This window comes from Nelumbo lutea, chromosome 5 (genome assembly GCF_056320005.1).
Source record: "Nelumbo lutea isolate HS-2025 chromosome 5, American lotus-T2T, whole genome shotgun sequence".
Classification (NCBI taxonomy): domain Eukaryota; kingdom Viridiplantae; phylum Streptophyta; class Magnoliopsida; order Proteales; family Nelumbonaceae; genus Nelumbo; species Nelumbo lutea.
The window spans coordinates 25555914-25683394 of NC_142688.1; the positions used below are offsets into that span (position 1 = coordinate 25555914).

General features: G+C 39.9%; 14 protein-coding genes, 2 long non-coding RNA genes and 1 pseudogene across 21 annotated transcripts; 5 read left to right on the forward strand and 12 right to left on the reverse strand.

Moving 5' to 3' along the window:
- Nucleotides 1-5544: 5544 nt before the first annotated feature.
- LOC148851128 (uncharacterized) lies at nucleotides 5545-18992 on the reverse strand. Its single transcript, XR_016099160.1, has 2 exons — nucleotides 18289-18992; nucleotides 5545-6221 (listed from the first exon to the last, which is right to left on the reverse strand). It is a non-coding gene; the product is annotated as an uncharacterized LOC148851128 (long non-coding RNA).
- A 752-nt stretch (nucleotides 18993-19744) lies between these two features.
- Nucleotides 19745-20774, forward strand: LOC148851129 (auxin-induced protein 15A-like). The gene has a single exon (XM_088944441.1). The coding sequence runs from the start codon at nucleotides 20064-20066 to the stop codon at nucleotides 20349-20351; it is 288 nt and encodes a 95-aa protein (XP_088800567.1). The 5' UTR covers nucleotides 19745-20063; the 3' UTR covers nucleotides 20352-20774.
- Nucleotides 20775-22029: 1255 nt separating this feature from the next.
- On the reverse strand, nucleotides 22030-22611 carry LOC148851130 (auxin-induced protein X10A-like). Its single transcript, XM_088944442.1, has one exon. The coding sequence runs from the start codon at nucleotides 22495-22497 to the stop codon at nucleotides 22186-22188; it is 312 nt and encodes a 103-aa protein (XP_088800568.1). The 5' UTR covers nucleotides 22498-22611; the 3' UTR covers nucleotides 22030-22185.
- A 1796-nt stretch (nucleotides 22612-24407) lies between these two features.
- LOC148851131 (uncharacterized) lies at nucleotides 24408-25097 on the reverse strand. Its single transcript, XM_088945666.1, has 2 exons — nucleotides 25006-25097; nucleotides 24408-24935 (listed from the first exon to the last, which is right to left on the reverse strand). The coding sequence occupies exons 1-2, from the start codon at nucleotides 25087-25089 to the stop codon at nucleotides 24408-24410; spliced, it is 612 nt and encodes a 203-aa protein (XP_088801792.1). The 5' UTR covers nucleotides 25090-25097.
- A 3900-nt stretch (nucleotides 25098-28997) lies between these two features.
- On the reverse strand, nucleotides 28998-37606 carry LOC148851132 (auxin-induced protein 15A-like). The gene is made up of 2 exons (XM_088944443.1): nucleotides 36946-37606; nucleotides 28998-32041 (listed from the first exon to the last, which is right to left on the reverse strand). The coding sequence occupies exon 2, from the start codon at nucleotides 29450-29452 to the stop codon at nucleotides 29135-29137; it is 318 nt and encodes a 105-aa protein (XP_088800569.1). The 5' UTR covers nucleotides 29453-32041; nucleotides 36946-37606; the 3' UTR covers nucleotides 28998-29134.
- Nucleotides 37607-40183: 2577 nt separating this feature from the next.
- On the reverse strand, nucleotides 40184-41185 carry LOC148851133 (auxin-induced protein 15A-like). Its single transcript, XM_088944444.1, has one exon. It carries the CDS (start codon nucleotides 40652-40654, stop codon nucleotides 40346-40348), a length of 309 nt encoding a protein of 102 aa, XP_088800570.1. The 5' UTR covers nucleotides 40655-41185; the 3' UTR covers nucleotides 40184-40345.
- A 1517-nt stretch (nucleotides 41186-42702) lies between these two features.
- Nucleotides 42703-60729, forward strand: LOC148851134 (auxin-responsive protein SAUR21-like). Of its 6 annotated transcripts, XR_016099161.1 has the most exons (4): nucleotides 47808-48125; nucleotides 48730-48944; nucleotides 60192-60245; nucleotides 60375-60729. XR_016099161.1 is itself a non-coding variant. In XM_088944445.1 (3 exons), the coding sequence occupies exon 3, from the start codon at nucleotides 59467-59469 to the stop codon at nucleotides 59755-59757; it is 291 nt and encodes a 96-aa protein (XP_088800571.1). In that variant the 5' UTR covers nucleotides 42703-42942; nucleotides 48730-48944; nucleotides 59271-59466; the 3' UTR covers nucleotides 59758-60197. The 6 variants fall into 6 exon arrangements, 2 of the variants coding, with proteins under 2 accessions (XP_088800571.1, XP_088800572.1); XM_088944445.1 differs by lacking the exons at nucleotides 47808-48125; nucleotides 60375-60729 and adding an exon at nucleotides 42703-42942 and having other exon boundaries at nucleotides 59271-60197; XR_016099164.1 differs by lacking the exons at nucleotides 60192-60245; nucleotides 60375-60729 and adding an exon at nucleotides 57776-59262 and having other exon boundaries at nucleotides 47811-48125.
- On the reverse strand, nucleotides 46250-47188 carry LOC148851135 (uncharacterized). The gene is made up of 2 exons (XR_016099165.1): nucleotides 47073-47188; nucleotides 46250-46660 (listed from the first exon to the last, which is right to left on the reverse strand). It is a non-coding gene; the product is annotated as an uncharacterized LOC148851135 (long non-coding RNA).
- Nucleotides 60730-77610: 16881 nt separating the features above from the next.
- On the reverse strand, nucleotides 77611-78180 carry LOC148851136 (auxin-induced protein X10A-like). Its single transcript, XM_088943168.1, has one exon. The coding sequence runs from the start codon at nucleotides 78064-78066 to the stop codon at nucleotides 77755-77757; it is 312 nt and encodes a 103-aa protein (XP_088799294.1). The 5' UTR covers nucleotides 78067-78180; the 3' UTR covers nucleotides 77611-77754.
- A 1795-nt stretch (nucleotides 78181-79975) lies between these two features.
- Nucleotides 79976-80820, reverse strand: LOC148851137 (uncharacterized). Its single transcript, XM_088945667.1, has 2 exons — nucleotides 80574-80820; nucleotides 79976-80503 (listed from the first exon to the last, which is right to left on the reverse strand). The coding sequence occupies exons 1-2, from the start codon at nucleotides 80655-80657 to the stop codon at nucleotides 79976-79978; spliced, it is 612 nt and encodes a 203-aa protein (XP_088801793.1). The 5' UTR covers nucleotides 80658-80820.
- A 3746-nt stretch (nucleotides 80821-84566) lies between these two features.
- On the reverse strand, nucleotides 84567-85615 carry LOC148851138 (auxin-induced protein 15A-like). Its single transcript, XM_088943166.1, has one exon. The coding sequence runs from the start codon at nucleotides 85019-85021 to the stop codon at nucleotides 84704-84706; it is 318 nt and encodes a 105-aa protein (XP_088799292.1). The 5' UTR covers nucleotides 85022-85615; the 3' UTR covers nucleotides 84567-84703.
- Nucleotides 85616-85642: 27 nt separating this feature from the next.
- Nucleotides 85643-86172, reverse strand: LOC148851139 (auxin-induced protein 15A-like). The gene has a single exon (XM_088942592.1). It carries the CDS (start codon nucleotides 86077-86079, stop codon nucleotides 85762-85764), a length of 318 nt encoding a protein of 105 aa, XP_088798718.1. The 5' UTR covers nucleotides 86080-86172; the 3' UTR covers nucleotides 85643-85761.
- A 717-nt stretch (nucleotides 86173-86889) lies between these two features.
- On the forward strand, nucleotides 86890-87788 carry LOC148851140 (auxin-induced protein 15A-like). The gene has a single exon (XM_088942593.1). It carries the CDS (start codon nucleotides 87163-87165, stop codon nucleotides 87454-87456), a length of 294 nt encoding a protein of 97 aa, XP_088798719.1. The 5' UTR covers nucleotides 86890-87162; the 3' UTR covers nucleotides 87457-87788.
- A 12929-nt stretch (nucleotides 87789-100717) lies between these two features.
- Nucleotides 100718-101548, forward strand: LOC148851141 (auxin-responsive protein SAUR23-like). Its single transcript, XM_088942594.1, has one exon. It carries the CDS (start codon nucleotides 100839-100841, stop codon nucleotides 101127-101129), a length of 291 nt encoding a protein of 96 aa, XP_088798720.1. The 5' UTR covers nucleotides 100718-100838; the 3' UTR covers nucleotides 101130-101548.
- Nucleotides 101549-102750: 1202 nt separating this feature from the next.
- LOC148851142 (auxin-induced protein 6B-like) lies at nucleotides 102751-103271 on the reverse strand. Its single transcript, XM_088942590.1, has one exon. It carries the CDS (start codon nucleotides 103177-103179, stop codon nucleotides 102877-102879), a length of 303 nt encoding a protein of 100 aa, XP_088798716.1. The 5' UTR covers nucleotides 103180-103271; the 3' UTR covers nucleotides 102751-102876.
- Nucleotides 103272-105031: 1760 nt separating this feature from the next.
- LOC148851143 (auxin-responsive protein SAUR21 pseudogene) lies at nucleotides 105032-105720 on the forward strand (annotated as a pseudogene).
- A 10739-nt stretch (nucleotides 105721-116459) lies between these two features.
- On the reverse strand, nucleotides 116460-117084 carry LOC148851144 (auxin-induced protein 15A-like). Its single transcript, XM_088946492.1, has one exon. The coding sequence runs from the start codon at nucleotides 116996-116998 to the stop codon at nucleotides 116696-116698; it is 303 nt and encodes a 100-aa protein (XP_088802618.1). The 5' UTR covers nucleotides 116999-117084; the 3' UTR covers nucleotides 116460-116695.
- Nucleotides 117085-127481: the final 10397 nt, after the last annotated feature.

The window sequence follows — 127481 nt, forward strand, 5'->3', positions numbered from 1 at the left end:
AACTTGTATTGTGTCTACCCTATTAATTTCTAGTTTTTAACTTTCTACTGGGGTGGGATGTATTTGGATGTGAATTTGCTACTCACACCAATCTCACAGAATTTGCAGCAGCACTTATAAATTGTCATTTATAGAGAGATGTTCCCAATGGATGAATGTAATATGATGCAAGGTTGATGTGAAATGCGCTCTGAGGAACGAAATCCAAATTCAGGAACTTGACCCCATTTGATAGGTCTTCCCCATTGATTGATCTGTATTGTCTAAGCTGCTTCAGAAAAGCTACCTCAAATAGCTCTACCAGAAATCATTTTTTTACAATTCACAAACATCAACACCGTTCCTTTTAATTTTTCCATTGTTGTAGTTCATATGTCGGTGTCGGTGTAACAAACTCTTTTGTATAAGATGAATTTGGTACCACGGCAGAGAGATGTTCTTAATGTATAATTGTAATCTACCGTGGTATTATGGGTAGCAAATCTGAGCTGTATCAGAATTGCCATTGTTTTTCGGGAGAATGATTAATCAGTCCAGATCAAAATTTTATAACCCCAAAATACAAGGAGAATACATCTTGACCATAAATTGATGCCAAATTCACCGACAGTATGTAGTTTATAGGAGAAAAGACTAATAATAGGAGTGACTGGAATTCAGAATTCTGCATCGAATGTATCCATACTTCTCCGTTGTTTTTTCCTTTGGCAGCGAGTAAGAAAACAATGTTTTGGCTATAAAAAGGGGGGAAAAATATGACCAAAATTTTATAAATATGGGTATTCATCTAGGAATGCGCCCTATTATTAAAAAAGGGATGTCAAACCAGAAAAAAGGTTTGGTTAATAAGTCTAAGAAGGATTCAGTTAAAGTTAAAGTGGGACATTAATCCAGGTATATGCTTGATTCCAAGTGTATTAATGGCCACTCAACTAACTTTTGAGTTCGGCTTCGATATATGTTCACATTGTCCCAATTTCCAACAGCTTCTCCCAATTTTGTATTGGGAATATATGGCATTAATCTACGGTTTGAATTTATCTTCCTGAACGATAAGGCATTAATCTACGATCAGGATTAGACTTATTCATGGCCGGGTGGCTCGACGGACTGGCCTAACCCGGTTTGGTCCCCGAACAAGTTTGAACATGCAAATGAGTTTGTGGGTTTGATCTCGGGCCAAAAACCCCGACCCACAATAAATTCGAGTTAGTCTTGAGATTTGCCAAAATAGCTCGGCTCGAGCCTGGCCCGACCCGACCTATAGACTAAACCCAAAAACTCTAATATCCTAAGTAACCATTCTCATTCATTTCTTTCCACTTTTCCAGTTAGCTGAATTGCCCAAACCTCTCTTCTCTTCACATCCTCTTCACACTTTCAAGCAGCTGTAGAACCAACGAACATTCATCGGCGCAACAACTCTGGCAAATCAACAGTGAGTCCTATCTCTCTCTCTCTCTCTCTCTCTCTCTCTCTCTCTCTCTCTCTCTTTCTCTCTCTCGTTCCTCTTCTCACTTCTTCTCTTTCAAATCTCAGACACCAACGAGGTGGAGAACACAGGCACCGGCGGCGGTGAGTCCTCTCTCTCTCTCCCTCTCCCTCTCTCTCATACGCGAACTGGCTCCACTTTTCACTGTCAAAATCGCATTTCACTGTGAACTCAACATCGGCAGTGGCGGTGAATCCTCTCTTTCTCTCTCTCTCTCTCTCTCTCACACACACACACACACACAAACACGAACTCAACACCTGCGAATACAATCACCGAAGGTGAGTTCTTTCTTATGTTAGGTCGGGCTTCAGGCTTTTTATCAGGGTCGGGCTCGAGCCCATGTTGTAGGCGCATTGGTCGGCCCGGGCTCAGGATCGGGCCTAACAAAATCATGTTTATGAAGAGTAAAAGCCCAGCTCGAGCCCGAGCCTGGCCCAGCCCGATCCATGGACATGTCTAGTCAGGATTCATTTATGGGTGTTCTGTAGTGTGGATGAGAAAATGGTGGGTGTAGACTGGTCCACACCACACCCTGTGACAGGGATCAATCCACACCACACCACAGTCCATAGTTGTTCTGAACTGTGGACAAATTGTGTGGACTGGACCAATCCAAACCCACAGTGACATTCTGTAGTGTTCTGGCCATGTATTTACACCAACACGTACATTTTATGAATGATCTCATGGCCATCTCATGTACATTTTATGAATGATCAACACCAACATTTTAAAAAATGACATGGAAATGGAATTGTTTTGGCCACCGGTTTTCGGGTTGACGGTCCGATCGTCCGATTCGAACGGACAATCCATTATGACAAACAAATTAAAAAAATTAAAAATAAAAAGCAGTAAAAAACTGTTGAACAGGTTGATGGTTTGACCACTCGGGTCAATGGGTTGTTGAAACTTTCAACGATTTTTAGCCAAAAACCGGGTTTAGGGGTAAAATGGAACTGCTTGCTTGGACAGTTCCTGGGCCGAATGGTATGATTGTTCGGATCAACGACGGTTCAAAAACCTTGATTTACATAGTTAATCATAAATATCTAATTTTTGCATTTTATATGATAAATATATTAAAAAATGCATCAATGAATTAATATTAACTAATAAATATTATTTTTTTTTATAAAAACAATAGTAAAATAATTAAAAATAAAAAAAATATATTTCAAATATTTAAAATATAATATTATTGATAAAAATATTAAAACATGAGATAGACAATAAGGTAGTCTTTCAAGAAAAGTATGAAATAGGGGATAAAAATCAAGTGTGAACAGTTCCTAGAAATTGAAATGTAAACGAGACTTGTCCACGCTATATTGGGAAGATCCATCCACACCCAGCTGAACGCTACCAAATTTGGTCCCGTCCATGAAATTTAAGCGGTTCCTAACACCGATCATTCTCTCTAAAATAAAACACATAAATATAAAAATATTAAAAATATTATATAACTACGGAGATATTCCCAATAGAAGGATATAAAGGATATGAAATAAGAGATATTCCAAATAAAAGAATATAAAAGCTAGGAAATAAATCACATAAATACTGAGATATTGCACTAAAAGAAGCTGAACTCCTAAGTTTTGGAACAAGATTTGTACCTCATTACTGGTATCTGCTGGTTGGTACCAACAGTCATTAGTCAGCAGTGTATGTGTGCAAGGCTTGCCATTTTCTTTAAGTATTGATGGAAACTTATTTTTGTTTTGAATTAAAATACCTAACAAGGGTATTTATAGGTTTATCCGATGGTATACATGGCAAAATTGCTCCTTCTATAGAGAGAGAACTTATTCTGTTTACATTCCACGTGTCAATAGGACTCTCTACGTGACACCATCGATATACGTTAGAAGGATTGCATGCTGAGAGATACCTGCAAATATATACAAAATAATACAAGGTTTGCACTCTGCATATTTGTATTTATACTCTTAGAGACGGAATTTTTCCAGCTGTATTAATTATTAACTGTTCCAGCCATGTGGTTTATTTAACAAACGCATTAATTTAGTCAGGTTTGGCAATTAAGTCTGACCCTAGTACTCCATTCTATTTACATTCAAAAACAGATAAAAAAAAAAAACCAAGAGAAAGAAATACGGAGAATAATAACAGGGTTCAAAGTAGGTGAATTTGAATGTAGAAAGAGAAGAAGAGAAAATTCTATTCAGTGAAACGATCAAGGGCATCTTTTTCTCGACCTTGGAATGGAAAAAAAATTCTATGTACATGAAAATGGTTATTCACTGATTACAAAATTGTAGATTTTGCTTTCTCGTCTCCCTCATAAGCCTTTCAAACGAGATGCGAGGCTAATGAAGACATCTTCTCGGCAGGGAATTGTAAGACCGCCCATTGGATGATGGAAGCCAAACTCTTCTTCAGCCCGATTTAGCAGGTCTTGGAACGACGGATGCTTCAAATAGGAAATGGGAATCACGAACCGCTTCTTCTGGTTCTGGGTTTCTCCAACATAAATGGCGATATGGCCTTTTGGGACACTCCCGGTCCGGGCCGCTGAAGTCATTTCATCTGTAGCCAGACTAGACCATTGCAGAAACCTCTTAGCATGACCCATCCGAGGCAGACGAAAACCCATGCCTGGCTTCTTTTCTATTTGGGTTTTGATCGAGAATGTGAACAAGAGCACTCAGTTGCGAGGAAAGAGTTTTGATCAAGTGTGTGTGAAAGGCTTTGGGCATTGAGAGCAGGATGGCAGCTCAGCTTGCACAAGGCATGTATATATAGAGAGGAAAGAAGTAGGGTGGAAGGACAATTCATCCTCTCAATTACTGAGTACTGACTGATGAGAGTGAATAGTAATGAAGAGACAGTTGCAGGGGCCGATAGTACTAGGAGACGTGCTCCACAATCCACATGGTTTTGCCTCCAAATCCGGTATCAAGATATTCGGAATGGTCGCATTATAGCATAATATTTGTTGCAATGAGCTATACACTATCAAATTGAAACAGCCTGGAAAGGAACTACTTGATTTGATTTGATGGTTGGATGGCGCCCCTGGAACTGGATTGATAGATGGGCATGGGTTGGTGAATATGTTTGGTGTCAAATCCCCTCTGAATTCTGAAAGTAAAGGGCATATAGACAAGCCTCTTCTGTTTGTGTTTTTGGCCGTGTGCTTAACCAAGTACTTACCACAGACTTCTTGTGATAAAAAGCGTATCACACTATTTCATGCTTCCGCCCAAAGTGCAATGCACCGATCCTACATGGGTCATGGGTCATAACCCAAATATATATGAGAGTGTGAAACCAATTCGCAATTCGTGTCAGACTTTCCTCCTAACGGGGATAAAAAAATGTACGAGGCCCAGGGGGAATCCGCTCTGTGGTCTCTGTAAATGGGTTGTCTTAGCATGCATAATGCATGACATGACTCACATGCAGGGAGCTGACATAATTGATGCAATTACAGTCTCCATTGCATTTGGTCCATTGAATTGAACAATCGCCATAGCATCATTAAATTCGAATGTCCCAAATTCCCAATGTGATATAATTTGACCCATTCATATTTAGAAAGTGTGCCAGGAAAAATAGACCCGTTACTGTTAATGTTTAGATACATACAATTATTATTTTTTGATATGGCTCATAAATATCATATTTCATTCAATCAAAAAACTGATAAAAAAAAAGGCCGATGAGATCAATTAAAAAATATATTTCCCACGATGACATTTTCACATGAATAGCAAATAATATATTTAAATTTGCCAATAATAGCATTATTTGATGATGATTTTACTCTGTAAAATGATTTAAAAAATACACAAAAACAATATTTTTAATATTATGTAATGTTTAATTAACGGAATACTAATGGATGAATTCAAGTATTTTTTTAGGAGTTCAATTACTAAAGAGTTGCAATTAAAAGTTTAGAGTACCTATCTATATATAATTTACCCTTTTATTAATAATAATATAAAATATTCTTATAACGTTTAGTTTAATTTATTAATAATATCCATCTAAATTTAATCCGAATCCGAATCCGAATCTGAATAATAACAAATTAAAATTGGATATATATCCAATTTGGTCCGGCCCGTACATTTGCAGTCCTATAATGTGCCCGCCCTCAGGTGAACCCCTTGAAAAACTAACAAATGCCCAATGCAGGTGTCTGCAAGTTGCAGTCTTAATCCTTTGTCCGTTGAAAACGGTTGGCACTAAAGCTTACAACTATCTACACAGAGCCACATTCATTCTACAACTCCAAACATCCACCATTGTTTTCAAGTGTCAAAGATTTTGTTGACCCGATTTATAGAAGTCTTCTATATATCTAGAAGAAAATGGGCCTCCATTTGCGTCGGGTGGTTCTCCATAGCAAAGAAATCATTCGAGAATGTTCTCTTCGTCTCACTAGACACCCAGCACTACCTCCATCAACAACCGTCAAAGATGTCCCCAGAGGCCATTTTGCTGTATACATCGGAGAGAGCCGGAAGAAGCGGTTCGTGGTTCCAATATCTTACTTGGAACATCCGTTATTCCAGGACCTACTCATTCGGGCTGAAGAAGAATTTGGATTTGATCATCGGATGGGCGGACTTATAATTCCGTGCAACGAAGACGCCTTCGTTGATCTCACTTCTCACTTGAGTGATCCATGAATGGAGGTGCAAAAAAGGTAGCTTATTGCTTCTCGCTGTTTTTGACAAGCGACTGCATACTTGAAAAAAAAAAAAAGAGAAAAAAAAATCTAATTAATTTCTGAGTCTGAATTCATCCCAATCCCTTGTAAAAAATGATTAATTATTCTTTTATTAATTTGTATATTTGTATTTACTGCATCTATATATATATATATATATATATATATTTTTTTTTTTGACTCTTGTGAAAGTTGTTCACTCAACTATTGTTGTTAAATGAATTCGATTTTTTTTTAAAAAAATTATATTTACTCCTCACATAATCACATATTCACATTAACCTCCCGATACATTCATCCATTCATTAGAAACATCTTCCTGTGAATTACATCATCCCGCTTCTTATAAAACAATATCTTTCAAGAACATCTCATAAATTCGAGAGATAGTGCAACGGAATCCGAATCCAAATATGCTCTTCACGCCAACCTCACAGCAAATCGAAACCATACATTGTTATGGATATGTTTTCACGGCTGCAATGTGTGTGGCGTTGGTGTTAAGTGCGCTAACTGAGGAGTGAGGATTAAATCCGAATCATAGAATGCAATGGCTCTTTTTTTAACATTTTGGGTAAAGTGATGAATAACTTTACAATGATCAAATATCTCTCATAACAATTAAAAAACGGTTAGTTTTTAGGGTATTTTGGATAATTAAATTATTTTCAATTCTTATAAATAGCCTTATCCTCTACCATTCTCATCACACCAATTTAACAATTTTCTTAATCTCTTTTTTAATTCTCATATTCTCTCAAGTCTCAATCTGTCGTATATTCTCTGATTTTTCAATTCTCAATTTTATTGAAGTTTCAACAAGAAGAACACTTGCTCAATAGCTTAAGTATCTCAAGTTAGCAATTTGGGAGGTTTGGATTCTTGGAGTTGAAAGGCTTTAACCATTGAAATCAAATTGGGATTCCGAACTGGCAATTCGGGTAAGATAATTAAATTAATTTTTATTTTTTTAGAATTAAAAAAGTGATTGGCTCCTCCTGAAACCAATTCCCCAACATGTTCAATGTCGACGATACTCAGTCGTAGCATGGTAGTATTATTACTGATATGGATGCTATTGATTTTGACGGAACTTCCAATCCTAGTATTGATACTAGGGAAAATAAAAAGAAGGCCACTAAGTTGATTAACTCGGTTTGAAAAATATTTAAAGTAAAGAAGGTTCAGGGGAAGGGAAAAATAGCTATTTGCCAATATTTAAAGTAAAGATTTTAGCTATTGTAGCAAGGGTGGTACTGGCCATTTGGGCAGACATTTATTCACCCATGAGAAGAAGAAGAAGAAGAAGAAGAAGAATGATGGAGAGAAACAATACAAACACAGATCAGTGGGGTTGGTACTTTTAAATATTCTCAAGACAAAATGATGCAAGAATTAACAAAATACATGCTGAACAATCATTTTTGTTAGCTGAAGACACTAAACTTGAAAAATGGTTACGCAATTTTGTAAATCCATAATTTAAAGCTAGGAATACTATTAAATTAGATCCTTTAATTTTTTTATTCATATAAATAAGATTTAATTTATATGTTATCAAATATTAATTCTAAAGTTGCAATTACTTTTGATATTTGGACTTCTAAATTTAACATAAGTTATATTTGTGTTACTTGCCATTTTATCGATGAAAATTGACTTTTAAATAAAAAAATTTTAAGTTTTATTAGGTTTGAATACTTTACATGCTTATGGAATTGACAATAAATTATTTTCTATTAGTTTTGATAATGCTAGCTAGGGGTTGTACAATCGGTTGGTTCGGTTCTATTTGGTTCAAATTGAGGATCTTACCGACTATTTAGTTTTACCATTTTCTCTAATTGAATTGAACTGACCCTAACCGAATTCAGTTGGTTTGGTTCGATTGGACCCTGGTTCCACATAAATGGCAAGCATTTAATAAGTGTTATTAATTAAAAGTTAAAATGGACCCAAAACTAGGGGTGTCCATGAAAAATCGAAAAACCAAACCGAACTGATTGGCTCGGGATTTTTGGAAAACCAAAGAACTAGTTCAGTTTTTGGTTAACCTACAAAAAAATGACGGTTAACCGAACCGACCGGTATATATATTTTTATGTATATTTTATATATTTTTAATATATGTCACATATTTTCTATGTATTATATATAAATATATATTCATTATAAATATAAATATATACTTATATTATATTTATAATAATTTATTTATAAATATATTATATATCTTTCAAATATTTACAATATATTATATATCATTTATTATTTATAACATAATATTTCATATATATTTGTATAATATATTATACCAAAGAATCAAACTAGTCAAAAACCAAAACTGGCGGATCGGTTAACCAGTGGTATCGGTTTAGTTTCGGTTTGGAGAATTGGAAAAACCGATACCATCAGTTCAGTTTACAAAAAAGTGCCATGGTTTGGTTAATCGAATTGTGGACACCCCTACCCAAAACCCAATGGTTTTAATTAATTAATTATTAACTATTATTAATTAAAAGTTAGAATGACCCCAAAGCCCAATGGTTTTAATTAATTAGCTATTATTAATTAAAAGTTAAAATAGGCCTAAAGCCCTATGCCAATGGGGAATTGGCAAATTGGCCATTTTCAAAAGTAATTAATGATTAAAGAACAATTAATAATGAGTCTAGGTTTTAATTAACTATTATTAATTGTTCATTGGAAAATAGAATAATTAATTAGTATAAAGTATTAAATAAAACTTCAATATTTAATATACTTAAATAAATAACAACATTAATTTGATTTTCGGTTCGGTTCAATTGAAAATTTCAGTCAAATTGAACTAAAACCAAAAACTAATTTTTGTTTTGAATAAAAATCATACCAAACTTATAGCCGAATTAACCGATTAGCTTATTTGGTTTGGTTTTTGGTTTATCAATCGAATTTGAATACCCCTAATGCTAGTAATAATGATTCAACAATAAATATTTTGAAATTTCAATTAAACCATGTTTAAATGGTAAGTTATTTCATATCAAATGTGCATATTACACCTTAAATTTATGTATTTAGGATGCTTTAAATCTTATTTTTACTCATATTTCTAAAATAAGAAATTGTATTATATATATTAAAAGTTCTGGAGCAAGAAAACAAGAATTTAAATATTTATGTCAAAATTATGGTTTAAAATATAAACATTTTATATTAGATGTTAAACATAGATGGAATTTTACCTATGCTATGTTAGAAAATTCTATTTCTCACAAACAAATTCTTAGTGATTTTTATAATGCAAAAATACCTATTGATATTATATTTGAGGAAGACTAGGAAATGACAATTTGCAGAGATTTTTTAAATATTTTTGTGATGAAACTAATAAATTATCGGGTATTTATTATCCAATTAGTTGTAATTTTGCTTATCAATTAATGATGATAGTGATTGTTTTGCAAAATATAGAGAAATCCACAAGTTAAAAGTATTGTTGAAATAATGGGAAATAAATTTAAAAAGTATTGGGAGAACATTTCTCCTCTTTATTGCTTAGCTACAATATTAGATTCTAGGATTAGGAAAGATGGTTTAGATCTTTTGCTTGAAACATATTGTGAAAATATGAATATTGAAATTGGAAATGAAAAAGAAGAAATTAATAATTTATTATTTGAAATGTATAGTTTATATGAATATGAAGTAACACGGAATAATAAAAATTGTACAACTTGTACAGCTACCACTTTTGAACTTGAGTCCAATAGTGGAAGAGAAAAACTTTATTTATTTATTAAGAGGCAAAAATCCACTACCTCGACAACAAGTTCATTTACTAGACTTAATTTTTATTTACAAACAATTTTTTCTACTTAGGTGATTCTTTCTTCACCTTGGAGGGAACAAATAATTTTGATATTTTAGCATGGTAGAGTGAATATGTAAAAAATTATTCAGTTCTTGCCGTTATGACATATAATCTACTAACCCCTCTGGTGTCTACAGTTCCATCGGAGTCTTGTTTTAGTGCAAGTACTAGGGTGTTGGGCGACAAGAGAAGTTGTATAAATGATTAAAGTCTAGAAATGAGCATTTGTTTTAAAGATTGACTGGATGTTGAAGATAAATTACAAAACAAAGGAGGGCATGTCACTACACTTGATGTTTCACTTGAAGCAGATGATCAAAGTCAAGAACAATATGAGAAAATGATGAAGGTAATAATTTTTTGTATACTCAATAGTTGTATAACATTTTTTTTTCAAATTATTGTAAATTTTGTTTTAATTTTATTTAATTTATTTGATATTTTTTAATAACATAATTTTTTATTTTCAATTTGTAACCATTTTGTATTTTTATATTTTATTAATTTATTATATTTTCCAATTTTCATATTTTGTTCATCCAACCATTGTATGCTTTGTATCATTCAAAATAAAATAAAATAAAATTCCTATTTTCCTTCCAAATTGTTATTCACTTTGTGTCTTCTCTTTGACTTTTTATTTGGTTAAGTATTTTTTTTCATTTCTTTGTTAGATTTCTTATTTTTTCAAATAGTTCCCAAAGGAAAGTCAAATATTTTATTTTTACTTAACAAAGAAATAAAAAATAAAAAATGTAAAAAAAAAATACAAAAGAACTAGTCTATCCCAGTTCGGACCACGCCTAAGGCCCGGCATGGCCCTTGCCCATGGCATGGCTTGTAGCCCGCCCCTCCTAGGCTCGTGGCATGACATGGCACGGCACAGGCTTGGGTCGTGGGCTGTGCCGGGCTGATCCCCTAAAATTATCCTTGGGGAGGGCAGCATGGCCTATGATGGCCTGCACTTTGCACGGGCCACAAGCGAGCTGTGCCATGCCGACACGTTTTACACCTTTAGTTGAAAACAATGTAAATTTTGGTTTAATTTTATTTTGGGTTTTAATTTATTCTGCTTCATGTCTTATTTTATTTCACTTGTATAAACAAGATAGGTAAAATTTTAAATAAATATAAAACAGAATTTGCACCCAAGTCATTTGTATTTTGTGTTGGTGCAAATAAATTTGTGCTGCAATTAAACGCAGCCTCTTCAAACCTGGAAACATTTTCAATGAAAAGACAAAGATACTCTTATTTATAATGATAATAACAACTACGGAAGGGTACTTTTGTCTAAAGGCTAAAATAGGGAATCTTCCAAACCCAAAAACTTTCAGTCCAGTTTACAATCGCTTTTAATCAAGGTTTTTAAAACTGGACCCGACAAGAAACTGTTCTGAAGTCGTAGGTCTGACGGTCCGATTTGAATGAATGACCTATGAAAGAAAAATAAAAAAAAATTAAATAAAAAGCAGAAAACGATAAAAAACTATTGTTTGAATCGATAATTCAACGGTTCGACCGCCTGGATCAATAGTTTGGAGTAAAACGGTCCGATTCGATTTGAAAACCATCCTTCTAACGGTGACGATAAAATCCACGCCTGACGCCTTCTCGTTTTTGTAAAAATTTTTGGATGTTTAATGAATGCACTGTAAATAGTGATTGTACCAAGACCAAATTTCTCTCCATCCAAACCATCCCATAAGTAAAAAGATGTAAATTTATTTGGCAAAAGAGTAGTACTCCAGGAAAAAGAATTCTTTTTTGGGGGTAAAAGCAGGCATAAGAAGTTATTCACACAAGAACTATCAACCCAGGTCAGGGCTTGCTGGCTGTCAGGTGGGCTCCACTTACAGTACAGAGGGCATGGGATTCTTAGGGCTGAAGGCAACTGAGTGTTTCCTGGATTAACATTTAAAAATGGAGAATGGACTCTTCATATATACGGTTTAATCAATTAAACTGTATCATATTGCCTCAAATCAGATAGATCCCTTTTCACCCTTAATCCACCATGAAATTTCTTGCATGCACATGCAAATGACTGGAAGACAGCATTGTAGTTCAATATCCTTTCATCACGCTCATATATATAATCTATAATCCAAGGAGTTTCAGAGTAAAAACCCGGAGCAAATCGAGCTTCTGCAATTAGTTTTGCTTCGATACTATAATCATGACTAAATGCTGCAATAAGCACGCCTAGAGAAGTGCAAATTCCATCCCAATCTGCACTAATCAAAGCTCCATTTGTATGTAGCTTAAGATACCTAGTGAAACCAACAAGTTATGGACACATGATGCAAATTACCTTCCTCCAGACATCTTTTCCATTTACTTTAAAAGGGTTCGCACATTCCATTGCCATTCCTTCCTCCAAAACCACTGTTCTTGCACCTTACTCAAAAAGTGATCTGTACCTTCATTTCAATCCAATGCTGTTAAGAATTCCTTCGATGCACATTGCATCCATTCTAGACCAAAATAAGAAAAAGATCAACCATTCATTTCAAAAACCTTTACAGTAACAATTTGAGAAGTAAGCTATGCTTTTCCAAATTATATTTATGCCAAATGCCACACTCCAGCATAACCAAGGCATGATGACAAGAATCTTTTTTATACTAAAGAATTGTTTTTCAATTTTTTGAATGAGGCTTTCTGATCCATGACCAGGAGTTTGATACTCTTGAGATAAAAGCCACTGTTCTTGCACCTTAGCTCAAAAAGTGATCTGTACCTTCATTTCAATCCAATGCTGTTAAGAATTCCTCACTTCAAATCTCGATCCCTTCCAAGCAAAGTTCAGAATTTTGATTGGGGTTTTTGTTAAACAACATCCTTTTCCAACTAGATAGATGATTGATCTTTGTCTAAACACTTGCCAATAGGATTCTGCAGAAAATGGGACTTAAGAAATTAATCAGCTTCTAACACCCTTCTATCTTCACCATCAAAGAGATACATACTCAATGTAACTGATGCGAGGTTATCCTTCTAACTACCATAGATATCGAGGTTATCCTTCATTCTTTGAATTCTGAGTTTCACGAACATTAAAATTTCAATTTGATCATAGAATGGACCATTACCGAACCATCAATTGAACCAATCAGAAAACACTTTCACCCACCACCAGCCATTTGATCAAAGTCTCATTCAAGCTTCAGCCTCTCTTAATGATCCAGATTGCAATTTAAAGTTTCCTAAAAGGGCCCAAGATTCCTTCCTCACATGTTTGCCTGGCAGGAATTTATGTGGATGGATAGGACTTGCCACCCCATCTTCCTTAATTCTTAGGCTTGTCTTAACATCTGTAAGATTTCGAATTCTGAAATTCCAACCAAGTAATGCTTCTTGATCTTCTTTTACTCTTATCATAATTTTCCCATTATTGAATGAATCCACTTAGCCATACCCTTAAGAACATGTATGCATGGAAGAAAGGATATTTATAAGCATTATGGATCAAAGTAAAACCATTCTAAATGATGTTGATAAGAAAATTCTGAAACTGATGAGGGCAGATTTGGCCCTCCAGTGAAATTGTGACACGTGGCACCTCGTGATAACTAGGAAAACACCCAGCCATCAAACTTACGAAGTTGGTGACCCACCCGGGCACCAGTCTGGCCGGCCTGACGCGCGCCTGCACGACCTGCGCGGCGCGCGCGCGGCCTGCGCGAACTACGCACGGCCTGCGCGAGCTGTGTGCGGCGTGCGGTCTGCGCGACCTGGCCGACCTGGACCAGCCAAGCGCATGATCCGGTCAAGCCGCCCATAAGGCGCCCACCGACAAACCTGGCTAGACACTGACCCGCCGACTGACACAGGCGCCAGCTTGATGACCTGGTCAAGACACTGACCCGCCGACTGACACAGGCGCCGACCTGACGACCTGGCCTAGACACTGACCCGCCGACTGACGCAGGCGCCCCTCTGACAACCCGGCCCAGGCGCCGACCTGGCCGCCTGACACAAGCGCCAGTCTGACGACCTTTCACCACCGTACCCCGGTTCTGACAAGATGCGACGAGTCTTACCGTTTGGAGGCTTTTCACCCACCTAACTCGCGAGGACTCCGGTATATAAAGACCTCACCCCCCAAAGGGGAGGGGAATGAAAAAAGGGAAGTAACCCCTGCTCTCTAGCTCTCTCATATTATCTTCAAGGCTCTCTACAATAAGAGTGCTAACTTAAGCGTCGGAGAGCCCCCACCGGGAAAATACCCCCGGGACCTCTGATTCAATTCTCGCAAGTCCTTTAGCTCCCGCTGCCTACAAAGAGGAGGAAAAGATGAAGTTCTCGCAGGTCCCTCAGCTCCCGTAGCCTACAAAGGAAAGAAGACCACCTCATGCTGAGGCTAGTCGGATTGCGCCGCACCAGGGAGCTCCAACATTCTCTAAGTTATCGACCACCGAGTAGGCAGTTTGCCACCAAGCAGTTCGCCACCAGGCAGTTCGCCACCAGGCAGTTAGCCACCAGGCAGTTCACCACCAAGCAGTTTACCACCAGGCAGTTCGCCACCAAGCAGTTCACCACCAGGCAGTTCGCCACCAAGCAGTTCACCACCAGGCAGTTCGCCACCAGGCAGTTCACCACCAAGCAGTTCGCCACCAAGCAGTTCACCACTAGGCAATTTGCCACCAAGCAGTTCGCCACTCGGCAGTTTGCCACCAGGCAATTCGCCACCAAGCAGTTCGCCACCAGGCAGTTCACCACCAAGCAGTTTGCCACCAGGCAGTTCGCCACCAGGCAGTTTGCCACCAGACAGTTCGCCACCGGCCAGTTCGCCACTAGGCAGTTCGCTCTAGGTAGTTCTCCACCGAGTAGTTCGCTAGTAGGCAGTTCACTACCAAGTAGTTCATCACTAAGGCACGCCACCACCGGGTCAAATAACGAGGTACTTAGCCAAAAAATTTTTACATCACAAAACATTGGTACATGGCCGAAAACGGTTACATCAATTGGCACCGTCTGTGGGAATCACGCTACAAAAAGCTAAGTTCTCATCCTACAAAAGCTAAGTTCAAATCTTGCCAAAACTAAGTCCTCACTTTTAGAAATTGAAGCTATCGCTTTATAGTTTACATTTTTTATGAACTTAGAGACTACGTAGGGAGCTAACAGACTAAGTAGCTCTACCAACCTTACTTTCAATTCAGATAATACCACATCAGTCCTCTCTGCAAGGTCCTCCCTACAAAGATGAGCTCTTCGTGGCTTCCGCGGGAGTTGGTGGCCAACTGACTACATAGGCGCCCTTACTGGTCGAGCCTTCCAAAGCTCCCGTGTGAGCTGGCAACCTAAAGTTAGTAGTGTTGCCCCCGAAGGTCGAGCCCCTAGTAGCTTCTTGTAGGAGTAGGTGACCGGCACTACGAAGCTGATGCAGGCCAAGCCTACGGGCCACATTACTACTTAAGACCCGGTCGCCTCTCCGGCACGGGCAAAGTTAGAAAAGAGTAGACCACTGGTCACTCCCAAAGCCTACGGGCCACATTACTACTAAAGACCCGGTCGCCTCTCCGGCACGGGCAAAAGTCAAAGAATAGTAGACTACGAGTCGCTCCCAAAGCCTACGGGCCACACTAGTAATTGGATCAGTAGTTACTAGCTCATCGACTTACGGGCCAAAAGAAATCTACTCCCTTCGTTGAGTTACTATCAACTCGGGAGTGGGGGGCTATTGATGAGGGCAGATTTGGCCCTCCAGTGAAATTGTGACACGTGGCACCTCGTGACAACTAGGAAAACACCCAGCCAACAAACTTACGAAGTTGGTGACCCACCCGGGCACCAGTTTGGCCGACCTGGTGCGACCTGCGTGAGGCACACGCGAACTGCGCGCGGCACGCGCGGCCTGCACGAACTGCGCATGGCCTGCGCGAGCTGCGTGCGACTTGGCCGACCTGGACCAGCCTAGCGCATGATCCGGCCAAGCTGCCCATAAGGAGCCCACCGACAAACCTGGCTAGACACTGACCTGCCGACTGACACAGGCGCCAGCTTGACGACCTGGTCTAGACACTGACCCGCCGACTGACGTAGGCGCCCCTCTAACAACCCGGCCCAAGCGCCGACCTAGCCGCCTAACACAAGCGCCAGCCTGATGACCTCGAGGAGTTCACCACCGTACCCCAGTTCTGACAGGATGCGACGAGTCTTACTGTTTGGAGGCTTTTCACCCACCTAACCCGCGAGGACTCCGGTATATAAAGACCTCACCCCCCAAAGGGGAGGGGAATGAAAAAAGGGAAGTAACCCTTGCTCTCTAGCTCTTTCATATTATCTTCAAGGCTCTCTACAATAAGAGTGCTAACTTAAGCGTCGGAGAGCCCCCACCGGGAAAATACCCCCGGGACCTCTGATTCAGTTCTCGTAGGTCCTTCAGCTCCCGCCGCCTACAAAGAGGTGGAAAAGATGAAGTTCTCGCAGGTCCCTCAGCTCCCATAGCCTACAAAGGAAAGAAGACCACCTCATGCTGAGGGCAGTCGGATTGCGCCGCACCAGGGAGCTCCAACATTCTCTAAGTTATCGACCACCTAGTAGGCAGTTCGCCACCAGGCAGTTCGCCACCAGACAGTTCGCCACCAGGCAGTTTGCCACCAAGCAGTTCACCACCAGGCAGTTCGCCACCAAGCAGTTCGCCACCCGGCAGCTCGCCACCAGGCATCTCGCCACCAGGGAACTCGCCACCAGGCAGTTCGCCACCAGACAGTTCGCCACCTGGCAGTTCCCCACCAGGCAGTTCGCCCCCAGGCAGTTCTCCACCGAGCAGTTCGCCAGTAGGCAGTTCACTACCAAGTAGCTCATCACTAAGGCACGCCACCATCGGGTCAAATAACGAGGTACTTAGCCAAAAAATTTTTACATCACAAAACATTGGTACGTGGCTGAAAACGGTTACATCAGAAACCAATTCCTTCCAACTCTTCACAGATAAGGTCAGGTTGCTAGCTGGCATAAGCTTGGTCTTTTTCCAATTTCAAAACCATGAAACAATTTGAATTTCTTCTATTCCCCCTTCTTCTAACCATATCATCAAGGACTTTGAACTCTAGTGGCTAAACGAGAAATGGTATCATGTTCCACATAATTCATGTATTCATGTTCATGCTGATCAAGTATTTTACATCTACATCTAGTTTTTGGAAATTTTACCGAGAAAACGTTCCTGCTTCATCCTTCACAATACCCTTTAAAATTTCTTACTAACTTGAAAATAGGACTGACGATCAGGCTCCAACTCTTGCAAAGGAAGTTTTTATTCATCTATAATAGAGCAAAAATTTAAAGCATCTTTTCTCCACAGTTTCTGCAATTTAAAAGGACTTGGCTCACCAGAAGAGGTTTCCTTCAGCCGATCAAGCATTGTACAATAATGGTGTGAGTTCTAGGAATATGATTATATGACTAATCCTAAGAAATGGGAAAACCACATTGCTGTCCCAATTAACCATAACCAGGTTCATCATGGATATATCCCCTCTGTAAATAACTGGATTAGGCCCTCATGGAGAAGAAAGACTCAATTGGCCGTCAAAAGATTCCACTGTGTCATTCTTGAAGTCCCAGAACAACTCCTCTCTACAGAGAGAGATGCATGTATGGCACAAAAGGACTTTGCTGTGAGTTGGGCAAAAAATACTACTGATCACAGCCTAGAGAAATGGTTGGCTGATAATGGGCCTTTATATATAGTAACAAAATCCCATTGTGTGGGTATTCTAAGAGGCAATGCTTTGAGGTCTGTCATTCATTATGTACAAGGCAAATATGACATATTTGTTTAATTTGATCTAAAATTTGAATGCCTCTGACTCTGAGTAAAACTGGTCGTTATTGGGCTACTTCTCTTCGGCCAAAATTCGAAGTCCTTTCTGGACAAACCTGGAATGGGCAATCCTTAGAGTTCATGGGCTGGATGGGCCAATACAAAACTACCACATCTAATGGGCATACTAAAGCATCAAAGATATCCCTTGTAGGTGAAAGATCGGAATCAGAGGAATAAAAACCAAAGAGAAATGAATAACCTAAAATGGCTGCTGTGTTAGGGGTGCGTTTTCGCGTCTCTGTGCTGCCAATGTTTATTCCTCGGTTGCGACATGATAAGTTCAAGTTGAGATAACAAAAGAGACTAGTGAGAAAATCAATTTGCTTTGTAATAGAAATCTACTTTGACATATTAGACTTATTGCTGAATGAGTGAAAGATTGTACTTACAATACTCTTCCGCAGTTGGGATGCTGTACAACTGTTGCAAACTTGATATAGCTTGTTGAATTAATTTTTCATATGCTGGTTGGGTGAGTTGTTTCGTCATCATATCCGCTGTAAGATCCATATCAATCATCCTCAGACCCATGTAGTTTTTCTTAGGATCGGGTAAAGTCCGCAACAGATATTGGTCTATTGATGAACTGGCCTGGCTTTCGATTGTCGTTTGGCATATTCACCACGTATGGAATGGTATCTATGTTTTCAAATTTTGGAGAAGGATGCTGCCGCCGGTGAATGGTGATATATAAAACCGAAACTCTTCTCTTTCTTGAGTCATAGCAGCTGAATCATGCATGAACTGCTTGTAGCTCTAGCTCTTCCTAACAGAAACACAATATGTAGGCCTAGAGATATACTGAAAACGGCATGAATCAGTTTTTGATAACAATAAAAACTGAGTGGACGTCATATATGGGACTCAAATTCCTCTTCGATCGAGCTGTGTTTGTAATGAGTAGGGCGTCGGAATCAGAAACTACTCCAGGTTCTCCTCGGCATAGAGGAAAAACGGCTTTGGAAGAGATCAGCAACTAGTGAAAGGAAGATAACAAATGAACTAGAACTGCAACACAACTGTTTTTCCACGGCCATGGTTACAAGGAACAAAGATATCGAATTTGAGAAATTAAAGAAAGATATGATAAAGGTGTAAGAAATTTGCAGGGCGGGATTGTCGATCCTTAAATACCTATGTCCATATATATATGATGTAGGTCCTTGTGTCGGAGAAGCACTCAACCAACTGGTCTGTGATAAATAGTGAATACAAGTTGAGGAAACTAGAAGAAATATTAATTGCATGTTACTCTGTTAGGTTGATGCATTGCCACAAATCCCAGTCATAAATTATTGTTTGATTTCCCTCTCAACTCTCAAGTTTGGTTTTGAAGCCCTTTCAGTCTCAGGCAGTAGGGCCCAAATTAACTTGAATCTTCTTTTACAGTACACTAATAGTTATTTGTACACCAACAGTCCAACACCATCACATGGATATCATATTACGTTGGCAAGTGTATGTTGTAGCTAGCGACCACTTGCATGGTGCCTCTGCAGTCTGCCCCATGGGTTGGTGGCTGGTGGATAGTTAGAGAGAGAGAGAGAGAGAGAGAGAGAGAGAGGGAGATGTAGTACATGTAGTTACATTGTTGATACATTAATGGATGCATGAGGTGAGGTGGGGATAACATGCATGTAGTAGTTATGTTTTCGATGAGGTGGGACTTGAACAGACCTAATGACCCATGGGTTACAAGGGAAAGCCATGTGATGTGATCCTTGAAGATGGTGGTCCCTCGATCGAGACAGACCAACCCATTTGTGCCAGTCACGAAAGCATTTATAAATAATTACAATACAATCAGTTCCCCACCACTGATTTCAATGTTTACTCAAGTGGTCAAGTGGGATTTGCAGTGCATCGTGATGTGCTGGCAAAGAGTTATACAAGGCAAACCCATGAGGCGTGTTCAGAGTTTGGTATATCCATCATCTTAGTCTGTCTAACTAGTCAATATTCATTCATTTGTGTAGGTGATTAGTTTTGGGCTACATTACACAGCTTGTTGTCTATATATATCTACCCATACTCCGGAAGGAAGTGCATCCATCTTTCAAGCAGTCTAGCCTTTACCTCCCTCTGATATTCAGAGCTGAAGCAAACTTCGAGATCCATTTTCGTCGGTCGCTCTTTTCCTTTTCAAGTTACCTCCTCAGAAGCCATGGGTATCCGATTGCCGGGGATGGTTCATGCAAAAGCCCTTCTCCGACGTTCTCTTTTACCTTCCGCACCAACCGCTAATGTTCCCAAGGGACATTTTGCAGTCTACGTTGGTGAAACCCAAAAGAAGAGGTTCATTGTTCCAATATCCTACTTGAACCACCCTTCCTTTCAAGATTTATTAGGTCAGGTAGAGGAAGAATTTGGGTTCGAGCACCCGATGGGTGGTCTTACAATTCCTTGCAATGAAGAGCAATTTCTCTACCTAGCTTCTCGTTTGAGTGGCTAGTGATCATGAGAGGAGCGGAATGCAGGAGCCTCAAATCAATTGAAGAGGTCAATCAAGCTGATTAACAGATCTGCATCTTGGTTGACATTCTCTGCTGCAACATCGCCAGATCCCAACTCTAAATTAACCGAAGTACCGTTTTACAAACAAGTGGGAAAAGGATACATTCAAAGCTGGTGAATGGAGAAAGGACTACCATTCAACCTTTCTCGGCCGGTTTTACAGAGAATGGGAAAATTATGCTCAAAGCTGCAGCCTGCAGGGAAAGCACATTGACATTGAGTCGATCTCTTCAACTCAATTTGCAAATTAAGCATCTACTTTGCCACTCCAATTCCAATTAATTTGTACATTACCAGGGAGTAGATCTCCGCAATACAAACACCATTCAATAAATTCTTTTTCATCTTTGTCACTGCAAAATCTTTGTTAGATCTGATTCTCAAGGAACCGCATATCTTATTTCATGTATGGTATAACCTCTCTGCTCAATAAGTGAGTTATAATGCAATGAAAAGTTGACGAAAATTGTGAGCTAACAGTTGACACCAATATATGATCTGTTTCACACGAACTCCAACTCTCCAAGTGAGCGAATGCCATTCATTACTTCTTCGACAAGCCATATTATTATTATTATTTTTATGTTCCATAAATATTATCTTATTAGGTCTTATAGTCGCTAATATATAATTAAATATATAGCATTAAAAGATAAATCTATCATTATTTTATAATTTTATAATTTTATTTATTTTTTGTAGTTTTATTTACATGAATCGAACCGAATGGTTCAATTGTTTGTCTTGTGATTCAATGTCGTAACTAACTCTACATCTGGGTCTGACGAGGGTTTGACAGCATTATGACTTTAGTTTTGTGTAATTGAAATGTTTATTAAGATCTTGTAATTAAGAAGTGTACTTTGGTAATTTTTGACTAATGTTAATTAAGATCCTGTAATCAAGGAGTGCTATTGAACCTTATTTTTTTCTCCCTTTGATGTTAAACCCTTAGGATTATTTATTATCATAAATAAAGGCTAATGAAGCTTTACCACTTTGGTCATGTGTAAGTGGGCTTGATCTGTTTGGAGTAATAATTAATGATTTCCCCCCCAAAATTATGTGAAATCCAAGTATCCGAATCCCTATCTAACTTGTAGCAAAATTGAAAAAAAAAAAAAAAATCCCTAACTAGCTAGGTCCACATCTTAATTGGGAGTGACACTTCCTGTTGATTTATCTTACACTATAACTTATTATCGCACCTTGGGGAACTCCCCCAGACAAAGACAATAGTTGTTCAGTCAAACCAGGTAAGGTGGAGGAGCAGGAGGGAGTGGTCGTGGATATAATAATTCAAATATGAAACAATATGACAGTAGTCTAGTCTACGTACTAATATAGACACTTGTTTCCTTACAATTAATTGTTGTAAAATTAAGCACTGTATGCTGTAAATATTTCATTGCAACATGCAAAATTTACAGCCAGAGTTTATTAGTGTGGCATTGGATTTATTTACAGCAGAGAGGCTTTTAGTGCAATAATTGGCTCTAAAGAGCTTTTGTCGTTCCGTACTAATTTTTCTTATACCCAATGGCATTTAAAGGTTAACTCATGAACAATATAGATATAATTAGAATTAAAAAAAAAAACTAAAAAAAGCAAGAAAATAGTTTAAAAAGAAATCTTTAGTTTAAAACTCAAAGGGATAAAACAATGAATTCTATTCTATAATTCTTAGGGAGGATAAGGAGCTTCTTTTCCCTCCTCCACTAGATCTTCCGCAAAAATCTATTTACACTATACAAGATTTCATCATTTTCTAATCATAAACTATTCAATGAAGATGTGAGATGAAGGAAGGCATCCTCTTTGCAGGGGATGGTGAGAGCACCCATTGGATGATCGAATCCGAACTCCTCTTCGGCCTGACTTAACAAATCTTGGAAAGAAGGACGGTTCAAATATGATATGGGAACCACAAACCGCTTCTTCTGATGAGCCTCTCCCACATACACCGCCAAGTGGCCTTTTGGGACAACCAATGCCACCGCTGAAGCAGTTTGGTTTGCAATCAGAAAAGAGCGTCGAAGCATCATCTTAGCGTGAGACAAAGCAGTAGGCAAACGGATACCCATGGCTTCTACCTACAGTGAAGTCAGAAAGAATTTGCAGATCTAAGAACAAATTATCTTTTAAGAATAGAGAGGCTGTGATTTATGAGGACTTAATTGGAAGGTGAGATTGTATATCGGACTAAGTATGCATGTATGTATATATATAGCTAGAAGAAGCGCTCAGAAGGCAATCCCTATCAAAATATCGAACAAGTGGTCAAGAGGCCAGCAGTTGGCTGGTTCAGGATTAGAGACATTAGTCATGAGTGTTCACATGGTTTTGCCTCCAGATCCGTTGTCCTGATTTTAATTAGGTCTTCAATGGGACAAGAAATGCTCATTCGTTTCTCTAGTGAGAGAGAGACTGAGGGGACGAAAATAGCCATGCAATGCCCAATCACTTGGGATTTGGTGAACAGCTAGTTAAGAGTCTACAACCCAACTTGACTAGACGGATAAGAAATCGCCCCTTGATTGTGATTTGCGAGTTGGAAATACATGACTATGGAAATGTTTGGTAAAGTTGTTTAGGACGATGGCCACAATACGAGCCATTTGGGGACTTAATGTACCTATCAATTCTGATGAATATCAACATTCTTTTTTTTTTTTTGTTTCCATCTTTCTTCCCGAATAGAGGGGCAATAAGTCTATTCTCTTTCCTTGGTCATCAAAGGAACAATTGAGTCAAAAAGTGTAAACCTAACTATCCTCCAGCTCAGCCCATTATCCACTTTCCTCTTTTCTGCTATCCAGCCCCCTTCTAAATTTCATGGTTTTTGTTTCAAAATTTGAGAAAATTAGATAATATTGAATTGGATCAATGTGGCTTCCAGCCCATCCAGTCTCACAAAACCATCTTTAGACTATTCCCTTATCGTTTTGTTTCCGTTTCTCTTTCTCTTTCTCCTTCTCTCTTTCTCTCTCTCTCTTCTGCTATAACCAAAGCTCTTCAGCAGTTTCTGTGTATCTCTCTAATGTTCAAACTCAAGGATTTTACATTCTACTCGGGCTGCCATTTGTATCTGGTTATCCAAGTCCGGCCGGATTTGAAATTTGATTTGATCAAACTGCATTTGTATTTCTAATCTACCCCAATCAAATCCAATTTTGATTCAACTTTGATAATATTGTATGACTATATAAAATCAACATATATTTATTGATAAAGCTATTTAAATATCGAATTATCATTAATAAAAAAACAATAAATATCATATTTTCTTCAAATGCTCATAAAATCAAGTCTAACTAAAGCCATTACTAATTTATTTTATTAATAAAATATCTGTCATTTTTTATTCATTAATTTTATTAGTAAATTATAATAACTTTATTATCTTTAATTTAATTTAATTCATTAATAATATATAATATCTGATTCCAATCTAAATCTAGCCATGTAGGTAGATTTGATATGATGATTTCGACTTGATTGGTTGACCTTCAAACGGCTCGAAACCACAACGCATAGCTCGGTAGTATATTGCCGACCAACTTGACTCGGCTACCCACTGCTTGAGCCTAAAGCGGAGAAGAATGCCCCTGCCCATCAAGGCTTGAGGACGATCGGTCAAACTCCATTCACCTACTGACTAAATCGGTCAGAGCTAGCCAAGCAACGACTAGCCCTCGAAGGGCCCCAAAGGATCTCAAGACCGGAAATTGAGCATCCCAAAGATGAGAGCTTGGAATACACTCCTGCTTCGCTAGTTGAAGGCTGAAGATCTCGGGCAACTCAAACCTCGGCCAAGGCAAGGCCGAGGAAACAAAAAAAAAAAAAAGAAAAAGATGATTGCACACAAGTTTAGAAACAGAAAATTTCATTAAGTTAAATAGCCAGTACAATAGATGAAAGCTCGGCATACCGAGCCATTACAAGAGCAAAAATAAAAAAAAAAAGAAAAAGAGAGAAAGGAACCCGCAACAGTTCAATCCATGGAAGGGAAATTAGCGGCCTCGTCACCACCATCCTCATCATCATCGCCGCTTTCGCCCTCCTTATCAAAGAGTTCATCCAAGGCCGGGGGCATTTCGTTGTCGTAGGGCTCCCAAGTCTGTGCAACACCAGTTAACTTGGGACAGTGGCACAATGATCTCTGTCGGAAGATGTTGAAACTAGCCTCGAAGGAAGCCGAAGCATACTGATCCATGTCTTGCTGAAGCTCCACCGAGCTCTTGTACCGTGCTACTGCCTCCTCGGTGGCCTCTTGATTCAGCCATTCCCTCTCTACCTTTAGTTCGATGATCTCGTGCTTGAAGCCATGGACCAACTCCACTTTCTCAGCCAACCGAGCCTTCAACTCGGCCACCTCCTTCTCTAGTGCAGCGGATCGCTCTCTAGCTGCCTGAAGCTCGGCCAATTGTGCCTTCAGTTGCAGGTACTCGGGATGCTCCTTCTCGTACCATTGCTGCAACTCACGAAGGTGATCAACCACGGCAATGGCCGAGCATGTGTTCTACGGACACAAGAAGCATTGTAAGTACAAGGAAACATGCTTAAAACAATGAAGGCAAGTATGAACTTACCTGAGCCGCAACCCGAATGAGTGAGCACTCTAAGGTGGTGCTCCCGGTACTCCCAGCCTCTTTGGTGATGCAGGCCGTCATCATCCCGTGGGGTTTCTAGCCTGTCCTGGCTGCGAACTGTCCAGCGCGACACATGAATATTGGAGCTACTACTTCCCACCTCAACTCACGAAGGGAAGGTAGCCTTGCTAGCTTCCCTGGCATCCACAACCACAATGTCCTCGTCGTCATTCCCTTGTCACTGAGCTCTTTTTTGGCGATGAGGCACCCTCTCGGAAGACCTCGGAGGAGGAACTACCTCGGGATGGACATGCAGTGGTTTACCAACCCGGTTCTGCCTTTGGCGATTCTCCATCCGACATACAATTTCCTCCTCACTTGCCATTTCTACACCTGCACCACGAAAACACGACAGTAAGTACTAGGTCAAAGAAGCAAAGAAAGTATGAGCAAACAAAGCAACGAAAAGGACGGATCAACCACCCTACGCACCAGCCCGCCAAGCATTAACATCTCCGAGCATGTATATGCAACTACATCTATCTTGTGGATCATGCTCAGAGCTGACCTTTCCTCCCAAGTAAGTGCAGACCATTGACTCCGCCGGGGGATGGGACTCTATCCCAAATACCTTGGCCGCTAATCTCATCCTGACAACCCCGGAAACCCAATCTGACCAGGACACGGATCTTCGGCTATAAAAAGGTACTCCATGCTCAGGGTAAGGGATCTCACTTCTGACACCCATACTGCTATTCTATTTGGACTAACATCCCTGTAGTTCGGTCCGACCATCCATTACCTCTTGCTGACTTGAGCGTCGGAGTATCTACCCGGGTATAGTTCCTCAGGCCTCTGACTTCTTATTTTTTGATCACAGGTCTTGATGCATGGCTCATCCTCGTAGTTCAGCCCCGCCTTACTAATAAGGATTATCTGATTACTCTTCTCAATTCGTATGAATAGATTAGCACCAATATTGAAATTAATCGGCATGCATGAATGCATGATTAATTATATATTGAACCCAAATTCTTCCTCTGCCTGTTCATGTTGTGTCGGAATTAGAAGAAGCTGCTTCTGAATCTCCCGGCCATGGACAAAGACCGGTTTCTGGATGAATCAACGGTGACTTATGAGAGGATTCTAGTTAAATGAGAACAATTGAACTAGACATATCATATGCAATGCCAACTGTTTTTGCTTGACAATTGTTACAAAAGGAAAATAGAATTTGGATTTGAGAGAGCTAAATATGTGAAAAGTGTAAGAAGTTATGAATAAAAGTCTGCAGGACAGGGCTACTGACGCTTACATACCTCGTGGCTAGTGCCACCGTGGGTTTAGGTAGCGACATGAAAGTACGTAGGCGGTAGGTCCACACTGTATATCGTTGTGGGTTGGCCTTGCCCTAGTATTTTTATCCAAATTAGGACTGATATTTTTATGAGTGGGCATATGGTAATATATAGTTTATACGTACATTTCAAGTTGTGAAAGTTGCAAGGAAACATTGGACGCCTCTTCATTAGCTTGATGCATTCATTTGTTGTTTGCACAGATCTCTACGTAACACATTAAATTCTCCTGAATTCATACCTAACTAATATTTGTGTTTAATTATTATACCAACACCATCACATGGATACATGGATGTAGCCACCACTTGGTAAATGCCTCTGTACCATGGGTGATGGGTCCGTGGATGAATAACTAGAAAGGGGAGAGAGAGATGGATCTTCAATAGCTAGGCCCATTGGTTGCAAGGCAAAGCCATGTGACCCTTGAAGATCTGCAGGTCTTTCAACAGATCCAATTTGGCAGTCGGCAGTGACTTCACAAGAGTACTCAAGACACATTAGGATTGAAAGGATCGACAACACAGTCAGTCTCACCACATGCCCAACATTTCCTCAAGTGACTGGCCAAGTGGGGTTTGTAGTGAATGACATTCAAATCTTTGATAATGTGTTAGAAGACAACACACCATGTGATTTCATGATCGTGTGTTCAAAATTTGGTATTCCAGCCACATATTCTCTCTCTCTCTCTCTCATTCTCTCTATATATATCTACCCACATTCTGAATGAACGTTCATCGATCTTTCCACACTAGCTAGCCTTCATCTCGGTGCATGCTTTCAGAGCTTAAGCAAACTTTGAGATCCATATTCAGTCACTCTTTCTCTTTTCAAGTTACCTCCTCAGAAGCCATGGGTATACGATTGCTAGGGATGGTTCATGCAAAAACCCTTCTCCGACGTTCTCTCTTACCTTCTGCACCAATCGTTAATGTTCCCAAGGGCCATTTTGCAGTCTATGTTGGTGATCAGGCTCAAAAGAAGAGGTTCATTGTTCCAATATTTTACTTAACCAACCCTTCCTTCCAAGATTTATTAGGCCAGGCAGAGGAGGAGTTTGGGTTCAACCATCCAATGGGTGGTCTTACAATTCCTTGCAATGAAGAGCAATTTCTCGACCTTACTTCTCGTTTGAGTGGCTAGTGAGAAGAGAAGAATAGAAAAACATCAAATTAAGGAAGCCAATCGAGTAAGCATCATCTGCAAGCTCGCCAGATCACAACTTCAAACCACTCATGATTACAAACAAGTGGGAAAAGAGTGCGCTTAAAAGCTTATTGGAGAAGGGAGCATTGAAGCTTTCTTTGGTTTTCCAGCGAATCGGAAGATTGTGCTAGCAAATTGATATGGATCGATCTTTTCAACTTTAATTTGCAAAGCATCTAGCCGTTCTCTATGTGTAAATTCACTTTTGTACATGACCAGGGAGTAAATCTCCCCAATACAACATCATTCAATATATATATATATATATATATATTTGGATGAAATACAAACATCATTCAATAAATTCGCTTAATCGTTTTTCTCTTTGAATCATTTCTGTATCTCCTTAAAACATCCTTCGGAATCGGATTTGGAATGTTCTATTTCCGTAATCTCCTTGATTCAGATAGGAATGGGAATCATGGGTTTTCATTCACAAGATATACCCGGCCAAAATAATTCTTTTTAGTTGTATATTAGGCTGCATTAAGAAGCAAGGAGTACAAACGCTGCATTTAGAAGCAAGGAGTACAAACGAAACGCTGCATTTAGAAGCAAGGAGTACAAACGTAAAAATGTATCCTAGTATGCTACAAAATAATTAATGTCTGATTCATGTAGTTCAAGATTTTTTTGCCCATTTAAACAACAGAAATTGAATAAAGATATAAAAAGCGCAATAATTACAGAAGAAAATAACAGACCATTTAAATAAATATAAAAATAATAAATTGATTAAATAATTTATAGGAAACAAAAAATGTAGGGGAATTTTAGAAAAAAACAACAAAAAAAAGGGAAAGGCATAGAAATTGCATACAAATAACAAAAATTGAATAAAAACATAAAAAGTGCAACAGTTACAGAAGAAAATAATAGATCATTTAAAAGAAATATAAAAAACAGATTGATTAATAAATTATAAAAAGTAAAAAATGAAGGAAAATTTATCAAAACTTTCAAAAAATAAGAAGTGCAGAAAACAACAAATAACAAATCATTTAAGCATAACCTGGAAGAAAATAATAGATAGAAAAACATAAAAAATGCAAACATGATAGATTTAAGAAAACAGAACATTTTAGATAGAAGTTCAAGCCATATATATGACCAGTACAACCTTGTACCTCTAATTGATAGAAGTATAATATGGAGGCATGAAATTGCGGCACAAACCCATGCCCGTGTTTTGGTAATTACAGTATTATTTGACTGTACCTTGTACACTTTTTTTTTTTTTTTTTTAATTTGGCAATTTCTATGATACAAAAACTTCAACCAGAGACCCACTTGAATTTCAATGAACCATTTGATTGGTTATCTGTTTTTAGGTAACCATACCATGGAGGGTATATGGAAAGGTAGAATTATGTAGATGAAAAACGTTTGGACAAAAATGATTATTTTAAAAATTAAAACTAAAAATGATGGAAGATCAAAAGAATTCTATTGTATAATTTTCCGGAGGATAAGGAACTTCTTCTCCCTCTTCCTCAACTCTTCTACAAAAAGCTATTTACACTTGATCACTAATTTCTTTACACAATGTTATCATTTTCTAATCATAAAGTACACAAACAAGATGTGAGATCAAGAAAGTCATCTTCTTTGCAGGGGATGGTGAGAGCACCCATTGGATGATCGAATCCGAACTCCTCTTCGGCCTGACTTAACAAATCTTGGAAGGAAGGATGGTTCAAATATGATATCGGAACCACAAATCGCTTCTTCTGACTCTGAGCCTCTCCCACATAAACGGCCAAGTGGCCTTTTGGGACATCCAAGGTTGCTGATGAACTAGATTGGTTTGGAGTCAGGAGGAAAGAACGTCGAAGAATCATCTTAGCATGAGACAAAGCAGCAGGCAAACGGATGCCCATGGCTTCTACGTAAGGTGAAGTCAGAAAGAGTTTGCAGATCTAAGAACAAACTTTTAAGAATAGAGCTAATAGCTAGGTTGCAATTTGTGAGGAATTGGAAGGTGAGATGGTATATCAAACCTGTATTTGCATGTATGTATATATAGAAGAAGCTATCGGATCAGAATTAGGGAAATAATCCCCATGCCAACAAATATTGAATGACGAGTGGTGAAGAGGCAGTTCACAGTTGGTTGAGACATAAGTCATGAAGGTTCACATGGCTTTACCTCCAGATCCATTGTCCTTATTTTAGTTAGTTAGGTCTTCAATGGGACAAGGAATGCCCTATCGTGTCTCCAGAGTGAGAGGACGAAAATAGACAGAAACAGCCTAGTGTCTACGACCCAACTTGACTTGGAGGAGGAACAAGCAGACGCCCCTATAGCCTTAGTATATATCACCCATTCTGGCCACCGAATGTGAGGTTATGGCCTTCAATCGAAGTTTTCTTGTAATTTGTAACGTGCGACTTTTTGACTGGGTCAAGCCAATCAGTGGTAGCATGGATCAGTGGACCAAGTCAATGGTTTTCAAAAAACTTTTGGGTTGTAGTTTGCCGGGTAGTTCTCCATGATTTTAAAAAATGATTCCGAAATGAAATTTTTCTAACCACTAGTTTTTGGGTTAACGGTTTAATTATATAATTTGAACGAATGATTCATTTTAATAAAAAAATTTAAAAAATAAAAAATGATAAAAAATAATTGGAGGTAGCTTATTTTTTGGGATTTTAGAGTATAAGGGCAATTTTTCACCCAAGACATTATTATCCGAGATGCATGCATCCTATAAGATACATTTTGTATTTATTATTTTTATGACAGAGTTACTCCTTTTTAATTTTGTCAACAGACTCAACCTTTTCTTCATTCTTGACTCTCTTCTTTGAGACCGGATCTGTCCTCACACAGGGTGCCTCACTTGTGCTTCACACGCACATCGTACCATACCATGCATTGGGAACATCTCTCGTATTTATGAGTTATTATTCACAAGAGATGTTCCCAATGCATGGTGGATGTGCATGTGAGGCACCCTGTGTGAGGAGCAGATCCCGTTCCCTCTTCTTCCTATTATCATTTCAGCAAAAGCAATACACTTTTACTGATTTTTCAGTTGTTAAACGAATTATATTTTTCTTTAAAATTAAAGAATTTCATTTGCTCCTCACGGAGCACTCCTCAAAATTAAAGAATTCCAACCATAGTTTTTAAAACCGAACCGGTGACTGAACCGGTCAGGGGTCCGGTTATCAGTTCGAACGGTCCGACAAAAATCAACTGGCCGTTCTGACAAAAAAAAAATCTAAAAATACAGTCAAAACCGTTCAAACGGTTAACCGGTCGGTTCAGCGGTTTGCTGACCAAAATCAACTGTTTTGGGGGAAAATGGAACCGGTCAGGTGACTAGTTCCCGATTTTTCCTTTCCGACCATCCAGTCCAATTCGGTTTTGAAAACCATGCCTTACACCAACTTTCACACCACATTTAGATTATCCAACTATGCATTGGAAATATTTCCCATTAGACCAGTTCATGGACTAGGCTTGGATATTACTTTTGTCAAAATTTGAATGGGCCCAGCACGAAACAATGTAAACTTGAGTGAAGCCCATCTCACCAACAGGTCTATTCTCTATGAATTAGAACAATCCTGTTTTTTACAAAACAAATCCATTCACTTAGAGATGCTGTAATGGAGTGGAGTCCGGATCTGCTCCTCACAACATGTTTGATTAGGCCCTAACAACTGGTCCCAACAGCCTTTGCAATTATATATTGGAAACATCTCACCATAAATGATAAGGGGAGATGTTCCCAATATACCTCTCTGCAAATTAAGGGTTGTTGTGATCAGTTGTTGGGACTAGATCTGGTATCTCTCACATCATCATCACAGCACATCCCAGCCATACATTAGCAACATCTCTCCATAAATTACAAAACAAGTATGCCAGATGTTCCCAATTCACGCTGCACTCTTTGAATTCTGAGTTTCACGAAAATTAAAATTTCAATCTAATCACAAAATGGACCATTACCGAACCATCAACTGAACCCAAAACAAAACTCTTTCACACACCAACCATTTGATCAAAGTCTCATTCAAGCTTTAGCCTCTCTTAACAATTCAGATTGTAATTCACAATTTCTTAAAAAGGGCCCAAGAAGATTCCTTCGTCACATGTATGCCTGTCAGGAATTTATGTGGATGTGGATAGACTAGCCACCCCATCTTCTTTAATTCTTAGGCTTGTCTTAGCATCTGTAAGATTTCGAATTCTGAAATTCCGACTAAGTAATGCTTCTTGATCTTCTTTCTTTCTTATTATAAGTTTTCCATGATTGAATGAATCCACAGAGTCATAATACCCTTAATGCTCAGCAAGTGTTGTTTATCATCAGTTATCACTGGCATATATAAATGAACTTGGACCAGCCTTTGCATCTTTTTTTTTTTTTTTTCCAAATAGCTGAGATCAAAACTTTCAGTACATTGGCCAAGGCCCTGCTTAGCTGTAATGAGTAGGATCTCCTTGATGTCCCCTAGAGGATTTAAAGCTTCTAAGAGATTCATTACCACCATTGTAGATCAAAGTAAAACCATTCTAAATGATGTTGATAAGAAAATTATGAGACCAATTAATTCCTTCCAAACTCTTCACAGAAGAGGTCTGGTTCCTAGCAGGCATAAACTTGGGCTTTATCCAATTTCAGAACTACGAAACAATTTGAATTTCTTCTATTCGCCCTTCGTCTAATAATATCATCGAGGACTTTATATGTCATTAACTCTAGTGGTTAAACGGGAAATGGTATCATGTTTCCCAGAATTCATGTATTAATGTTTATGGATTATGTGGCTACTCTTGGGAAGGAAGTTTTTATTCATCTCTAACAGAGCAAAAAGTTAAAAGCATTGCTGCTCCACAGTTTCTGCAATTTAAAAGGATTTGGTGCACGATAAGAGGTCTCCTTCAACCGATCAAGCATTGTACAATGGTGTGAGTTCTAGAAATATGGCTAATCCTAAGAAATGGGAAAACCACGTTGTTGTCCCAATTAACCATAACCAGGTTCGTCATAGATATATCCCTTCAATAAATTACTGGGTTAGGCCCTTATGGACAAGAAAGACTCATTTGGCCCTCATGAGATTCCACCGTGTCATGCTTAAAGTCCCAACAACTCCTCTCTTCAGAGTTCAGAGAGAGATGTATGGCACAAAAGGAATTCGCTTTGAGTTGGGCAAAAAATAGGACCGAGCACAGCCTAGAAAGAACTGGTTGGCTGATAATGGGCCTTTATTGTAACAAAAGCCCATTCGGTATTTTAAGAGGCAATGCTTTGAGGCCTGTCATTCATTATGTCTAAGGCAAAGAAGCCATCTTTGTTTGGTTTGGTCTAAAATGTGGATGTCTCTAGCAGAACTGGACGTTTAACTTCTCTTGGATTCTGATGAGGGCAGATTTGGCCCTCCAGTGAAATTGTGACACGTGGCACCTCGTGACAACTAGGAAAATACCCAGTCAACAAATTTACGAAGTTGGTGACCCACCCGGGCACCAGTCTGGCCGGCTTGGTGCAACCTGCGCGCGACACACGCGACCTGCGCGAACTGCACGCGGCACGTGCGACCTGCGCGGCGCTCGCGGCCTGCGCGAGCTGCGTGCGGCGTGTGGCCTGCGCGACCTGGCCGACCTGGACCAGCCTAGCGCATGATCCGGCCAAGGCGCCCACCGAAGAACCTGGTCTAGACACTGACCCGCCGACTGACACAGGTGCCGACCTGACGACCTGGCCTAGACATTGACCCGCCGACTGACACAGGCGCCGACCTGATGACCTGGCCTAGACACTGACCCGCCGACTGACACAGGCGCCGACCTGACAACCAGGCCTAGACACTGACCAGCCGACTGACACAGGCACCCCTCTGACAACCCGGCCCAGGCGCCGACCTGGCCGCTTGACACAAGCGCCAGTTTGACGACCTTGAGGAGTTCACCACCGTACCCCGGTTCTGACAGGATGCGACGAGTCTTACCGTTTAGAGGCTTTTCACCCATCTAACTCGCCAGGACTCTAGTATATAAAGACCTCACCCCCCAAAGGGGAGGGGGATGGAAGGAAAAAAGGGAAGTAACCCCTACTCTCTAGCTCTCTCATTATCTTCAAAGCTCTTTACAATAAGAGTGCTAACTTAAGCGTCAAAGAGCCCCCTCCGGGAAAATACCCCCGGGACCTCTGATTCAGTTCTCGCAGGTCCTTCAGCTCCCGCCGCCTACAAAGAGGAGCAAAAGATGAAGTTCTCGCAGGTCTCTCAGCTCCCGCCGCCTACAAAGAGGAGGAAAAGATGAAGTTCTCGCAGGTCTCTCAGCTCCCGCCACCTACAAAGAGGAGGAAAAGATGAAGTTCTCGCAGGTCCCTAATCTCCCGCAGCCTACAAAGGAGAGAAGACCACCTCATGCTGAGGGCAGTCGGATTGCGCCGCACCAGGGAGCTTCAGCATTCTCTAAGGCATTGGCCGCCTAATAGGCAGCTCGCCACCAGGCAGTTTTCCATCAGGCAGTTCGCCACCAAGCAGTTTGCCCCCAGGCAGTTCGCCACCAAGCAGTTCACCACCAAGCAGTTCGTCACCAGGCAGTTCGTAGTTTGTCACCAAGTAGCTCTCCACCATGGGGCTCGCCACCGGGCAATTCGCCACCAAGCAGTTCGTCACCAAGCAATTCTCCCCCAGGGAGTTCGCCACCAAGTAGCTCGTCACTAAGGCACGCCACCACCGGGTCAAATAACGAGGTACTTATCCAAAAAATTTTACATCACAAAACATTGGTACGTGGCCGAAAACGGTTACATCAATTGGCGCTGTTTGTGGGAACACGCTACAAAAAGCTAAGTTCTCATTCTACAAAAGCTAAGTTCTCATCTTACCAAAACTAAGTCCTCACTTTTTAGAAATTGAAGCTATCGCTTTATAGTTTACATTTTTTATAAACTCAGAGACTATGCAGGGAGCTAACGGACTAAGTAGCTCTACCAACCTTACTTTCAATTCAGATAATGCCACATCAATCCTTTCCGCAAGGTCCCCCTACAAAGATGAGCTCTTCGTGGCTTCCGCGGGAGTTGGCGGCCAACTGACTATATAGGCGCCCTTACTGGTCGAGCCTTCCAAGCCTCCCGTGTGAGCTGGCAACCTAAAGTTAGTAGTGCTACCCCCGAAGGTCGAGCCCCTAGTAGCTTCTTGTAGGAGTAGGTGACCGGCATTACGAAGCTGATGCAGGCCAAGTCTACGGGCCACATTACTACTTAAGACCCGGTCGCCTCTCCGGCACGGGCAAAAGTCAAAAAAGAGTAGACTACGAGTCACTCCCAAAAGCCTACGGGCCACATTACTGCTTAAGACCCGGTCGCCTCTCTAGCACGGGCAAAAGTCAAGAAAGAGTAGACTACGAGTCGCTCCCAAAAGCCTACGGCCCACATTACTGCTTAAGACCCGGTCGCCTCTTCGGCACGGGCAAAGTAAAAAAAGAGTAGATTACGAGTCACTCCCAAAGCCTACGGGCCACACTAGTAATTGGATCAACACTTACTAGCTCATTGACTTACGGGCCAAAAGAAATCTACTCCCTTCGCTGAGTTACTATCAGCTCGGGAGTGAGGGGCTATTGATGAGGGCAGATTTGGCCCTCCAGTGAAATTGTGACACGTGGCACCTCGTGACAACTAGGAAAACACCCAGCCAACAAACTTACGAAGTTGGTGACCCACCCGGGCACCAGTCTAGCCGGGCTGGCGCGACCTGCGCGAACTGCACGCGGCCTGTGCGAACTGCGCGTAGCTTGCGCGAATTGCGCGCGGCGTGGCCTGCGCGACTTGTGCGAGCTGTGTGCTGCGTGGCCTGCGCGACCTGGCCGACCTGGACCAACCTAGCGCATGATCCGGCCAAGGCGCCCACCGATGAACCTGGTCTAGATATTGACCCGCCGACTGACACAGGCGCCAGCTTGACGACCTGGTCTAGACACTGACCCGTCGACTGACACAGGCATCGACCTGATGACCTGGCCTAGACACTGACCCACCGACTGACACAGGCGCCGACCTGACGACCTGGCCTAGACATTGACCCGCCGACTGATGCAGGCACCCCTCTAACAACCCGGCCCAGGCGCCGACCTGGCCGCCTGTCACAAGCGCCAGCCTGACGACCTCGAGGAGTTCACCACCGTACCCCGGTTCTGACAGGATGCGACGAGTCTTACCGTTTAGAGGCTTTACACCCACCTAACCCGCGAGGACTCCGATATATAAAGACCTCACCCCCCAAAGGGGAGGGGGATGGATGGAAAAAAGGGAAGTAACCCCTGCTCTCTAGCTCTCTCATTATCTTCAAAGCTCTCTACAATAAGAGTGCTAACTTAAGCGTCGGAGAGCCCCCTCCAGGAAAATACCCCCGGGACCTCTGATTCAGTTCTCGCAGGTCCTTCAGCTCCCGCCGCCTACAAAGAGGAGCAAAAGATGGAGTTCTCACAGGTATCTCAGCTACCGTCACCTACAAAGAGGAGGAAAAGATGAAGTTCTCGCATGTCTCTCAGCTCTCGCCACCTACAAAGAGGAGAAAAAGATGAAGTTCTCGCAGGTCTCTCAGCTCCCGCCACCTACAAAGAGGAGGAAAAGATGAAGTTCTCGCAGGTCCCTCATCTCCCGTAGCCTACAAAGGAGAGAAGATCACCTCATGCTGAGGGCAGTCGGATTGCGCCGCACCAGGTAGCTTCAGCATTCTCTAAGGCATTGGCCGCCTAATAGGCAGCTCGCCACCAGGCAGTTTTCCATCAGGCAGTTCGCCACCAGGCAGTTCGCCCCCAGGTAGTTCGCCACCAAGCAGTTTGCCCCCAGGTAGTTCGCCCCCAGGTAGTTTGCCCCCAGGCAGTTCGCCCCCAGGCAGTTCGCCACCAAGCAGTTCGCCACCAGGCAGTTCGCCACCAGGGAGCACCACCAGGCAGTTCACCACCAAGCAGTTCGCAGTTTGTCATCAAGTAGCTCTCCACCAGGGGGCTCACCACTGGGCAGTTCGCCACCAAGAAGTTCATCACCAAGTAGTTCTCCCCCAGGGAGTTCGCCACCAAGTACTCGTCACTAAGGCATGCCACCACCGGGTCAAATAACGAGGTACTTAGCCAAAAAATTTTACATCACAAAACATTGGTACGTAGCCGAAAACGATTACATCAGATTCTCATGGAAGTGAATAAACCTGAGAAGTGTGTTGTGTTAGGGGTGCGTTTTCGTGTCTCTATGCTGCCAATGTTTATTCCTCGGTTGCGACATGATAAGTTCAAGTTGAGATAACAAAGGAGACTAGTGAGAAAATAAAATTGCTTTGTAATAGAAATCTACTTTGACATATTAGACTTATTGCTGAATGAGTGAAAGGTTGTACTTACAATACTCTTCCGCAGTTGGGATGCTGTACCGCGGTTGCAAACTTGATATGGCTTGTTGAATTAATTTTTCATATGCTGGTTGGGTGAGTTGTTTCGTCATCATATCCGCTGTAAGATCCATATCAATCATCCTCAGACCCATGTAGTTTTTCTTAGGGTCGGGTAAAGTCCGCAACAGATATTGGTCTATTGATGAACTGGCCTGGTTTTCGATTGTCGTTTGGCATATTCACCACGTATGGAGTGGTATCTATGTTTTCAAAATTTGGAGAAGGATGCTGCCGCCGGTGAATGGTGATATATAAAACCGAATTCTTCTCTTTCCTACATCTAGCTCTTCCTCTTCCTCTTCTAACAGAAAAACAATATATAGACCTAGAGATATACTGATAACTGCATGCATGAATCAGTTTTTGACACAATATATAGGCCGATGCTTAAACACTGCAGGTCCTTGTGTCGGGTAAGCACTCAACCAGCTGGTCTGTGATGATATTTCTATGCTTCACCATACATTAATAAATAGTTAAAGCATGTTGAGGAAGCTACAGGAAATCATTGCATGTTACTCTGTTAGGTTGATGCATTCATCTCTTGTTGCCACACGTCTCAATCATAATTTTTTTTTTATTTGATTTCAGTCTCAACTCTCAAGTTTTGTTTTGAAGCCCCTTCATCAGTCTCAGGCAGTAGCCAGTAGGCCCAAACTTGAATCTTCTTTTACAGTACACCAACACCATCACATGGATATCATATTATGCTGTCTTGCAGCTAGGCCTAGCTCTGTACACAATGGGTATGGTGCCTAGTACATGTTGCAGCTAGCTAGCGACATGTGGTAACGTTCTTGATTGATGCATTGATGCATGAGGTAGGGAACATGTACTAGTTACGTTTTTTGATGAGGTGGGTCTTGAACCGACCTAAATGGACCCATTGGTTACAAGGCAAAGCCATGCGATCCTTGAAGATGCATGGTGGTCCCTCGAGACAGACCCATTTGTGCCTCATAAGTCATATCAATGTTTACTCAAGTGGTCAAGTGGGACTTGCAGTGCATCATCGTGATGTGCTGGCAAAGAGTTATACGGGGCAAGCCCATGTGATTTCATGAGGCGTGTTCAGAATTTGGTATATCCATCATCTAAGTCTGTCTAACTAGTCAACATTCATTCATTTGTGTAGGTGATTAGTTTTGGGCCACATTACATAGCGTGTTGTGTATATATATCTACCCTTACTCCCAAAGGAAGTGCATCGATCCATCTTTAATTTCAAGTCTAGCCTTTACACCTCCCTCTGAAATTTAGAGTTGAAGCAAACTTCGATATCCATTTTCGTCGGTCGCTCTTTTCCTTTTCAAGTTACCTCCTCAGAAGCCATGGGTATCCGATTGCCAGGGATGGTTTTTGCAAAAGCCCTTCTCCGACGTTCTCTTTTACCTTCTGCACCAACCGCTAATGTTCCCAAGGGACATTTTGCAGTCTATGTTGGTGATCAGGCTCAAAAGAAGAGGTTTATTATTCCAATATCTTACTTAACCAACCCTTCCTTCCAAGATTTATTAGGTCAGGCAGAGGAGGAGTTTGGGTTCAACCATCCAATGGGTGGTCTTACAATTCCTTGCAAAGAAGATCAATTTCTCAACCTCAATTCTCGTTTGAGTGGCTAGTGATCATGAGAGGATCGGAATGCAGGAGACTCAAATTAATTGAAGAGGTGAATCAAGAGAATTAACAGATCTGTACCTTGGTTGACATTCTCTGCTGCAACATCGCCAGATTGCAAGTCTAAATCACACTGGTGAGTGGTTACAAACAAGTGGGAAGGCAATATATTTCAAAGCCGTTGAATGGAGAAAGGACTTGTATCAAGCTTTTCTCTGGTTTTCAAAGCAGCCTGCAGGGACAGCACATTGACATTGAATCAATCTCTTCAACTCGGTCAATTTGCAAATTAAGCATCTACTTTGCTACTCCAATGCATATATAAATTTACTTTTGTTCATGACCAGGGAGAATATCTCCCCAATACAAACATCACTCAATAAATTCTTTTTCATATTTATTACTGAAAAATTTTTGGCGTGAATTCTGATATTGATCAAACTATCTTGTTTCATTTTTGGTAACCTCTCTCTATGCTTTCATGTCATGAATTTGTAACGTAATTAATGAAAGTAGAGGATCTTTTTACAATACAACATTGTTTGTTGTCCAAATGATCGAGTTATATATATTGCAATTAACAGTTGATGAAAATAATAGTTGACGCCAATATGATCTGTTTCACACCAACTCCAACTCTCCAAGTGAGCGAATGCCAATTCATTTAGATTGCCATTTAGGACCTGTTAGTGCCGATTAGATGCTATATCTTTTGGCTTTGTTCATCACTTGAAAAAAAAACCATATTAATTTTTTAATCTTTCATAAATATTATCTTAACAGGGTAATTAATGAATCTAGATTTTATCTTTTGGATAATGTTATAATTAACCTCTTGATGTAGGCGATTATAGCTGGGCCAATGGCACGTACGTGCGTGGCAGAAGGCGGCGCACGGAGCGGATCCAATGAGAGTGCGTGTAAAGCAAAGGCTGGCGTGCGATACAGGGCCGGCCACAGCCTTAATGCCAGACTGCATCTTAATCGTCCACGTTCACTAACTCCAGGCGTTTTCAAGTATAAATAAAAGATGATCCCTCACAGTAAACATCTAAACTCTTTACTGCTAAGAATTTTCTTACCACTCTTATGACCTTGTCTGAGCATCCCACCCTCAACCCTCGTCCACATTGTAATTTATTCAATGAATCTCATATAAAGAAGATACCTAAACAAAAAGAGCCATTTAGTAGGTAAGGTTCTGGAGGAGGTGGAGTGGATAATAATCCAAATATGAGCACTATGATAATAGTCACTCTGTCAATATGTTATTAGGAACGCCAACTGGGTGGCGTCCCCGGTAGTAGGGTGGGTTTGCAGCGGGACACGCTTTTCCCGTCGCTAAAATATTAATTAAACATTGCGTGCTGTAAATATTGCATCCCATATATGGAAGATTTACAGCGTAAGTTTTATGGCGGTGGGTTTATTTATAGCACAGCCTTTCACTGCAAGACTTAGCTCTAAAGAGCTTTTTGGTTTCCGTACGTACTTTTTCTTATCAGTAAAAGGATAACTCATGAAGAATATAGAAAGTTAGAATTAAAAAACTAAAAAAAACAAGAAAATAGTTAGAAAAGAAATCTTTAATTTAGAACTCCGAGGGATAAAAACAAAGAATTCTATTGTATAATTTTCAGGGAGGATAAGGAGCTTCTCTTCCCTCTTCAACTCTTGTACAAAATAGTTACTTAAACTGAATCATTGCTTTACAAAATTAATTTGATGATTTTTCATAAACTATTCAAGGAAGATGTAAGATCGAAGAAGGCATCTTCTTTGCAGGAAATGGTGAGAGCACCCATTGGATGATCGAACCCGAACTCCTCTTCGGCCTGACTTATCAAATCTTGGAAAGAAGGATGGTTCAAATATGATATGGGAACCACAAACCGCTTCTTCTGATGAGCCTCTCCCACATAAAAGGCCAAGTGGCCTATAGGAACATCCAATGCCACCGCTGAAGCAGATTGGTTTGCAGTCAGAAAAGAGCGTCGAAGCATCATCTTAGCATGAGACAAAGCAGGCAAACGGATACCCATGGCTTCTACGTACGGTGAAGTTAGAAAGAGTTTGCAGATCTAAGAACAAATTATCTTTTAAGAATATAGAGGCTACGATTTATGAGGATTTAATTGAAAGGTGAAATTGTATATGGGACGACTAAGTATATGCAAGAAGCGATCGCAAGGCAATCCCTATCAAAGTATTGAACAAGTGGTCAAGAGGCAGTTGGCTGGTTGAGTATTAGAGGCATGAGTTATGAGTGTTCACATGGTTTTGCCTCCAGATCCGTTGTCCTGCCTTTAATTAGGTCTTCAATGTGACAAGAAATGCCCAATCACTTGGGATTTGGTAAACGGCTAGCCAAGAGCCTACAACCTAATTTGACTGGACGGATAAGAAACCGCCCCTTGATTGTGATTTGTGAGTTGAAAATACATGACTATGGAAATGTTTGGTCCTAAAGTTGTTTAGGACGATGGCCACAATACGAGCCATTTGTGGACTTAATGTACCGATCAATTAGGATGAATATCAACATTATATATATATATATATATATATATTGTTTCCATCTTTCATCCATGAATAAAGTGGGGCAATAACTCTATCCTCTTTCGTCGGTCATCAAAGTAACAATTGAGTAAAAAAGTTAGAACCTATCCTCCAGCTCAGCCCATTATTCACTTTCCACTTTTCTGCTGTCCAGACCCCTCTAAATTTCATAGTTTTTGTTTGAAGTTTTGAGAAAATTACAGACTTTGAATTGAACCAACATGGCTTTCCAACCCTTCCAGTCCCACAAAACCATCTTTAGACTATTCCTGATCATTTTATTTCCGTTTCTCTTTCTCCTACACTCCACCTCTATCTCTCTCTCTCTCTTAATCTTATGCTATAACCAAAACTCTTCACCACACTTCAGCAGTTCCAGTGTGTCTCTCGAATGTTCAAACCCAAGTTGTTTACATTCTACTAGGGCCGTCAAATGTATCTGGTCATCCAAGTCCGGATTTGAAATTTGATTTAATCAAACTGCATTTGTATTTCTAATCTACACCAATATTCAAATCCAATTTTGATTCGAATCTGATTATATTCGACGACTATGCAAAATCAACATATATTTATTGATAAAGCTGTTTAAATATCCTATTTTTATTGAGAAAAAAGCAATAAATATCATATTTTCAACAAAGTTTCATAAAATGAAGTCTAACTAAAGCCATTATTAGTTTATCTTTTCAATAAAATATCTGTCATTTATGATTCATTTTATTCATAAAAATATAAGAATTTGATTATTTTTTATTTAATTTATTAATAATATATAATATCTGATTCCAATCGAAGGAAAAATCGGGCAGATGAAATCCAATTTGAGTTTGGATATTAATTTATTAACCATGTAGGTAGATCTGATATGATGATTTCGACTACCCTGATCTAAATCTCGCTTGTCGTAACCATTGCCAAAAAACTGAAAAAGTTTCTGTTTCATTCTTCACAATCACCTCTAAGCTATGCAACTTGAATAAAGAAAAGGATTTGGTGCACTATAAGTGCTCTCCTTCAGCTAAGGAAATTAAGCATTGTATAATGGTAAATTTATATTTATATTTATATTATACTATTTCAAAAAGCACAAACTGCTTCAAGAATATTTCTGTAATTTTTTAAGGATAAAAAATGTCATTCTATTTTTAAATTTATTGATATAAAATAAAACAAATAGTGTAATAGGTTATTTATATTAAATGAGTTGAAAAGAGATAATTTTAAGATATTCAATGCTTTCGATTTTCTCTCATTAAATCCAACATTTAGGTTGTTAACTTGCATTCATGTTCATTGAATCATATATTTAATTTATTTTTATTTCTTCTCATCATGAAGTTTCATTAATTAAATACATACTTAATAAATTAATAATTCTAATAACATAAAAACTTATACTTTTAAAATCTACATAAAAAAAAATGATAAAATATCAATAAAATTAATACTCTTAATATAAATTTTAAAATAAGATAACTTTTTTAAAAAATATCATATAAAGGCAAAAAATACTATTCATCTTCTTCCTCTTATAAACTATTCATTGGCGCCGTCGCTTCCGGTAACTTCCGACAACACCTTCGTCTACTTCTGCTGTCTCCGCCCGCTTCCGACAACTTTTGGGCACTTTCTTTATAAAGGAAGTTGGATCCTTTACATGCCGACCTGTGGAAGTCCTATAGGCGACACTTGTCGATCAAGGTAGAGAGGAGAAGCAAAATTACACTCACAACAACACGTAAAAAGAAAGAGAGGAATCGAAAAACCAGTAAGAGTTTGCTCCGTCACAGCATCATTATTGTTTTGCTTTGCTTTTTTTTTTTTTTCTTTTTTTTTTCCTCTCTCTCGCTTTTTATTCCTTTTTCATGCGAAACGCTGTGCAAAACCAAAACGAATTATAAGTTTGTTTTTGTGAAATTGGAAAAGATTTTTCTTGTTTTTTTTTTGAGTTTTCAACCTGTGTTGCCGTTTTGTTGTTTGATTCTTCATGTTTTGCTTCTTTTCCTGGACTTTTTCGCTTCAATTAGTTCATTTTTGTTGTTACTTTTTTTTTTTTTCGCATGGTTAGTTGAATTGAGTAGTAGAATTGTATAAGTTTAGGATTTTTTTTTTCGTGTGTATTTTTCCTAAAAATTGTATTTGATAGTTTCGTATTAGAAACGATTTCTGGCGGAGTTGTGAGGTTATGGTTGTAAAACACTGAGACAATCAGATAATGACAAAGATCACAAAAAAATATAATTTTGAGTTTCTTTTTTTCTTTTAATTTTTGAAGTTCCTCTTGGATCCGAACATTGAATTTCATTCTAAATCATCTGTGAATTTCCTGCTTCTCTGAAGTTTGGATTTCAACTCACATGATACAAGAGAGAAACAGAGTATTAGTGGTTCCACTCGATCTCTCTTAGCTCGGTGGATATATGAGATCTGTTAGTTAACAGTATTGGTTAATTCTATTTATTGAAAGGAATCTCAGATGAACTTCAAGAACGCTGGTGATGTACCACCACTGGAAGACTGTCAGGAAATTCCTTGTTGGCCAGACAGCCTTCCATCTACTCGTTAACCTTCGATGAGTTCCAGAACACCATGGGTGGCCTTGGAAAGGATTTTGGCTCCATGAAGATGGACGAATTTCTCAAGAATATATGGACCGCTGAAGGGGTTCAAGCCATGGGTGGAGGTGTTACCAAAAATCGTCGGCGGCGGCGTTGATGAATAGTTTGCAAGAGGGAGAAGATGAACAATGTTTTTGCCCTTGTATGATATTTTTATAAAAATATTATCATATTTTAAAAATTATATTAAAAATATTACTTTTATTGATATTAGGGCCCAAAAATTGCCCTTAGCAACTATAATCCTTAAAAGAATAGTGTTTTCATCTAGCTGGTGGTAAGAAATTAAACAATTTTGGGTCAAATGGGTCAATCCATGTTGCCATGATTAAATAATAAGATAAAAATAGATAAAATGAAAAAATTGGGAACATTTTTAACATACATATTAAACAACAATAAGTATGATAAATAAGAAATGTTTTTTATTAATGATGGAAATGGAATGTAAAGTTTAAAGCCAATTGGAAATAAAAATATTTTCATATTCTCTTATTAAATCATATATTTAAGATATATTTTTCTCACCATTAAATTCTTGAAACCAAATCCACAATATTAATTTTAATAGTATAAAAATAAATATTTTGAAAAATAATTTGAAAACAAAACCATTTTCTTCCCTCCCGGTGGTGGGCAAGCAATTCGACCATTTGGGGTCAAATGGATTAATAAATAATTTTATAATTAAATAATAACAAATTAAAATAAATAAGTATGAAATGTAAAAAGTATTTTTATTAATGATGCAAATGGAATTCCAAATTTAAAGTCTACCTAAAAATGAAATGATGCGTGTTATAATCAAAATTTTTAAAAATAGAAAATACAAAGAATACAAAAATAAAAAATAGAGAAAATTTTGGAAACATATATAATGTTATATATTTATAAAAGGTGTGTCTCAAATATTATGCATTCATTATATTGAACAAAAATAAGTATTATGTGTAAGAAAATAATTTTATCAATGATAGAAATGTAATACAAAATTTCATGTCAACCTAGAAATCAAATTATTTTTCTTTTTGGGTAGTGGGTTAGTGGTTTGGGTCAAATGACATCATGGATAAACAAAAATTAAGTGTGATAAGTAAAAATTATTTATATAATGCAAAGGGAAAATTATAGCAAAATTCGGTTGTACATTTAAAATTAGGTTACAGGTTGGTCTAGAAACCAACAAAACTCTGACAACCAACTCTACATTTCAAATTATAAAAACTCCATCCAAGTATTTAAAGGCTTATGTGACTGTTGCCAACATGGGATTCTTAATCCATGTTGGACACAGTAAAAAGCCTATACCAAAAATAGGTTTTTAATTTCTTTCCCACTCCCTCCCTTTTCTCTCACAATCACAATCATCTCTCGGTCTCCTTCTCCGTTTGTCTCTCCCACTCTCTCAACCTTGATCTATAGCCAAATCAAAACCTTTGTTTCTATCACATTCTCTCTCTATCTCTCTCTCTCTCTCTCTCCCCTTCATCTCTCTCTCTCTCTATCTATATATCTATCTATCTATCTATCTCTCTTTCTTTCTTTATTTCTTTCTCTCTCAATTTCTCTCATTCTTCTCCCGTACTCTCCCTCTTGGTCAATATCTCCTTCTCCCTCAATCTCTATCGTTCACCCTCAGTATTTCTCTAATTCCCTCTCTCATTCTTTTTCTTTATTTGTCTTACAAACTTTTACAATATTAATCAGACCATATAAATGAATGAAAGGGGCCAACTACATGTACAATTAAGTTATAAATTTCTATCAAGTTTGTGTAAGTTTTGTAGCCAAAAGTTTATTGTGAATTTTTATCAAACTGGTGTAATAATTTTTGAACCATACCAAGTTGGTCTCATGTTCTTTTATATGGTATGCTTAATATCATATAAGTGTGTAAGAAAATAAAAAAGAACAAGAGAGGGAGTGGGAGAGAAACTGAGGGAGAACGATAGAAATTAAGGGAGAAGGGGAGATCAATTGAGAAAGAAAATGAGAGAGATTGAGGGAGAGCAATAGGTAGAGAGAGAATGAGAAAATTTGATAGAGAGAATGCAAATACAAAAACTAAAACCATTTTTATTAATTTTCAAATCACACAGTTGTTGAGCAGGGAGAGACGATTATGAGAGTGAAAGAGTGGAAGGGAGATTGTGAGAGAGATACTTCAAGCCCTTCTTTTTTTATTTTTCAATTGCCCAGCATTAAAGGGCAATTTTGGTATAAGATTTTTTTTGTGTTCAACATGGATTAAAAGTCCTATGTTGGCAATAGCCACATAAGCCTCTGATGACATGACAGGGGATTTTATACTTTGAAATGTAGAACTAATTGTCGGTGTTTTGTTGGTTTTTGAACCAATCTATAGCCTAATTTTAAATGTACAACCAATTTTATTGGTTTTCAAGATTTATTCGTTGGTTGCCACATGATAAGTTAAAGTTGAGATAACAAAAGAGAGGAGAGAAAATCAATTTGCTTTCTAATAGAAATCTACTTTGACATATTAGACTTAATTATTGCTGAATCAGTGAAAGGTTGTACTTACAATACTCTTCCACAGTTGGTATGCTGTACAACTGTTGCAAACTTCATATAGCTTGTTGAATTTAGGTGGTAGCAAGGCTCTAAGATGTTCTGGTTGGTGAGTTGTTTCATCATCATATCCGCTGTGAGAACCATATCATCCTCAGACCCATGTAGTTTTTTTTAGTATCGGGTAAAGTCCGCAACAGATATTGGTCTATTGAACTGGATTTTCGATTGTTGTTTGGCATATTCACAACGTATGGTCTGGTATCTATGTTTTCAAATTTTGGAGAAGGATGCTGCCACCGGTGGATGGTGATAAAACCGAGACTCTTTTCTTTCCTGAGTCATAGCAACAAACGTGACATCTAAATAATGAACTGCTTGTAGCTCTAGCTCTTCCTAACAGAAACACAATATATAGGCCTAGAGATATACTAATAACGGCATGAATCAGTTTTTGATACAATAAAAAATGAATGGTCGTGGGATTCAAATTCCTCCTTGATCGACCTGTGTTTGTAATGAACGTCGGAACCAGAAACTGCTCCTGGTTCTCGACATAGAGGAAAAACGGCTCTGGAAGAGATAAGATCAACTAGTGAAAAGAAGATAACAAATGAACTAGAACTGAGAAAAGCTGTTTTTCCACAGCCTTGGTTACATGGAACAAGATAACGAATTTGAGAAATTAAAGCAAGATATGATAAAGGTGTAAGAAATTTGCAGGGCGGGATTGCCGATGCTTAAATACCTATTTCCATATATGATGTCCTTGTGTCGGAGAAGCACTCAACCAACTGGTCTGTGATAAATGGTGAATACAAGTTGAGGAAACTACAAGAAATATTAATTGCATGTTACTCTGTTAGGTTGATGCATTCATCTGTTGTTGTCACAATACAAATACCAGTCATAAATTCTTCTTTGATTAATTTCACTCTCAAGTTGGTTTTGAAGTCCTTTCAGTCTCAGGCAGTAGGCCCAAATTAACTTGAATCTTCTTTTACAGTACACTAATAGTTATTCGCACACCAACAGTCCAACACCATCACATAGATATCATATTACGTTGTCAAGTGTATGTTGTAGTCAGCGACCACTTGGTGCCTCTGCAGTCTGCACCATGGGTTAGTGCCTGGTCGATAATTAGAGAGAGAGAGAGAGGGGGGGAGGAGATGTAGTACATGTAATACCCATGGCAAAGCCATGTGATGTGATCCTCGAAGATGGTGGTCCCTGGATCGAGACAGACCAACCCCATTTGTGCCAGTCACGAAAGCATTTACAAATAATTACAATACAATCAGTTCGATCCCCACTACTCATTTCAATGTTTACTCAAGTGGTCAAGTGGGAGATTTGCGGTGCATCGTGATGTGATGGCAAAGAGTTATACGAGGCAAACCCATGAGGCGTGTTCAGAATTTGGTATATTCATCATCTAAGTCTGTCTAACTAGTCAATATTCATTCATTTGTGTAGGTGGTTAGTTTTGGGCCACATTACACAGCGTGCTGTCTATATACATCTACCCATACTCCGAAAGGAAGTGCACCCATCTTTCAAGCAGTCTAGCATTTACCTCCCTCTGAAATTCGGAGCTGAAGCAAGCTTCGATATCCATTTTCGTCGGTCGCTCTTTTCCTTTTCAAGTTACCTCCTCAGAAGCCATGGGTATCCGATTGCCAGGGATGGTTCTTGCAAAAGCCCTTCTCCGACGTTCTCTTTTACCTTCTGCACCAACCGCTAATGTTCCCAAGGGACATTTTGCAGTCTATGTTGGTGATCAGGCTCAAAAGAAGAGGTTCATTGTTCCAATATCTTACTTAACCAACCCTTCCTTCCAAGATTTATTAGGTCAGGCAGAGGAGGAGTTTGGATCAATCTCTTCAACTCGATCAATTTGCAAATTAAGCATCTACTTTGCCACTCCAATGCATATATAAATTTACTTTTGAACATGACCAGGGAGAAAATCTCCCCAATACAAACATCATTCAATAAATTCTTTTTCATATTTACTACCGAAAAATTTTCGGCGTGAATTCTGAGTTTGTAACGTAATTAACGAAAGATAGAGGATATTTAATTTTTACGATACAACATTGTCTGTTGCCCAAATGATCGAGTTATATATATATTGCAATTTACAGTTGATGATGGAAATAGTAATTGACGCCAATATGATCTGTTTCACACCAACTCCAACTCTCCATGTGAGCAAATGCCATTCATTCAGATTGCCATTTAGGACCTGAAAGTGCCGATTAGATGCTATATCTTTTGGCTTTGTTCATCACTTCTTAAAAATGCCATATTTAATCTTTCATAAATATTGTCTTAATAGGCTAATTAATGGTTCTAGATTTTATCTTTTGGATAATGTTATACTTAACCTTTTGATGTAGGGGCTTAAAGCTCGGGCTAATGGCATGCACGTGCGTGGCGGAAGGCGGTGCGCAGAGAGGATCCAATGAGAGTGTATGCAGAGAAGAGGCTGGCATGCGATGCAAGGCCAATAGCGCGGCCGCACACGTGCCCTCATGGCCGGACCGCATTCTAGCCATCCATGTCCATCTACCTTTATGCCGTCTCAAGTATAAATAGGGGGTGAACCCCCAAGGTGAGCATCTAGATTCCTTATTGCTAAGAATGTCCTTGCCTCTCGTGTCTTCTTTTAAGCATCTTAACCTTAGGCCATGTCCACCTCTCGCCACACTCATACTAACTTGACCGTTAGAGTCTCTGCCTTAGGCCAGTACTTGGGGCTTTTGACATTCTCTCTCTCTACCTGTCTGATTTATCAGCCCTCAGTTACAACGGACCTCTTGGACTCATCAGTCTGCCCTCGACTTGAAAACGGATTTACATTATTATCCTCAGCCCACCCTAAACAGCAACACCTTTAATATTAATTATTATGTTGTGTTGATGTAAAATATCCTTAAAGTGATAAATCTAACATTATTTTATATTTTTTATTTTTTTTAGTTATATTTACATGAATCGAACCGAATGGTTGAATTGTTTGTCTTATTGTGATCCAGTAACATGACTAACACTACATCTGGAGAGAGTTTGACAACGTTATGGCCTTTAATCAGCTTTGTGTAATTGAAATGTTAATTAAGAATTATTTGGTAATTTTTGACAAATGTTAGTTAAGATCTTGTAAGCAAGGAGTGTTATCGAACTTTTTTTTGTCCCTATGATGTTAATAAACCCTTAAGATTATTTATTATCATAGATAATAGATAAAGGCTGATGAAGCTTTACTACTTTGATAGTGTGTAAGTGGGCTTGGTCAGTTCGGAGGAGTAATTCATGATTTTCCCCAAAATTATGTGAAATCCCAGTATATATCCGAGTCCCTAGCTAACTTCTCCCACTTTGTTTTTGATTTTTACCAAATCCGTAACTAGCTAAGTCCAGGAGTGATGTATCTCTTTAATTAGGATACTAAGCCTCAAGTCGTCAACTGCCGGTTGATTTATCTTACATTGTAATTTATTCAATGGATCCCACATAGGGGAAATCCCTGAACAGAAATAGGGAAAACTTGTCCCATTGAAGGCAGGGTGGGGTGGGGCTCTGGTTTTACGGATCCCTGTTCCTTACAATAAAATCTTGCATCCCATGTATGGAAGAATTACAGCGTAAGTTTTATGTCATTGGGTTTATTTGTAGCACAGCCTTTCACCGCGAGACTTAGCTCTAAAGAGCTTTTTGGTTTCCGTACGTACTTTTTCTTATAGCCATTTTCAATATCAAGAATATAGAAAGTTAGAATTAAAAACTAAAAAAATAAGAAAATAGTTAGAAAAGAAATCTTTAGTTTAGAACTCAAAGGGATAAAAACAAAAAAATCTTTTGTATAATTAATTTTCAGGGAGGATAAGGAGCTTCTCTTCCCTCCTCAACTCTTGGACAAAAATGCTATTTCAACTGAATAATTGCTTTACAAAATTAATTTGATGATTTCTCATAAACTATTCAAGGAAGGCATCCTCGAGAGCACCCATTGGATGATCGAATCCCAACTCCTTTTCGGCCTGACTTAACAAATCTTGGAAAGAAGGATGGTTCAAATATGATATGGGAATCACAAACCGCTTCTTCTGATGAGCCTCTCCAGCATACACCGCCAAGTGGCCTTTAGGAACATCCAATGCCACCGCTGAAACAGATTGAATTGCAATCAGAAAAGAGCGTCGAAGCATCATCTTAGCATGAGACAAAGCAGCAGGCAAACGGATATCCATGGCTTCTACGTACGTAGGGTGAAGTCAGAAAGAGTTTGCACATCTAAGAACAAATTATCTTTTAAGAATAGAGAGGCTGTGATTTATGAGGACTTAATTAGAAGGTGAGATTGTATATGGGACGACTTAATTAGTATATATATACTAGAAGAAGCAATGATCAGAAGGCAAATAATCCCTATCAAATATTGAACGAGTGGTGAAGAGGGGTTTGGGTGGGTCATGATTAGGGACACAAGTCATGAAGGTTCGCATGGCTTTGCCTCCAGATCCGTTGTCCTTATTTTAGTTAATTAGGTATTGATAGGGACAAGGAATGCCCATTCATTTCTCTAATGAGACGGTTAGACTGAGAAGACGAAAATAGCCATTAAATGCCCAATCACTTGGAATTTGGTAAACAGCTAGCCAAGAGTCTACAACCCAACTTGACTGGACGGATAAGAAATCGCCCCTTGATTGTGATTTGTGAGTTGGAAATGTTTGGTCTAAGGTTGTTTAGGATGGCCACAATACGAGCCATTTGTGGACTTAATGTACGTACCTATCAATTCTGAATGGGGCAATAAGTCTATCCTCTTTCGTCGGTCATCAAAGGAACAATTGAGTCAAAAAGTTTGAACCTAGCTATCCTCCACTCAGCCCATTATCCACTTTCCTCTTTTCTGATGTCCAGTACCCTCTAAATTTTATAGATTTTGCTTTAAGTTTTGAGAAAATTAGACAATATTGAATTGGATTAACGTGGCTTCCAACCCATCTATTCCCACAAAACCATTAGTCTATTCCCTTATCGTTTTGTTTCCGTTTCTCTTTTTCCTACACTCTCTCTCTCTCTCTCTCTCTTAATTTTACGCAATAACCAAAGCTCTTCGCCACACTTCAGCAGTTCCAGTGTATGTCTACCCAAGGTGTTTACGTTCCACTAGGGCCGTTTGATTTAATCAAACTGCATTTGTATTTCTAATCTACCCCAATATTCAAATCCAATTTTGATTCGAATCTGATTATATTGGATGACTATATAAAATCGATAAAGCTGTTTAAATATCCTATTTTTATTGAGAAAAAACAATAAATATCATATTTTCATCAAAGGCTCATAATTTGAAGTCTAACTAAAGCCATTATTACTTTATCTTATCAATAAAATATCTGCCATTTATGATTCTTTTTATTCCTAAAAATATAATATTTTGATTATTTTTAATTTAATTTATTAATAATATATAATATCTGATTCCAATCGAAGGCAAAATCCGACAGATGAAATCCAATTTGAGTTTGGATACTAATTTATTAGCCATGTAGGTACATCTGATATATTGATTTCGATTGCCCTGATCTAAATCTAGTTTGTCGTAACCATTGCCAAAAAACTGAAAAAGTTTCTGTTTCATTCTTCACAATCACCTCTAAGCTATGCAACTTGAATAAAGAAAAGGATTTGGTGCAGTATAAGTGATTTCCTTCAGCTGAGGAAATTAAGCATTGTTTAATGGTATATCTATATCTATATCTATACTATTTCAAAATGTACAAATGGCTTCAAGAATACTTCTGGAATTTTTTGAGGACAATCTGTCCCTCAATATTTAAATTTATTGATAAAAAATAACACAAATAGGGTAGTAGGTTATTGATATTAAATGAGTTGAAAAGAGATAATTTTAAGATATTCAATGCTTTCAATTCTCTCATTAAATCCAACATTTAAGTTGTTAACTTGCATTCATGTTCATTGAATCATATATTTAATTCATTTTTATTTCTTCTCATCATTAAGTTCTATTAATTAAATCCATACTTAGTAAATTAATTATTCCAATAATATAAAAACTTTTACTTCTTAAAATCTACATAAAAGAATAGTCTTTTTCATCAATGTTGCCATGATTAAATAATAAAATAAAAAAATAGATAAAATGAAAAAATTGGGAATATTTTTAACATACATATTAAACAATAATAAGTATGATAATTAAGAAATGATTTTTTACTAATGATGGAAGTGGAATGTAAAATTTAAAACCAATTAGAAATAAAAATGTTTTCCTATTCTTTGATTAAATTATATATTTAAGATATATTTTTCTCACCATTAAAATCTTGTAATCAAATCCACAATATTAATTTCAATAGTATAAAAATAAATATTTTGATAACTCATTTGAAAACAAAACCATTTTCTTCCCTCCCGGTGGTGGGCAAGCAATTTGACCATTTGGGGTCAAATAGATTAATAAATAATTTCATAATTAAATAATAAAAAATTAAAATAAATAAGTATAAAATCTAAGAAGTATTTTTATTAATGATGAAAAAGGACTGCCAAATTTAAAGTTTACCTAGAAATGAAATGATGTTACAGTCAAATAATAAAATTTTAAAATATAGAAAATACAAAGAATACAAAAATAAAAATATAGAGAAAATTTTGGAAACATATCTAATGTTATATATTTATAAAAAATAAAATATTGGGTACGTCTCTAATGATATGCATTCATTATATTGAACAAAAATAATTATTATACATAAGAAATAATTTTACCAATGATAGAAATGTAATACAAAATTTAATGCCAACCTAGAAATCAAAATATTTTTCTTTTTGGATAGTGGGTTAGTGGTTTGGGTCAAATGACATCATCGACACATAAAAATTAAGTGTGATAAGTAAAAATTATTTATATAATGTAAATGAAATATATAATTTAAAGGGAAAATTATAGTCAATTCCGGTTGTACATTTAAAATTGGGTTGTAGGTTGGTATAGAAACCAACAAAACTTTGACAACCAACTCTACATTTCAAATTATAAAAACTCCAGCCATGTCATCGGAGGTTTACGTGGCTCTTACCAACATGAGACTCTTAATCCATGTTGGACACAGTAAAAAGCCTATACCGAAAATAGGTTTTTAATTTCTTTCCCACTTCTTTTGTCTCTCGACCTCCCTCCCTTCTCTCTCACAATCACAATCATCTCTCGATCTCCTTCTCCCTTTGTCTCTCCCACTCTCTCAACTTCGATCTATAGCCAAATCAAAAACTTTGTTTCTATCCCATTCTCTCTCTCTTTCTTTTTTTTTTTTTCTCTCTCAATCTCTCTCATTCTTCTCCTACACTCTCCCTCTTGGTCAATATCTCATTTCCTTCAATCTCTATCGTTTTCCCTCAGTTTTTTTCTTATTCTCTCTCTCATTCTTTTTCTTTATTTTTTCTTACAAACTTTTACAATATTAATCAGAACATATAAAAGAACGAAATGGGCCAACCACTTTTACAATCAAGTTATAAATTTCTATTAAGTTTCTGTAATTTTCATAGCCAAAAGTTTCTTGTGAATTTTTATCAAATTGGTGTAATGATTTTTGAACCATACCAAGTTGGTCTCATGTTCTTTTATATGGTATGCTTAATATCATATAATCGTGTAAGAAAATAAAAAAAGAACGAGAGAGGGAGTGTGAGAGAAATTGAGGGAGAACAATAAAAATTAAGGGAGAAGGGGAGATCAATTGAGAAAGAAAATGAGAGAGATTGAGAGAGAATGATAGGTAGAGAGAGAATGAGAGAAATTGATCAAGAGAACGTAAATACAAAAACTAAAACCATTTTTATTAATTTTCAAACAACATAGTTGTTGAGCAGGGAGAGACGACTATGAGAGTGAAAGAGTGGGAGGGAGATTGTGAGAGAGAGAGATACTAAAATCCATTTTCTTCTTTTCCAATCACCCAATGTTAAAAGGCAATTTCGGTACAAGCTTTTTTTTTTGTGTTCAACATTGATTAAGAATCCCATGTTGGCAGTAGCCACATAAGCCTCTGATGACATGGTGGGGGGTTCTATAATTTGAAATGTAGAGCTAGTTGTCAGTGTTTTGTTGGTTTTTGGACCAACCTATATACTAATTTTAAATGTACAACTGGTTTTGACTATAATTTTCCTTAATTTAAAACTAATCCAAAAGCAAAGCTATTTTCTTATGTGTGTCAATGTCCAATTTTTCAAAAAAGCTGATGTTGTCATAATTGAATAATAAATATTTTAGAAAAAGATAGAATAGAAAAAATGAAAATATACAGAATTTTGTCAAAAATATTTGAGAACATTTCTAATGTTATATATTCATCATATTAAATAAAAATGATTGTTAAAATAAAAGTTTTTTTTGTTAATGATAGAAATGGAATACGGATTTTAATAATAATAATAATAATAATAATTGTTATTTTCTACAAGCATTTAAGTTTATTTTTAATCATGTTGTTATTTTTGTTAATTTTCAATTTCTATCTTAACTATGATATATCTAAAATTTAAGTAATTAATATGAAGAAAAAATTCTCACTTGCCATGTGCTTAATTACTAGTTCTAGGGAAAAGACATTGGCTGTTTGAAAAAGAACAGCATGGGCTGTTTTTCAGCATTCTGCACATACCATTGCTATTACCTTCCTCCAAACATCTTTGCCATTTACCTTAAAGGGGTTTGTACATTCCATTTCTATTCCTTCCATGCACATTGCATCCATTCTAGGCCAAAATAAGATAAAAAGATCAACCGTTCATTTAAAAAACCTTTACAGTAACAATTTGAGAAGTCAGCTATGCTTTTCCACATTTATGCCAAATGCCACATTCCAGGATAGCCAAGGCCTGATGACTGGAATCTTCTTATGCTAAAGAATTGATTTTTAAATGATGCTTTCTGATCCATAACCATGAGTTTAATGCCCTGTATATTTTGATTGGGGATGACCTTAGAGCATACTTGACTCTTGAGATAAAAACCACTATTAATTGTTCTTGCACCTTAGCACAAAAGGTGACCTTAACCTTCATTTCAATCCACATTAATCTGTCTACGCAACAAATGCATTTGAGTGCTAGCTTCAATGCTTAATGCCAATGCTGTTAAGAGAATTCCTCACTTCAAAGCTCAATGCCTAGCCTTCCAAACAAAGTTCAGAATCTTGATTGGGATTTTTCTAAACTACATCCTTTTCCAACTAGATAGATGATTGACCTTTGTCTAAACACTTGCCAATAGGATTCTACAGAAAAAGGGACTTAAAAAATCAGCTTCTAATACCCTTCTATCTTCACCATCATAGAGATACATACTTGATGTAAGTGATGCAGTAGGCAAGGTTGTGCTTGCGAGGAATGATTCCAACGAGTCGGTCAACATTCTTCTTCTACCCACCAACCATTAGCGAACCATCAAACATAAAACTCTTTTACCCACCAACCATTTGATCAAAGTCTCATTCAAGCTTCAGCCTCTCCCAATTGAGATTGTAATTCACAGTTGCTTAAAAAGAACCCAAGATTCCTTCGTCGCATATGGCAGGAATATATGTGGATGGATGGGACTTGCCACCCCATTTTCCTTAATTCTTAGGATTGTCTTAACATCTGTAAGGTTTCGAATTCTGAAATTCGAACTAAGTATACAATGCTTCTTGATCTTCTTTTTCTCTTATTATAAGTTTCCCGTGATTGAATGAATCCACTGAGTCATACCCTTAGGAACATGCATGCATGGAACTACGAGAAAGGACATTGATAAGCATATTGGGAAGAAAAGGTTCAAAAAGTGTTGTTTACCGGTTATCACTGGCATAAATCAATGAACTTGGACCAGCCTTGCATCCTTCGTTCCAAATAGCCGAGATCTAAACTTTCAGTACGTTGGCCAAGGGCCTGCTTGGCTAATAATGGATAGATTCTCCTTAATGTTCCCTGGAGGATTTAAAGCTTCTAAGAGCTTCATTACCACCATTATAGATCAAAGTAAAACCATGATATTGATAAGAAAATTATGAGACCAATTCCTTCCAACTCTTCACAGAAAAGGTCAGGCTCCTAGCTGGCATAATCTTGGGCTTTATGCAATTTCAGAACCTTGAAACAATTTAAATATGTTCTCTTCTTCTTTCTTTAACCATATCATCACGGAATTATATGTCATTAACTCTAGTGGCTAAAAGGGAAGTGGTATCATGTCCCACAGAATTCATGTATTCATGTTCATTCTCATTTATTTTGCCTCTACATCTAGTTTTTGGAAAATTTTCTGAAAAAAAAATGTTCCGGCTTCATCCTTCACAATACCCTTTAAACTTTCTTACTAACTTGAAAATAGGACTGACAATCATGGTTCCGACTCTTGCAAAGGAATTTTTTATTCATTTCTAACAGAGCAAAAAATTAAAGCATTGCTGCTCCAAAGTTTCTGCAATTTAAATGGATTTGGTGCACCATAAGGTATGTTGTGTTTGTTTGGCTGAGGATAAGAGTAAGATGCCTTTGTTGGGGTTGATTATGTTTAGGTTGAGTCTCGGTGATTTGATTTTGTTGGGGTCTTTGTTTTGGCTCAGGGTGATTCTGTTTATACCCATTGTTAATCATCTTTTTTCTTTTATAAAATTTTTTACATTCATCTTCAAAAAAAAAAAAAAAAAGAAGTCCCGTACAATTGATCAAGCATTGTATAATGGTGTGAGTTGTAGGAATATGACTAATCCTAAGAAATGGGAAAACCACGTTGTTGTCCCAATTAACCATAACCAGGTTCGTCATAGATATATCCCTTCAATAAATTACTGGGTTAGGCCCTTATGGACAAGAAAGACTCAATTGGCCCTCATGAGATTCCACCGTGTCATGCTTAAAGTCCCAACAACTCCTCTCTTCAGAGTTCAGAGAGAGATGTATGGCACAAAAGGAATTGGCTTTGAGTTGGGCAAAAAATAGGACCGAGCACAGCCTAGAAAGAACTGGTTGGCTGATAATGGGCCTTTATTGTAACAAAAGCCCATTCGGTATTTTAAGAGGCAATGCTTTGAGGCCTGTCATTCATTATGTCCAAGGCAAAGAAGCCATCTTTGTTTGGTTTGGTCTAAAATGTGGATGTCTCTAGCAGAACTGGACGTTTAACTTCTCTTGGATTCTCATGGAAGTGAATAAACCTGAGAAGTGTGTTGTGTTAGGGGTGCGTTTTCGTGTCTTTGTGCTGCCAATGTTTATTCCTCGGTTGCGACATGATAAGTTCAAGTTGAGATAACAAAAGAGACTAGTGAGAAAATCAAATTGCTTTGTAATAGAAATCTACTTTGACATATTAGACTTATTGCTGAATGAGTGAAAGGTTGTACTTACAATACTCTTCCGCAGTTGGGATGCTGTACCACGGTTGCAAACTTGTTGAATTAATTTTTCATATGCTGGTTGGGTGAGTTGTTTCGTCATCATATCCGCTGTAAGATCCGTATCAATCATCCTCAGACCCATGTAGTTTTTCTTAGGGTCGGGTAAAGTCCGCAACAGATATTGGTCTATTGATGAACTGGCCTGGTTTTCGATTGTCGTTTGGCATATTCACCACGTATGGAGTGGTATCTATGTTTTCAAAATTTGGAGAAGGATGCTGCCGCCGGTGAATGGTGGATATATAAAACCGAAACTCTTCTCTTTCTTGAGTCATAGCAGCTGAATCATGCATGAACTGCTTGTAGCTCTAGCTCTTCCTAACAGAAACACAATATGTAGGCCTAGAGATATACTGACAACGGCATGAATCAGTTTTTGATAACAATAAAAACTGAGTGGACGTCATATATGGGACTCAAATTCCTCTTCGATCGAGCTGTGTTTGTAATGAGTAGGGCGTCGGAATCAGAAACTTCTCCAGGTTCTCCTCGGCATAGAGGAAAAACGGCTTTGGAAGAGATCAGCAACTAGTGAAAGGAAGATAACAAATGAACTAGAACTGCAACACAACTGTTTTTCCACGGCCATGGTTACAAGGAACAAAGATATCGAATTTGAGAAATTAAAGAAAGATATGATAAAGGTGTAAGAAATTTGCAGGGCGGGATTGTCGATGCTTAAATACCTATGTCCATATATATATGATGTAGGTCCTTGTGTCGGAGAAGCACTCAACCAACTGGTCTGTGATAAATAGTGAATACAAGTTGAGGAAACTAGAAGAAATATTAATTGCATGTTACTCTGTTAGGTTGATGCATTGCCACAAATCCCAGTCATAAATTATTGTTTGATTTCCCTCTCAACTCTCAAGTTTGGTTTTGAAGCCCTTTCAGTCTCAGGCAGTAGGGCCCAAATTAACTTGAATCTTCTTTTACAGTACACTAATAGTTATTCGTACACCAACAGTCCAACACCATCACATGGATATCATATTACGTTGTCAGGTGTATGTTGTAGCTAGCGACCACTTGCATGGTGCAGTCTGCACCATGGGTTGGTGCCTGGTGGATAATTAGAGAGAGAGAGAGAGAGAGATATGTAGTAGCTACATTGTTGATGCATTGATGGATGCATGAGGTGGGGATAACATGCATATAGTAGTTATGTTTTTGATGAGGTGGGTCTTGAACCGACCTAAATGGACCCATTGGTTACAAGGCAAAGCCATGCGATCCTTGAAGATGCATGGTGGTCCCTCGAGACAGACCCATTTGTGCCTCATAAGTCATATCAATGTTTACTCAAGTGGTCAAGTGGGACTTGCAGTGCATCATCGTGATGTGCTGGCAAAGAGTTATACAGGGCAAGCCCATGTGATTTCATGAAGCGTGTTCAGAATTTGGTATATCCATCATCTAAGTCTGTCTAACTAGTCAATATTCATTCATTTGTGTAGGTGATTAGTTTTGGGCCACATTACATAGCGTGTTGTGTATATATATCTACCCTTACTCCCAAAGGAAGTGCATCGATCCATCTTTAATTTCAAGTCTAGCCTTTAGACCTCCCTCTGAAATTCCGAGTTGAAGCAAACTTCGATATCCATTTTCGTCGGTCGCTCTTTTCCTTTTCAAGTTACCTCCTCAGAAGCCATGGGTATCCGATTGCCAGGGATGGTTCTTGCAAAAGCCCTTCTCCGACGTTCTCTTTTACCTTCTGCACCAACCGCTAATGTTCCCAAGGGACATTTTGCAGTCTATGTTGGTGATCAGGCTCAAAAGAAGAGGTTCATTGTTCCAATATCTTACTTAACCAACCCTTCCTTCCAAGATTTATTAAGTCAGGCAGAGGAGGAGTTTGGGTTCAACCATCCAATGGGTGGTCTTACAATTCCTTGCAAAGAAGATCAATTTCTCGACCTCACTTCTCGTTTGAGTGGCTAGTGAACATGAGAGGATCGGAATGCAGGAGCCTCAAATTAATTGAAGAGGTCAATCAAGAGAATTAACAGATTTGTACCTTGGTTGACATTCTCTGCTGCAACATCGCCAGATTGCAAGTCTAAATTAACCGAAGTACTGTTTTACAAACAAGTGGGAAAAGGATACATTCAAAGCTGGTGAATGGAGAAAGGACTAGCATTCACCCTTTCTCGGTCGGTTTTACAGAGAATGGGAAGATTATGCTCAAAGCTGCAGCCTGCAGGGAAAGCACATTGACATTGAATCGATTTCTTCAACTCAATTTGCAAATCAAGCATCTACTTTGCCACTCCAATGCATAATTGCATATATAAATTTACTTTTGTACATGACCAGGGAGAAAATCTCCCCAATACAAACATCATCCAATAAATTCTTTTTCATATTTATTACAGAAAAAATTTCGGCGGGAATTCTGATCTTGATCAAACTATCTTGTTTCATTTATGGTAACCTCTCTCTCTGCTTTTATGTCATGAGTTTGTAACGTAATTAATGAAAGATAGAGGATATTTAATTTTAAGATACAACATTGTCTGTTGCCCAAATGATCGTGTTATATATATTGCAATTTACAGTTGATGATGGAAATAGTAGTTGACGCCAATATGATCTGTTTCACACCAACTCCAACTCTCCAAGTGAGCGAATGCCATTCATTCAGATTGCCATTTAGGACCTGATCATGCTGAGTTGATGCTATATCTTTTGGCTTTGTTCATCACTTCTTAAAAAAGCCATATTAATTTTTTAATCTTTCATAAATATCATCTTAATAGGTTAATTAGTGGTTTTAGATTTTATCTTTTGGATAATGTTATAATTAACCTGTAATATTAATAATTATGCTGTGTTGATGTAAAATATCCTTAAAATGATAAATCTAGCATTATTTTATAATTTATAATTTATTTTTTGTAGTTTAATTTATTTACATGAATCGAACTAAATGGTTGAATTGTTTGTCTTGTGATCCAATAACGTGACTAATTCTACATCTGGCGAGAGTTTGATAACATTATGGCCTTTAGCTTTGTGTAATTGAAATGTTATTTAAGTCCTTGTAACTAAGAATTGTTTGGTAACTTTTGACAAATGTTAATTAAGATCTCGTAATCATGATAGGGTATCGAACTTTAATTTTTTTTTCACTTTGATGTTAATAAACCCTTAGGATTGTGGGCGTAGTCCGTTTGGAGTAATTGAAGTATTTTTCTCCATTCTTTTAAATCCCTAACTAACTAGCGAGGACCGGACCGGGAGTGATACATCTCTCAATTAGGAGTAATACCATTTTTTTTTTCTGTTTCCATCTTTCTTCCTGAGTAGTAGGGCAATAAGTCTATCGTCCTCTTTCCTCGGCCATCAAAAGGCTGGGGCCTAACCTCCATCTCAGCCCATTATTCACTTTCCTCTTTTCTTCGGTCCAGTCCCCTCTAAATTTCATATTTTTTTATTGGAGTTTTGAGAAAATTAGACACTTATTGAGTTGGATCAACGTGGCTTCCAACCCATCCAGTCCCACAAAACCATCTTAATTTAGGCTATTCTCCTATGCTCGTCCCTCTCTTTTTTCTGCTATAACCAAAGCTCTAATGTTGAAACTCAAGGAGTTTAAATTCTACCAGGGCTGTCAACTGTATCTGGTTATCCAACTCCCGATTTGAAATTTTGATTTGATTATACTGCATTTGTATTTCTAATCTACCCCAATTAAATCTAATTATTTTGATTCGAGTCCGATAATATTACGATAACATGATAAGGCTGTTTAAATATCGTATTTTCATCAAAGGCTCATAAAATCAAGTGTCTAGATAAAGCCAATATTAAATTTCCTTGTTAATCAAATATCTGCCATTTATGATTCATTTTATCAATAAAATATAATATTTTGATTACTTTTAGTTTAATTTATTAATAATATATAATATCTGATTCCAATCTAAGTCCAATCAAAATCCGACATATTTGAGTTTGAATTTTAATTAAGTCGGATTAAGAGGTAGATCTGATATGATGATTTCCACCTCATTACAGAACTACCCTCCAAATCAAGCTTGTCGTAACCATTGCTAAAGAGTTTCTGTTCCATCATTCACAATCACTTCTAAGCTTTGCAACTTGGAAAAGAAAAAAAGAAAAAAAGAAGGAATCTAAAGGATTTGGTACACTATATCTCCTTCGACTGGGTTTCAATTAATGTTTGTACATATATGCAGCTGGTTGGGTGAGTTTCAATGTCGTTTCTAGAATATATATACCCTGTAGGTTTTCGGAGGACCAAGCCAAGTCTGCAGCTACCATCCATTAGTCTAGTCTATTGATGAAGTGGATTAATTTCAATTATTATGGCCAGGCCTAGTCGTTACGTGAGGAATGTGCTAATTGTCTATGTTTATTTTCAAATTAGGGAGATTATTGCTACTACCAGTACTGGATCAGTGGATTGTGATGGGACCTTTTTCTTTCCCGCACCCAAATTACGAACAACTTCTAGCTTTTCCTAACGTAAGCAAAATTAAGTCTTGATAGATACTGACGAAAGCGACATGAACTAGGTTTTGATACAATAAAAATAATGGATGATTATAGAGTCCAAATTCTTCCTCTACCTGTTCATGTTTTGAGTAGTGTTGGAATTAAAAGCTGCTTCTGAATCCCTCATAGACAAAGACTGGCTTGTAGATGGATCAACAGTGATTTCTGAGTGGAATTTATCTTATTACCAAAAGAAGACAACAATTGAACCAGAAATGCAATACCAACAGTTTTTCCTTGACAATGGTTACAAGGAACAAAGAGTTTGGATTTGAGACAGCAAAACATGAGAAAGTTGTAAGAAATTTTCAACAAGCTTGCAGGATAGGACTACCGACGCTTATATACCCAGTGGCTAGAGTAGGTCCACTGTATGTCCTAGTCATGACCAAATGTTCTAATAACCAAATTAGGTCTGATATTTTTATGGCTCAGTATATTGTAATGTGTAGTTTATATATACAAGTTGTTGAAGTTACAAGGAAACATTGGATGATCACTCCATTGGCTTGATGCATTCATTTGTTGTTTGTACAAATCCCTACCATTTCCTTTACAAGTCTGAAGTAGTAGGCCCAAACTTAAATCCTCCTTCAAACTAATATTTTTGTTTATACCAACACCATCACATGGATATGTAGTTATTTATCAATTGTATGCTTGTGGCTAGTTAGCCACCAGAGAGAGTTCATCGATCAGTCTTTCCAGTCTAGCCTTCATCTTGGTACTTTCAGAGCTTAAGGCTCAGTTTGGAAAGAGTATAAGTACATAAAAAATAATAGGTGCTATAAATTACACTATATGTAGGTGCAATGCATTTGGCAATTTATACATTAAGGCTGAAGCCCCAATTATCAGTTGATTTATTGTTCGGTATAGCAAATTCAATAATAGGTGCTATAAATTAAGGGAAAATATTACTCGATCAGGAAGTCATTCAGTCACCATGAATATTGAACTTGATATGCAAAATTGTGCAAATAAAGAAAGCTAAATTGGATAGGGATATTGCAGGTGGCAGGGAGAGTGGGTATAATCAAAATGTGGAACAGTATATAACCTTAGTTCTGGTCAGTAAACAAACACTTGTTTCCTTGCAAATAAACTTTGTAAATTAAGCATTGCAAACTGTAAATTGAAGTTTATTCAACAAAGCTTCCAACACGATCTATAGCCACAAATTTCTGACATCATTGCCGTTTCAATAAATATAAGACATCAATGAATACGGTACATGTTTGAAATGCATGTGCTATTATAGATCATACTGGAAGCAGTGTTGGTAGCAGATCCATAGTCTGGACTTGTAAATTGTGTACAGCCTAGGAGTTCAAATCAGCCCCCATAACGCCCTACAACACATCCCTGCCGTGTATTGGGAACATCTACAGTGGTATTAGTGTACTTAATTTTAACCAGTATTCTAGAACTTGTTTTCTCTAGCATAATATATCTTAGAATTTGGGACTGTTCACTTTATTGTCAATGTTTGGATGGTTAACCAAGAGAATTAGATAACCCTTTTAGGACATTTTTTACTTTTCAAATGTCATTTAATAGCTGATTAACAGACTGGTTAACTGCAGGTACTGGATTATCACATTTTGAAAGTTCATTTAAAGTTGGAGATCAAATTGTAACTCGAGCCAAAGTACAGGATACTGATCGAGAATTTTCCCTTTTTTTAAAGCTCTAGAATTACTATTTATGTCATACATTTCTTCCTGTATCTCTGAAACTGTAATTTTAATGAACTGGAGAAGATGGTAATGGAGAATTTATGATCCTCCTCACTCATGGGATAAAAAGGGACCAAAAGAAATTGAAAATTGTTATATGAATTCAAGCTCAACTCGTGTAAACTAGTTAATAAGATGTAATCTGGGGCCAAGAAATTGTGGCACAGATCCATGCCTGTGTACTGATAATTAGAGTATTATTTGACAGTACCTTAGTTTGTAATCTGCCTGATGCTTGTAAACTTTTTTTTTTTTTTTTAACTTGGCAACTTCTATGATACTGTGAAGCTATGATAGCTGAAAACTTCAACATATATAACATGGAGGGAATAAAGAAAGTTATTATTATGTCAATGAAAAAAGTTTGAACAAAAATGATTAAGTTAGAACTCAAAAAGATATTGATAAAAAGAATTCTATTGTATAATTTTCAAAGAGGATAAGGAACTTGTTTTACCTCATCCTCAACTCTTCAACAAAAAGCTATTCACACTTGATCATTAATTGCTTTACAAAATGTCATCATTTTCTAATCATAAACTAGACAAACAATATGTGAGATCAAGAAAGACATCTTCTTTGCAGGGGATGGTGAGAGCACCCATTGGATGATCGAATCCGAACTCCTCTTCGGCCTGACTTAACAAATCTTGGAAGGAAGGATGGTTCAAATATGATATAGGAACCACAAATCGCTTCTTCTGACTCTGAGCCTCTCCCACATAAATGGCCAACTGGCCTGGGATGGTTCATGCAAAAGCCCTTCTCCGACGTTATCTTTTGCCTTATACATCAACCGCTAATGTTCCAAAGGGTCATTTCGCAGTCTACGTTGGTGACCTGCAGACCCAAAAGAAGAGGTTCATTGTTCCAATATCCTACTTGAGCCACCCTTCCTTCCAAGATTTGTTAGGCCAGGCCGAGGAAGAGTTTGGATTCCACCATCCAATGGGTGGCCTTTCAGTTCTTTGCAAAGAAAATCAATTTCTCGACCTTACTTCTCGTTTGAGTGGCTAGTCAGAGGAGCGGAATGAAACAGAATCAAATTAAAGTGGCTAATCAAGAAAATGGATCTCCAACTCGGTTGACATTTGATGCCGCAACATCGGCCCAGATTGCAAATTTAAACTGCAGTAATGACAAACAAGTGGGAAGAGAATGCATTCAAAGCTGAATTAGAAAAGACTAATATTCAAGCTTTCTCCAGTTTTACAGCTAACGGGAAGATTGTGCTCAAAGCTGCAGGGAAAGCACATTGAAGCCAATCTCTTCAACATTGCAAGACATCTGCTTGCCACTCCAGTGTATAAATTTAATTTTGTACATAATCAGGGAGTAAATCTCCGAAATACAAACATCATTCAATAAATTCTTTTTCATCTTTATTACTGTAAAATCTTCGTTAATTTTTTGATGTTGATAAATCTATCTCGTTTATAAAAAGTTTTTAGTGGAATTAATGCAAGATAGAGGAGGTTGTACCATATCCATGATCTGTTTCACGAACTCTTATTTGGTTAGACTTAGATTGCACTTCAGGACCTGATAGTGATTGATTGGATGGGATACATCCTTTCACTTGACTTCTCCAGAAAGTCCTCCAACGCTTTTTAAACAGTTATTCTTTCTAATACATTCCTAAAATATTTTTTATTGCTTGGTTGTTTTCAAGCCTTTTTCTATCTCCCCCCCCCAATGAGATCCATGTACTTGAATACCCCAACCGATAAAACTCAGCCCTCTCATTTTAGCCTGAACCCACTTCACCATTCACTTCTCCCTCTCTCATAATGACACCTCATCATGTTTATCCCACTATTCCTCTTTCCTCTATATTTATCCCTATCCCTTCCTAAAATTATTCCTAAAATCTTTTTCTACCAAAATCTAATTTAATCTAGCCAAGAGGTGCCACTATCCCAAATTATCTATAATTCCTATTGATCTCCTAAATTATCTCTGATTCCTATTTCTCCTCTCCCCCCATTTTCATATGTATATATATCAAAAGAAAGTTTGAATAAAAAAATTCAAGAATTATTTAAATTATGTAATAACTTTAAAATATTTATTAAAAACACAAAAAATGTCATAGATTTAATAATATTCATATTATTAATAATTTCATACTTTTATCAAATTCATAACCAAATTGTGTACTAACAATATAAATTATAATTTTACAAATTAGTAAATTTAAATATTATTCAAATAATAAAAATTTAAAATTTAAAATTATTATTAAAAAAATTTAATAAATAAACATTATAAATAACACAATATTAAAAATATTATATAGAAAAAAATTTATTATTACATAAAAAATTTCAAATAAAATAAATTTAAATAATAAAAAATTTTAAATAATGAAGTTATGTAATAAATTTTAAATAGTTAAAATAACAAAATTATGTAATAATAGTATAACTTGTATTTTATGGATTATGAAATTCAATAAATAAGTAATATTGAAATAACTAAACAGTGATATTATTTAAATAGATGAATAATATTGTAAATAACTAATTTTAAATATTTAGATATTAAAAAATAATAACTAAAACATATTTTAAATATTATTTAAAAAATAAATAGAATAAATAAATAAATTACGTAATAACTTTAAAAATTTTATCAAAAACCCAAGAATAATTATAAGTTTTAATAATATTTGATAATAAGCATATAAAATATAAATATTTTAAGTTTTTTGAAATATTATTGAAATAATGAAAAATAGATTAAATAATTTAGAGGTGCTTTCAAATAACAAAAATGGGTAATAACTTTCAAATAACAAAAATGGGTAATAACTTTCAAAAAATGTTTTAATAGATATTAAAAAATAGAGTAGTAATTGCAATTTTTAATGTATTAGTAATAAAAGACATTATTTAACTTATATGAATTCATAGTTCTAGAAAATAACTTTCAGAAAATTGATATTTATTAATAATAATTTTAAAATATTAATTAATCTATTTATATATAGTGAAATTTATTTTTATTATATTTTTATTAATTATTTATTATATTTTTTTGATAAATATATTTTCAATATTTATGTATAAATATAATTTTTTGTTATTTAATAAAAAATTTCAATCAATCAATCAATCAATCAATCTATCTATCTATCCATCTATCTATATATTATCAGTATCGATTAACATTATTTTATGATATTTATTTAATGAATTAGCAGTATTAGTAGAACATTGTTTATCAATATTTATTAATTAATCATGATATTTTTTAATTAAATAACATAATTAATAAAAAATACTGTTACAAAAAATACATCTAATATTGTTAAATAATTAAATAAATACCATAATTAATAAAAATATTGTTCATTAATGAATTACTAATTAATTATAACAAAATACTGATAATTAATTAATAGTATTTTCATAAATACTATTTATTAATAAAATAAATAAATTGATTGAATAAATGCCATAATTAATAACAAAAATATCGTTAAAAAATACTGTAATTAATTATGGTATTTATTTGTTTATTTAATTTAGGTATTTCAATCAATTCAGGTCTAAGGAGGCCAAAACAAAATTCTAATCTAATGGTTAGGCTTAGATTGCAATTCAGGACATGATTGGTTGATTGGATGAAATATCCTTTCACTTGACTTCTGGAGAAAATCCTCTAAAGCTTTTTAAAAATAGTGTTTTCGTGGTAAGAGGAAGAAATTGAGTTACACTAACCTGTAGGGAGTAACTTAACCCCAATAATTCTGAATAATAATTCTTTTTAATACATTCCAAAAATATTTTTTCTTCCTTGCAGTTTTTTTTTTTTTTTTTCAAAGCCTTTTTTACTTGCAGTAATTCATGTAGCCCTCCTTCCCAAATAGTATGATGTCGACATGTACCTGAGTTCCCCGGCTATCTGTTGATGTATTGTACACTAAAGTTAATTCAATAATGGATCTCACCTAGGGTAAGTACTCCTCAAATTAGGAACCATTAGGTCACCATTATGAGAATTTGATATGCAAAATTATCTACATAAATCTTGTGCTGAGAACCACGAAAATATAGGTTTGAGTATGACAGCAAGTATTTTATGCCAAAGAGATGCTAGAGATTAAGACCATAGTCACTATACTCCTTCCAAACCCCTTAGATAAATGTGACCAACATTAATTAAGTAATGACCTCTATTTTCATTTTTTTAGAGATTACTTGAATATTAATTTTGTAGGCAGGGTGCCTATAATTAGGAACTATAACCCCTATAATTACTCCCCCTCTCTCTAATGTTTCATATGCCATTAAACATGCCTTAAATTGATTCCTTTATTTAATATTACATTTGAGATGTATTTAAAATCAATTTCAAATTTATCATACAAGTGAAAGGATTCAAACCTTAGACATTCTTTTGTAATAATTATAAGTCTACCATTACGTTATACCATAGTTGTTTGTCATAAACATATGCACTTTTATTCTTAAATAAATAATATCTTCTTAAAGAATTTTGGGTAATAAATGATAATATATATATATTAAAACTGGTCTTGCCATATGAGCATAGCTCTCCATGCAGGAAACCCCTTCCTAATTTACTGTTTTTTTGAATTTTCTTCTTTTTTTATTCCAGGTAATTGTGATTAAACCCAATGAAAGGCGAGAGACATTTGAACTTCCAAGACGTCTTCTGCCCCCCTTATTAATTCGTTTAACAAGTTGGAATGCCAGACGTTTGGACGTGCCAATCTTCTTCCAATTTCAATTCTTTATTTTGATTTTTTTTTTATTTAGATTTCCCCATTTCATTTGGGTTTTGCAAATAGATTAGGTTTTGTTAGCCATTCTCCAAGATAGAGGCTCTAGCTCAAACCTTTGATTTCACTATCAAAGCTCCAGTCATTCTTCAAGACAGGTATGGTGCAAAACTTTTCCTCTGTTATGTTGCCGCCCTGAAGGAAAAAACCAAGGTGGCCGACGATCTTGAACTGGAGCGGTCTATTGAGCAAGGCGAAAAATGAGCTTTGCCCACAGAAGAAGCGGTCGCAATCCCAACTTCAGCTACGGACCCAACTCAGACACTACAGATCAGTGCTTTCGTTCAGAAACCTCTACGAACCGAATTTGTGAGTTTCTTACTTCAAAATTTAGATATCTTTGCATGGTCCGCGACTGATATGCCCGGTATTGACCCTAGTCTTATAACTCACAAACTTAATACTGATCCTGTAGTCAAACCCATTAGATAGAAGAAACACAACTTAGCCCCAGAACGCTGGAGGGCGGTTGACGAGGAGGTCGAAAAGCTCATCACAACAGACTTCATAAGGGAAGTTTATTACCCGAGCTGGGTAGCCAACCCAGTGCTGGTAAAAAAGGCAAATGGCAAGTGGCGCATGTGCGTCGACTACACCGACCTGAACCGAGCTTGCCCGAAAGATTGCTTCCCCCTCCCTAGAATTGATTGCCTAGTGGACGTGACCTCGGGACATGAGTTACTAAGCTTCTTGGATGCCTACTCGGGCTACAACCAAATCAGGATGGACCAGTCGGATAAGGAAAAAAACCACCTTTATAACTGAGTTCGCCCTGTACTGCTACAGGGTCATGCCCTTTGAATTGAAGAATGCTGGGGTGACCTTCCAAAGACTCGTGAATAAGTTGTTTCAGCCCTTAATTAGCACGAAGATAGAATGTTACGTAGATGACATGGTCGTCAAGACACTGTTTTCGCATGAATTAATACAAGACTTAGATTCTGTCTTCCAAATTCTGCATCAATTTAGCATGAAACTAAACCCAAACAATTGTGTCTTCGGAGTCACCTCGAGTAAGTTCCTAGGGTACATCGTCAACCGGCGCGGTATTGAGGCTAACTCGGACAAGATAAAGGCCATCCTAGATATGAGACCACCTTGAAAAGTAAAAGAGGTTCAGAGGCTAAATGGCCGCATAACCGCTTTGAGCCACTTCATGTCCAAGTCGGCAGATCACTGCTTGCCTTTCTTTAACCAGGTGCGAGGAGGGCGAGGTCTTAGAACTATACCTCTCGGAAAATGACGAGGTGATCAGTTCGGTACTAATAAAAGAAGTAGATCGGGTCCAACGTTCCATCTATTATGTTAGTAAAATTCTGTAGGGAGCAGAGATGAGATAACTGCAGATAGAAAAGCTGGCATATGCACCGATAATTGCAGCTCAAAAACTCCGCCCATATTTCCGAGCTCATACTGTCATCGTCTTGACTGACAAACCTCTAAGGCAAGTCTTACTCAAGCCCGAGGTTTCTGGTCGGTTGACGAAATGGGCAATCGAGCTCAGCGAGTACGACCCTCTAGTATAAGCCACAAACTACTATTAAGGCCCAAGCCTTAGCAGATTTTATCGCCGAGTGCACATTCAGCCTCAAAGTCGCTAGGCCGATTGAGCCCGAGATCCCCAGTTCGGGTGAGCCTAGAGCTCCCAGGCCAGTAGAGTCCGAACACCATGAGGTAGCAGCTAGGGTGGCATCTCTCCTAGTTAGGCCAAACACGAACTGGGATGAGGAGCCCTGGATCCTTCACGTAGATGGCTCCTCGAACCAACAGGGCAGTGGGGCTGGATTAGTCCTGCGCGGCCCGGGTGGCACGAAATTAGAATACACACTACGCTTTGAGTTCGCGGCATCCAACAACGAGGCGGAGTATGAGGCATTGATAGCCAGGATGGCCCTAGCGCAGAAGGAAAGAGTGAAACACTTAGATATCTACAGCGATTCCCAGCTTGTGGTCAACCAGGTTACGGGCGAATACGAAGCACACGAGCTAACTATGATCGCCTACTTGGCAAAGGTAAAGGAGGCTCTGCTCAACTTCTAGTCACACTTCATCAAGCAAATCCCGAGGTCAGAGAACACTGAGGTTGACGCCTTGTCCCGGTTAGCCAGCATCAGTCACAACGCCATGAGAACCGTGTACATAGAGGACTTACCTCGGCCTAGCATTCTCGGTGGGGCAGAGGAGGTTTCTCCCATCCTGGAAGTAGAGCCGAGTTGGATCGACCCACTCGCGAGCTTCTTGCTAGATGGGACCCCCCCTGCGAACCGCAATGCAGCCAGAAAGGTGCAACGCCAGGCAACCAAATATGTCACAATAGACGAACGGTTGTACCGATGGTCCTACATGCTTCCCTCCCTGTGTTGCTTGCGACCTACCGAAGCCGAGCTCGTACTCCGTGACACTCATGAAGGTCTGTGCGGCGGACACTTAGGAGGCAGGGCCCTCGCCTAGAAGGCACTTCGACAAGGGTACTACTGGGCCAACGATGAAGGCAGAGGCCATCGAGCTCATCAGAAAATGCGACAAGTGTCAAAAGCATGCCAATATCCACCATCAGCCTGCCGCCGACCTCAAGTATCTCACCAGTCCATGGCCCTTTGCGCAATGGGGCATCGACCTCCTGAGGCCATTCCCGCCAGCAACAGGCTGGAGGAAGTTTTTAGTGGTGGCAGTAGATTACTTTAGAAAGTGGGTAGAAGCTGAACCTCTTGCAACAGTTACAGCTCGAAACGTACAGAACTTCTTTTGGAAGAACATAGTATGTCGCTTCGAATTACCTCGGGTACTGATCTCCGACAATGGCAAGCAGTTCGAGGACATCAAGTTTTAGGAATGGTGCAAAGATATGAGGATTTGACAGAACTTCACATCAGTCGCGCACCCGCAGGCAAATGGTCAAATAGAAGTGATGAGCAGAGCTATCCTCCGTGGACTGAAAGCACGACTAGACCAAGCTAAAGGGTTGTGGGCGGATGAGCTACCAAGTGTTCTATGGGCTCACCAAACTATGGAAAAAACCGCCATGGGAGAGACCCCCTTTAACCTCACCTACGGCACTGAAGCGATAATCCCGACAGAGATCGAAGTACCTACACTGTGACTAGAAGCATACGATGATCAGACAAACGGAAACGAGCTATGTACCAACCTTGATCTACTTGACGGGGTAAGAGACCTCGCGTACATACGGACTACAGCTTACCAGCAAAGAGTAGCTCGGTACTACAATGCCAGAGTAAAAAAGTGGAACTTCCGCGTCGGTGACCTGGTTCTCCGTAAGATCATGGCACCCGAGCCCGGCGTAGGCAAACTTGGACCGAATTGGGAAGGGCCCTACCAAGTAAAGATAGCGCTCGGGGGAGCATACGATTTCGAAACATTAGAGGGCAAACAAGTACCCCGAGCGTGGAACGTCATTAACTTAAGACAATACTACCTATAAATTACCAAGCGAAGTGGACTAGGAGTCGCTATCAGAGCCTGAGAGTTAGAACGACGAGCTAACAAGGACCTCAGCACCATAAGACTTAGTCACCTCTTCGGCATGGACACGGAAAAGCAAATGGTCAATTCGGCAATATAGTCATCAGAGGCATATAACAAGGACCTTGGCATCTTGTCATCAGAGGCATATGGTCAGTTAAGAAAAAAGAGGGTGACAACAACTTAACCAAAAGAACGTTTCATTACAAAATACCCTGTTTACATTCCAAAAAAAAAAAAACTCTGTTTACATTCCAGCAGTCCGACAATCACAGTCCTTACCCTCGGAAGGCACGTCGACGATACCCGAGGGTCCTGCCTCATCCTCAAAATCTGGTTCACAATCAGTCGCGTCGGCCATCTCCTGAGTAATGCGCGAAGTAGTTATGGCGCTGATGTCAAGCTCGGGGTACGTATTCCTGATCATTCACCGGCTCAGTTTAAAACCCCTTTTGTACGAGCCCACCATCAGGTCGTCAAAGCGCGGCAAGGCGTTATAGTCTTCAACGGCCTTCTTCTTGGCATCCTCGATGCCCTGAGAAAAGATCTCTGTCCTCTCCCTAATATCCTCTTGAAGGTATTCGGCCTGATGCTGCAAGTCCAGCCTCAGGTCTGCCATGTGCTTCACCACCACTTCCATGACCTCGGTGTCTCTCTGAGACCTTGCCAGCCTGGCCTATGCAGCGCGAGAAGTCGCTTCGGCAGCGCGGGAAGCCTCTTTGGCAGCTCATGCCCGCCTTGAGCTCCTTTCCGCTTGGGCTGCTAAGGCATGGATGGAGGAGTTTTCCTACCAAAAAGGAAAAATAATGGGAATGTTCAAAGAGCAATAGCAAGAAAGGTAATGACAAGGAGCCCGACAAGAAGTCGCTGACTTACCACCATGGCATAAGAGGCAGCACGCCTGGCTACATGGTTCAAAGGAAGCTCAGTCCATGCTGCGACCTCCTCAGGGTAAACGGCCTCCCTACTTTTTTGAAGAGCGTGGTTCGATGACAACACGCTCCTGAACTCACCTTGGCCTCCCGAGCCTGAAGGCCCAGCTCGCGTATAAGCAGTCTCAGTGTAAGGAGGAGCCCCCGTATAAGCAACCTCAGCGTAAGGGGCCCCTGCCGCTTCTTGTACTGGAGGGGCCATCTCGGGTTCCCTGGGCAGATCCACTGGCAGGTTGCCCGGTACCTCGGGCTCTGCATCTCGGGGCAGTTCGGCATGAGTTTGTTTGGCACTCGCTTCCTCCTCTTCATGGCATGAAACAGGTTCCCACCACGAGTCTTCTCTGCGTCCATTACACCTGCAAAAAGAGCTCGGCATCAAGAAAACGAAAGAACGGAAAGCAAAACAAAAGGCAAGCCTTTGAGCAAGGAACCTACCCAAACTCAGGCCGGCCTGGATGAGCTTGGCCTCTGTTAGATAATGGTGGTATTTTAGCCCAAGTCGGGCCCATTCCCGGAGGCCCTTCGCCGTCTCCCTATCTAGCATAACATCGGCATCTGGGGCAGCCATCCCCCACCCGGTTAGGAACGGCCACCCCATTGCACTTCGCACTCCAAAGTAGTCCCATTTCCACACCAAGACCTTGTTGGGAAGATCGTGTAAAAGCTTGAAACCCGGGTGAGGAGACAGGTAGTACGCCCACCTGCATCTGGGAAGGGGACCTGCTTGCTTCTTAAGTATTAGAATGGAAGAAAAGATCTCTAGGTCTAAAGGCAATATCTGTTCGCTAAAGAGGGAGATAGTCCCAACCAAATTATGGATAGAATTCGGGTGAAGATGGCCAACGGTAACGCCAAAGTGGTTCATAACCTCGATGATGAGGGGGTGGAAAGGTAGGCACAACCTAGCGACGAGCTGCTGCTCCCGGAATATCACGGTCTCGTCAGGACCGTGTTCCCAAGGGAAGTTGCCCGAGGGTATAAAGTAAGTGTATTCCCTAGGCAGGTTGAACTAGGTGATTAGGGAGTAAAGCCCCTCAGGCGTCATGGTTGAGGGCCCAAACTTGTCTAACGTCCGACCTCGACGGGAGGAGGATGCCAAGGTGACTCGGCCTACGGGTTCGAACTCTTCCTCGATCTCCTCCTCGAGCTCTACCTCGGGTTCACTAAGGTTGTTGGGGGATGCGGCTCAGTTCGTAGAACCTGCATCTGACCACCTCGAAGAACTGTCTAAGCTGTTCGAGCTAGAAATCGGGAGGAAAAGAATACCAAGAGGAAAGTACTGACTCACTCGGAAAAAGCAAACGAACTATGGAAGGTTGACGCGAGATAAAAACTTGGATGCGAGCTCAAGAAGCAAACGCAGGAGAATGGCAATGAAAAGCGACTGGGGGTCCCCCACTATTTATACCCACAGTGACCGAAAATCGATGGTTGGCAAATCCAACGACCCACGATCAAGTTGATCGCACGCCTCCTAAGACTGAGACGTGACTAGCCACACGCCTTTTGAAACTGAAGCAGTGTCGATGCATGTCCCCTCGAATTAAAGGCGGCAGCGACGCGTTTTTCAAATTTGAAATAACGCCCGCTGTCACGTCTCCCAACGACGCATTTTTTAAATTTTGAAATAACGCGCGTTGTCATGTCTCCCAGCATTTAAAGAAGGATTAGCGCATTTCCTGACTTTTTGGCGCTCGAGAAACCTAAAAATCTCCTGACGAACGCACATTTCGGCTAGCAATCAAACCGGTTCGAAGTACGGGTCAAATCCACCCGCCACCTCGCAAACTCCCAGCGCCAGGGCAAGCCCCTTAGCGCGAGGAGTGGGGGGCAATTGATGAGGGAAGATTTGGCCCGACCTCTTGACCATCCAACACGTGGCAGAAGCAACAGCTCGGCACGACAGTACGCTCAAGGCACGAGCTTTGAGAGTAGGAACCAGCGGTCCGAGCTCCCCAAAAGGAGCCCGAACTCTCCCTTTGATCTCGAGCCTTACGAGGAGCACAAAGGGCAACAACCCGAACTGGCCCACCCCAGGGCAGTTTGGGCCACACTTCTATCCGAACTCAAGACTTCACCTCGCACACCACTCCACCACTTCGTCTTCAGGCCGCCAAACTGAACAACCGTACCTGACACCAAAGGAGTCCGTATCCTGAGGCGGCGCACTTGACTGACCTAGGATTTGATGCTTGACAGCCGCATTTCAACGGCCACCTGCCACCGCCACCTCTAGTCACAGAGACGGCTCCGACAAAGAGAGCAGTGGCGGTTGCCTGCCCCAGCAGAGGTGATAGCACCCGAACTGACAGAAGTGCAGAGGTAATGATACCCGACCTGACAGGAGCTTGGGAGTGAATGTGCGAAGTGGTTATAAAAGGCTCTCTTCCCCCCAAGAAGGAGGTATGCGATAATTTTGCGCCATCTGGTTTTTTATCTTGCCTTTGAGAAGATATTAACTTGAGCTTCGGAGCACTATCACCGGGTTCCTCTCCGGAGACTATTCGCTTTTTTCCCCTTTTCAGAAACCTTTTGCTCCAATCAAAGGCAAGATCATTGATAGATAAAACTGACCGGATTACGCTCCATCAAAAACCATGGGTATCTGATTGCCTGGAATGGTTCAAGCAAAAGCCCTTCTCCGACGTTCTCTCTTACCTTCTGCACCAACCGTTAATGTTCCCAAGGGCCATTTTGCAATTTACGTTGGTGATCAGGCTCAAAAGAAGAGGTTCATTGTTCCCATATCTTTCTTAACCAACCCTTCCTTCCAAGATTTATTAGGTCAGGCAGAGGAGGAGTTTGGGTTCAACCATCCAATGGGTGGTCTTACAATTCCTTGCAAAGAAGATCAATTTCTCGACCTAGCTTCTCGTTTGTGTGGCTAGTGATCATGAGAGGAGCGGAATGCAGGAGCCTGAAATCAATTGAAGAGGTCAATCAAGAGAATTAACAGATCTGCATCTTGGTTGACATTCTCTTCTGCAACATCGCCAGATCGCAAGTTTAAACCGCATTTCTTACAAGTAAGAAGACAATATATTCAAAGCTGCTGAATGGAGAAAGGACTTTCGTTTAAACTTTCTCTGGTTTTACAGCAAATGGGAAGATTGTGCTCAAAGTTGCAGCCTCAAGGAAAAACACATTAACATGGAAATCAATTTGCAAAGCATCTGCTTTGCCACTCCAATGCATATATAAATTTACTTTTGTACATGACCAGGGAGTAAATCTCCCCAATACAAACATCTTTCAATAAATTCCTCTTCATCTTTTGTTGATCAAACCATTTTGTTTCATTCATGGATACCTTTCTATTTTGATGTAAAGAATTAGTGGCCGAATTATTAATACAAGATAGAGGAGTGTTATCATAGGATAGATTATGGGTATTGGTTGCAATTAACAGTACTGTTGAAAATTGTGACCCAACAGTTGAAGAAAATAGTCTGGGGTTAGCTTATCTCCCTTAAATTCTGGAGTACAGTAGTTCTTTTTAATAAATTTATTGTTCTTGCTTGGAATAATTCATGTTTCCCCTAAAATGGTTTGAGATCCAAGTAACCCAACCCCAATTACCTAACCATATAGGTGTTGCATACACATGCAACATAAAAAGGATCAATTTGCTGAAGCCCTCAATTATCAGTTGATTTATTGGACGCAATAGCTAATCCAATAATAGATCCTATCAAGGGGAATTATTCTTCAATGAGGAAACCATTCAGTCACCATGAATTTTGAATTTAATTTGCAAAATTATACAAATATAGAAAGTCAACTTGAATAGTTGCAGGATTAGTAGGGAGAGTGGGTATAATCAAAATGTCGAACGATATGACCTTAGTTCTGATCAGACACCTGTTTCCTTGCAAATAAATTTTGTAAATTGAGCACTGCATATTGTAAATTGTGGGTCTGTCTATATCTCATACGAACAAAGCTTCCAACGTGATTTATAGTCGCACATTTCAGACATGATGTTTGTATACCGTAAATGGTGGGTCTAGACCTGATGATCTTGTTTGTATACTTGTTTTTTACTTTTTATTTGGTAATTTCTATGATACTGGAAAGATATGGTAGCTGTAAAAGCTTTAGTCGATATGATACCCATGTGAATTTGAATGGATACCAGTGTATTAATTGGTTATAAAGTTTTTAAGTGCCATATACACCTTTTTGGTATGCAATCAAAGATTTAACTTGGAGAGATGGAATATAGAATTATGTCAATCAAAAATGTTTGAACAAAAACAATTTTCAACTCAAAAAGATATTGGTCAAAAAAATCTATTTACACTATACAAATCTATTTACACTATACAATCTATTTACACTATATAGAATTATGTCAATCAAAAATGTTTGAGATAAGGAGCTTCTTTTCCCTCCTCCACTAGATCTTCCGCAAAAATCTATTTACACTATACAAGATTTCATCATTTTCTAATCATAAACTATTCAATGAAGATGTGAGATGAAGGAAGGCATCCTCTTTGCAGGGGATGGTGAGAGCACCCATTGGATGATCGAATCCGAACTCCTCTTCGGCCTGACTTAACAAATCTTGGAAAGAAGGACGGTTCAAATATGATATGGGAACCACAAACCGCTTCTTCTGATGAGCCTCTCCCACATACACCGCCAAGTGGCCTTTTGGGACAACCAATGCCACCGCTGAAGCAGTTTGGTTTGCAATCAGAAAAGAGCGTCGAAGCATCATCTTAGCGTGAGACAAAGCAGTAGGCAAACGGATACCCATGGCTTCTACCTACAGTGAAGTCAGAAAGAATTTGCAGATCTAAGAACAAATTATCTTTTAAGAATAGAGAGGCTGTGATTTATGAGGACTTAATTGGAAGGTGAGATTGTATATCGGACTAAGTATGCATGTATGTATATATATAGCTAGAAGAAGCGCTCAGAAGGCAATCCCTATCAAAATATCGAACAAGTGGTCAAGAGGCCAGCAGTTGGCTGGTTCAGGATTAGAGACATTAGTCATGAGTGTTCACATGGTTTTGCCTCCAGATCCGTTGTCCTGATTTTAATTAGGTCTTCAATGGGACAAGAAATGCTCATTCGTTTCTCTAGTGAGAGAGAGACTGAGGGGACGAAAATAGCCATGCAATGCCCAATCACTTGGGATTTGGTGAACAGCTAGTTAAGAGTCTACAACCCAACTTGACTAGACGGATAAGAAATCGCCCCTTGATTGTGATTTGCGAGTTGGAAATACATGACTATGGAAATGTTTGGTAAAGTTGTTTAGGACGATGGCCACAATACGAGCCATTTGGGGACTTAATGTACCTATCAATTCTGATGAATATCAACATTCTTTTTTTTTTTTTGTTTCCATCTTTCTTCCCGAATAGAGGGGCAATAAGTCTATTCTCTTTCCTTGGTCATCAAAGGAACAATTGAGTCAAAAAGTGTAAACCTAACTATCCTCCAGCTCAGCCCATTATCCACTTTCCTCTTTTCTGCTATCCAGCCCCCTTCTAAATTTCATGGTTTTTGTTTCAAAATTTGAGAAAATTAGATAATATTGAATTGGATCAATGTGGCTTCCAGCCCATCCAGTCTCACAAAACCATCTTTAGACTATTCCCTTATCGTTTTGTTTCCGTTTCTCTTTCTCTTTCTCCTTCTCTCTTTCTCTCTCTCTCTTCTGCTATAACCAAAGCTCTTCAGCAGTTTCTGTGTATCTCTCTAATGTTCAAACTCAAGGATTTTACATTCTACTCGGGCTGCCATTTGTATCTGGTTATCCAAGTCCGGCCGGATTTGAAATTTGATTTGATCAAACTGCATTTGTATTTCTAATCTACCCCAATCAAATCCAATTTTGATTCAACTTTGATAATATTGTATGACTATATAAAATCAACATATATTTATTGATAAAGCTATTTAAATATCGAATTATCATTAATAAAAAAACAATAAATATCATATTTTCTTCAAATGCTCATAAAATCAAGTCTAACTAAAGCCATTACTAATTTATTTTATTAATAAAATATCTGTCATTTTTTATTCATTAATTTTATTAGTAAAATATAATAACTTTATTATCTTTAATTTAATTTAATTCATTAATAATATATAATATCTGATTCCAATCTAAATCTAGCCATGTAGGTAGATTTGATATGATGATTTCGACTTGATTGGTTGACCTTCAAACGGCTCGAAACCACAACGCATAGCTCGGTAGTATATTGCCGACCAACTTGACTCGGCTACCCACTGCTTGAGCCTAAAGCGGAGAAGAATGCCCCTGCCCATCAAGGCTTGAGGACGATCGGTCAAACTCCATTCACCTACTGACTAAATCGGTCAGAGCTAGCCAAGCAACGACTAGCCCTCGAAGGGCCCCAAAGGATCTCAAGACCGGAAATTGAGCATCCCAAAGATGAGAGCTTGGAATACACTCCTGCTTCGCTAGTTGAAGGCTGAAGATCTCGGGCAACTCAAACCTCGGCCAAGGCAAGGCCGAGGAAACAAAAAAAAAAAAAGAAAAAGATGATTGCACACAAGTTTAGAAACAGAAAATTTCATTAAGTTAAATAGCCAGTACAATAGATGAAAGCTCGGCATACCGAGCCATTACAAGAGCAAAAATAAAAAAAAAAAGAAAAAGAGAGAAAGGAACCCGCAACAGTTCAATCCATGGAAGGGAAATTAGCGGCCTCGTCACCACCATCCTCATCATCATCGCCGCTTTCGCCCTCCTTATCAAAGAGTTCATCCAAGGCCGGGGGCATTTCGTTGTCGTAGGGCTCCCAAGTCTGTGCAACACCAGTTAACTTGGGACAGTGGCACAATGATCTCTGTCGGAAGATGTTGAAACTAGCCTCGAAGGAAGCCGAAGCATACTGATCCATGTCTTGCTGAAGCTCCACCGAGCTCTTGTACCGTGCTACTGCCTCCTCGGTGGCCTCTTGATTCAGCCATTCCCTCTCTACCTTTAGTTCGATGATCTCGTGCTTGAAGCCATGGACCAACTCCACTTTCTCAGCCAACCGAGCCTTCAACTCGGCCACCTCCTTCTCTAGTGCAGCGGATCGCTCTCTAGCTGCCTGAAGCTCGGCCAATTGTGCCTTCAGTTGCAGGTACTCGGGATGCTCCTTCTCGTACCATTGCTGCAACTCACGAAGGTGATCAACCACGGCAATGGCCGAGCATGTGTTCTACGGACACAAGAAGCATTGTAAGTACAAGGAAACATGCTTAAAACAATGAAGGCAAGTATGAACTTACCTGAGCCGCAACCCGAATGAGTGAGCACTCTAAGGTGGTGCTCCCGGTACTCCCAGCCTCTTTGGTGATGCAGGCCGTCATCATCCCGTGGGGTTTCTAGCCTGTCCTGGCTGCGAACTGTCCAGCGCGACACATGAATATCGGAGCTACTACTTCCCACCTCAACTCACGAAGGGAAGGTAGCCTTGCTAGCTTCCCTGGCATCCACAACCACAATGTCCTCGTCGTCATTCCCTTGTCACTGAGCTCTTTTTTGGCGATGAGGCACCCTCTCGGAAGACCTCGGAGGAGGAACTACCTCGGGATGGACATGCAGTGGTTTACCAACCCGGTTCTGCCTTTGGCGATTCTCCATCCGACATACAATTTCCTCCTCACTTGCCATTTCTACACCTGCACCACGAAAACACGACAGTAAGTACTAGGTCAAAGAAGCAAAGAAAGTATGAGCAAACAAAGCAACGAAAAGGACGGATCAACCACCCTACGCACCAGCCCGCCAAGCATTAACATCTCCGAGCATGTATATGCAACTACATCTATCTTGTGGATCATGCTCAGAGCTGACCTTTCCTCCCAAGTAAGTGCAGACCATTGACTCCGCCGGGGGATGGGACTCTATCCCAAATACCTTGGCCGCTAATCTCATCCTGACAACCCCGGAAACCCAATCTGACCAGGACACGGATCTTCGGCTATAAAAAGGTACTCCATGCTCAGGGTAAGGGATCTCACTTCTGACACCCATACTGCTATTCTATTTGGACTAACATCCCTGTAGTTCGGTCCGACCATCCATTACCTCTTGCTGACTTGAGCGTCGGAGTATCTACCCGGGTATAGTTCCTCAGGCCTCTGACTTCTTATTTTTTGATCACAGGTCTTGATGCATGGCTCATCCTCGTAGTTCAGCCCCGCCTTACTAATAAGGATTATCTGATTACTCTTCTCAATTCGTATGAATAGATTAGCACCAATATTGAAATTAATCGGCATGCATGAATGCATGATTAATTATATATTGAACCCAAATTCTTCCTCTGCCTGTTCATGTTGTGTCGGAATTAGAAGAAGCTGCTTCTGAATCTCCCGGCCATGGACAAAGACCGGTTTCTGGATGAATCAACGGTGACTTATGAGAGGATTCTAGTTAAATGAGAACAATTGAACTAGACATATCATATGCAATGCCAACTGTTTTTGCTTGACAATTGTTACAAAAGGAAAATAGAATTTGGATTTGAGAGAGCTAAATATGTGAAAAGTGTAAGAAGTTATGAATAAAAGTCTGCAGGACAGGGCTACTGACGCTTACATACCTCGTGGCTAGTGCCACCGTGGGTTTAGGTAGCGACATGAAAGTACGTAGGCGGTAGGTCCACACTGTATATCGTTGTGGGTTGGCCTTGCCCTAGTATTTTTATCCAAATTAGGACTGATATTTTTATGAGTGGGCATATGGTAATATATAGTTTATACGTACATTTCAAGTTGTGAAAGTTGCAAGGAAACATTGGACGCCTCTTCATTAGCTTGATGCATTCATTTGTTGTTTGCACAGATCTCTACGTAACACATTAAATTCTCCTGAATTCATACCTAACTAATATTTGTGTTTAATTATTATACCAACACCATCACATGGATACATGGATGTAGCCACCACTTGGTAAATGCCTCTGTACCATGGGTGATGGGTCCGTGGATGAATAACTAGAAAGGGGAGAGAGAGATGGATCTTCAATAGCTAGGCCCATTGGTTGCAAGGCAAAGCCATGTGACCCTTGAAGATCTGCAGGTCTTTCAACAGATCCAATTTGGCAGTCGGCAGTGACTTCACAAGAGTACTCAAGACACATTAGGATTGAAAGGATCGACAACACAGTCAGTCTCACCACATGCCCAACATTTCCTCAAGTGACTGGCCAAGTGGGGTTTGTAGTGAATGACATTCAAATCTTTGATAATGTGTTAGAAGACAACACACCATGTGATTTCATGATCGTGTGTTCAAAATTTGGTATTCCAGCCACATATTCTCTCTCTCTCTCTCTCATTCTCTCTATATATATCTACCCACATTCTGAATGAACGTTCATCGATCTTTCCACACTAGCTAGCCTTCATCTCGGTGCATGCTTTCAGAGCTTAAGCAAACTTTGAGATCCATATTCAGTCACTCTTTCTCTTTTCAAGTTACCTCCTCAGAAGCCATGGGTATACGATTGCTAGGGATGGTTCATGCAAAAACCCTTCTCCGACGTTCTCTCTTACCTTCTGCACCAATCGTTAATGTTCCCAAGGGCCATTTTGCAGTCTATGTTGGTGATCAGGCTCAAAAGAAGAGGTTCATTGTTCCAATATTTTACTTAACCAACCCTTCCTTCCAAGATTTATTAGGCCAGGCAGAGGAGGAGTTTGGGTTCAACCATCCAATGGGTGGTCTTACAATTCCTTGCAATGAAGAGCAATTTCTCGACCTTACTTCTCGTTTGAGTGGCTAGTGAGAAGAGAAGAATAGAAAAACATCAAATTAAGGAAGCCAATCGAGTAAGCATCATCTGCAAGCTCGCCAGATCACAACTTCAAACCACTCATGATTACAAACAAGTGGGAAAAGAGTGCGCTTAAAAGCTTATTGGAGAAGGGAGCATTGAAGCTTTCTTTGGTTTTCCAGCGAATCGGAAGATTGTGCTAGCAAATTGATATGGATCGATCTTTTCAACTTTAATTTGCAAAGCATCTAGCCGTTCTCTATGTGTAAATTCACTTTTGTACATGACCAGGGAGTAAATCTCCCCAATACAACATCATTCAATATATATATATATATATATATATTTGGATGAAATACAAACATCATTCAATAAATTCGCTTAATCGTTTTTCTCTTTGAATCATTTCTGTATCTCCTTAAAACATCCTTCGGAATCGGATTTGGAATGTTCTATTTCCGTAATCTCCTTGATTCAGATAGGAATGGGAATCATGGGTTTTCATTCACAAGATATACCCGGCCAAAATAATTCTTTTTAGTTGTATATTAGGCTGCATTAAGAAGCAAGGAGTACAAACGCTGCATTTAGAAGCAAGGAGTACAAACGAAACGCTGCATTTAGAAGCAAGGAGTACAAACGTAAAAATGTATCCTAGTATGCTACAAAATAATTAATGTCTGATTCATGTAGTTCAAGATTTTTTTGCCCATTTAAACAACAGAAATTGAATAAAGATATAAAAAGCGCAATAATTACAGAAGAAAATAACAGACCATTTAAATAAATATAAAAATAATAAATTGATTAAATAATTTATAGGAAACAAAAAATGTAGGGGAATTTTAGAAAAAAACAACAAAAAAAAGGGAAAGGCATAGAAATTGCATACAAATAACAAAAATTGAATAAAAACATAAAAAGTGCAACAGTTACAGAAGAAAATAATAGATCATTTAAAAGAAATATAAAAAACAGATTGATTAATAAATTATAAAAAGTAAAAAATGAAGGAAAATTTATCAAAACTTTCAAAAAATAAGAAGTGCAGAAAACAACAAATAACAAATCATTTAAGCATAACCTGGAAGAAAATAATAGATAGAAAAACATAAAAAATGCAAACATGATAGATTTAAGAAAACAGAACATTTTAGATAGAAGTTCAAGCCATATATATGACCAGTACAACCTTGTACCTCTAATTGATAGAAGTATAATATGGAGGCATGAAATTGCGGCACAAACCCATGCCCGTGTTTTGGTAATTACAGTATTATTTGACTGTACCTTGTACACTTTTTTTTTTTTTTTTTTTAATTTGGCAATTTCTATGATACAAAAACTTCAACCAGAGACCCACTTGAATTTCAATGAACCATTTGATTGGTTATCTGTTTTTAGGTAACCATACCATGGAGGGTATATGGAAAGGTAGAATTATGTAGATGAAAAACGTTTGGACAAAAATGATTATTTTAAAAATTAAAACTAAAAATGATGGAAGATCAAAAGAATTCTATTGTATAATTTTCCGGAGGATAAGGAACTTCTTCTCCCTCTTCCTCAACTCTTCTACAAAAAGCTATTTACACTTGATCACTAATTTCTTTACACAATGTTATCATTTTCTAATCATAAAGTACACAAACAAGATGTGAGATCAAGAAAGTCATCTTCTTTGCAGGGGATGGTGAGAGCACCCATTGGATGATCGAATCCGAACTCCTCTTCGGCCTGACTTAACAAATCTTGGAAGGAAGGATGGTTCAAATATGATATCGGAACCACAAATCGCTTCTTCTGACTCTGAGCCTCTCCCACATAAACGGCCAAGTGGCCTTTTGGGACATCCAAGGTTGCTGATGAACTAGATTGGTTTGGAGTCAGGAGGAAAGAACGTCGAAGAATCATCTTAGCATGAGACAAAGCAGCAGGCAAACGGATGCCCATGGCTTCTACGTAAGGTGAAGTCAGAAAGAGTTTGCAGATCTAAGAACAAACTTTTAAGAATAGAGCTAATAGCTAGGTTGCAATTTGTGAGGAATTGGAAGGTGAGATGGTATATCAAACCTGTATTTGCATGTATGTATATATAGAAGAAGCTATCGGATCAGAATTAGGGAAATAATCCCCATGCCAACAAATATTGAATGACGAGTGGTGAAGAGGCAGTTCACAGTTGGTTGAGACATAAGTCATGAAGGTTCACATGGCTTTACCTCCAGATCCATTGTCCTTATTTTAGTTAGTTAGGTCTTCAATGGGACAAGGAATGCCCTATCGTGTCTCCAGAGTGAGAGGACGAAAATAGACAGAAACAGCCTAGTGTCTACGACCCAACTTGACTTGGAGGAGGAACAAGCAGACGCCCCTATAGCCTTAGTATATATCACCCATTCTGGCCACCGAATGTGAGGTTATGGCCTTCAATCGAAGTTTTCTTGTAATTTGTAACGTGCGACTTTTTGACTGGGTCAAGCCAATCAGTGGTAGCATGGATCAGTGGACCAAGTCAATGGTTTTCAAAAAACTTTTGGGTTGTAGTTTGCCGGGTAGTTTAAAACTCAAAGGGATAAAACAATGAATTCTATTCTATAATTCTTAGGGAGGATAAGGAGCTTCTTTTCCCTCCTCCACTAGATCTTCCGCAAAAATCTATTTACACTATACAAGATTTCATCATTTTCTAATCATAAACTATTCAATGAAGATGTGAGATGAAGGAAGGCATCCTCTTTGCAGGGGATGGTGAGAGCACCCATTGGATGATCGAATCCGAAGTCTTCTTCGACCTGACTTAACAAATCTTGGAAGGAAGGATGGTTCAAATATGATATCGGAACCACAAATCGCTTCTTCTGACTCTGAGCCTCTCCCACATAAACGGCCAAGTGGCCTTTTGGGACATCCAAGGTTGCTGATGAACTAGATTGGTTTAGAGTCAGGAGGAAAGAAGGTCGAAGAGTCATCTTAGCATGAGACAAAGCAGTAGGCAAACGGATACCCATGGCTTCTACGTACGTACGGTGAAGTCAGAAAGTGTTTGCAGATCTAAGAACAAACTTTTAAGAATAGAGCTAATAGCTAGGTTGCAATTTGTGAGGAATTGGAAGGTGAGATGGTATACCAAACTTGTATTTATATATATACATGGTTTTGCCTCCAGATCAATTGGTTGAGCTTTGATTAGGGACATGAGTCATGAAGGTTCACATGGGTTTGCCTCCAGATCCATTGCCCTTTATATATTTTAGTTAATTAGGTCTAGATAGGGACATTAAGGAATGCCCAATCATGTCTGTAGAAATGTAGAGTGAGAGGACGAAAATAGATCACAATGCCCAATCACTTGGGAAACAGCCCTAGTGTCTTGTCTACATAACCCAACTTGACCTTGACCTTGAGGAAGGAATTAATTAATAAGCAGGCGCCCCTTGATTGTAAGTTGCAACAAATACATGACTGGAAATTAATTCTGGGCCCTACTGCCTCTGCCTGGTATATATCATGCACCCATTCTGGCCTTTACAAGTTTTGTTGTAATCTGTACGTAACGTGTGAGTTGCTGACTGAGTCAAGTGTATGCTTTTAGCTAGCTAGCTAGTCACCACTTGGCCGGTGTTGGTGCATGCCCCTCCCTGTACAATGGGTAATGGATCGGTGTGAAAGACATGTCAACAACAGTAGAGAAACCGTTGCAGTTATTGATAAGACGGATCTCCAACAAGGCCAAGTGATCATCCTTGACGATATATGCTAGTCCCTCCTTCAACAGACAACAGACCCACTTGCCAGCCACTCCTTATCTCAATGTTTACTCAAATCCTTATCTCTAAAGGGATTTGCAGTCCATTGTGATGTGCCGATGGCAATTTAATTTGTAGATACAATATGTTTGCTCTATCCAAAAATCTTTGACAAGTAGTTAAAAGACAAGACCCTCTAACCACTTGTTCATTTGATGAGTGATGTCGGGCCACATACTATCTATCTACAGCTCCCTCTCTCTATATATCTCTACCCACACTCTGAAAGAAAAGTACCACCATCTTTCCATAGTCTAGCCTTCACCTCTGCACTTTTCAGAAGAGATGGGTATCCGATTGCCTGGGATAGTTCATGCAAAAGCCCTTCTCCGACGTTCTCTTTTGCCTTCTACATCAACCGCTAATGTTCCAAAGGGTCATGTAGCAGTCTACGTTGGTGACATGCAGACCCAAAAGAAGAGGTTCGTTGTTCCAATATCCTACTTGAGCCACCCTTCCTTCCAAGATTTGTTAGGCCAGGCAGAGGAAGAGTTTGGATTCCACCATCCAATGGGTGGTCTTACAATTCCTTGCAAAGAAGATCAATTTCTCGACCTTACCTCTCGTTTGAGTGGCTAGCTAATGAAAAGAGGGAAATGCAAGAACCTCACATTAAAGAGGCCAATCAAGAAAAATGAATCTGCAGTTCAGTTAGCATTCTGTGCCTAGCTACAACATCGCCAAATCAGAGGTTTGAACCACGATGATATCAAGCAAGTGGGAAGAGAACACATTCAAAAGCTGAATACTTCAGTTTTACAGCGAGCGGGGGAGATCGTGCTCAAAGCTGCAGGGGAAGAACATTAACATTGATATATAAATTTACTTTTGTACACTCCAATGTATAAATTTACATTTTTACACGACCAGGGAGTAAATCTCCCCAATACAAACATCATTAATTCAATAAATTCTTTTCCGTCTTTAATACTGCAAAATCTTAATGGTTACTTTTTGTTTTGATGTTGATAAATCCGTGCATCTTGTTTTATGCAGGATAACCTCTCTCCTTTCGTATTAAGAATTGTAGTGGAATTAATACATGGTAGAGGAGGGTATTGTACCATACATTATGAGTTACCCAAGTTAGATTGCGATTAACAGTTGCCGAAAATTGTTAGCAGTCCGGGATGATTTATCTCACCAACTCTCAGGACCTGATAGTGCTCGATTAGATGCTGAGACATCCAATCAAAAATAATGTTTTCTTGGTAAAAGGAAAAATGTGAGCTATACAGACTGTAAAGTAGATTTTCGTTTATGATTTGGAAATTAAAAGATATCCATATCTGAAAATATTTGGCCAATTAACTGGAATCAATAAAGTGGTACGAAATCAGGTTTTATTTATCAAAATTTATGGGTGGGTTTTGGTTGGTCAAAATTTTTTTCATATCATATCTTTCCCACATTATAGATTTTTTCATTTTCTTCTTGTTTGTTGTATGGGATCAACCTGATTTCTTATTCTTTGGTTATGTTGGTGCTTGCATTTGGTAATTAGGATATTGGGTTCATACCCCTAAGAGTCTGTTTGGTTTACAGCCAGAATTGGAATCAAAATCCTTTAAAATTGAAACTGGAATAGTCCAATCCCATTGTCAGTTTGATTTAGACAGAAATGAAAATAGGAATAGTAATTAGCAGAAATAGGATTTTATTCCTAAAGAAAAGACAGAAAATGATCATTCCCTCAAATGATAAAATGCCACTCCAGTAGAAATGGGAATAAGATTTTGATTTGAGCCAACCAAACAGTTGGAATCAAAATAGCTTATTCCAATTCCGATTCCCATTCCTCAAACTGGAATCATTTGGTCACCACCGTTTTGTATTTGATATACAAAAGTCCAAATAAAAATCTTGGGCTGAGGAGCGGAAACATAAGTTTGAATATATGCGTAGTGTCTACTGACCGAGTCTTGAATTAGATTGGATAGTCGGGATGGGGAATCCAATTTAAATTTTTTAGTAGTTGTAGAAAGAGCAGAAGATACTTTGTATACAAACTCACGAGAGTAGCTGAGTGCTTCAGCCCTATAAATCTAAAATGGGCTTGTTTAGACCGACAGCCAGAGGGAGAATTGAAATTTGACATCGTCAGATTATTCATCCCAAATGACATGAAGAAAGGGGAAGGGGAAGAAGAGAGATCGGCAGGGAGAGAGATGTGTGAAGAAATCTGAAGTAAAAGGGATTACCATTATTGCTGTTTGTGTATTGAGGTAAGAGAAGATGAACAGTGTTTTTCTTTGTTCCAATAGTTATTACAAAGATAATATAAGAATTAAAAATTATTGTAACAAGGGATTTCAATGGAAAATTAATGAAATGGGGTTTTTGTTTTAAGTCATAATATAGGGAGGGTCTTTGTCGCAAAACAAAATACAGAGGGGTTTTTATTATCACAAACGGGAATCTTTGTAATTTATCCAAAAAAAATGACATGAAGGTAGGGTGCCGCCCCTACCTCTATTCAATATACTCCTTCCAATACCCAATAACTGTGATCAATATTAATTAAATAAAGGTAGGGTGCCGAATAGAGGCGAACTAGTATAATAAAAACCGGGACGGACCTGTTGCCATGGAACGGTTTCATTTTATCCTAAAACTGTGCTTAGGCAAAAAATCATTAATTTTGGTTAGCAATCTATTGACCCGAGTTATCAGACAATAATTTTTAGCTATTTTTTTATTTTAATTATTTATTAAAATTTTTAATTTTTTAAACCCCAAAACAGTTTAAAACCTTGGAACATAGACACTTGTTTCATTGCAAACAAGCTGTAAATTAAGTGCTGCATGCTGTAAATTGCATACAGCCTAACAAGTGTGCGTTGGTATACGGAGTAGAAAAAAAAAAAAAAAAACGTTTGATAAAGTTGGTTTGAATTTCATGTTACCTGTGGCAATTGCGGGCTGGTTGGATTGGGTTTGAACCTCAACCCAAATCATCAATTCAATCCGCTCAAACCCATTAATTTAATATTTATGTATTTAAAATAAAAAAATAATTCTCATTTGATAAATAAATTAGTTATAGTTTAGTGCTAATAGTAGTTATTATTTACATAAGTAGCGAAGGCTCAAATTATATTATATGTATATTATTTTTACACAAGTGGTGAAACCATTTAATTATGTTTGAGTTTTGGGTTTGACCGAATTACTTGGTTCAAACCGGTCAGACAAATAATTTGAATTATCTATTTGGATTGTCTTCGAGCTAATCACATCAAGTGGTTGAACCGTTTAGATTCGGATTAGTCTGATTAGATTGGATCAAACCGGTTCAATTAGTGGCGGATTGACTTGAACAACCCTTATCAGGTTGTGCACGAGTTAGGGACCAAACCAACTAGTCTGAAGCGGGTCAATGGAATCAATCCAAGTTGGTGTAGATTCGGACCAAGTTATGTGGATACGGGTTGGGATGGTTGGACCGAACTAAGGGCCAAAAAAATCGGGCCAGATCTCGGATCAAGACTAGGTCAGGTCCATTTCAGGTTCGAGGTTGACACAAATATGGATCTGGTTGGGTTCGGGCTGGGGTGGTCGACCCAAATAAACTGAACCGAGGTGATTGGGTCTATTCAGATTTAGACTGATTTGAACTGTTCCATACTCGGGTCAGATTTATTTGAATTTACATCGATTTGGGTAGAGGTCTAAAACGGGTTGTGCCAGGCCTGCGGCTCGCGGACTATCTTGGGCTATGTCGCCCTCCCTAGGGATAATTTGGGTGGTTAGCCTGGCACAACCCATGGCCCAAGCCTGTGCAGGCCTGGGCCATGCCAAGCTAGGTCATATTGGTTTTTTTTTTTTTGCTTTTTTTTTGTTTTCTTGTCATTTTTTATTTTTTTATTTCTTTTCTAAGTAAAACTAAAATATTTAACTTCCTTTCGGAACTATTTGAAAAAAATAGGAAAACTAACAAATAAATGGAAAAAAATATTTAACCAAATAAAAAGTCAAAGAAACAAAGACTAAAGTGAATAACAAATTGGAATAAAAAAAAAGAATTTTATTTCATTTAAATTCGCATGATACAAAGAATATCATGGTTAGATGAATGAAATATTAAAATTGGAAAATAGAATGAATTAATAAAATATAAAAAATATAATATAGTTACAAATTTAAAATAAAAAATTATGTTTTTAAAAGTCAAATAAATTAAATAAAATTAAAATAAAATTTACAACAATTTAAAAAAAAAATGCTATACAACTATTGAGTATACAAAAAATATTGACATTATCATTTTCTCCTATTGTTCTTAACTTTGATCATTGTAGGAATTGAAAATGGTGGAGGATAGGACTATTTAGATGAATTGTTGAATTGGTGTGATGAGAATGGTGGAGGGTAGTGCTATTTATAGGAATTACAAATATCTCAATTGTCCAAAATACCCTAAAAATAAGTCATTTTTTAGTTGTTGGGAGGGATATTTTGGTCATTGTAAAGTTATTTATCATTTTACCCAAAATGTCCCCAAAACTAGTTGTTATATAGCTGTTGGGGGGCATTTGTATCATTCTTTCTTCCCTCTAAAACCAAAATACATAAATACCCTCCTATATAGTTGTTTATAGTTGTTTGGGGGTATTTCTATAAAAAAATCCCCCTATATAGCTACGGGCCATGCCGGCATGTGGGCCGTGGGCCTAGAACCCCTGGCCAAGCATGGCCCAGACCATCGTGCTAGGCCTGGCATGGTCCGCATGCCGTCATGCCGTGCCATGCTAGGCCGGTCCAAATTCGTGTTGGGTTGCAGGTAGCATTGCTAGATTTACACCTCTAGATTTGGGTGAAATGTGTTGATTCGAGGCAACACTAATTTTAGTCAATAATTAATAGAAAATTAATGCATTAATTATAATTTATTTTCATTCAAATGAAGAAAATTAAAAAATGACTAAGTAATTAATACTTGTATCTTTAGTGATTAACCCAATAGTTCTCCACAACCCAATCCATTTAAATTGACCCGATGAGGATCGACCAATTTTCAACCCGCCAAATAAATAGATGGATTAGGTGAATTAGGTAATGGGTGGACTGAGTGGGTTCAACGGGTTGCGTGAAAAATTGCCACCCCTAATCATATTTTCATTTGAGGCTAAGTTAAAGTCTAAATTCAAGCCATTTGTATTATTTATAAAATATTTATGTCATTTATGATTCATTCTATTAATAATATATAATATCCAAATCCTTTGTTCGATGGAAACGGATCGGATTCAAATCCGATTAATCAGATTTTTCAAAAAACAAAAAACATTTCTTCTTCATCCTACACAATCACTTCTCGTAACAATTGGAAAGAAAGGTCGATAATTTGTTTTCTCCACTTACAAGTTACAAGGAAGTTTTTGTTCATCTCTAAATGATTTGGTGCACTATAATTCAGCTGTCCTAAACTCCTACTTATTAACCATTTAACCATATCCTTCAGTAATCAGTAAATCACTGGGCAATGGGCCCTCATAGACAAGAATGGTTCAATGGGCCATTATAAGATTCTTCTATGTCAAGCTTAAGGTCGCAGAAACTTCGCCCTACGGAGTGCGTTTTCTTCGGTGGAAGGATCTTTACGGTTTCAAATATTTTGTAAAAGATTGTTGAACATGGGGGTAGGCACAAGCAATGTTTGAGGGGAAGATCTTAAGGAGTTTCAAATATTTTGTAAAAAAATTCTCTTCAACATTTTGTTTCTCTATCAAACAAAAATGGCTTAATTGATATTTCTGTTTTGTATATAAAGACTTCATCCAGTAGTGCAGACAGCAGAGTACACTTGCAGTGCTTTTCGCAGTAGTGAAATACAATTCTAGAAAATAACTTTATAAATGGTCTGCCAAATTTAGGCGTTCAGATGTGCAGGTTGGGTGAGTTTCATCAAAATATATATCCTCTATTTTTGGAGGACCAAGCCGCCTGGCATTGTCACTATGTTTAAGAATGTATTGATCTATGTTTGTAAAATTGAAAAAACATTTAAGTTTAATTTGGAAAGAGTACAAATACAAATATATATATATATACAAACTGAACCTTTAGGATCAATACATCTTTCACCAAGGTTGGGGATTATGGGTTTAGGGGAGGGGATGGGCTAGCTATTCCCCCATTGTGTAGCCCCGTGGATCCAAAGGGAGAACTTGCTGCATCAGTTGATTCTGATAGAATTCCAACTTTTTTTCTTGCATATCATGGAACCGCAATTACGAAATGCTTGTAGTTCTTTTCAACATGAACACAATAAACTTCGATAGAAATGTCAAATGTGGCATCAGCTGGTTTTTCATACAATCTAATATATATATATATATTAAAATTGGTTGTGCCATATCAGCTATTCTAATTTTTATTATTATTTTTATTTTTCTTATTTTTTAATCCCCGTGATTATCCCACAACCAATCAATCGTTAAGAGACGTTTGGACTTCCCAAGTGTCTCCCGCCCCATGTATGCCATTAATTCCACCTACAAGGCTACAATACGCTATTTAAAATTTCATATCGGAGACTTCCGAGTCCTATTTGAATTTCAAATTTGGTCAAAAATCCATGAATCTCCTTAATTTGGGCTTATAATTTTTGGCAGCCTTCTCCATCAATCTCCTAACGAGTCTCTGTTTTCATATGAATTTGGATGCTAAGATTTAGATTCGTTCTTGATGAAGGAAGATTTGGTCCGACCTCACAGTTATGTGACACGTGGCAAAAACAACGGCTCGGCATAAAAACAAGCCTAAGGCGCGAACACCAAGGGGACACCAGCGGACCGAACTCCCTACTAGGGGCCCGAACTCACCCTTGGCCCCAAACCAGAGTAATCCGAGCTGGCCTACCTTGTAACAGTTCGGGATACACCTCGCCGAACTGGCCGACCTTGTAACAGTTCGGAATACACCTCCCAAACTGGCCAACCTTGTAACAGTTCGGGATACACCTCGCCGAACTGGCCAACCTTGTAAACAGTTCGGGATACACGCCAAACTGGCCTACCTTATCAGTTCGGGATATACCTCGCCGAATTGGCCAAACTTGTAACAGTTCGGGATACACCTCGCCGAACTGGCCCGCCCTGTACATACCTCCGAACTCAAGACTTCGCCTCGTTCACCACTCCGCATCACCTTCTGGGCACCAAAACCAAACAAGCCGTACCATGCCTGACACTGAGGAAGTCCGTACCCGAGGGTGCCGCACCTGACTGACTTGGGATCTGACGCCTGACGGACGCACTCTAAAACGGCCACCTGACACCGCCATCTCCAGTTAGAGAGACGGTTAGACAGTGGCGGTTCTGTCCTAGCAGAAAGGACGATGGCCGAATTGACAGACGCAAGGGTAATCATACCCGACCTGACAAGGGCCTCGGAGCGAGTGCTCGAAGTGATTATAAGAACCCCCTGCCCCCAACAAACAAGGTATGTGAACTTTGCGCTATCTGGTCTACACTTTGCCTTTGAGAGATTACTGACTTGAGCTTCGGAGTTATCACACTGGGTTCCCCTAGGAGCTCTCTTCTTTCCCGTTTCAGGCTCCCCGACGCTCCAGCTCAAAGGCGAGTTCGTTGACAGCTAAGACCGGCCAGATTGCGCTCCATCAATTGGCGCCATCTGTGGGAACGCTTCTAAAAGCCTCCCTCTAAATCTCTTCTACCTACCCTTCTTTCAAAAACTCCAACACCCACTCCAACACTGAAATGGCCTCCTCCAGCAGTGCCGGACGTGGAACTGAAACAACCACTACCGGAGAGCAACTTCATGCAACGGCGGTGTGCATTGGGCAGTTCACCATCCCCCTTTCAGTGGATTGGATCCCAAGCTTGAATGTGCCACACGCGGTCACACCAGCCTAGCAATCCGGGCCCATCGAGCTCGGCAACATAGAGGCAAGCAGCGCCAGCACCAGGCCCAATCAAAGAAGGCGCCAACGAAGTCGCCGAACTTCTACCTGCGTGCTACCCGAGCTCAGAGGCAAGGAAGAAACGAGCTCGAGCGAGGTAAAAACCGCCCACATTCTTTCAGTTCCTTCCCCCCTTTCAGCAGAACTTTTGGTAGTCCCCTTGCCCGGTATTGACCCTGGCCTCATAACTCACAAGCTTAACACTGACCGTGTAGTCAGACCCATTAGACAGAAGAAACGCAACTTAGCCCCGGAGCGCTAGAGGGCGGTCGACGAAGAAGTCGAAAAGCTCCTCGCAGCGGACTTCATAAGAGAAGTTCATTACCCGAGCTGGGTAGCCAACCCAGTGCTGATGAAAAAAGCCAACAGCAAGTGGCACATGTGCATCGACTACACCGATCTGAACCGAGCTTGCCCAAAAGACTGCTTCCCCCTACCCCGAATTGACCGCCTCGTGGACGCGACCTCGGGACACGAGCTGCTAAGCTTCCTGGACGCCTACTCAGGCTACAACCAGATTAAGATGGACCAGTCCGACCAAGAAAAAACCAGCTTCATTACCGAGTTCGGTCTGTACTGTTCAAGGTCATGCCCTTCGGGCTAAAGAATGCTGGTGCGACCATTCAAAGACTTGTAAATAAACTTTTTCAGCCTCTAATTGGCACGAAAATCGAATGTTATGTAGACGACATGGTCGTCAAAACACACTTGGATTCTGTCTTCCAAATTCTGCGTCAGTATAACATGAGACTAAACCCAAACAAGTGTGTATTCGGTGTCACCTTGGGTAAGTTCCTAGGGTACATTGTCAACCGGCGCGACATTGAGGCCAACCTGGACAAAATAAAGGCCATCCTTGATATGAGACCACATCGGAAAGTAAAAGAAGTTCAAAGGCTAAACGGCCGCATAGCCGCTCTGAGCCGCTTCATGTCCAAGTTAGTAGACCGCTACCTACCTTTCTTCAAGGCAATCAAAGGCAAAGGTTCGAATGGACCCGAGATTGCCAGCTTGCGTTCGACGAGCTAAAGACTTACCTCGCCACTGTACCAACCTTAGCCAGACCCGAGGAGGGCGAAGTCCTAGAACTGTACCTCTCGGCGAGCGACGAAGTGGTTAGTTCGGTATTAATAAAGCAAGTAGATCGGGTCCAGCGGCCTGTCTATCATGTTAGTAAAATTCTGTAGGGAGCAGAAACAAGGTACCCGCAAATAGAAAAAATTGCCTACGCACTAGTGATATCAGCTCGGAAACTCCACCCGTACTTCCAAGCTCACACCGTTGTTGTCTTAACCGACAAACCCCTAAGACAGGTTTTGCTGAAGCCCGAGGTCTCTGGTAGGCTGACGAAATGGGCCATCGAACTTAGCGAGTACGATCTCAAGTACAAACCCCAGACCGCAATTAAGGCCCAAGCTCTGGCAAATTTTATCGCCAAGTGCACTTTCAGCCACGAAGCCCTACAGGTCGAGCCCGAGGTCCCCAGTGCAGGCGAACCCAGAGCTCCCGAGCCAATAGAGTCTGAACCCCGTGAAGTAGCAGCCAGTGTGGCATCTCTCCTGGTCAGGTGAAACGCGAACTAGGATGAGGAGCCCTGGATCCTTCACGTGGATGATTCCTCGAACCAGCAAGGCAGCGGGGCTGTAATAGTCTTATGCGGCCCGGGCGGCACAAAATTAGAATACGCACTACGCTTTGAGTTCGCGGCATCCAACAATGAGGCAGAGTACGAAGCACTGATAGCCGGGCTAAACTTAGTGCGAAAGGTAAAGGCAAAGCACTTGGTCATCTGCAGCGATTCCCAGCTCGTAGTCAACCAAGTTACGGGCGAGTATGAAGCACGCGAGCTCTCCATGATCGCATATTTGGCGAAAGTAAAAGAGTCCCTGCTCAACTTCCAGTCACACTTCATCAGGCAAATCCCGAGGTCAGAGAACACTGAGGTCGATGCTCTGTCCCGGTTAGCCAGCACAAGTCACAACATGAGAACCATGTACATAGAGGATTTACCTCGGCCTAGTATTCTCAGGGGGGCAGAGGAGGTCGCTCCCGTCCTGGAAGCAGAGCCGAGCTGGATCGACCCACTCGCGAGCTTCTTGATAGACGGAACCCTCCCTGCAGAATGCAATGCGGCCAAGAGGGTGCAGCGCCAGGTAGCCAAATACGTCATAATAGACGAGCGGTTATACCGACGGTCCTACACGCTCCCCTACTTGCGTTGCCTGCAACCTGCCGAAGCCGAGTTCGTACTCCGCGACACTCATGAAGGCCTGTGCGGTGGACACTTGGGAGGCAGAGCACTCGCCCAAAAAGCACTTCGACAAGGATACTACTAGCCAACGGTGAAGGCAGAAGCTGTCGAGCTCGTCAGAAAATGCAACAAGTGTCAGAAGCACGCCAATATCCACCATCAACCTGCTTCCGACCTCAAATACCTCACCAGCCCATGGCCCTTTGCACAATGCGGCATCGACCTCCTGGGGCCATTCCCGCCGGCAACAGGTGGAAGAAAATTCCTAGTTGTTGCAGTAGATTACTTCACGAAGTGGATAGAAGCCGAACCTCTGGCAACTGTTACGGCTCGGAACATACAGAACTTCTTTTGGAATAAGCACCGGGTTCCCCCCTGAGCTCTCTTCTTTCCTGTTTCAGGCTCCCCGATGCTCCAACTCAGAGGCGAGTTCGTTGACAGCTAAGACCAGCTGGATTGCGCTCCATCAATTGGTGCCATCTGTGGGAATGCTTCTAAAAGCCTCCCTCTAAATCTCTTCTACCTACCCTTCTTTCAAAAACTCCAACACCCACTCCAGCAGTGCCGGACGTGGAACTGAAACAGCCACTACTAGAGAGCAACTTCATGCACCGGCGGTGTGCATTGGGCAGTTCACCATCCCCCTTTCAGTGGATGGGATCCCAAGCTTGAATGTGCCACACGCGGTGGCACCTCTCCCACTCCCCATCGAAACGAACTTCGCGGAACCAATTGTTGTCCCACTGACAGCCCACCAAAACCAGATAGATGATCTGATGCAATGCATGCGGGCAATGCAGGCCCAAATGCAGCAATTCCAGCAGCACCAACTCCCGCAACACCAGGTGTTGCACCACCTCTCCCAACACCATTATCAACAACAATTCCCTCAGTTACCCTTGAACCAGGCGCTCCTCCCCGGCACCCTGTTTCAAAGCCGGTCAAGGCCTCCTCCCAAGGTGGACGACCTCACCAAGGAGAGGCTTCTCGACCGCAGAACCCCCTAACAGTCAGGCCTCTTCCCCGGGCCGAAAGCCAAGAAAGATCACACCAGCCTCGCAGCCCGCAGGTGGGTCAAGAACCTCGCCAACAAAGTCACCTCGGCGCTCCAAGCCCGAGTTCCCACTCACGGAGAACCGCTTCAGCGCCTTAGCAGCAGGCCAGCAATCTGGGCCCATCGAGCTCGGCAACACAGAGGCAAGCAGCGCCAGCACTAGGCCTAATCAAAGAAGGCACCGGTGAAGTCGCCGAACTGCTATCCGCATGCTACCTGAGCTCAGAGGCAAGGAAGAAACGAGCTCGGGCGAGGTAATTAACATTAGTGTAGAAAATACAATATTTATTAATTAATAGTATTGAATACAGTATTTAATTTACACTATTTAATTATAATTATAAGTAATTATCAGAAAATTAATAGTAATTATTTTGTATAATTAACGGTAATAATTTATATGATTAACAAAAATCAACACACGGTAATTTTATAATTAACAGTATTTTTGATAAATACAGTACTCAATTAATTAATAGTATTTATTAATTAATATTAAATACAGTATTTAGTTATAATTAATGAACAGTATTTAATTATAATTAACAGTAGTTATCAAAAAGCAACGGTAATTATTTAACAGTAGTTATCAGAAAATTACATTTATTTACATTTAAATAATTACAATATTTCTAATAATTAACATTATTTATTAATTAACAGTAATTACAATTATATAATTATCAGAAAATTAACAGTAATTATTTATATAATTAAAAAAATCAGCATATGGTTATTTTAAAATTATTAGAATATTACCTTTAATTACACTTAAATAATTACTGTATTTTTAGTAATTAGCAGTATTTATTAATTAGAAGTATTACTAATTACAATAGTTATTACAGTAATTATTTTATAATTAAAAAAATCAACATATGGTTATTTTATAATTAACAGTAATTATTTTAAAAAAAATACATTTAATTACATTATATGTTATTTTATAATTAACAAGAATTATTTTTAAAAAATTACATTTAATTATATTTATATAATTATAGTATTTTTAGTAATTAGGTATGGCAATTCATACTTTGATATAGTGACAAGTGAATGCAACATTTAAACTAGGGATGACAATTTTTACCATACCTAGTGGGTACCCATCCCTACCCTCCCGAACGACAACAATGGGACAGGTTTTTTTGCTTGAAGAATGGGTTTTGAGGTTTTACAACCCATACTGGTACGAGTTAGTTTAATTAATAGTATTTTTTATAATTACAATAGTTTTAATAATTAACAGTATTAATTAATTAATATTATTAATTATAATATTAATAATTAATAAAAAATAACAATTGTTTATATAGTAAATTGATATTTATTAATAATTTAAGAAGCATATATATAGATATTTATATTTATTATATATAACATAATTACTATTTTATATATGTAATAGTATCAGGTTGGGCTTATTTAAGAAAGACCGAGCTTGAGCCCACGAGCCTGAAATCTTGTCCAAACTTGAAAAATAACAAGTTAGGTCAGGCCTAGCCGTTGGGTTACCAAGTCCATTAGTTTAACATTAATTAATAATAAATAAAATTATTAAATCTTTTAGATTTTCCATGAATCGCACGGGTCCCGTTAGTATTGATTATAGAGAAGCTGATTTTGGGTCTCGTTGACATAGAGAAAGACTGCATCGTGGAAGAATGAACAGTGACACCTGGGTGGAGTCTAGTCAAATTAAAAGAGAACAACGATTGATCTAGAAATGCAATATACCAACTGTTTTGCCTTGACAACGGTTACAAGGAACAAAGAATTTGGAATTGAGAAAGCGAGACATGTGAGAAGTTTTCAATAAATCTGCAAGATAGGACTACCGACGCTTATATACCTAGGGGGTAGTGGCGTAGTGCCATCTTGGATTTAGACAGTGACATGAAAGTAGGTCTGTCTAGCGTAGGTCCTTGTTGGTCAAATATTCTAACCAAATTAGGTCTGGTATTTCTATGGATCAGCTTATAATAATAGTAATATGCCTTTTACAAATAATAATAATAATAATAATAATAATAATAATAATAATAATAATAATTTCTATGGATCAGCTTATAATAATAGTAATATGCCTTATAGCTTATAGTAATGTATGTTTGTTGTGGAAGTTGCATGGAAACATTGGATGCTACTCTATTAGCTTGATGCATTCATCCGTTGTTGCACAAATCTCAATCATCATTTACTTTGCTTTTAAGTCTGTAAGTAGTAGGCCCAATTTAAACTTGAATCTGCCTTCAAAATGAATCTGTGTTTGTTCCAACACCATCACATGGATATGTGGTTATTTGTCAAGTGCATGCTTGTGGTTGTAGCCAGCCACTTGGTCCATGCTTCTGTACCATGGGTCTGTTGATGAATAACTTTTGAGAGAGAGAGATCTTCAACCGGTCCAGTGGTTGCAAGGCAAAAGCCATGTGACCCTTGAAGATATGCAGGTTCATCAACAAACCCAATTGGCAGTCAAGCAGTTACTTCACAAAGAACAAATGAAAGGATCGACAACACAGTCAGTCCCACCACATGCCCAATAATGTTTCCTCAAGTGGCTGGCCTCGGCTACATATTATCTTTCTATATAACTACCCACATGCTGAATGAAAGTTCATCGATTCTTTCTGGTTTAGCCCTTCACTTAGGTGCTTTCAGATCTGAAGCAAACTTTGAGATCCATATTAGTCATTCATTCTTTTTTACAAGTAACCTCAGAAGCCATGGGTATCCGATTGCCTGGAATTGTTCATGCAAAAGCAATTCTTCGACGTTCTCTTATTTCACCTTCTGCACCTACCTCTAATGTTCCCAAGGGCCACTTTGCAGTCTATGTGGGTGAGGCTCAAAAGAAGAGGTTCATTGTTCCAATATCCTACTTGAGCCACCCTTCCTTCCAAGATTTGTTAAGCCAGGCAGAGGAAGAGTTTGGATTCGACCATCCAATGGGTGGTCTTACAATTCCTTGCAAAGAAGATCAATTTCTCGACCTTACTTCTCGTTTGAGTGGCTAGTGATCATGAGAGGAGAGGAATGCAGGAGCCTCAAATCCATTGAATAGGTCAATCAAGAGAATTAACAGATCTGCACCTTGGTTGACATTCTCTGCTGCAAAATCGCCAGATTGCAAGTTCAAACCACACTGGTGACTGGTTAGTGGTTAGAAACAAGTGGGGAGGCAATATATTTCAAAGCTGCTGAATGGAGAAAGAACTGTACTCAAGCTTTAATTTTCTCTGGTTTGCAGAGAATGGGAAGATTATGCTCAAAGCTACAGGAAAAGCACATTGACATTGTAATCAATCTCTTCAATTTTGTAAAGAATCTGCTAGCCACTCCAATGTATAATTTTATTTTTGTACATGACTAGGGAGTAAATCTCCCCAATACAAAATCATTAAATATAACTCATTTTCAACTTTTGTTGATCAAACCATCTTGTTTCATGCATGGTATCCTCTCTGCTTTGAAGCCAAAAATTAGTGGCGGAATTAATATAAGATAGAGGAGCATTGTACGATATATTTTGTGTACCCAAGATGACCTTTCTCTCAAATTAGGAATTAACACCTGGTTGATCTTTCTCGCGAATTTCTAACGAGTTAGATTAATTACATCGAAATTCAGGACTGGATAGTGCTTGATTGGGTTAGATATCCTTTCCCTTGGTTTCTCCAAAAATTCCTTCACCAGTTTTTTCTATTTTCCAAATTTATTGCTCTTCTCAGTGTTTCTTTGGTAAAAAGGGAGAATTTGAGCTACATTTATCTGGGGTAGCTTGCCCCTAATAATCCTGAAAATTTATTCTTATTTATAAATTCCAAAAATATTGTTCTTTCATGATTGGAGTAGTAATTCATGCTTTCTCCCCCAAATACCAAAAAATAACAAAAATAAAGTTCTCTCCCTCAATCCAGAAGGATGCAACCTTCTTCCCAAGCACTTCACTTATGATTTATGAACGCATAAGCCTCAGCTTGCAAAAAAATAAAATGTTGGGTATGTGCCCATCACTAAAGTGCCCAAATTCCCATTTCCCAACTATAATGCATTTGATAATTAGGACACTAAGCATCAAGCCCCCAACTATCAGCTGATGTATCACACACTGGCTAATTTAATGGATACCATATAGGCGAATTATTCCTCAAACAAGGAATCTTTCACTCATCACCATTTTTAAATGCAGCAAAATTGTCCAAATGGAGAAAGATATGATACCTGAAACTCTATATCTCCGAAACTCTAATTTTTATGAAGCTAAGAAAAATGTAAAGAGGAATTTATGATGGGATGACAAAACCAAAAGAAATCGGTAATTGTTATATGAATTCAAGCTGAATTTGAATAAATCACATCAGTTGTAATCTGGGACCATGAAATGGTGAAACAAACCCCTGCCTTTGTGCTGACAAGAGTTTGCTTTTATTTGATAGTACCTTAGTCTGTAATCTTCCCTCGTTTGTATATTTCTTTTTTCTTTCGCAATTTCTATATACCTGAAAAACTTTAGTGGATGTCAGACTAGTAGATAGATTGCTTTTCAGTTTTTAGGTACCATACTTTTTTTGGTACCCATTCAAACTCTGAGGGAATCTATGAAGTTAGAATTATGTCAGTGAAAAAACGAAAAAATAATTGAACAAAAATCTATTGTATAATTTTCAGGGAGGAGAAGGAACTTGTTTTCCCTCTTCTCCGACTCTTTTACAAAAAAGCTATTTACACTCAATCATTGCTTTACAAAATTTGATCATTTTCTCATGAACTATTCAAGGAAGATGTGAGATTAGTGAAGGCATCTTCTTTGCAAGGAATGGTGAGACCTCCCATTGGATGATGGAATCCAAACTCTTCTTCTGCCTGAGTTAGCAAATCTTGAAATGAAGGGTGGTTCAAATATGATATTGGAACCACAAATCGCTTCTTTTGGGTCTCTCCGACATAAACAGCCAAGTGACCTTTTGGGACATCCAAGGCCGCGGAAGTAGAGTGGTTTGCAGTCAGGAAAGAGCGTCGGAGAATCATCTTAGCATGAAACAAAGCAGGCAAGCGGATACCCATGGCTTCTATTCTGAAATCAGAAAGGAATTGAAGAAGATAAACTTTTAAGAATAGAGGTTGTGATTTGTGAGTATCTTGGACTTGTATATGCATGTATATATAGAAGAAGCTAATTAACGATTAAAAAGAAATCCCTGTCAACTATTGAACCAGTGGTGAAGAGGCAGCTGAGTGGGGGCCTTGGTTAGAGACACAAGTCATGAGGGTTCACATGGACTTGCCTCCAGATCTATTGTCCTTATTTCGGTTTGGTCTTCATTTGGGACAAACCCAGAAAAAAAATGCCCAATGATTTATCTGGATTGAGAGGATAAAAATAGGCAATGCCCAACCACTTGGCAAACAGCCTAGAGTTTACAACCTAACTTGAGTTGACGGAAAACAGGCGTCCCTTGATTATGACTAGCTGCAAACACAAGACTGGAATAGCCGGGTCCCAAAGCTCTTTGGGAGAGGTCAGAGGTCTTATCATTTTTTCTTTCTTTCTTTTTTCTCCTTTCCCTCTCCGGCTCTCCCTATCTCTTATTGCTGTCACAATCAAATCTCTTCGTCTTGGTGAAAGAAGACCAATGACTAAAAGGTTTCGGTTTCGGTTTCCCTCTCTGAAACCAAAATTCTATATACTAATCTCTATGTGGGCTTATTTCCGATGACTAAGAGCACCCCTCCAAATGAGAGGCGTGGGACATGGATACATGGTATGGTATTATCCGATTGTGAGATTTCATTAGCATATCAGGGTTGAATTTGTTATGGATTAAGATTTGATAGATTTGGTTTGTATTTTTAGGTCTTGGACCTCTCTTTAAGGCATTGTGTAATACTTGGGGCCCACAACTCTGCTCCCATTAAGCCTGATACAAGATCATCTTCTTTTTTTCTGGACTCTGGATTCCAATCGTCTGATTGGAACCTAAGAGGATCTAGTCTAGCAGTTGCACCTTGGACCCATCCCGAGCCTGGTGGGCCTTTGGCCTTGGCTGGCCTAATGAAAGTTTTCAGCTTGCCTATATACGGCCCGTCGTTTTAGCTTTGCAGATGGCCTGGTGAAGCTGAAGTCTGTCATAACTCATTATGATAAACTCTAATACATAGAGTTTTTCTTTTCACCAAGAAGAAACAGGAAAGTAAGATGAGAATAAGAGACTAGAGAATTCTAGCAACTCTGAAGGAGGTGAACAATGATGCTTATATAGCTTTCTTTAAATTAATTGAGATATACCAAGTATACCAATGTCCACGTTATGTTCTTCATTTCTCTTACACATGCTGCGACACTCAGGGCCTAATGTTTCCCCAGGCAACTTGATCAATGATAAGTTATACGAAAAAAAAGATGGCACCATGTTAGGTTCATACATTTATCTTTTACTGTCAAATTTCAGTCGATTTTCTTGCTTTTAATTTAGGTCCAAGCTCTGATTCATTGATCTTCAAGTTGTATTCATATCTATACCCTGTGTAAGTGTAACTATGTTTCAGTATCCTTCACATGGGCCTTCTGGGCCTTGCTTTAGTGGATTGTAAACAGCAGAGAGAGAAGCCGTGAAAATCCTTGAAGAGACCCAATGATTGAAGGACGACCAAGGCAATGTAGGTTTCTAATTAAGAACAAAGCCATGTGATCCTGGATGATGCATGTCCCTTAGCTTACTGACTGACCCAATTGCCAATGACCAGACACTACACAGTCAATTTGAAGGACATGATGTGGCAATATGCTCACTAGCTCCTAGCTCAGCTTGAATATTTGACACTGACTTGGGGACAAATTCATGTGGTTTCATGTGAGGCATTCCCCTAGCTATAAGAGTATCCTTTCAGTATTGTTCTTCACCCCCTACACTTGGTATTGAAGCTTTCTTTGTTTCAGTAAGTAATACCTTTGAGATCAATATCTGGCTATTCCTTGTTTTCCAAAGAAATTACAACTCATGGCTGTTCGTGTACCTGGAATGGTTCATGCCAAGGAGATCTTCAAGCGCTCTCTTTTGAGAAGGAACCTATTACCTTCAGCAACAATGTCTGATGTTCCTAAGGGCCACTTTGAAGTTTATGTTGGCGTGAATGAAAAAAGAGATTCATTGTTCCAATATCCTACTTGAACCATCCTTCATTCCAAGATTTGCTCAATAAGGCTGAGGAGGAGTTCGGGTTCAAGCACCCAACAGGTGGTCTGACAATTCCTTGCAAAGAAGAAACCTTCATTGGTCTGGCATCTCAATTGAGTGGCTAATACGAGGAGGAATTTAAGATCAACTATTCCAGTCAAAGGAAACATGGGCTGGCTCATTGTCTTCTTTACTGCAATCAGGATTGCAGTTTCAAATCACAGATTCTGAGCAAAAAGGAAGACATTATGTTCAAGCTGAAAGGGAAGCAGGTTGGAATTACTTTAGGACCAATCTCTCCAACAATTTTGCAAAGTATTTTTACTTGCCTCTGCAATGTAAATTTTCGTCTGTACAGGATTAGGGAGTAAAATCAATCTCCCAATGGATACATCATTCAGTAACAAATTTTTTCCATTTTGCCTTTTATTGCAATCTTTTACTTTTAACTTTAGTGACAGGCTTTCAAGTCTCTTCTTAAAATTTGTAACAAAAAATAACCAAAAAAAAAAATGATGTATTAGAAGGGATCTGTTATTAGCAAAACGAGGCCTATGTGAAATTCAATTTTATACAAGACCAACAAGGGTATTTCCAATTTTTATTTTACCACAAGTATATACTCAGATTAGGAACCTAATTTGATGATAGATATAGTCAAAACGGAAGGGAATGGCAAAACATGATACATGCAACCAACCCCATATAGATGGGATAAGGCTCGGATGATGATGATACTTGATGAAGGAAGATTTGACCCGATTTCTTGACCACCCAACACGTGGCAGAAGCAACAGCTCGATACGGCAGTACGCTTAAGGCGAGCTCCGAGAGGAGGAATCAGCAGTCCGAGCTTCCCAAAAAGAGCCCGAACTCTCCCTTTGACCCCGAGTCTTACGAGAAGCGCAAAGGGCAACAACCCGAACTGGCCCGCCCCAGGGCAGTTCGGGCCATACCTCTATTCGAACTCAAGACTTCACCTCACACACCACTCCAACACTTTGGCTCCAGGCCGCCGAAGTGAACAACCGTACCTGACACCAAAGGAGTCCGTATCCTGAGGCGACGCACCTGACTGACTTAGGATCTGACACTTGATAGCCGCACTTCAACGACCACCTGCCACCGCCACCTCCAATCACAGAGATGGCTCCGACAAAGAGAGCAATGGCGGTTGTCTGCCCCAGTAGAGGTGATGACACCCGAACTGGCGGAAGTGCGCAAAGTGGTTATAAAAGGCTCTTTTCCCCCCAAGAAGGAGGTACGTGATAACTTTGCACCATCTGGTTTTTTATCTTGCCTTTGAGGAAAAATAACTTGAGCTTTGGATCACTCTCACCGGGTTCCTCCCCGGAGATTACTCGCTTTCTTCCCCGTTTTAGGCACCTTTTGCTCTAGCCAGAGGCAAGATCGTTGATAGCCAAGACCGGCCGGATTGCACTCCATCAATTGGCGTCGTCTGTGGGATACGCTTCTAAAAGCCTCCCTCTAAAACTCTCATAACCCCCTTCTTTTTCAAGAAACCCCAACACCCATGGCTTCTTCCAGCAATACCGGACGTAGCATGGAGATGAACGCCACCGGGGAACAACTTCAAGTCCCCGTGGTGTGCATCCGACAGTTCACCATCCCCCTTCTGGTGGATGGAATCCCTAGCCTGAATGCGCCATGAACAGTGGCACCCATGAATCTTTCCGCAATGAATGTCCCCCTTCCTCTCCCTACCGAGACAACCTTTACCGAACCAACTGCTGTCCCCCTGGCGACTAGCCAAAACCAGTTTGATGACTTGATGCAGTGCATGCGGCAATGCAAGCCCAAATGCAACAGTTCCAACAGCACCAAGTACTGCACCACATCTCTCAGTATCACTATCAACAGCAGTTCCCCCAACTGCCTCTGAACCAACCACAATTTCCACCTCGGCACCCCGCTCCGAAGCTAGTTAAGCCCTCCCCTCAGGGCGGACGCCTTCACCAAGGAGAAGCCTCCCAACTTCATAACCCCTCCAAGAGCCAGGCCTCATCCCCAGGCCGGAGGGAAAGAAAAATCACCCCCGCCTCGCAGCTCTCCGGCGGGTCGGGAACCTCGCCCGCCAAGTCAGCACCTCGACACTCCAAGTCTGAGCTCCCACCCACAGAGAACCGATTCAGCGTCCTAGTGGCGGACTACCAATAGTCTGGGCCCATCGAATTCGGCAACACCGAAGCCAGCAGTGCCAGTACCAGGCCCACTCAGCAACGAAGACGCCAACGAAGTCACCGAACTACCACCCGCGTCTTGCCCGAACTCCGAGGTAAAGAAGAGACAAGCTCAGACAAGGTAAAAGTTGTCCCTATTCTCTCAGTCCCTTCCCCCCTCTCATCAAAACTCCTTGCAGTTCCCATGCCCAGAGATTTCAAACTCCCCCCCTTTAAACAAGTATGATGGGTCATTTGACCCCAACGATCACGTTGATGCCTTCCAGTCCCAAATGCACCTGACAAGGGTTAGTGAATCATGCATGTGCATGGCCTTCACTACCACCTTCTTGGGGTGGCCCGCACCTGGTACAGGAACCTGACCCCCAGGTCAATAAGAAGCTGGACCTAGTTCGTGTAGGTCTTCACTGCGCACTTCGTTACTAGCAAACGATGCCCCAGAACCGAGGAGAGCATCTTCGGAGTAGTCCAAAGAGAAGGAGAGTCCATCCGGGGCTACATCAAGCGGTTCAATGACTGGACCCCGCGGTTCAGCTTGCGGTAGCCAAAAGAGGAGTGACACACAAGGAGTTCAAGTGGAACATGGTAGTTAGCCAACCCGCGACTGTAGCTAGATTCCTCAAGCTCGCGGATAAATTCATGAGAACAGAGGAAGAGATCAACCAAAGAGCCTCCAGAGGAGAGGCCAGTTCGGGGAACCGTCCGCGTGATAGTGGGAGGTTCGGTAGTAGCGGGTTACACTTCGACAGCGGCCCGGGCGTCAATTCGCGAAGCTGCCCGAGAAGGACAGAACCCTCCAAAAAGGTCGAAGATGGAGGAACCGATTTTCTTCACGAATGACGATGCGCGAGGGGTCCACTACCCCCACGATGATGTGCTTGTCATCAAACTAAGGATCAGCGACTTCGAAGTCAGGCGCGTGCTTGTTGATTCAGGCAGCTTGGCGGACATTCTCTTCATGTCGGTGTTTGACCAGCTTCAGTTTCAAAGAAGCGAGCTGAAGCCTGCAAACACTCCTCTGGTGGGCTTCAGCGGAGAGGAAGTCAGAGCCCTCGGGAAAATAATAGTACCTGTGGAAGTCGGCACATGGCCCTGTGCGATCAGACTCAACCACGATTTCCTGGTGGTTGCGACCCCCTCCTCATACACTGCCATAATAGGGCGGCCATTCACTGATGTCCTATGGGCAGTGGTCTCCACCTACTACTTGGAAATGAAGTTTTCTACAAACTTCGGTGTGGGGGTAGCGTGGGGCGACCAGCTTGAGTCCCGCAAGTGCTATGTTGCCGCCCTGAAGGGAAAAACCAAGGTGGCCGATGACCTCAAACTAGAGTGGCCTACGGAGCAAGGCAAAGAATGAGCTTCGCCCATAGAAGAAACGGTTGCAATCCCAACTTCAGCTTTGGACCTGGCTTGGACACTACAGATCGGTGCTTCCATCCAGGAACCTCTACGAACCGAACTGGTGAGTTTCTTACTTCAAAATTTAGATATTTTTGCATGGTTCACAGTCGATATGCCCGGTATTGACCCCAACCTTATAACTCACAAACTTAATACTAACCCTGTAGTCTGACTCATTAGATAGAAGAAACGCAACTTAGCCCCAGAATGCTGGAGGGCGGTCGACGAGGAGGTCGAAAAGCTCCTCGCAGCAAACTTCATAAGGGAAGTTCATTACCCGAGCTGGGTAGCCAACCCGGTGCTGGTAAAAAAGGCAAATGACAAGTGGCGCATGTGCGTCGACTACATCGACCTGAACCGAGCTTGCCCGAAAGATTGCTTCCCCCTCCCCAGAATTGACCGCCTAGTGGACGCGACCTCAGGACATGAGTTGCTAAGCTTCTTGAATGCTTACTCGAGCTACAATCAAATCAGGATGGACCAATCCGACGAGGAAAAAACCATCTTCATAACCGAGTTTGGCCTGTACTGCTACAAGATCATGCCCTTTGGACTAAAAAATGCTGGGGCAACCTTCCAAAGACTTGTGAATAAGCTGTTTCAACCCTTAAGTGGCACGAAGATAGAATGTTATGTAGACGACATGGTCGTCAAGACACAGTTTTCGCATGAATTAATACAAGACTTAGATTCTGTCTTCCAAATTCTGTGTCAATTTAGCATGAAACTAAACCCAAATAAATGTGTCTTCGGAGTCACCTCGGGTAAGTTCCTAGGGTACATTATCAACCGGCGCGGTATTGAGGCCAACTCGGGCAAGATAAAGGCCATCCTAGATATGAGGCCACCCCGAAAGGTAAAAGAACTTCAGAGGCTAAATGACCGCATAGCCGCTCTGAGCTGCTTCATGTCCAAGTCGGCAAACTGCTGCCTGCCTTTCTTTAAAGCAATTAAAGGCAAAGGATTCGAATGGACCTGAGACTGCCAGTTCGCGTTCAACGAGCTAAAGAACTACCTCGCTAGTGTGCCGGTCTTAACCGGGCCCGAGGAGGGCGAGGTCTTGGAACTGTACCTCTCGGCAAGTGACGAGGTGGACAGTTCGGTACTAATAAAAGAAGTAGATCGGGTCCAACGACCCATCTATTATATTAGTAAAATTTTGCAGGGAGCAGAGACGAGATACCCGTAGATAGAAAAGCTGCCATACACATTGATAATTATAGCTCGGAAACTCCGCCCATATTTCCAGGCTCACACTGTCATCGTCTTGATTGACAAACCTCTGAGGCAAGTCTTACTCAAGCCTGAGCTTTCCGGTCGGCTGACGAAGTGGGCCATCGAGCTCAGCGAGTACGACCTCCAGTATAAGCCACGAACTACTATTAAGGCCCAAGCCTTGGCAGATTTCATCGCTGAGTGCACGTTCAGCCTCGAAGACCCTAGGCCAGTTGAGCCCGAGATCCCCAGTTTGGGTGAGCCCGGAGCTCCCAGGCCAATAGAGTCCGAACACCGTGAAGTAGCTGCCAGGGTGGCATCTCTCCTAGTTAGGCCAAATGCGAACTGGGATGAGGAGCCATGGATCCTTCACGTAGATGGCTCCTTGAACCAAAAGGGCAGCGGGGTGGAATAATCTTGCGTGGCCCGAGTGGCACAAAATTGGAATACGCGCTATGCTTTGAGTTTGCGGCATCCAACAACGAGGCAGAGTACGAGGCATTGATATCTGGGATGGCCCTAGCGTAAAAGGTAAGAGCGAAACACATAGTTATCTACAGTGATTCCCAGCTTGTGGTCAACCATGTTACGGGCGAATACGAAGCACGTGAGCTAACTATGATCGCCTACTTGGCAAAGGTAAAGGAGGCTCTACTCAACTTCCAGTCACACATCATCAAGCAAATCCTGAGGTCAGAGAACACTGAGGCCGACACCCTATCCCGGTTAGCCAGCATCAGTCACAATGCCATGAAAACCGTGTACATAGAGGACCTACCTCGGCCTAGCATTCTCGGTGGGGCAGAGGAGGTCGCTCCTGTCCTTGAAGCAGAGCCGAGCTGGATCAAACCACTCGTGAGCTTCTTGCTAGATGGGACCCTCCTTGCGGACCGCAATGCAGCTAGAAGGGTGCAGCGCCAGGTAGCCAAATATGTCATAATAGACGAACAACTGTACTGACGGTCCTACACGCTCCCCTATCTGCATTGCTTGCGACCTGCCGAAGTCGAGCTCGTACTCTGCGACACTCATGAAGGTCTATGCGGCGGACACTTGGGAGGTAGGGCCCTTGCCCAGAAGACACTTCGACAAGGGTACTACTGGCCAACGATGAAGGCAGAGGCCATCGAACTAGTTAGAAAATGTGACAAGTGTCAGAAGCATGCCAATATCCACCATCAGCCTGCCACCAACCTCAAGTACCTCACCAGTCCATGGCCCTTTGCGCAATGGGGCATCAACCTCCTGGAGTCATTCCCGCTAGCAACAGGTGGAAGGAAGTTCCTAGTGGTGGTGGTAGATTACTTCACAAAGTGGCTAGAAGTTGAACCTCTAGCAAAAGTTACAGATCGAAACGTACAAAACTTCTTTTGGAAGAACATAGTATGTCGCTTTGGGTTACCTCGGGTACTGATCTCTGACAATTGCAAGCATTTTGAGGACATCAAGTTTCAGGAATGGTGCCAAGATATGGGGATTCGACATAACTTCACATTGGTCGTACACTCGTAGGTAAACGGTCAAACAGAAGTGATGAACAGAGCTATACTCCACGGACTGAAAGCGTGACTAGACCGTGCTAAAGGGTTGTGGGCGGACGAGCTACCAAGTGTTCTATGGGCTCACTGAACTACGGAAAAAACCACCACAGGAGAGACCCCCTTTAACCTCACCTACAGCATTGAAGTGGTAATCCCAGTGGAGATCAAAGTACCTACACTGTGACTAGAAGCATACGACGATCAGGCAAACAAAGACGAGCTACGTACCAACCTCGACTTATTGGACGAGGTAAGAGACCTTGCGTACATCCGAACTGCAACTTACCAGCAAAGAGTAGCTCGGTACTACAATGCCAGAGTAAAAAAGCGGAACTTCCGCGTCGGCGACCTGGTTCGCCGTAAGATCATGGCACCCGAGCTCGGCGTGGGCAAACTTGGACTGAATTGGGAAGGGACCTACCAAGTAAAGAGGGCGCTTGGGGGAGCATACGAGCTCAAAACATTAGAGGGCAAACAAGTATCCCGAGCATGGAACGTCGTTAACTTAAGACGATACTACCTATAAATTACCAAGCGAAGTGGACTAGGAGTCGCTATCAGAGCCTGAGGGTTAGAATGACGAGCTAACAAGGACCTTGGCACCATAAGACTTAGTCACCTCTTCGTCATGGACATGCAAAATGATAACGAGCTAACAAGGACCTCGGCATCTCATCATCAGAGGCATATGGTTAGTTCGGCAATATAGTCAGTTCAGGAAAAAGAGGGTGACAACAACTTAGTCAAAAGAACATTTCATTACAAAATACTCTATTTACATTCCAATATATATATATGTACTCTGTTTACATTCCAAACAGTCCAACAATCTCAGTCCTCACCCTCGGAAGGCACGTCGACGATACCCGAGGGTTTTGCCTCATCCTCGGAATCCAGTTCACCATTAGCCGCGTTGGTCATCTCCTGAGTAATGCACGAAGTAGTTATGGCACTGATGTCGAGCTCGGGGTATGTATTCCTGATCATCCACTGGCTCAGTTTAAAACCCCTTCTATTCGAGCCCACCATTAGGTCGTCAAAGCGCGGCGAGGCGATATAGTCTTCAATGGCCTTCTTCTTGGCATCCTCGATGCCCTGAGAAAAGATCTCTGTCCTCTTCCTAATATCCTCTTGAAGGTATTCGACTTGATGCTGCAAGTCCAGTCTTAGGTCTGCCATATGCTTCACCACCACTCCCATGGCCTCGGTGTCTCTCTGAGACCTCGCCAGCCTGGCCTGTGCAGCACGAGAAGCTGCTTCGGCAGCACGGGAAGCCTCTTCGGTAGCTCATGCCCGCCTCAAGCTCCTCTCCGCTTGGGCCACTAAGGCATGGATAATGGAGTTCACCTACCAAAAGGAAAAATAACGAGAATGAGCAACAACGAGAAAGGTAATGACAAGGAGCCTGACAAGAAGCCGCTGACTTACCACCATGGCATGAGAGGCAGCACACCCGGCTACATGGTTCAAAGGAAGCTCGGTACAAGTCGCGACCTCCTCGGGGTAAACGGCCTCCCTACTTTTTTGAAGAGCGTGGTTCGGCGACAACACGCTACTGAACTCACCTTGGCCTCCCGAGCCTGAAGGCCCAACTCGTGTATAAGCAGTCTCAGTGTAAGGAGCCCTCGTATAAGCAGCCCCGATGTAAGGGGCCCTTGCCGCTTCTTGTACTGGAGGGGCCATCTTGGGCTTCCTGGGCGGATCCACTGGTGAGTAGCCTGGTACCTCAGGCTCTGCATCTCGGGGCAGTTCGGCATGAGTCCATTTGGCAACTCGCTTCCTCCTCTTCATGGCATGAAACAGGTTCCCACCACGAGCCTTCTCTGCGTCCATCACACCTGCACAAAGAGCTCAGCATCAGGAAAACAAAAGAACATAAAGCAAAACAAAAGGCAAGCCTCTGAGCAAGCAAGCCTCCGTCAGATAATGGTGGCATTTTTGCCCAAGCCGGGCCCATTCCCGGAGGTCCTTCACCGTCTCCTTATCTAGCGTAACACCGGGATTGGGGGCAGCCATTCCTCACCCGGTTTGGAACGGCCACCCCATTGCACTTTGCACCTCGAAGTAGTCCCATTTCCAAGCCGGGACCTTGTTGGGAAGATCGTGTAAAAGCTTGAACCCCGTGCGAGGAGACATGTAGTACGCCTGCCTACACCCGGGAAGGGGACCCACTTGCTTCTTAAGCATTAGAATGGAAGAAAAGATCGTTAGATCTAAAGGCAAAATTTGTTCGCAAAAGAGGGAGATAGTCCCAACCAAATTACGGATAGAATTCGGGTGGAGCTGACCGACGGTAACGCTGAAGTGGTTCATAACCCCGACGGTAATGCTGAGATAGTCCCAACCAATCTCGTCAGGACCGTGTTCCCATGGAAGTCCCGAGGGTATAAAGTAAGTATACTCCCCGGGCAGGTTAAACTAAGTGATTAGGGAGTAAAGCCCCTCAGGCGTCATGGTTGAGGGCCCAAACTTGTCTAACGTTCGACTTCGACAGGAGGAGGATGCCAAACTACCCGAGGCAACTCAGTCTACGGGTTCGAACTCTCCCTCGAGCTCTACCTCGGGTTCACTAAGGTTGTCGGGGGTTGCAGCTCAGTTTGTAGAACCTGCATCTGACCCCCTCAAAGAACTGTCTGAGCTGTCCGAGCTAGACATTAGGAGGAATAGAATACCAGGAAGAAAATACTGACTCACCCGAAAAAAAGCAAATGGGCTACGGGAGGTTGATGCGAACTAAAAACTTTGACGCGAGCTAAAAACTTGTACACGAGCTAAAACTTGGACGCGAGCTCAAAACGCAAGAGAATGGCAATGAAAAGCGACTGGGGGTCCCCCACTATTTATATCCATAGTGACCGAAAACCGATAGTTCTGATCGAGGCAAATCCAATGGCCCACGATCAAGTTGACCGATGCTTCCTAAGACCGAGACGTGACTGGCCACACATCTTTTGAAACTGAAGCAGTGCCGACGCACGTCTCCCCACATTGAAGGCAGTAGCGGTGCGTTTTTTTCAAATTTGAAATTTGAAATAATGCCCGCTGTCACGTCTCCCAGTGACACATTTTTTAAATTTTGAAATAATGCGCACTGTCACGTCTCCCAGCATTTAAAGGCGAATTGGCGCGCTTCCTGACTTTTTGGCGCTCGAGAAACCTGGAATTCTCCTAACGAACGCACACTTCGTGCTATCAGTCAACCAGTTCGAAGTACGGGTCATATCCACCCGCCACCTCGCGAACTCCCCACGCCAGGGCAAGCCCCTTAGCGCGAGGAGTGGGGGACAATTGATGAAGGAAGATTTGGCCCGACCTCTTGACCACCCAATACGTGGCAGAAGCAAAAGCTCGGCACGGCAGTACGCTCAAGGTGCGAGCTTCGAGAGGAGGAACCAACGGTCCGAGCTCCCCAAAAGGAGCCCGAACTCTCCCTTTGACCCCGAGCCTTATGAGGAGCGCAAAGGACAACAACCCAAACTAGCCCGCCCCAGGGCAGTTCGGGCCACACCTCTATCCGAGCTCAAAACTTCACCTCACACACCACTCCAGCACTTTGGCTCCAGGCCGCCGAAGTGAACAACCGTACCTGACACCAAAGGAATCCGTATCCTGAGGCGGCGCACCTGAACTGACTTAGGATCTGACGCTTGACAGCCGCACTTCAACGGCCACCTGCCACCACCACCTCTAGTCATAGAGACGGCTCAGACAAAGAGAACAGTGGTGGTTGTCTGCTCCAGCAGTGGTGATGACACCCGAATTGGTAGAAGTGCAGAGGTAATGATACCCGACCTGAGAGGAGCTTGGGAGTGAGTGCGCCGAAGTGGTTATAAAAGGCTCTCTTCCCCCCAAGAAGGAGGTATGTGATAATTTTGCGTCATTTGGTTTTTTATCTTGCCTTTGAGGAAAAATAACTTGAGCTTCGGAGCACTCTCATCGGGTTCCTCCTTGGAGATTACTCGTTTTTTTCCCTGTTTCAGGCACATTTTGCTCCAACCAGAGGCAAGATCGTTGACAGATAGGACCAGCCGGATTGGCTCCATCAATACTCAAACCAATCTGTTCACTAGTGTTGTATTATTTAATTGAGTTTGGTAAATTTTGCAAGGGTTTATTTGTGGACATAGGTACAAATCGCCAAACTTAAATCTTGAATGTTTTTTGTAAAAACCAAGGAAACAAGAAAAAATCCCAGGCACAACAAAAAGAAATCCTCCAGCGTTCTGAAGGTTAAAATAGTGAGGTCATGTCTGTGAATTGGCAGGCTTGACCTTTCATTAGCCTCTAAATTGGGTTGCCTTAGCCAGGTATTCAATACTCATTATCATGGCAGATCAGAAGATTGATATAGAAACACATTCTCTAAATAAGCTACTTAAAAAATTTGGTCTCCTTCAGGGGTTCGGACATCATCCAAACTTCATTAAGTCCATAAAAGGATTAAGGATTCTAGTCTGCATAATTTGGGGCATGATCTTTCTGAAAGGATTAAGGATTCTAGTCCCACCGGGTGAAGCTCTAATATTCCATTTCTATGGAGGTTTCCAACCAAAAACAGAAAAAAAAAATCTTTGAAGTTTTTTCTCCATTCTCTTGACATGATGACTCCGATATTTTTTGTAACTCCAAAAGAAATAGATATACACAGTAGAATCTGATAATAGTCAGCCCCTTGATAGCTGGAATTGGGAACCCAAAGATGGATTAACCTCCCATCCTTTCATTTTTTCTTGGCTGATTTCCCAAACAATTTTATTCCCAATCTTGTATATGGGTCTATGACCCCGTTTTTTTTAATACCCGATACAAAATCACCCTAATTATCTTTAAATAATCAGAAGAAAGAGAACAAAGACGGGATTATTGTTTGAGAATCCATGAGGATAAAAACAAAAATTTCTATTAAATAATGCTCAAAGGAAGAGACATCGAATCTTTTCTTCTTCCTTAACTCTACAAAATTCTATATACATGTAATTTGCTACATCTCTGCTTTACAAAATCTAGACTTCCTTTTTGTCTTTCTTGATCCCTACCCTACGTCTCATGAACCATTCAAACATGATGTTAGATCAATGAATGCCTGTTCTTCGCATGGGATGGTGAGACCACCCATTGGATGGTCGAACCCAAACTCTTCTTCAGCCCGATTTAGCAACTTTTGGAAGGAAGGGTGGTTCAAATAGGATATTGGTACAACAAACCGCTTCTTCTGGGTTGCTCCAACATAAACAGCAATGTGGCCTTTAGGGACGTCTATGGTCGCTGAAGTCGTATGGTTTGCAGTAAGAACAGAGCGTCGGAGAATCATCTTGGCATGAGTAATTCCTGGAAAACGGATACCCATATGGCCTCTATGAACAACTATACTTGGATTTCTGGATATCAACGAAAGCTTTGAGAACAGAGGATAGAATTTGTGAATTTGTGGCGTGAGATGGTATATTTGGGTCTCACACATAATATATATACAAGAATGTAAAACTTGGGTGCCACTAACTGACATAACTGATGTGAGTCATGACGGTTTCACATGGCTTTGCTCCCAAATAGGATATCAAACAAGATTTATTGATTGGTCATGCTAGGTTATCCTTGCAAATTGCAACAGTTCACCATGCCCTGTTGCTTGAATAACAGACTAAGGAGGACCCATTTGAATAAGTTGGGTTACTTGATTGAAAGGTTGGGAATTGGAGAATTAATATGGCTTCAAAATATATTTATGACAATGTTGGGCACCGGACTCCTAGTCCTCGTTGGAGGGGTCCTTGGTCTTAGACAAGTCATTTATCAGGCCACTACCAACACTTGTGGTTGGTAGGGACGGTAAACTGTATGTGCCAGACTGCCAGGCCCAAGTGTTAACACATGTAGGTGAATGATCAGGTCACCACAGATGTATGGTCGGAAAGCATAAGTGATCAAAACAAAGTTTTCAGTAGTCTAAGCTTCTCTATAGTGTTGTCTATGAAAACCTTGGGCTTGGCCCCCAAATAATATATAATAGAGGCTTTGTGTTTGGTAATGAGTTGGTCCCATTACAAGGCTTTTGGAATGCTCAAATTACTAGTACGTACTTGACTGATCATGAACAATCAACACATGTAATGTCATCGTCATCCCATCTCCCTCTATACTTTACCTTCCCCAGTAATGGCTGCAACGTACAGATGACCCCACATTGCTAGATCCAAAGGAAGCGCTTCGATTTGAACGTCATTTTTTAGAGGGCCCAACCGACCCCTAGTTGCCAATAAGTAACTCTCGCCTGATGATCTTCATAATCACCAATTGAAACTTGAAAGGATTGGTGATATATAGATAATCCGTTCCATGGTCCACCCTTGATGTCTACACAAGTGGGATTTGTTGGGCATGATGTGCTGGTAATTAAGTTTGAGCTACAACATATATTGTTCAGTCCCCACAAATTATATATTTATGACAATTAATGAACTGCAGGTTAGGCAAGATCATGTGACTTCATATGTGCGTGACGGAACCTCGCCCAGGTATGCACAATTTAATTCTCTCGTTCTCGCTGGGAAAATCTCTCACTTGAGCTACATTTCTTTCCAAACGATTTTCCCTCGGCCTCCATATGTATATATGATGCACATGCTGAAAGCCAAATATATATTTTATATAGGACTTCAATTCGCCTAGCTATCGTGTAAACAAACACTTTTTTGTGTTCTCCCCCATATCACACCTTTTGGATCAATATCTTGTTAATATTTCCTTCCTGATTAACCTTGAAAACACCATGGGTATCCGTTTGCCTGGTATGCTTCATGCAAAGGAGCTTCTCCGACACTCTGTCAGCAAGGACCCAATTGCCTGCAGCAACAATGGGTGATGTTCCTAAGGGTCATTTCGCAGTTTATGTTGGTGAGACTGGAAAGTAAAAAGAGGAGATTTGTTGTTCCATTATCCTATTTGAACTAACCTTGGTTCCAAGATTTGTTGGGTCAGGCTGAGGAAGAGTTTGAGTTTGATCATCCAATGGGTGGTCTTACGATTCCTTGCAAAGAAGACATTTTCATTCATCTGACTTCACGTTTCAGTGGCTAACCCAACAACTTCTGAAAGGCCAACCAAGGAGAAATCAATTCTTCTATCTCAGCTGGTTGATGTTGTCTCTCGCTCAACCTCACAGGATTGCTGTTTTAGCTTGCAGCTTCGGATCTAAAAGATGGACATTGAAGTCAAAGCTAAACAGAGGATGGGGTATCATTGAAGCCAATATCTCCAACTTTTCAGCCTGTGAACTAAAGCCCATTGTCTTAATAGGTGTTTGGCATAAGTGATAGGAGCATTGCACTGTTCTATGAGAAAAACGATACTATGCATTTAGAGATGAAATCTGAGAAAACGGTGCTTATTTTTTTGTTTGGAATTGGTACTGTCACATAGACTGTTTTTTGAGAAAACAGCATTGATTTTGCTTGGTATCAGTGATGGCAGTAACGTTTTCAATATGATCTATATTATCTAACGGCCAAGATAATGCCACATGATTTTACCGCTGACAGTAATGAATTTGGTATTACTCCAGACCATACTTTTCCGATTTTTAAGATATGATCTGGAGCAACGTTTTTTTTTTTCCTGAGGAAACGATATCAAACAAGAGGGTGTTGTTAATTTGAAGTACCATTTTCTCTGATATAACACGTACGTAGCACCACTTTCTCACAAAACGACATCAATATCAAACACTCACTTAGAAAATGAAAAAAGGGATTCCCTTATTTTGAAAATTAATCATATGCTTGCGACCTGCCACACCAATGTAAACCGAGTTTTGTATATAGAAACCGGGAGCAAAGTTCTCCCATCGGAAACATAAATAACAATTTCGTTCTCTTTCATCTGTTATATATATATATATATATATTGAGTATAAATTTAAGTTAATTTCTTCTTTAATTATTGCTTCTGCAATTCTACGCTTGGGATTTGCAACTTCTTATATTGTGGATTGTAAAGAACGTTGATGGTTAAATGAAATGATGCGTGGAATTAGGTTAAGATGGTACTCTAGATATGTAGCTCACTCGTAAATCCGGAATCAACTGGCGAAATTGGCTTAAGATTCCCTTGGCCTTGGGGGCTCTCGGTTCTTCAGCAGCACATGCTATTCCATAGTAATATTGACTACAACTTTAAGACAGTCATGAAGACTTCCCAAGTTCCCTATGATGCTGCTATCTATGATCTATCCACACGAAGTTTCTTTAACCAGTCGACCATAGTTTTACCACGGTATTGACAGAGCACCTTGTGGTTTGTGTATGTATTAATGCATTAATGCATCAATCTTGTTCCTCTAGTTTCAAAATTTCAAATGATGATAACTTAAATTTTATTCTACCTTAGTTTGACAACCAAATATGCCCTTAGTCCCTTGATATCACAATGCATGAGGGCTTGGAATTAAGCCGTTAGAAGGTGCAAGTTAGAATCAGAATGAAATTTTTCTATTGAATGACGTTCATAGAGGGAGAGATTTCTGTTCTACTTCCTCTACTCCTCCAAAAGATCTATGTACGTGTAATTGGCTGGCTATATCTGAACTTGGGTTCATCTATTTTCTTGGCCAGTCTTTGAAGCTGCTTTCCTTGAAATAAGATGTGAGATCAACAAAGACATTTCTTTTCAGGGGATATTAGAGTGAGTCACATATTGGACCATCGAAATCCAAACTCTTCTTTAGCCCAAATTAACAAGCTAGTTTTGGAATGCAGGATGTTTTTAAGTGGGATATTGTGACCACAAACGTAACCGCTTCATCTGGGCCTCTCCAACATAAACGTACGGCCAAAGGGCTTTTGGTTTAGGGACATGCAGATGATAACAAAAATTGATAGTATGTTCCTCCATTCCATAATGTACATACTTCCTCAGACCATTACTATGTCCTAGTTGTATTCTGCTGAGATATAACATAGAGTAATTGCTCATACTCATCTCGTGAAACATTTATTATTTCTTTTCAAAAGCATCTATAGACATAGAAGGTATTTGATCAACTTGCTAAATTTCATCTCTCATATCACCACCACTAGCCACCGCACCTAATTGAAGGACTACAAACAACGAGTGGTAACCTGTCCCCATACTCATACCCCCTCTCCCCAAGCCCCAACCAACCCTGATGATGGGGGATTTGATCCCAATTCCCAAGTCACCGCTGCAACCAGCAAGAGCTAAGCCACCATAAGAAGGTAATAATGAGATAATGTTTTCCTCCATTTCACAGCGCTATGCTTGGAACTAATGGGTCTTGACCGATTTCATTGGGGCTTGGGCCATCTTGGGCATAGCTTATCTCAAATTCTCAATACAGGATTGACCGAGAGTTTTGGACTACCTGGTCTTCAACCTTGATAAGTGAAGTCCTTTATTTCCATCGTTAATATTTGGGCTTATAGAGTCGATGGGCCGATCATGGGCCACTTGACCCACTTGAACCATGAACATAAAATTGAGGAAGAGAAAGGGAAAAAAAAAAAAACGAAAGAGGAAAGAAAGGACGGACTGACAGTGAAGTAGGTTTTTCTTCTCAAGCAAAGGATTCAATGTCTGAAGAAGAAGGTCGTGCTCTTTTGGTACCTTTGTGTTCATCATGGTCGCTATTTGAAATTTCTAATGGTTGTCTTTAGATGTTTCTAATTTTGCCGCGAAAATGGCAGAGGCATTGGTCTTGTACTCTTATAGGTATGAAGTATCAGAGTCTTGTACAACATAGAAATTGACATCAAACGGCCATTGGATGTAGAGATCAACTTGAGATGCTGGAAGCCGAAATGTGACGCCACTATTGCATGGAAATCATCTGAATTATTCATTCTCATTCTCGACCTGAACTTGTTAATAGATACTATATAAATTTAATTATTTTAAAAACCTTTAGACTGAATAATGAATAATATATGAAAAAGTATATTACATAATCCAAAATTAGGCTGGGTTTGGCTATAGACTTTGGGCCTATGGCACCCTTGTTTAATTCCAAGACTTGGCTTTGGTTTGGCTTGTCTCTCTTTATTACATAAGTGAAGTTCCACATTGTTTCTTTTTTTTTTTTGTAATTAAAGTTTCACAATGATTAGAGAAAAAAAAATAAAAAGCCTTGCTTTAATTTATATAAGGCTTTGTTTAAGAGGACAACTCCCATATTTAATATAATATATTATTATATAAAATATTTAATATATATATATATATATATGGGCTTGAAGTATTGGACCCAAGCTCAGCTTGGAATTTTGTACGCTTCAGAAAAAGCCTGGGCTTGTGCTTAGAAATTTCTGGGCTGGACCACGTCTGGCCAAGAATTATCACCTCTAAGATGGAGTAGTGCCATTCCTTACCCCTTCCTTTAATTATGAATTCACAATGGAACTGTTTTCTATCATCCTATCTTGATGGAATTTTGAATATCTGACATTGGAGATTGAAATAAAGTACTATTGTCATTTACTTTGTTTTTAGCTAAGCAATTGCAGTTCCGTGATTCCTCTTCCTTTCATAACCTAGCAATTGCTAGGAATGGTAATGGATAGGGTATTTGTGCAAATTACTTTATTCATTTTTTAATCCACCTAGTATCCTTGATCTCAAACCCATTAATTTTTCCTCTCAAATTCTCAAACCCATCCCATCTCAAACCCATTAAATTTTCCTCTCAATTTCCCTAACCCATCTCATTCCAAACCTTTCTCGAGGATTAAAGGGTGCAGGGGAAAACACAACCCAAAGTGAAGGTAATGCTCGTGGATGCACACCTTCCCTTCAAGAGCAAGCCACGACCGGTCACCAACGTAAGGGATTCTAATCCTATAGCCCCCCGGAATATAGTACTTCTCAGCCAAAGCCCTAACTCGCTTCTTGCCAAGAACGCTATCTAGGACAAAGTGGGGATAATGCCCCAACGTCATGCCTTGACGCTCAGCCTCAGCCCGATCTTCGATCATGGGTCCCTCGGTCTCTTCCACGTCTACCAATTTAGGAAGCGCAAGAACATTTCCAGTGGCATCAGTCCTCGGTTGCATGTAGCTAGTACTCTCATTCATAGAGTCTGCACTCTGCTGGTCACGCTCGGCCCCATGAGACATGACCCTCTCCCTCAACACATGGACACTAAATGTCCGAGAGGAGCTCTTGAAGTCACTACTGTCGCACTCATTACTAGGAGTGTTGTTGGGGGCAATCCAATCGGGAAGTTCATAAGCTTCAGGACCAAAATCCGAGACTAACATGTCGAGGCCAAAAGTTCTTTACCTAAGAATCTTAGACCAACTGGTTATGGAAAGTCGAGGTGTCTTTAGTAGCTCTAAGACTAAGGGTTTCGAGAAAATGGTAAAGTCTCATTCAAACAACCTACTTATTTAAAGGAAAATGTATGGCCCATATTCAATTAATCCAACGGTCGTGGATCAACCGACCTAATAGGTCAAACCAATGGGCTCCACATGGCACTAACCTTGGGAGACAAAACGACACCAAGAGATGGGGTCGATTCGCTTGTCGACTCTGGTCAAGGACGTGTTTAACTAGATCCCCCATGTCGTATTGCGCACAGCTTCAATCAGTCGACCCTGGTGCCTGTCCTGTGTATGAACCTACAATGGATGATGCCAATGCCCGTATGGGGCATGGGCAATGCACGGGCCATCGTCACACACCCTTGGCCTGGAATGATCCTTTACTGACATGAAGGGTGGACAGAGGAGCAGTTGCCACACAAACCACTGAGAGGAGCTCCATAGCCGAGGCTGACACCTCTACACGAATCTACCATACTCTCTTCAACCGAAGTTGAGGCCTCAACATAACTAGCCAACTGACCTCAGCCGCTATAGCCTCGAGAGTGGGGGACAAGTGATGTAGGGATATCTGGCTGACCCGTAGATATTGACAAGTGGTGCTGGTCATATGCATCCTGGCCATCCATCATCAACCACTACCAATCGCCACCACCTGTTCCCATCTGCCCCACTTTTATGGCAATTCTGGCTATAAAAGGGTAAATACACATAGGCTTAAGCTTTAAATTTGCTCTCTTGCTTGGTCCGATCCTTCATAACTCTTGGCTAACTTGACCATCAAACTCTAGGGTAACTCTCAGGGCTTTTGACATCTTCTTTCTCTCAACAGGTTGGACCCGTCTGCGTCGGAACTAAAAATTATGTTGTTCAGATATTTTCTCTAACATAAATTAGTAGAAAATTTTAAGAATTTAATATCTTCTGTACGATGTACTTAGGACAGTTAATCTGTGTAGTACCTTTTAATCAAGGGGAATTCCGGGCAGTTGAAAATTCTTGATCCGCGTAATAATATTATTGATAGTAGCAGGTTATGAAAGATGGCTGTCAAACTGTTATAGTTATCTTGTCAAATCTGTTTTGTTTCAAGTAAAATTAGTAAGCAGTAAATAGTTAAAGATGACACAGAAGAATCAGATTTGAAAATATGTAGAATAATAAAAAAAGAATAACAATCTTTGTTTATTTCAGAAAGATTGTTATTTACAATTCCTTTAATACAAAAATTCCTAACTGCTCATTAAGAAAACTTATTTACAAGCGAAGTAGCTAGTAGTTTACCCACTTCTGAACTCTGGAGAGGGTTGGAGTTAGCACAAATGGCTAGACTAACGTTGCCATCATTGTTAAATGTCAACTTGACTCCTTGAAGAGGAGGGTTGGGGTAACACAGGATGGTTCAAATAAGATATTGGGACAACAAACTGCTTCTTGTGTCTCTCCCCAACATAAACAGCAACATAACTTTTGGGGACATATTCTATGGTGGTTGTTGGATCTAGAATAGGTCATTGGACAAAATTTCTTGGCACGACATATCCCATGCAACAAATGGATGCCCATGGTTTATATGTGATATATATAGAAAAAACACTGCAAAATCTCTATGAGTGCATGTGGGTTGAAGGTTTTGTGTAGCTTAGTATGTGGCATTTATAGAGCTATCTGCAACTCTGTTGGCCCTCCCTTTCAAATGGAGGGAATAGTGAATTGACATTGGTCTCCTGTTAAAGGCCATTGCTTATTGGATTCACATGGTTTGTTGCTTCATAGTAGTGACTCATGCTGTCAAATGTGTCAGAGAGCAAAAAAGGGACCACCTGAAGCTGGTGAAATTAGATCAGTAGGCTTGATCCATGCTGCTGGCATTGTCAGATGACTCTTTTTTCCCCTTTTTTTTCACATTTATTCCTAACTGGCTACTCAAATCAGAAGTAAGAGCTCCCATTGGATGATTGAACTCAAACTCTTCTTCTATCCATCTTAGGAAGCCTTGGAATATGGTTTAAGTGAGATACTGGAATCACAAACCACTTCTTTTGTTTCTCTCTCCAACATAAACAACAATATGGCCCTGGGATATCTATGGTGGTTGCAGGAGCTAGAATAGACTGTCAAAGAGTATCTTTTCGGCATGATGGACCTGGTAAATATATACCCATGACCAGTATTTAGAAGAAGAAACTATGTTGAAGCATTGAAACTTAAGATAGATTTACTAGATGTGCAATGGAGGCACAAAGTGCAATGGCAACCCAATGGCCCAATCTGCGGTATTGTATTTGTAGGAAGAGCTATGACAGTGTTGGCAAATCCTCTGAAAAAGTAGTGAACAGTGAATAGACCTTGGCCCATCATGTATGCAGAAGGACAAATTATTACTGGTTCACATGACTTCTTGCTTTGGACTGGCATGATATATGCTACCAAAATTCTCAAAGGATTCAGAAAGGGATCCAAAAATTAGTATAGCAAAAATTTATGCATATGTTGAGATGGATGAGTGGAAAAACTAGAAAGGATAGGATCAGAAATGAAGTCATTTGAAGGAACTCATGATCAAGAATAACTCCAATAGGTGATAAAATGTGAGAAAATAAACTAAGATGGTTTGACCATGTGCATAGAAGACCATCACCAGTACCCGTAAGAAGTGGTTAATTTGTAACAAGTTGAAGCCTTGAAGGAGCTAAAAGGGTTAGGGTTAGATCAAAAAGGACATGGACTAAAGTAATAAGAAAATATTAAGCACCAATAGTTTAGCAATAGATATGTCATTAAACCGAATGGAAAGGCAAATTAGTAGGATTCATGTAATAAGGCTTGGATGATGATGATCGTGATGGTGATACAGAAAGGGACCGCCCAAAACTTCTGATACCTGCCAATGTTACCAAAACAAGTTGTGGTAATGTCCAATGGGGTGAAAGCATTGATTTAGACAGTCCCTTACATGCTAAGTGAACCTCTCTTATGTGGCCCTTTTCTACCACATAGTTCATATTTCTTTATGTAACAGACCTCCACAAGTCCTGCTAAGACTTTCTATTCTCCTTTTTTCTAGGGGTGTCAATTGGATTGGATTTGGTCCAATCTGATCCAGTCCAATGTGAGTTCATTATAAATGGATCAGGTCCAATCCAATCCAATGAATATTTTGGATCGGTCCAATTGAATGTCTGGACTGTTCAATTTATTCAAATTCGTTTTAATTTAGATTGGTTTCAACCTAAATCCGGTTCATTAACACCTATATTCTATCTTATATCAATGGACCAGATATTGGCTTAATCCAACCCAATCTCATATAAATTTACTACAGACTGGACTGGGTCCAATCCAAAATCGGTCCATTGACACCCTTAATTGTTTCAATATGTGCTCACTTTAGACTGATGAAGGCTAGCAAGCAAGTTAATTTACCTTCCAAATCATTAACTTGCCATCTAACTAAACTGAAAACAGGGGCTCGAGATCACTCCATATTGGAGTAAGAAAAGGTTTGAAGTAAAGATTGATTAGCATGCTACTTCGTCATCACAAAACGCATCTGGTTACCTTTACCCACGACAAACTAAATGTGCTTATTGAAATCCATGGAATTGCAAATCAAATAATGGTATCACATTATAGAAGTCTAAGATAGATGAACCATGTTGCTGAAAATCGCAAATTAAACCAAAAATGCCAAAACTATTTACTGTAAGAGTCTTTAATTTCTTAAGACATCCATGCCAGAATTTGAGGGAGACAAGCAATCATGTTTACTTGCCGGCTCTTCTTTGGTATCTTTGTGTTTCCCCAAAGCCGTTTATGCATAGTGTGCATCATATCCCTTCTAATACATGGATCCGATTTGAATTTGGATCCGTTCCTATTTTTCTTTATCCCTTTATTGGATTTTTGGATCAGATCGGATAAAAAAATTTAGATCATTCCATTCGAATTTGATTTTTTATATTATATACATTGTTTTGTAAAAAGACACGTATACCCCATTTTGTTTAAAACATATACGACAAAAATGGTTGAAAAAATGCTTGTGTTTTTTTTTTTCTTACTGTTTTGTCATTTTTTTTCTTGTTAATAATTAAATTGGATTGGATCATATTTGAAGATATGACATCCTTAACGAATTCAAATTCGAATTAATCTTTATAACATTTGTCCAATCATTAGATCCAATCAGATATAGGATTTACATTATTGGATCAGATTTGGATAACCCTGATTTAATCCGTTTGCATCCTATTTATGCAAGAAATGAGATGGATGATTGCATTTTCTATGAAACGAAACATGAGATGATGTCAGAATAACTGATTGATTGAGGTAGTGATGCAATTCAAATATGAAAGAAAGAAAATAAAAGAAATAGAAAAAAGTAGGAAATTGGATGGAGTTTCATTAAGGCTGTATTTGGTTTGAAGGAAAAAGTAGGAAAAGGAAGGGAAAGGCATGAAAACCTATACAAGATTTGTAAAGGTTTCC

Bases quoted from the DNA above. Each gene is read 5' to 3' on its own strand.
- LOC148851132 (XM_088944443.1), bottom strand. From the start codon at position 29,452: ATGGGCATCCGTTTGCCTGCTGCTTTGTCTCATGCTAAGATGATTCTT.
- LOC148851136 (XM_088943168.1), bottom strand. From the start codon at position 78,066: ATGGGTATCCGTTTGCCTACTGCTTTGTCTCACGCTAAGATGATGCTT.
- LOC148851144 (XM_088946492.1), bottom strand. From the start codon at position 116,998: ATGGGTATCCGTTTTCCAGGAATTACTCATGCCAAGATGATTCTCCGA.
- LOC148851131 (XM_088945666.1), bottom strand. From the start codon at position 25,089: ATGATGACGGCCTGCATCACCAAAGAGGCTGGGAGTACCGGGAGCACC. The intron at 24,936-25,005 runs GTAAGTTCATAC...TTGTGTCCGTAG, and splicing joins TCATTCGGGTTGCGGCTCAG to AACACATGCTCGGCCATTGC.
- LOC148851138 (XM_088943166.1), bottom strand. From the start codon at position 85,021: ATGGGCATCCGTTTGCCTGCTGCTTTGTCTCATGCTAAGATGATTCTT.
- LOC148851142 (XM_088942590.1), bottom strand. From the start codon at position 103,179: ATGGGTATCCGCTTGCCTGCTTTGTTTCATGCTAAGATGATTCTCCGA.
- LOC148851140 (XM_088942593.1), top strand. From the start codon at position 87,163: ATGGGTATCCGATTGCCTGGGATAGTTCATGCAAAAGCCCTTCTCCGA.
- LOC148851129 (XM_088944441.1), top strand. From the start codon at position 20,064: ATGGGTATCCGATTGCCGGGGATGGTTCATGCAAAAGCCCTTCTCCGA.
- LOC148851139 (XM_088942592.1), bottom strand. From the start codon at position 86,079: ATGGGTATCCGTTTGCCTACTGCTTTGTCTCATGCTAAGATGACTCTT.
- LOC148851134 (XM_088944445.1), top strand. From the start codon at position 59,467: ATGGGTATCCGATTGCCAGGGATGGTTCTTGCAAAAGCCCTTCTCCGA.
- LOC148851137 (XM_088945667.1), bottom strand. From the start codon at position 80,657: ATGATGACGGCCTGCATCACCAAAGAGGCTGGGAGTACCGGGAGCACC. The intron at 80,504-80,573 runs GTAAGTTCATAC...TTGTGTCCGTAG, and splicing joins TCATTCGGGTTGCGGCTCAG to AACACATGCTCGGCCATTGC.
- LOC148851133 (XM_088944444.1), bottom strand. From the start codon at position 40,654: ATGGGTATCCGTTTGCCTGCTTTGTCTCATGCTAAGATGATGCTTCGA.
- LOC148851130 (XM_088944442.1), bottom strand. From the start codon at position 22,497: ATGGGTATCCGTTTGCCTACTGCTTTGTCTCACGCTAAGATGATGCTT.
- LOC148851141 (XM_088942594.1), top strand. From the start codon at position 100,839: ATGGGTATCCGATTGCCTGGAATTGTTCATGCAAAAGCAATTCTTCGA.